The 144,179-nt window shown below is 48.7% G+C and overlaps 2 long non-coding RNA genes across 2 annotated transcripts; one reads left to right on the top strand and one right to left on the bottom strand.

Moving 5' to 3' along the window:
- Positions 1-35,081: 35,081 nt before the first annotated feature.
- Positions 35,082-36,823, bottom strand: LOC148138411 (uncharacterized). The gene is made up of 2 exons (XR_015753877.1): positions 36,447-36,823; positions 35,082-35,373 (listed from the first exon to the last, which is right to left on the bottom strand). It is a non-coding gene; the product is annotated as an uncharacterized LOC148138411 (long non-coding RNA).
- An 11,642-nt stretch (positions 36,824-48,465) lies between these two features.
- Positions 48,466-130,676, top strand: LOC148138410 (uncharacterized). The gene is made up of 3 exons (XR_015753932.1): positions 48,466-48,533; positions 121,139-121,198; positions 123,733-130,676. It is a non-coding gene; the product is annotated as an uncharacterized LOC148138410 (long non-coding RNA).
- Positions 130,677-144,179: the final 13,503 nt, after the last annotated feature.

Below are 144,179 nucleotides of genomic sequence, written 5' to 3'. Positions count from 1 at the left end.
TGTTTGGAGAACTGTGAAGCCAGTCTTTGAGGTTATATTAGAGTGCGGGAAACGGTCAAGGGGGACAACAGGAGGTTCTTTATCCACAAAGACGTTGAAAAGGTGGCAGAGACGGGAAAAACTGTCCAAACTCCAGAAAAGTGTGCAGAGGGTGCTCCTGTTACAGGCGATGGGGATCGATGTCACAGACGATCTCCAGAAGGTGAAGAGCCTGTCAGCCTCACTCTTACCTCAAAAGCCTCCAAGGTAATCTCCCAGTGCAGAGCAGGATGAGACGTACTCACCTTTCTTCATCCAGAAGATACACAGGGAGAGCTCTGTGCTCTGCAGCCTAAAAGAAGAACAGTAATCCCAATCTGACATCCTGAGGATCAGCAAATGCTTTTATGCCAGACTACATGGCATGCAGCCCATAGACCGCTCAGCCATCCCAATCATTCCGGTACTCTATCATGGAGTTCTTAGCCAACAGCCCACAGGAGAGGCTTAACCAGCTCTGCATGAGCTGACCATGGCCCTGGAGTCCTTAGAAATGAGTAAATTTCCCTGAAGTGATGGCTTATCTGCCGAATTGTATTTACCTCTGTGGGACTTATTGACCAGGACCTTCTGAAAATGTACAATAGTCTGCTTCGAATAGGTAGCCTGTGTGATCCCATGAGCAAAGGTATCATCCACCTCACCTACAATCAGAAAGGGGAGAGGAACGACTGATGAAACGTGCTTCACTGCTAAATACAGTTTCCAGAATCCTGTCTAAGGTCATCTGTCGCGGGCAGGATGCCCTGTGAGACTCTCGTGCTCCTAAGGGATAGGATCGTCCATGTGCAGGATGGGGAGGTGGACGCCTACTTCTTCAACCTGGACGAAGAGAAGGCTTTCAATAAGATATCGCACGTCTCCAAACTGGGCTTTGCGGATGGAACCTGCGAATATATCTGACTGCTCGACATCAACATCGTTAGTGCAGTCACAATACATGGATGGGAATCACAAAGTTTTCTGATCAGATTTAGAGTCAGGCAGTGCTGCTCACTCTCCCCTTTCCTGTTTTATTGTTGCATGAGAGGGCAGTGAATAATTGTTTTCCTTTTCTTATTCTTTAACTAATGCCTACGCACAGACTACATTTTTCGTGAGATCGCTCAATCCATCATTGCCCATTTATGCATCAAGTCCTTGTTGTTCTCTTTGTTTAGATTCAGGAGCTGGGTTTCAGAATTAATTTCTTCATTCTCCATCTTAACAATAACGAGGATTCTGAGATCACTGTTCCCAACACAATAATGCTATCGCATGGTGTTCATAATTTTTAAAGAAAGAATGAAAATTTGCTACCTGCTGCACCTGTGATCTTGTATTGACTCAGTGCTGCAAGATGTGACTAATTAGAATCCCTACAGTGTGGAAACAGGCCCTTCAGCCCAACAAGACCATACCAACTGTCCAAGAGCATCACAACCAAACCCATTCCAAGAGCTAATGCAAACAACCTGGTGCCCCTGAACACATTGGGCAACTTAGCATGGCCAATTCACCTGACCTGCACACCTTTGGATTGTGGAAAGAAACCTGAGGCAACCCGCAGAGAAACAGGGAGAGTGTGCAAACACCTCCCAGACAGTTCCCTGAGGCTGGAATCGCAACCTGGGTCCCGGGTGCTGTGCGGCAGCAGAGCAAACCACGGAACTACCACACCACCCTGGAATTAGTCATTTCAATGTGCCATGTGGCTTTAAGGTCTTGACTGATTATAAGCAGTTCATGGTTTTGACATGTTCTTTCAATCTTTTTCAGATCAAATGCCTCACGCATCATCACAACTAATGAATAATAATGGTGAGCTTTCAACAGTGTCTGTATCACTTAATTCATATGGTGTTGAGGATCTCCCGAAAATTAAAAAAGAACACTCCAGAAGGAATCATGTTCCCAAATCTGTGAGCCATGTGAGGGAAGTGTTTGATGCAGAAGACCAAGATTCTTTAGCAGCACATCTTTCCAGATCCAGAACGTGTTTCTGCTGCTTTTCGCTTTCACTCGCAGAATGTCGACTTCCCATGCCCAGCTTCACATCCCTGTTAATTCAGTTTGATCCCAGGTTCCCAACCCTCTGACAGGTTTGATCTAATGTTCCATAATGGCGGAACCATATCTCCCCAGAAGAATAGCAATCCCCACCCCAGGCAAACAAAAAGCCACGTTTCCGATGTATTCAAATTGCGCCTGTCCCCGACACATCACCAATAATTGAGACGTCCACAGCCCTTCTTCCTGGAACCAACATTTCTCACCATACGTTCATCAGCCTAAATGAGCACACAGAGTAACTGGGGATCAGCTTTTCAATCTCTTCCTCGATTAGCAGACTTATACTTCCAAAAATTCATTCCTGCTTCTATTTGTCATCATAATGAGGTCAGTCAGCAGGACCACATGGGATATGTGTTCCCTGACTGGTGCTGTTACTTGGGTCCAGTCAGGGAGACCGAGCTGATGTCATAGGGTGAATGTCAGGGATATTGAGATGCTGAATCCCTGACTCAGTGAAAGCCTATTGTGAAAGATGACGAATTTCGAGATGAAGGGTGATTGATGATAGGATGCTGGATTTTGAAGGGTTACGACGTTGCCAAACAATTCTGGCGACAATGCCGACCAGAACCTCTCGGTCTTCACATTCCACACTATCCAGCTCGTGTCCCTTTCTCACCCCAAGCCTACTCCACACTCAAGATGTGCTGAAGTTGGTCTGGGACGTCCTTCACCCTGGACACTGTTGAGGCAATATTTCATCCTGGACTCTGTCAAGTCAGGACAGAGGATTCTTAGTCAGTCAGCTATTTAGGGTTTGTCCACTGCTGCCATCTGATGTTAGCACAGGATCGATCCTGACTTTATAAAAAGGAAAAAACAAAAAACAACACCTGGGGAATTGAGAGTCTATGTCGATTTGAGTGCAGCATTGGTTGACCAGAATGATAGCTGGACAGCAAGGGTTTGATGACAAGGAAGTGAAATGGCACAAACCCAGTGTTGTGTTCCTCAAATTTAGAAAGATCTGAGAGGAATAAGCATCTAAAGAGAATATTGGAATTTACTCGCACTGAATGGACAGAGAGGTTTCTTGTTGGCTCTTGATTTAGATCTAACTTAACGATGTATACATTTATCAATGGCCTGAAAGCTTTCCAAGACTGAAATGAAGGAACAATACATCATATTTCTCCACATTATATTGCACGGCCTATTTTGTGCTCATTCACTCACTGAACCATTCCTTCCCCTTCTCAGCGATCCTTTGTCCTCCTTGTCTTCGAATGTCACACCAAATATTATGTTAGCCAGTGTAACACATGATTGCATCGTCTCAGTCATTGATAGAGAATTTCGCTGACTGTGTCTCAAGTAGCAGTCCCTGTGGGACTCACTAATACTTACCTGACTACCTGATAATGATATATGTATTCCTGCTCTCTGTTTTCTCTCCGTTATCTTTTCACACCAAGTCCCATTTCCCCATCACTTCAGGCCTCATAGGCAGTACTCACTCCCGAACAAACACTTCTGGAATTTGACATTTCTGCACCAGTCTGTGTGCAAATCTCTCCCTGGCCTCACCTCTCCATCTCCCTTCAAACAGTGCCATCGCATCTTCAGTCAAATGTTTTCGGCTTCTTCACTATACATGTGCAGTACAGTGCAGGTTACATTCACGCCTATTTGCTGCTGCATAGATCGTGTGAGTGTCAGAGTCAGATCGCAGACATCTCCAGGACCGTCTGGTCATGGTGGGAGGATCTGTATTGATTTGAGTTTATGTAACTTTTGAGGGCAATTTTCAGTGAATATTTTACTTGTTTCAAGTATTGCCTTCATTGAAGAAGTTATGTTCGATTGAGAAGCTGTAATCATGCAAGGTGTCGGATTTGTTAAAACCTGCAATGTGTTATCTCCATTAACCAACCCTTCACAGAATAGCCGCTGATAACCAGGGAAGCCACATTCCAGTGTTGGTGAGAAAGTTCTCAGAGAGATATTCAACAGCCGGAATTTAATTTCCAAATGGTCCAAGGCAAGGGAACGATGAACTGAACTAAAAGAAGATTGTAAATTGGGCTGGATAGTGTTGCTTTGTCCATGTTGACATATGGGGTGGCACTCTGCTGCCTCACAGTATCAGGGGGTGGGTCTGAGAGAGATCCCTTTCTGGAGTCAGTGTAGCCTCGATCGGCCTTCTTACATGCTGTAGTGATGTTTTCAACTTACCCAATACGCATTTTACAATATTTGCCATTGAGCAATTGAGATTTGAACCAATAAACCTCAGTTCTAAAAGTACTCTGTCACAACTGGGAGTTAACTCACCGTCGTCACCTGCTTGTTGAATCTTTTAAAAAATGAATTGAACCACATTGTCATGTAACAGTCCTCCAGACGATGTCCGCAGGTATTAATGAAAGACTTTGAGATTGTATCATCTCAGCAGTGAGTAGAGAGTGATTGCCTACACAAAGAGATTCAGCCAGAAAATGATGTTTTATATTAATCATGTGCAGAAAATGTTTTACACGATCTTTCCGATTGTAGTAATTCCTGGTAAGTGGCTTTCATGATTGAATTGATGTGAATCTGTCTGAGGATTCTCTGTAGTTTCACGCTACCACTGACAATGATACCTGGGCATGTTGAGGCCACCTTCACACAAGGGTGGGTGATTGATGACTTAGTCTCAGATTCCAAGGACCCTGCAGAATCCCCATCACAGCGGCTACCGAAGGAACTGCCTGGGAATTTGAACTTTCTTCTGCATAACTTTTCAGCTCTTCTGGGAAATTTTGGGAAATCTCCCTTTCAATTGGAAATTGCGTAGAGTTTCAATGGAATTAAGCAAAGTCGTCACTTCAGAAAATTAAAAACAATTTTACTTTATGTATAGAGTGCAATGACATTGAGGTTAAGTTTGGGTTTGGTTTTTGAGTAAATAAGCAACAGGCTTTTCTATTCTTCTGAAGTTAGTAGTCAACTTGTAGGTATTTTTTGTAATCATATCAATTTGTTCTTCAAAAGTGCTTTTGAAGTTTCGTTGTAGGCTGAAAGAATTTAGGTGCAAATGAACTTTTGTTTATGTTTGATTGAAAACCACAAATTATTAACAAAGATTCAAAGATTTGTGAATGATTTCTGGAATTTGAGATTAAGGAAAGTACCCGTAACTGAGAAACATTCAGTTTCACTTTTGTCATTTTTGTTATTTTGTTAGCCCTTCTAAGATCCTGGAACTGGGCGGATGAATAGATCTGTGCTCATGATAAGGCAATGAGAGATTTAATCAACCACTTTACCGTGGAGTGTAAAGTTCGTGTTCACTTCAGACCAGAAATGTTAGTTGAAATAAAAAGCTCTGAAGAGATTACTTAAAGTTGAGTACATTGACACTCAGTTTTGTTTTCGCTCCAGGACGAAGTTTAATGGAGTTCCAGTTTAATAGTGGAAGTCACAAGTCACTTAACAAGTCTTAGATACAGGGATTCTGGTGTGAGTATTATGTGAGGGGTGTTTTGTCTGTAATGGTACCGAGAATATTGTTCTGGCCAATATATAAAATACGTTTTCTTTCATTTCATTTATGCATTGTTTTGAGATTAATGAGATTATAAATTTACTGCGTGTTCATTGCTTTTGAGGCTGCATCATATGTACATAACTTGTTTTAATCTATTGTATCATCATTTTATTTTCTAATAAACTGCTGGTTTTCGCTGAAACAATATTTGCAGCATTGGGTGTGTACAATTCAGGAAAAGGTCACTTTGTTAATTCAAAAGAAATAAAGTTGTAATCTAACAAGCTTGACTTCCAGCTAGTGTATGGCTTGTTCTGTCATTACATCAGCTGGTGTCACAACAGAGGGTGAGGCTATTAAACACATCGTCTAACTCGTGAGGAACTAATTAACTAACCTCATACTTCGATCAGACTATGCCATGACTGCACCCCTCCAGTTTCATCATACACCCTAGATCCTGACTGTGCATCCATAGTGAGATATAATATCATGTTTCCCCTCCGCAAATTACTTCCCCGTCAGCCTGCACCTGGGCCAACCCATCTCCCTCTCCCCCTGCCAGACCTATAACACTGGAAGTACATGAGACGTTGGGTCACTCACAGCTGCTGTTCTCTGCACAGTTCTGATAACCAGCTAACAGTGAGAACAGAGTTGCAGCGAGGAGAGAACTGGAGAGTTTTACAAGAATGTTGCTATTATGCGGAAATTACCTCTGCATAGAGGAAAGAAGGATAGGTTCGGTTCATTTTCCCCAGAACAGAGGAGAAAGAGAGGTGATGTGATTGAGTTGTCCAAGTACTTAGCGTCTTGAATGGAGACCTGTTACTGAATGCAGGATCATTTCTAGGGTCCAAGAGGGATACTAATTGATGGAAGGGTTACAGGGGACATGAGGACTAACCATTTCTTCCAAAGGGTGATTCAATTCCCAGTTTCATGAGGTGGGGATGCGTCAGCTGGCAAAGGTCAACTGATTTAAAGCAAACATGAATCTGCATCTGAAATGAAGTTATCGTCAAGGGACAATCTGCTGGAAAGTGGGATGAGAACAGGTAGATCGCTTATTCAGTCGATCCAGACGTGAATGAACTCTTTCAATGCCATAACTAATCTGCGGTTGTTTGGGATTGGAGAAAGGTTGAGGGGCATTAAAGCGAATTCACTTAGTGGGCTGACTGGCCTGTCTCTCTGCTGTACATTTCCAGCAGTTCTCAAGAATGGTTGGAACACTGTGTTGATAATGTAAATTCCAGAGGCTGTGGTTACCTTCCAGTTGCTCCTTAAAGAAATGACTGCAGCCTCGTAAGTTTTACGATGCATGAAGAGGAGCAACAATTTTAACAGAGTTTAGAACACACGAATCCATCAATTTCATCATTAGGTTAATATTGCTTGCCTTGTTTAGTCTTTCACATTATAAACTGAAGTTATTTGTTAAAGAAATATTGTGAAATCACGTTCTAACCATGAACTGCTGTGTATTCGGATTTATCAGTTTATATTGTCATTACTCCTAACATGACCAGAACACAACTGGGAGTATGCGAGTTCGGAATTATATCATATATTTTATTATACACGAATTAGAACAGCCAAATTCAGTAATTGCAATAGTGGACTGTCTGTTTGTTTTGCATTGTGTACTTTATTCAAGAAACGTCAACAAGCCAACTCAAAAAAAAACTAGGAGAAAGTGAGGACTGCAGATGCTGGAGATCAGAGCTGAAAATGTGTTGCTGGAAAAGCGCAGCAGATCAGGCAGCATCCAAGGAGCAGGAGAATCGACGTTTCGGGCATGAGCCCTTCTTCAGGAATCCTGATTCTCCTGCTCCTTGGATGCTTCCTGACCTTCTGCGCTTTTCCAGCAACACATTTTCAATTAAAAAAAAGTCAGGCAATGCATAAAATGCAAGAGAAAGGTTATATTTCCCTATTTGAAATTTGTGCCCTTTGTTGACTCAATTTCCAAGCAAAATTAGAATATTTGCTAAACATTATAAGGAATTGTTGACTTTCCAAAACATGCCATGAGGGACTCTGTAAGTTAACAGTTCCTCACTTTATTATTACAGAGCGGGCCTAGATCATGTTTGGTGCCCTGAATGAAGAAACAAAACTTTGTCAGCTGTATTCGCATTTTCCATCGAATAATTACATCTTCTCAAGTGCAAAACCTCATCTTTTTTCGTAATACAGCACCCAGGCCAAACCCCGGTATGCTAAGCGCAGTCGAACAAATGTTTCATAGTAGATTAATATCAACACTTTGAAACTCAATTCCCTTTTTGAAATGAATGCCTCTCCTTTGCTTCCAACAAATGGATCTTGTGCCAAGAGAAAGCTGTGATGATGTTTAGAATCGAGTGACCCATTTTCAGATGAAGATATCCTGGTTAAGAGTGATTCTGGTAACGTTGTTTATCTTTCCACAGATGCTGCCGTACCTGCTGAGTTTAACCAGTTACCTTTGATTATGTTTCATGTTATCAGCAACCACGGTTCTTTGATTGATTTGATTACAATATTTCAGTTCCCAACCTGCCTCCCCGCAGCAATTCTTGGAATCATACTCATCATCTTCAATGTTATGACAATTCAAATGTTAATCTAGGTAAAGTCTGAAGCACTGAATTACAAGATGCCCCTCACTCTCTCGTTGAAAGCCTTTTCCTCCAATTCTCTCGAAACTGCTTACCTTTCACCTTGACAATTATGCCCCTTCTCGTCTTGTCAATTGCCTCTGCCCAATGAGTTAAAGCCAGGAGCGATCAGCTTTGAAACGAGTCATCCTTGTAGCTGTAGTGTTTAAATGTGACATCTGAATCCTCTCTCCTGACCTAGTTAGGTGGTAACATCTTCCATTGCTCTCTGGGCAGAGTGGAGATTGTTTGATTTGTAATTTCCAATTTCCATTTTACCTTCTGTCTCTTCCGGTTAATTTCTTGGCAATTCTGGTTCCTGCATGGGGAAAGTGCAGCCTCTCTAAATACACAACTTGCTGTCTGTTGGCTGCGACAACGTCGGATCTACTGTTCATTGTGGCAACTCAACCACTTTACCTTTCCAAGGTTTTTCCTGGACATCACGCCTGTGTGCAGTGCTATATTTGTTCTGGTCAGTGCATCCACAGTGCGTTCCATCTGGTTCACTGTCCTTTTCTCCTTTGATCATTTTGTGGTCATTTGCTGCTTGAAACTGAAGAGAAAATATTGGACAGAGAAAGCCTTGGCTGCATTTCTAGCTATAACTGGCATTTTGCTCTGTTCAAAAAATATTCGCTTCTATTTTCATATTCAAGCTAGGAGGACAGTTGACAATGTTCCATGGTACTGCGATATAAACCCAAGTTATTTTACTGATCCATGGTGGTTGGGGTTTAAGTGGTTTGATATCATTTCAACCTCTTTCATCCCATTTCTGTTAATTCTTTTGATGAACATTCTGATGGTCCATCACATTTTGGTGGCCAGTCGAGTTCAAAAGAAGTTGAGGGTCAGAGGAATTGAGAGAGTGACAAGGACACAGAGACGCAGAGCCACAGGAAGTCGGTGATTTCCCTCTTCACTATATCCATCAGCTTCATACTTGTGGTCAGTGAACGGTGCAAACAGTTTATACTTTAACTTTAAAGGGACAAATGGTGGGAAGTACAGATTTCTAGGCGTTTTTACGTACGTCGGAGAAATGCTGAAAGATTTCAGGTGCAGCACAAACACATTATTTTACGTAGTGACTCTGCCCAAGTTCAGAACGAAGCTCATGAATGCAGTGCACCAACTGGTCACGTAAATTCTTCACTTAATGACTCAGCAAAACAACTGAGAGAGAGCCAGAGGCAGCCGCAGGGTTCCCAGTGCAAGAATTGTATATGTACGGCCAAGAATCCATCAGTACCATTACATGCGACTGAGGAGAAACATGCAGTGGTGGGTGGGGACGTATGAAACAGAATTGGTCACCATTCTCCACACCTGGAACACGCTGCTATCCCTGATTAACTTGCGGATTGACAGACACAGGCTTACACAGATAAGGAGCAGCAGGAGGCCTTTCCGCCCTTCGAGTCTGGTCCTTCTGCTAGCCTAGAGAATTGCAGCTGCTGTTTTCTTCAATGCGTGCGTGAGGACAATCTACGGTGTGGTTCTGTCTCTGTCTGATCATGCGACTCCCTCTCCTGAATAAATCGCAAATGAGCGTTCAGCAGATCACGATGCACAGATTGATTTCAATGGCATTTTTCTGGCAACCTGGGAAATATCTAAATATCAGCATCTGTACCTCCTACACCCTGATAGCTGAACTGTTACTTCAGTTCAATGACCTAAGCCCAATGAACGAAAGAAGACAGAGTAATATTCAGTGAAAGGCAGGATTCGATTTATTTTATCCATGTTTGAACCAAGGATGCAACAATTTTTATTTTATGTCGGAGCTGTTTGTGTCCACACATAAATTTTGTTACTTCTTGGATCATGAGGCCTTACAATGTAGGCGCTGAATTAGGCCATTTCGCCCATTGAGTCAGCTCTGCCATTTCATCATGAAGGATCTATTTTTCAATTCTATTCTTCTGCCATCTCCCCATGCCTTTTGATTCACTTGCCAATCAGGAACCTATATATATCTAGCTTTAATTTATTTGTTATGGACCAGGCCAGACGCTCTCAAAACGTTTCAAATTGGAGGCCCAGATCCTAACATTTTGACTTGTTTTGAGCAGGATATTCCAGGAGTGATGGAGCTGTTCAACATTCCTCAATTTTAATGAAAACAGGATTTCTTCACAGATTACCAAATAAAACACAAACAAAAGAGAATATAAACAAAAGAGAATAGAATATAGAATAATTAACCTATCAGAAAACCCAACAGACTACCCCAACTTAATGATTTCTCTAAATTCCTGCTTTTCGCAGCAGAGAGCGGCACGAGCTGGGAGGAAGTGAGGTTAGAGCGCAGAGCTGGTCGGGAAGGTAAGTGATGGATATTTGAGTGGGTGTGTTCTAGACCCCAGGCCCTACATAGTAGGGCCTCCCTCCCATCCTCCTCCTCTAACCTAATTTTAAAGTCCACAGGTCAGCTACACAGTGTTCTTGTTTTGAAGACGAGGTGTAGAGTAATGGCAGCGCAGGCAGTGGAATGTTCCTCCAGCAGGATGTTCGAGGTAGGGGTGACAACCGATACTCCTGCCGGCTTCATCTGCAGGAAATGCAGTCAGATCCTGCTCCTCACAGAACGAGTTAGGGAACTGGAACTGGAGTTGGATGAACTGAGGATTATTCGAGAGACTGAGAGGGTGATAGATAGAAGCTACAGGGACATAGCTACGCCAGAGAACAGAGGTAGCTGGGTAACAGTTAGAGGTGGGAAGGGGAGTAAGCAGGCAGTGCAGGGATCCCCTGTGGACGTTCCCCGAAACAATAAGTATACCGCTTTGGATACTGTTGGGGGGGACGGCCTAGCAGGGGTAAGCTGCAGTGACCGGGTCTGTGGCGCGAGGTCTGGCTCTGAGACTTAGAAGGGAAAGCGGGAGAGGAGGAGAGCGCTAGTTATAGGACACTCTCTAGTTAGAGGGACGGACAGGCGGTTCTGTGGACATGGGCGAGACTCTCGCATGGTTTGTTGCCTCCCGGGTGCCAGGGTCCGAGACGACTCGGACCATGTCTTCAGAATCCTGGAGGGGCAGGGTTTGCAGCCAGAAGTCGTGGTGCACGTTGGCACCAATGACATAGGTAGGAAGAGGGGTGGGGAGGTCATTCAAGACCTCAGGGAGTTAGGCTGGAAGCTAAAAGCTAGGACAGACAGAGTCGTCATCTCTGGGTTGTTGCCGATGCCACGTGACAGTGAGGCAAGGAATAGGGAGAGAGTGCAGTTGAACACGTGGCTGCAAGGATGGTGTAGGAGGGAGGGCTTCAGGTATTTGGACAATTGGACTGCATTCTGGGGAAGGTGGGACCTGTACAAGCAGGACGAGTTGCACCTGAACCAGAAGGGCACCAATATCCTGGGGGGTAGGTTTGCTAGCACTCTTCGGGGGGTTATAAACTAATTTGGCAGGGGGATGGGATCCAGACTTGTTGTCCAGAAAGTCGGCTAGCTGTTTGTCAGGATGTCCAAGAATATAGGGAGGCTGTAAAGAAGGTAGCACTGACAGGGAATACTTGCGGACACAGAGATGAGTTCAAGTGCGTATACTTCAACGCAAGGAGTATCAGAAATAAGGTGGGTGAACTTAAGGTGTGGATCGGTACCTGGGACTACGATGTTGTGGCCATCACAGAAACGTGGATAGAAGAGGGACAGGAATGGTTGTTGGAAGTTCCTGGTTAAAGATGTTTCAGTAAGATGAGGGAGGGTGGTAAAAAAGGAGGGGGAGTGGCGTTGCTATTTAGAAATGGTATAACGGCTGCAGAAAGGGAGCTATTCGAGGGGGATCTGCCTTTGGAGGTAGTATGGGCTGAAGTCAGAAATAGGAAAGGTGCAGTCACCTTGTTGGGTGTTTACTATAGGGCCCCAATAGCAGCAGAAATGTGGAGAAACAGATTGGGAAACTGATATTGGAAAGGTGCAGAAGCCACAGGGTAGTAGTCATCGGCCATTTCAACTTCCCAAATATTGATTGGAAGCTCTTCAGATCAAGTAGATTGGATGGGGCGGTGTTTGTGCAGTGTGTCCAGGAAGCTTTTCTAACTCAGTATGTAGGGGAGGCCATATTGGATTTGGTACTCGGTAATGAACCGGGACAAGTGATGGGCTTGTTAGTGGGTGAACATTTTGATGATGGTGACCACAATTCTGTGACTTTCACCTTGGTTATGGAGAGAGATAGGTGCGTGCAACAAGGTAGGTTTTACAACTGGGGGAAGGGTAATTACGATGCTGTAAGACAGGATCTGAGGAGCATAAGTAGGGAGCATAGGCTGTCAGGGAAGGATGTCGTGGAAATGTGGAACTTTTTCAAGGAACAGATACGACGTGTCCTTGATACGTATGTACCTGTCAGGCAGGAGAGAAATGGTCGTGTGAGTGAACCTTGGTTGACGAGGGAGGTTGAATGTCTTGTAAAGAGGAAGAAGGAGGCTTACATCAGGTTGAGGAAATAAGGTTCAGACAGAGCAGTGGAGGGATACAGGATAGCCAGAAGGGACCTGAAGAAAGGGATTAGGAGAGCTAAGAGAGGGCATGAAAAATCTTTGGCGGATAGGATCAAGGATAACCCAAAGGCATTTTATGCGTATGTGAGAAACACGAGAATGACGAGAACGAGGGTAGGTCCGAACAAGGACAGTAGTGGGAGACTGTGTATTGAGTCGGAAGAGATAGGAGAGGTCTTGAATGAGTACTTTTCTTCAGTATTTACGAACGAGTGGGACCGTATTGTTGAAGAGGAGAGTGTGAAACGGACTGGTAAGCTAGAGGAGATACTTGTTAGGAAGGAAGATGTGTTGGACATTTTGAACAACTTGTGGATAGGCAAGTCCCCCGGGCCTGACGGGATATATCCTAGGATTATGTGGGAAGCAAGAGAGGAAATTGCAGTACCGTTGGCAATGATCTTTTCATCTTCACTGTCAACGGGGGTGGTACCAGGGGACTGGAGAGTGGCGAATGTTGTGCCCCTGTTCAAAAAAGGGAATAGGGATAACCCCGGGAATTACAGGCCAGTTAGTCTTACTTCGGTCGTAGGCAAAGTAATGGAAAGGCTACTGAGGGATAGGATTTATGAGTTACTGGAAAGGCACTGCTTGATTAGGTTTAGCCAGCACGGATTTGTGAAGTTTAGGTCTTGCCTTACACGTCTTATTGAATTCTTTGAGGAGGTGACCATGCATGTGGATGAGGGTAGAGCAGTGGATGTAGTATACATGGATTTTAGTAAGGCATTTGATAAGGTTCCCCATGGTAGGCTTATGCGGAAAGTCAGGAGGCATGGGATAGAGGGAAATTTGGTCAGTTGGATAGAAAACTGGCTAACTGGTCGAAGTCAGAGAGTGGTGGTAGATGGTAAATATTCAGCCTGGAGCCCAGTTACAAGTGGAGTTCCGCAGGGATCAGTTCTGGGTCCTCTGCTGTTTGTAACTTTTATTAATGACTTGGATGAGGGAGTCGAATGGTGGGTCAGTAAATTTGCAGATGATACGAAGATAGGTGGAGTTGTGGATAGTGAGGAGGGCTGTTGTCGGCTGCAAAGGGACTTAGATATGATGCAGAGCTGGGCTGAGGAGTGGCAGATGGAGTTCAACCCTGCCAAGTGTGAGGTTGTCCATTTTGGAAAGACAAATAAGAATGCGGAATACAGGGTTTATGGTAGGGTTCTTAGCGAGGTGGAGGAACAGAGGGATCTTGGGGTCTATGTTCATAGATCTTTGAAAGTTGCCACTCAGGTGGATAGAGCTTGTAAGAAGGCCTAGGGTGTATTAGCGTTCATTAGCAGAGGGATTGAATTCAAGAGTCATGAAGTGATGTTGCAACTGTACAGGACTTTGGATGGCCACATTTGGAGTACTGTGTGCAGTTCTGGTCGCCTCACTTTAGGAAAGATGAGGAAGCTTTGGAGAGGGTGCAGAGACAATTTACCAGGATGTTGCCTGGAATCGAGAACAGGTCATACGAGGATAGGTTGAGAGTGCTCGGCCTTTTCTCGTTGGAACGGCGAAGGATGAGGGGTGACTTGATAGGGGTTTATAAGATGATCAGAGGAATAGATAGAGTAGACAGTCAGAAACTTTTCCCCCGGGTACAGCAGAGTGTTACAAGGAGACATAAATTTAAGGTGAAGGGTGGAAGGTATAGGGGAGATGTCAGGGGTGGGTTCTTTACCCAGAGAGTGGTGGGGGCATGGAATGCGCTGCCTGTGGGAGTGGTAGAGTCAGAATCTTTGGTGACCTTTAAGCGGCAATTGGATAGGTACATGGATAGGTGCTTAAGCTAGGACAAATGTTTGGCACAACATCGTGGGCCGAAGGGCCTGTTCTGTGCTGTATTGTTCTATGTTCTATGTTCTAACAATCCCCATAAACACCGTTTGCCACACAAGGTAAAATCAAACACAGGGTCTTACAGGAGAGATGTCAGAGAGAGATTCAGCATGGAACAACTTCTTCCATGCAGCTGTTACTTTGAACAACAGTCTAAAAAAAACCTCACAGCTTGCTAATACCAAATGAATCTAAATCTGACTGAGCTGGGAGAATTGGCCACTCCCCTTTCATTGGAAAAAATGTTATTACACTAGAAAGCCTTTTGGCTGCGGCACTAGCTGTTAGCTAACATGACATTGGCCCTCCAACCCATGCACACTCGACATCCCAGAAGCGCTGCATTTAGAAACATTCTAAGAAAAAACCCAAAGGACATCAAAACCTGAGTGAAGGAGCAGCATCATCACGCACTCAATGTCCTGGCCTCTACAGCCCTCTACAGCAATGATGTCCTGAGATTAGCCATCCTTTGACTGAAGAAATTAATCCTCATCTCAATTCCAAAGCTCGTCCCTTCGCTCTGAGGCTGTGCCCTCAGGTTGTAGTCTCTCCTACATGTGGAAAAGTTACAAGCAGAAACTGAAATGGGGGGATGCTTCACAAAAGGAACTACAATGCCGATCTGAGGCTGTGAATGACAGTCTACAGGACTGCTTAGAATCGGTGGACTCGACCTTGTTCAAGTATTAAGAAGAAAACCTGGATGTCTAACCACCATCACGGACATTATTAGCAAATGCGTGGAAGACTGCATATTGAATCAGTCAATCTGAGTGTTCCCCAAGTGTGACCTTGTGTGAACCAGGAAATCCACTCCCGACTGAAGACAAGACAGGCAAGATTTAAGTGGGAATAGCCAGACTTAAATGGGGAATCCAAATCTGATCTTCACAGGGCCATCAGGGATGCTAAGAAGGAGTACCAGACGTGAGAGGCCCATACCTACTGAACAGATCCCGCCAAGTATGGTAAGGACTAATGAACATTACTGGATGAAAAATACAGCAGAGAAAGATAGCAGACAAAAGCACATTCCTCCCTGAGGCGCTCAATGCTTTCTCTGCTCTGTTTGAGCAGAATACCAGTGGCGCAGTGACACCTGCCCCAACAGCACCAGACACACCTGTTCCTTCGGTTACTGCTGCATATGTCAAAACAGTTTTACTGAGAGGCACCACAAGGAACGCGACAGGCCTGGATGGAGTCCCTGGCCTTGTGCCTAGATCCTGTGCAACTGGTGGAGGAATTCACCGACATTTTCTAACTCTCCCTCCAACAAGCTGAAGTTCCCATCTCCTTCAAGGAGACCACCACCATCCCTGTACCTAAGAAAGCACATACAATGTCACAACATGCCTTCCCTTGCATTTTGTTGGGTCATCTGCAAATTTACCAACAGTGCATTCCTGCAAGTCCTTCATATCCACATTATTTCATTTGATATATTGAAGCTTTTTTTGTCTGGACAAATATTGTTGTGTATTGGAGCTGATTGTGTTTACATGGAATATTATTGTGCATTGGAACTTAAATATTGATTGTATTGAAGATGTTTGAGTTTATATTGAAATATTTTGCATATTACAAGTGTTCCTGGTTTTTATGTAAATCCTGTTGTGTATTGTAGCCGTTCCTATTTATACATCAACATCGTATTAGTTAATGTTAAAGTTGTGCCTTTCTACTTCCCATCAGTAATACTGTATCTGATGGTGTGGGGCTGTTGCTGTGCTCCTTTGGGATACACTTTGGGATGTATTTGCAGTCCCAGCATTGGGCAGAGGGGCGGCAGCACAGAGCAGTGGCGGTCGCGTTTGAGCGGATGTGCGAGATGATCATGTCGGGAAAACCGTCTCTGGTAATCGTAGAGATTAAACACATATTCTGGAAAGGAGGTGAGGGTGGAGGGCAATAATAAAACAGCAATTGGAAAAGAGGGATGAATAAATACAGATAGAGAGATGGTTAAAAATTGCAATAGGGAGAGAATAATGGGGAGAGAATTAATAGACAACGGAAGGGAGTAAAGTGGAGAATATTAGGGAGAGGTTTAAATGCAGGAAAAGGGGGAGGGTTAAATACAGAAAAGGAAGAGCATTTAATAGAAATTAATAGGGGCAGAAGTATACATGGAATAAGCAGGAGAGTCCAGATTACAGGGATACAGGAAGAGGGTTAACTCAGGGTAAGCTGCAGGGATTGCGTTGAAGTCAGTCAGATGGATCTCATTGAATATGAGTCCCCTGATTGTGGCTGTTACCCTGCTAACATCAGGGACTCCTGGCTGACAGATATAAACAGGACTGTCAAGGGTTATGCTCAATCAATGAGCCATCTTTGTATTGGCTGGTTCTGCAAGTGTGAATGCAGAGTGATTTGATGATGGATTACCACCTTTGCGGAACTTGAGAGGATAGGAGGGAGAGAGTTGAACACAAGGGCGTTACATAAGGAGAAAAGTAAGGGGCGTTAACACTGAGCAACAGAAAAAGAAACAAGTAGAGACTAATCAGGACAGTGTTGTATACAGCATAGCAGGGACAGGGTAAAATGCAGGGGAACAGAATGGCTACGTCCAGAGTGGGGAGGATTAAACAAAGAACAATAGTGAGAGGGCGAATTAGAGAGTAATAGGGAGAAAGTTGAATACAGAATAAAGATTAATGGTTGGCATGTGTGCAGTTTAAATGGACCGGGTGCTATAGAGAGTAAGTGTGAAAATATAAAATTCGGAACAGCATTAAAAAGAGAGTAACAGGGAAAGGATTGAATACAAAGAAACGGAGTCGGTTAACTACAAGGAAATAGAGAACATCAAACACAGATAGCGATCGGGTTGATTAAAGAATAATAGTGGAGGCTCAATTCAGTCTGGTAGAGAGAGGAGTAATTACAAGAGAGTGCGGAGTGGGGATGGAACACAGATATAAGCTTAAATACAGTGAGAGAAACAAGTGAAAGACAGAGTAATCAGGAGAGAATTAAACACTGGGGAAGAGACTGAATTACATACAGGGTAATAGAGATTAGTAAATAATGGGAAATAGAAAAATGATGAAATGCAGAGTATTAGAATGTAATCGGGTTTAGATGGAGAGGAATTTGCTAAGTGGGTACAAGAAAAATTTCTGATTCAAATATGGGGATGTAACCCCTTGAGAAGATGCAAAACTTGACCTACTATGGGAAATAAGGCAGGGCAGGTCACTGAGAAGTCAGTGGAGGAACACTTTGGTGCCAGCGACCATAATACTATTAGTTTTAATTACTGATGGAAGAGGAGAGGCCAGATATAAAAGTTGACGTTCTAAATTGGAGGAAGGCTAATTTTGTTGGTATTAGGCAAGAACTTTCAAAAGTTGTTTGGGGGCAGATGTTCAGCGGTAAAGAGAAGGCTTGGAAATGGGAAGCTTTCAGAAATGAGATAACGGGAGTTCAGAGAAAATATATTCCTGTTAGGGTGAAAGGAAAGGCTGGTACGTGGCGGGAATGCTGAATGACTAAAGAAATTGAGGGTTTCATTAAGAAGAAGAAGGAAGCATATGCCAGGTATAGACAGGATAGATCGAATGAATCCTTAGAAGAGTATAAAAGCTGTAGGAGTATACTTGAGAGGGAAATCAGGAGGTCAAAAGGGGGACATAAGATAGCTTTGGCAAATGGAATTAAGGAAAATCCAAAGGGCTTTTACAAATACATTAAGGACAAAAGGGTAACTAGGAGAGAATAGGCCCCCTCAAAGATGAGCAAGACACGCTTTGTGTGGAACGGCAGGAGATGGGAAAGATACTAAACGAGTATTTTGCAACAGTATCACTGTGGAAAAGGACGCGGAAGATATAGAATGTAGGGAAATAGATGATGACACCTTGAAAACATCCACATTACAGAGGAGGAAGTACTGGATGTCTTGATATGCATAAAAGTGGATAAATCCTCAGGACTTGAAAAGGTGTACCCTCGACCTCTGTGCAAAGCGAGGGAAGCGATTGCTGGTCCCCTTGCTGAGAAATTTGTGTCATCAATGTGCTGGAAGACTGGAAGTTGGCTGACGTGGCTCCACCGTTTCAGAAGGGAGGTAAGGACAAGCCCGTGTGCTATAGAACGGTGAGCCTGACGTTGATCGTGGGAAAATTGTTGGAGGGAATCCTGAGGGACAGGATGTACATTTATCTGGAAAGGCAAGGTCTGAATAGGAATAGTCGACATGCCTTTTTGTGTGTAAAATCATGCCTCACAGACTTGATTGAGTTTTTTTTAAGAAATAACAAAGAGGATTGATGAGGGCAGAATGGTGGACGTGATCTCTATGGACTTCAGTAAGGCACTCGACAAGGTTCCCCATGGGACCTTAGCTAAGTTAGATCTCATGGAATACAGGGAAAACTAGCCATATCGATTCAAAACTGACTCAAAGGTAGAAGACAGAGCGTGATGTTGGAGGATTCATTTTCAGACTGGAGGTCTGTGGTCAGTGGACTGCCACAAGAATTGGTGCTGGGTCAACTCTTTTTCGTCATTTATATAAATGATATGGATTTGGGCAGAAGAGGTATAGTTAGCAAGCTTGCAGATGACACCAAAATTGGAGATGTCGTGGAATTGTTACTTCAGATGACAACAGGATTTTGATCAGATTGGACAATGGGCTGAGAAGTTGTACATGGTGTTTAATTTAGATAAATGCGAGGTGCTGCATTTTGGGAAAGGAAATTTTAGCCGGACTTTTGCAATTAATGTTAACGTCCTCAGGAATGTTGCAGAAAATATTGCTGAATGTGGTAGTGGATAATTTCTCGTTCATGTTTTCAGTGGTAGGTGCGTGGGTTAGATGTAAATGGTCCTCAGGTGCACACGGAAATGTGGATTTGATGTTACAATTGGATGAGCCGCGATCCTTTGGGTTGGCAGGAAGACAACACTCAAATGGCTGAATGGCCTCCTGCTGCTCATTGTCTGTGTGTCCCCGTGTGTGTCAATTGTCAGTCAATCAGGGTTAGCAGCATATTCCTGAGCGTGGTGAATGGCGACCCATCCTTTTTCCCCAACCCCATCCACCATTGGGTGTTATACTCAGATCCATGTGATTGTGCTGATGGAATCCTGTCTGCACTGGGAACACTGCAGCTCCCTCTGGAGCTCTCTCAGTTGTTTCGCTGAGTCCTTAAATGAAGAATTAACATGACCAATTCTTGCACAACATTCCTGAACTTGGACAGAGTGACTGCACAAAATAATTTGTTTGTGCTGCAGCTGAAATCCTTCAGCATATCTCTGATGTATATAAGAATGTCGAGAAAATAGTACTTCTCATGATTTCTTCCTTTATTGTCAAAGTATAAGATATTTGCACCTTTCACTCCCCACAGAAGTATAAAGCTGATGGATATGTTAAAGAGGGAAATCACTGACTTCTTCTGGCTCTCCATCTCTGTGTCTTTGTGACTGTCCCCCTTCCTCTGACTCCTCAGCCTCTTGCGGACTCAACTGGCCACTAAAGTGTACCTGACCGTCAGAGTGTTCATCAACAGAATTAAGACAAATGGGATGAAAGGGTGTAAAACGATACCAAACCACTGAAAGCCCAGCCACCTGGGATCAGTAAATAACTTGACTTTGTTTTGCAGTACCATGGAACATTGTCAATTGCTCACCTAGGGTGAAATCGAAAATATAAGGGAATATTTTTTGAACAGCACAACATGCTGGTTGCAGCAAGAACCACAGCCAAGACTTTCTTTGATCAACATTTTCTCTTCATTTTCCAGCATCACATGGCCACGAAATGATCAAAGGAGAAAAGGACAGTGAGCCAGATGGAACAGTCTGTGGCTGCACAAGCCAAGGTACAGACAGCACTGCACACATGGGTGAGGTCCAGGAAACACCTTGGGGTGTCAAAGTATTTGAGTTGGAGCAGTGTGATGTTAGAGAGAATGAACAGTAGATCCCCTGCTGCCATAGCCAAAGGCAGTGTCTTGTGCAGTTAGAAAGGCTGCACTGTCCCTGTGAGAGAACCAAATCAACCTGGAAATTAACTGAAAAAGACAGAAGATAAAATGGAAATTGGAAATTACAGATCAGACAATATCCGTGTCTGCCCAGAGAGAAATGGAAGATCTGAGCACCTAACTGGGTCAGGAGGGAGGGTTCAGATGTCACGTTTAAATATCACAGCTCAAGCCTGACCTATTTCAAAGCTCCTCACTCCTGGCTTTTACTAACTGGGCAGAGGCAATTGACAGGCGAGAAGGTGGTATAATTTTTAAGGTGAAAAGTAAGCAGTTTCGAGGGGAGTGGAGGGAAGGGTTTTCAATCAAAGAGTGAGGGGTATCTCATAATTACCTGGATGAACACTTTAAATCAGTTGAACTTTGCCAGCTGAAGCATCCCCTCCTCCCAAAACTGGCAAGTGAATTCTGGATGTTTAGATTAGTCCTCATGTCCCCTGTAACCCTTCCATCAATCAGTATACCTCTTGTACCCTTGGAAAATGATCCTCCATTCAGGGTGACAGGTCTCCATTCAAGATGCAAATTACTTGGACGCTAAATCACATTACCTCTCTTTCTCCTCTATTCTGGGGAAACTGAACCTGACCTGTCCTTCTTTCCTCAATGCTGCACTAATTTCCATGTATTAGCAACATTCTTGTAAACACCCCTGTTCTCTCCTCAGTGCAATTCTGTCCTCGCTGTTCGGTAGTCACCAGAGCTGTGCATAAAACTGCAGCTGAGTGATCCAATGTCTCATGTAATTCCAGTGTTACCGGTCTGGCAGGGGGAGAGGGAATTTGTTGTGGATTGGCTGTGGTGCAGGCTGACCGGACAGTAATTTGGGGATGGTAATATGGTATTATGTCTCAGCATGGATGTCTGGTCAGGATCTAGGGTATATAATGGAACTGTTGGGGCACACTCTGATCGAAGTACAGGGTTAGTTAATCAGTTCCTCACAAGTTAGATGATGTGTTTAATAGTCTCACCTCTGTTGTGATACCAGATGATGTAATCACAGACCAAGCCAGACCCCAAATAGAAATACAGCTTGATAGATTACAATCTGATTTGTTTTGGTTTAACCAAGTGATCTGTTCCTGAATTGCACACGCCCAATGCTGCAAATATTGTTTCAGCAAAAAACAGGAATTTGTTATAAAAGAAATGATGATACAATAGAATAAATAAAGCTACGTACTTCTGATGAAGATTCAAAGGCAATGAACACGCAATAAATGTATAATCTCATTAATTTCAAAGAAATGCATAAATGAAAAGAGATCAATTGTCTTTTATCTATGCAGTACTTCCGGTGCCATTGCAGAGAAAACATGCCTTGTATTATACTCACAGCAGAATCTTATACTTGGTTAAGTGACTTGTGACTTCCACTATTAAACTGGAACTCCATTAAACTTCTTCCTGGAGCTAAGACACAGCTGAGTATCAATGTACTCAGCTTTAAGTAATCTCTTCAGACCTTTATTTTAAACCAACCCTTCTGGTCTGCAGTGAACACGAACTTTTCACTCATTAGTCAAGTGATTGATTAAATCTTTCATTCCCTTCTCATGAGCACAACTCTATACTTCCACCCAATTCCAGGATTTTAGAAGTACTAAGAGAAATAACAAAAATTATTCAAGTAAAACTGAACGTTCCTCAGTTAAGGGTACCTTCCTTAATTGCAGATTCAAGAAGTCACTAACAAATCTTTGAGTAAATAAGCAGTGAGCTTCTCTGTGCTTCTGAAGTTAATATTCAACTCGTAAGAATTTATGTAATCAGAGCAATTTATTTTAAAAACTGCTTTTGAAGTTCACCTGTTGGAGATCGTCTGTGACATCAATCCCCATTGTCTGCAGTAGGAGTAGGCTCGACATGCTTTTCTGGAGTTTGGACAATATTTCCCATCTATCCCAACTTTTCAACACCTTTGAGGATAAGGAACCTCTTGTTGATCTCCTTGACAGTTTCCCACACGTCTAATGGAACCTCAAAGACGGTCTTCACAGTTCTTCAACCTATGAAATCAATTTTGAGCTTCTCAACGTTTTCTGGGGTCAGGAGGTTTACATTCAGATTCCAAGTTGCCTTGTTGGCCAATAGGAGGCAGTGGTCAGAGAAGAACATCAGCATGAAGTCGGTGGATCTGATCGAGAACATGCCGGATACAAACAGGAAATCTATCCTTGAGCAGATAGACCCATCTGGCCAAGACAAGGTGTATCCAGGCTGCCCTCCATCTGCAGGGGGTTGCTGAAGATGTCATGCAGCTTTAACTGTTTCCATCAGGGATCTGGCCGTGCTGTCTGGTTTGCTGTCAACATTTTCCATCTGCATCGATGATGCAGTTATAGTCTCTGCCCAGAATGTCTGGCCTGGGCATTGCCAGCAGCAGTGGGAACTGCTCCTGGACATCTAGCTGCTCACTCTTTACCATCGGGGCGTGCATGTCAAGTAGTCTCGGGGGTGTTTCTGTACGTAGCCTCTGCTATGAGGAGAAGCCCAGCTGCAGCCACCTCCTTAACCTCGGAGATGATGAAGTTGCCTCCTCGCAGCAGAATGCACAGGCCAGAATGGAAGCTACCGTAAGCCCTGTGCCCGAAACATCGATTTTACTGCTCCTCAGATGCTCCTCGGATGCTGTGCTTTTCCGGCACCACTGTGGACTCTGGTTTCCAGCATCTGCAGTCATTGTTTTTACCTGAGAAAACAGGAGGCCCGCCTTCACGTTGGCCAGGCAGTACCAGCAATTTGAAACCCACTTTGGGAGTTTATGGATTTAGCGAGAGACCCAGACTCCGTTCACCCGCGCTCTGATCACCGGGGGACACACTGTATCTCCGTGGTGTGGGACACTCTCCGTACTGAGGTAGATGTCTCCCGGGGTGGGGGGTGGGGGTGGGAGTGGTGCTCTGTGCTAGCGTCGTCGGGACAAGAATGAAGCCGGGTATGATTCAACTCTGAGTCAGACAGAGGAACGGTCATGCTCTCCTCGTTGCTTCCTGTTCGTTTGGTGTAATTGGAACTCCTTGGATCACGATGCCTGCTGGCTGGGCTTCACTGGACCCCTCGGGACTTCTGAGGTTTCTGTTTTTGGAGTGGAATCCTCTCCTGCTCACTCACGGTGCTGTCTCTTTTTCTGTTGGTGGCCATCCCTCCACAAATCTTCATTTTCTGAGATGCTGCTGGTGTGTCCATCATGCAGCTTCCTCTTCCTGTTTTACTGTGGAATGGGGTGGAGAGGTGGCAGGCAATGTGTTTCCCTTTTTCAGTTGTTTCTCAGCGGCATTCATTCCAACCCCCACCCCCCCCACCCCCTCCTCCCCCACCACCACCACTTCATTTCCTCTTCCTCCATTGATTCTGTCGCTTCAGGTCGAGGTTGCTGCGTGAACTACAGGAATAGGCTGAATAGGCTGAGGCTATTTTCCCTGGAGCCTCAGAGGCTGAGTGGTGACCTTATAGAAGTCTATAAAATCATGAGTGGGATGGATAGGGAAAATAGCCAAGGGCTTTTCCCCAGGGTAGGGGAGTGCAGAACTAGACGGCAGAGGTTTAAGGTGAGAAGTGATGCATTTAAAAGGGACCTAATTTGTGTTTTCCCACATTATACTCCTTTTGCCATCTTTTTACACATTTGCTTAGCCTGTCAATACCTCTCTGTAAACTGTTCGTAATCCTCTTGCAACCTGCCGTTCCACTTATGTTGCGTCCTCTGCAAACTTGCCTGCAGTAGATTCGTTTTCGTCCTCCATGTCATAAATATATTGTAAACATTTGTTCTCCCAGAAATTACCCCTGTGAAACCCCACTGATCACGAGTTGCCAATTTGAAGCAGAATCCTTTATCCCCACTCACTGTTTCCTTCCATTATTCATTTCTATATCCACACTGCTGTACTACCTCTAATATCGTGGTCTTTAATTGTATGATTTAACCTTTTGTGTGGTACCTTGTTCAATATCCTCTGGAAGTCCAAATACAACACATCTGCTGGCTCTGCTCTATCCACTCCAGTTGAGATTTCATCCAATATCCCTAATAAGTTAGTCAGACATGATTTCGTTTTCATGATGCCAATCGAACTCTCCTTGATTCTCTCCTGTGAATCCTCCCTTGTCTCCCCGTTTCCACTTCCAAAACGAATTTCTTTCTCTTGAAGAACTTCTCAAGCGTGTTGAACTGCAACAATTATCTATTCCTGTTTGGTGCCAGAGTGCAAACAGAACAGTGGCCAAAAGCTGCCTTACGAGGGAAATTAGAGTTAGTAATGTTTATAAAAAAAAGTGGAAGAAACAAACATAGCTCTGACAATTGGGAACACTTCAGCAGTCAGCAAAGGAAAACCAAGGGGTTTATTAAGAATGGAAAGAATGAAGTCGTGGAGTCATAGAGATGTACAGCATGGAAACAGACCCTTTGGTCTAACCTCTCCACGCCGACCAGAGAACCCAATCTAGTCCCACCTGCCAACACCAGGCCCATATCCCTCCAAACCCTTCCTATTCATATACCCGTCCAAATGCCTCTTAAATGTTGCAATTGTACCAGCCTCCACCACTTCCTCTGGTCGCTCATTCCATACACGTAACACTTTCTGTGTGAAAATGTTGCCCCTTAGAACTCTTTCCTATCTTTCCCCTCTCACCTTAAACCTATGCCATCTAGTTCTGGACTCCCCGACACCAGGGAAAAGACTTTGTCTATTTATCCTATCCATGCCCCTCATAATTCTGCAAACCTCGATGAGGTCACCCCTCAGCCTCGGACACTCCAGGGAAAACAGCCCCAGCCTGTTCAGCCTCTCCCTATAGCTCAAATCCTCCAACCTTGGCAACATCTTTGAAAATCTTTTCTGAACCCTTTCAGGTTTCCCAACATCAATCCGATAGGAAGGAGACCAGAATTGCACGCAATATTCCAGCAGTGGCCTAACCAATGTCCTGTACAGCCACAACATGAACTCCCAACTCCTGTACTCAATACTCCTGTACTCCTGAAGAAGGGCTTATGCCCGAAACGTCGATTCTCCTGTTCCCTGGATGCTGCCAGACCTGCTGCGCTTTTCCAGCAACACATTTTCAGCTCTGATCTCCAGCATCTGCAGACCTCATTTTCTCCTGGACTCAATACCCTGACCAATAAAAGAAAGCATACCAAACGCCTTCTTCAACTGCGACTCCACTTTCAAGGAGCTATGAACCTGCACTCCAAAGTCTCTTTGTTCAGCAACACTCCCTAGGACCTTACCATTAAGTGTATAAGTCCTGCTAAGATTTGCTTTCACAAAATGCAGAACCTCGCATTTATCTGAATTGAACTCCAGCTGCCACTTCTCAGCCCATTGGCCCATCTGGTCAAGATCCTGTTGTAATCTGAGGTAACCCTTTTCACTGTCCACGACACCTCCAATTTTCATGTCATCTGCAATCTTACTAACTGTACCTCCTATGTTCGCATCCAAATCATTTAAAGAAATGACAAAAAGTAGAGGACACAGCACCGATCCTTGTGGCACTCCACTGGTCACAGGCCTCCAAGTCTGAAAAAACAACCCTCCACCTGTGTCTTCTACCTTTGAGCCAGTTCTGTATCCAAATGGCTAGATCCCCCTTTATTCCACAAGATCTAACCTTGCTAATCAGTCTCCATGGGGAACCTTGTCGAACGCCTTACCAATGTCCATATAGATCACATTTACTGCTCTGCCCTCATCAATCTTCTTTGTTACTTCTTCAAAAAACTCAATCAAGTTTGTGAGACATGATTTCCCATGCACAAAGCCATGATTACTCTACCGAATCAGTCCTTGCCTTTCCAAATACATGTTCATCCAGTCCTCAGGATTACTTCCCACAACTTGCCCACCACTGAGGTCAGGCTCATCAGCCTATAGTTCCCTGGCTTGTCTTTACCCCCCTTCTTAAACAGTAGCACCACGTTTGCCAACCTCCAGTCTTCCAGCACCTCACCTGTGACTATCGATGATACAAATATCTCAGCAAGAGGCCCAGCAATCACTTCTCTAGCTTCCCACAGAGTTCTCGGGTACAGCTGATCAGGTCCTGGGGAATTATCTACCTTTAACCGTTTCAAGACATCCAGCACTTCCTCCTCTGTAATCTGGACATTTTGCAAGATGTTACCATCTATTTCCCTACAGTCCATCTCTTCCATATTCTTTTCCACGGTAAATACTGGTGCAAAATATTCATTTAGTATCTCCCCCATTTTCTGTGGCTGAGAGTAAGCTTGCAGAGATAATATCAATGTAAACATTTCTGGATCTGGTTCAATCTGTATTTAAAGAAAACAAAATTGGTGAAAGCCAATATATGGCCTTCACAGCCAGAAAAGGGCACAATGGGGAGAAAAGAAATGGCTGAGAAACTAAATTCAGACTTTGAATCATGGAAGCATAGACATACACTGCACAGAAACAATTCGGTCCAACTCATTGATGCCGACCAGACACCCTGAATTAATCCATTCCCATCTGGCCCATAATCCTTTCAATCCTTCCTGTTCATATACCCATCCAGACATCACAAAGGAGAGCATGAATAACATACCCAAAACAACAGGGAACACAGGTGGTAGAACTTTCATTGACTTTTCATTATGTTATTTCATTGAAACTGGTGTGAACTGTAAACTTCTGGCTGCAAATAACTTGTGGCCTTTGAGACAGCTAGTGGCAAACAGAACAGACCAAACCAGCTTTGTTTGTTTGTAAGGCCAGGCCTGGAGGCTAATTGTAGGCTCAGTTTTGATTTCTACAGACAGAGCGACCACTGGGAAGAGCATCGTTTTTAACCAGATAGCTGTTAATGAGGTCCCACAACCCATAGGAATTGATTCTGGCAAGTCTGGAAGGTACCCTATGCTGAAACAGATGGCAGTCATTAAGTTATAATTGAATCCTCGATAAGATGTTATCTGTAAGGGTGGAGCCAGACATTAAGGAAATTACTAAGTTGTTCAATTTTCTCTATGCTAATGTTGTTGTGCATTTATTAAACAGTTAAGTCTTTTTTAAGCTATAAAATGGAGGTCTCGAAATTAATTACTCACATATACTAGGATTAATTACTTAAAATCTTTTTCAGATACGTTACATTGGTATTGGTGGCTTCATTCATACTGGTGTCTTTGTGAAATTGCCCACAGTGTTCAGGGGTGCGTAGGTTAGGTGCGTTAGTTCAAGGAAATGTAGAATAACAGGTGTAGGGGATTGTGTATGTGTGGGACACTCTTTGCAGGATCGATGTGGACTTGTTGGAGCAAATGGCCTGTTTCCAAACTGTAGGGATTCTAATTCTTTAATTAAAAATAATTAATCTAAGCTCATATTAACTTCTGTCCACACATATATATACACACACATAACATTGGTCTCTATTCAAGCACGTCTGCATTTTTGTTGGTTAAATCCGTGATGACATATCTGTTATTACAATCTTACGACTCGCAACATGTACGATTTATAAATTATGAGTCTGTAACATGAGACTCCAATCTTATACTCTCATATTCTTGTTTTTAATTCATTCCAAGAATGCAAGAGGATTGTGACCTGTGTGCACAAATGTCTCTGACACATTGTTCGTGACAAAACCATTAAAATGTTGTCAGGCCAGTACCAAATTCAATCATTCTTTTTAACCGTGCAGTATTTTCTTTGGTGGGTGTTGTGTCTCTTTGGAAAGTAACCAGTTGGCAGTTTGATTCCATCATCACCTTCCTGTAACAGCACAGCTCCAACCCTTGTGTCACGAGCATTGATGGCAACTTTGAAGGGGATAAAATTTCGGTGTTGCTAAAACTGATGCTGAGGTTAATATTGTTTTAAAATTGTCAAATGCCTCCTGGCATTGTTCTGTCCACCAAAACACTGTGTTCTTCTTCAGCAAATCTGTTAACAGTGCCACTGAACTGCTGAAGCTTGGAGCAAACTTTCGGTAGAATCTGCTTAGTCCCAAAAAGCGAAGCACATCTTTATTCAAGTTTGATCGTGAAAATTCCTCGATCACATTCGATTTTGGATCCTGAGGGAATAAACTTCCACAGCCGATGTTATGCCTGAAGAATGTTACCTCTGCTTTTGCGAATTTTGTTTTGTTTAAGTTTAGAACTAGTTTTGCTTCTCGTAGTCATTCAAAGAGCTCTGCCAATTCTATTATGTGATCTTTCCAGGACTCAGTAAAGATCAATACATCGTCCAAATAGACTGCACAGTTTGTTAACCCAGCCACAGCTCTGCTCATGAGTCTTTGGAATGTGGCTGGTGTATCTTCATTCCAAAGGGCATCACTTTGAATTGATATCACCCATTTGGGAGTACAGATGCAGAAATTTCTTTTGTTGTCTCTGATAAAGGTACTTGCCATTAACCACGCAGTAAGTCCAACTTTGTGATGTAACTGGCTTGTCCAACTTTCGCTCTACAGTCCTTCAATCTCGCTATTGGATATGAATCCAATTTTGTTACAGTGTTGACCTTCTGATAGTCCACGCAAAATTGTTGAGTCCTGTTGGATTTGGGAACTAACATAATCATTGATCTCCACTCGCTCTGACATGGTTCGATGATATCTTCATTGAGCATCGCCTGGCTCTGAAAGGATTAAGCTTATAGGGGTGTTCTTTTATTGGAACAGCATTTCCTACATCTACCTCATCAAAAATGGCATTAGTCCTCCCTACTTATTCCTGCATGTGTCCTCATACTGCTGGAACAAACACTTAAACTGTGTTCTTTGTTCCCGAGACAGATAGTTTATAAACCTAACCCACTTCTCAAGGCCTTCCTCATTATTTAATATATTTTGAGGCAGATCAAGTTCCACAACACCTGGATTTGATTCTGCACTCTGTGGGACAGTGACTAAGACCTGTTTCTCCAAATACTTCTCCCTGTTATAATAAGGTTTTAGTAAGTTCATATGACATATCTTATACAGTTTTGTTTTTATCTGGCATCTTTACCAGGCAGTTCACCTGACTTAACATTTTCGCAATTTGCAAGGGACCACTAAACCTGGCTTTGAAGGGATCTCCTATCACTGGTAATAATACTAATATGTCATGCCCTCAGGAAAACATCCAAATCTCAGTGTTCTTATCTGCTACCTGTTTCATTCTATAATCAAAAGAGAAAATGCTGGAAAATCTCAGCAGGTCTGGCAGCAGAGAAAAGAGCTGACTTTTCGAGTCTAACTGACCCTTTGTCATTCTATAATGTGCCCTCTTTCGGTGCTGTTTAGCTAACTCACCGACTCGAATTAATCTCTCCCTCATCTCTGATACATAATCCAAATGCGAGATCTCTGACTTTGGTCCTGTCAATTTCGCTTTAATTAATTTCAAAGGGCCTCTCACTTCGTATCTGCATATTAACTCAAAATGAGTTGATTCCATTTGGGGCATCTCCAATGGCAAACAATATGAATGGAATACCATTCTCCCCATCATTCAGGTAATCCTGAGAGTATGCTCTCAACATGTTCGTCGGGGTCTGATGCCACCTTCCTAAAGGGGTGGCACAGTGGCTCAGTGGTTAGCATTTCTGACTCACAGCACCAGGGTCCCAGGTTTGATTCCTACCTTGGGTGACTGTCTGTGTGGAGTTTGCACATACTCCCTGCGTCTGCGTGGGTTTGCTCCAAAGATGTGAATGTCAGGTGAATTGGCCATGCTAAATTGCCCGCAGTGTTAGCTGCATTAGTCAGAGGGAAATGGGTCTGGGTGGGTTACTCTTCGGAGGGTCGGTGTTTGGCTTTTTTGGGCTGAAGGGCCTGTTTCCACTCTGCAGGGAATTGAATCTAATCTAAAGCTCACTGGGATTCAGGATGTTTCACACGATTTAAAGTTCTCGCTGCCTGAGCTATCCATGACTTTCTTAAACAGCCTTGAAGTAAACTTAGACCCGTGGTATGACTGCATATCTCTGGGGCACCCATACCACGTGAAGAAAGCTACTAACTCCTCTTCCATCCTTTTGATGTAATACCCCGTAATGGATTTGCCTCCAGAAATCTTGCAGATTTACTCTAACCACATCTATTATGGTTAGCAATAATTGGTTTCCACATTTAGTTCTCAGGAGGGGACCTTCACAATCAAATCTTTTCCCCCAGTGCCTCCCTTTAACCAGCAGCAAGGTGATTGTACATGTCCCACCTTCTGGCAGTGAAAACTCCTTTTCTCAGTGTCCTTCGGAAACCACTGTCACTGTAGTTTTGTGTGTCCCACTCTGTTAAGTGAAAACATCTGAGGCCTTTCACCTCCTTTCCACCCTCTTGGTCTTGTTTTTTAACTTGTGGTAAACATTTTCCGGCATTCTCTACTCTTTGTTAGCGTAGCAGTTCTCCTTCTCCCAACTTCTGTCCCTCACAGGGTGAAGTTCGTGCCAGAAACTGTGACTTATACACCAATGTGCATTCATCTGCCATCTCTGTTGCTCTTCGCACTTCCTGAACTTTCTGTTCGACCACATGAATTCTGATCACATCTGGAGGTGGGTTTTTAAACTCATCCAGCAGAATAATCTCTCATACAGCTATTTTGAAGGTCCATACCCATCTGTCAAAATTACCACATTTACCTCTTTCCTTCTCAACATATGTCTGACTTGGTTCCTTCTTTATGTTTCTGAGCCGCTGTCTATATGCTTCTGGTACCTGTTTATAAGCACTCAAAACAGCCTGTTTGACTTCTTCATAATCTCTTGCCCCCTCATCCGACAGCACAGCAAATACCTCACTAGCTCTGCCTACCAGCTTAGTCTGAACCAGCATTACTCACAAGTCCTCTGATCACTCTATCTGTCTGGCCAATTATTCAAAAGAAATAAAGACATTTTCGACATCTTTCACATCAAAATGTAGCAGTTTTAATATATTTAAATATCACTGCCTTCTCTCTTCATCTCCATCTTGTTAACTTGAACTACCTAACTAAGTCACATTCAGACCTTCAAATTCTCTCTCCTTTTTCTTTTCTCCCTTTTTCTCTCTCCCTTTCTTCTCTCTGTCTTTGCTCAGCTAAGTACCTTCTCTCTCTTTCTTTTTCCTCTCTCTCTTTCTTCTCTTACTCTTTTTCTTTGTCTCTTTGTTTATATGTTGACTCTATTTTCCTCAATTGTAATTTAAGCTTTTTCTAAGTCTACTGCACTTGTCTGTTGCTCTGATACCCCTAGGTGGTTGAGTAACTCTCAACAATTTCACCTTTACTTTTGTCCTTGGTCAAACCTAATTCTATCCTATTTGCTGATTCTAAACGAATGGTCTTTTTCTGTCCTTCTACATTTTCTTGGCAAATTTAGGAATCTTCTTCACATAGTGGACCTCTTTCGCAACCCTCAGAGCCATTTTTCTCACTTTTAATTGAAGCAAACACCAGTCACTGAAATTAAACAAATTGTCTCACCTGCGTTTTATTTAAAGATCTAGGACACTAATCGACAACTGTTTAAATCTGCTGGGATTTTTTTCTACCCCATATCTGTGCAAATCTCAGACTTGATCCATCGAACTCGATTCAAATCCTGGTCAAGCACCCAAACTGTTAGAATACAGCTTGAACTCTTCTGCTAATAAAATCAAACATGCAGGATAGTTCACCTCACCTCATAATCTGCTAAAGTATGAGTGACAGCAAACTCACTTCCAATTCTTAATGAAAGAAATATCAATTTAGTCTTTAGCACTAAAAGCAAACACTAAACAACAATGATTTATAACTCCAAACCTCCTTTCTCTTAAATGTTTGTTGTCTACCTCTCACTCTATAACAATATACTGATCCACAAAATAGCCCTATTAAAATGACATCAACTTACCTTTCAAAACCAGGCAACAGCTGTCATCGTCAGTGTCTATAATCTTTCATCTATAGAGCTCTTTGGGGAGCCTTCAGGCTTTTGTTGCAAAGATGTTGCATATGAAAAGGGTACCTTTGGTAGAGAATGTTTTGGATAGCAGTCTCTCACTAGATGGCAGTTTGTCACTATCTCTCTGGCTTTCAAAGTGTCTGTTTTTTTATTTACCCAAACATCAGATTGTCTTGTTTGTTCAATGTTGTCAAAACAGTAAAATTCAAATACGGTTGTATTTTAGTACTATCGTGTATAATTTAAACTGTTTAAATTAAAAACATTGTGAACATAACAGCCAAATGTTACATATCTTCAATTTTCTATTGGTAGTCTTGTCTGAGAGATTTTTCTGGAACTGCTATTCAGTCATATGCCAGGTGCCTGCAAATTCTCACTGCCAAAACAGACTTCATGCTCTCTTAAAGGTACAACACACATGTTTGACTTGCCAACAAATAGGGAAAAACAGTAAGGGTTCAATCATGATGGAGTGAAGTGGTCCAAACACAGGGTTAAATTCCTCACATTTAGAAAGGTCTGAGATGAGTAAAGTTTTCAACAGATCAATATTGACTGAAGCTTATGAAGCTATTTTTCAGTGACTTATTTTACTTCTTTCAATCATTACCTTAATTGGAGAAGTTACATTTAATTCAAATGTTTTATACGTGCAAGGTTAGCAATTCTATTAGATGTGGGATTTATTAAAACCTACAATGTGTCATCTCCATTAACAAACTATCAGCCCTTCACAGAACAGCTGCTGATAACTGGGGAAGCTACATCCCAGTGTTGAGGAGAACATTTCTCAGAGAGACACTCAACAACTGGAATTTAATTTCCCAATAGTCACTGAAATAAAATTAGATTATAGTGTTGGATTGACGGTGTTGGGGTGTCAGTGCTGGTATACAGGGTGGCACAGTGACTCAGTGGTTAGTCCCGCTGCCTCACAGGGCCAGCGGGTGTGTCTGGGTGGGATGCTCTTTGCAGGGTCAGTGTGGACTCGATGGGCCACTTGACCAGCTTCCACTTTGTAAGAGTTCTATGATTTTATTTAATAAGCATTTTCCAATGTTTGTTATTGACAGATTGAGATTTGTATCATCCAGTATACCTCAGTTCTAAAAGTACTCTTTGTCAACTGGGAGTTAACTCACTGCTGTCTCTCGTTTGCTCAAATTCTTAAATAAATGAATTCGAACACATTGTAATGTAACAGTGCCCCAGGCGGTGGCAACAGGTATAAAGGAAAGGCTTTGAGATTGTGTCACCTCGACATTGAGTACAGAGAGATTGCCTGCACAAAGAGATTCAGGAAGAAAATGACGTTCTCAATTCATCATGTGCGGAAAATATTTTACACGACCCTTCCATTTGTAACAATTCCTGGTAAGTGCCTTGTACCGATGAATTTGTGTCAATCTGTGTGAGGATTCTCTGCTGGTTCGCTCTGCCACTGACAATGATACATGGGCATGTTGTGTCCAAAAGTCACATAGTGGCAGAGAATCAGTCATGTCGTCTCAGATTACAGAGACCCCGTGTGTTTTAAAAAATTCTCAAGGTCAGGTTCGTAGGAGAGTAGTCTGACACAGAACAAACGACCAAGAGGCGAGTCTGCTAGAATATGAGCATTTTATTCCCCGCAGAGTCGCCACAACCAGGTCTCATACTTACAACGGGTCTGGCTTATACTCACTCTACATGTTACCGGAACTGGGAGCCGTCAGTTCTCGTAGAGCGGTTGCCAACAACCCACGCTCGGCGGTTAAACGCAACCCCGGAGCAGACTCACCGAACTGGAGACTTTTCCAGCTGATATACTCTTTTCCAGATATAAACATTCATGTGAACAGCAGAGCAAGGCTAAAAAACACATTCCATTCTGGTTACATACAGATAAGAAGATTCACACGGGGAGGTGTGTAATAAGATTCACACGGGACTAAGCAAGACCTCCATTCCGGTTAGATTCACACATGTATTGGGACATAATTTTTAACCGTTTCACCACATTCCACTGCTTGGCCCAATACATGTGTTACATTATGATTCACACATGTATTGGGACATAATTTTACACCACATTCCACTGCTTGGCCCAATACATGTGTTACATTATGCTTAATTCAGTTCAATTCGTTTCAGTTAATTTCAGTTCAGTTCAATTCAGCTCAGTTCAGAACTGTTCAGTTCAATTCAATTGTGTTCAATTCAGTTCCGTCCATTTCAATTCAATTTAGCTCAGTTCCATTTTGTTCCGTTCAATTTGATTCACTTCAGTTCCACTCAGTTCAATTCAGTTCAATCCCATTCAATTCTGTTAACTCCGCTTCAGCTTTTTGGACATGCCCACATCCTCCGCTGTACCCCAGGCAAGGGGTTCTTCGGCAGGACTGGGATCCTTTCTCAAACAAACTGCCACGTACATGCCCACATCCATGCCATCCCGGGACGGTCGGGACCTCCACAGTTTGTTCTTCTGGTTTCTTAGTCGTTTTCCAAAACATTGTTCTGTATCAAAATCTCTCCTCAATTGCGATTGATCCTGCCGACTACGCCAAATGTTTTAAAAAAAATTCTCAAGGTCAGGTTCGTAGGAGAGTAGTCTGACACAGAACAAACGACCAAGAGGCGAGACTGCTAGAATATGGGCATTTTATTCCCCGCAGTGTCGCACAACGGGTCTGGCTTATACTCACTCTACATGTTACAAAAACTGGGAGCCGTCAGTTCTCGTAGAGCGGTTGCCAACAACCCACGCTCGGCGGTTAAACGTAACCCCGGAGCAGACTCACCGAACTGGAGACTTTTCCAGCTGATATACTCCCTTCCAGATATAAACATTCATGTGAACAGCAGAGCAAGGCTAAAAAACACATTCCATTCTGGTTACATACAGATAAGAAGATTCACACGGGACTAAGCAACACCTCCATTCCGGTTAGATTCACACATGTATTGGGACATAATTTTTCACCGTTTCACCACATTCCACTGCTTGGCCCAATACATGTGTTACATTATGATTCACACATGTATTGGGACATAATTTTACACCACATTCCACTGCTTGGCCCAATACATGTGTTACATTATGCTTAATTCAGTTCAATTCGTTTCAGTTAATTTCAGTTCAGTTCAATTCAGCTCAGTTCAGGTCTGTTCAGTTCAATTCAATTGTGTTCAATTCAGTTCCGTCCATTTCAATTCAATTTAGCTCAGTTCCATTTTGTTCCGTTCAATTTGATTCACTTCAGTTCCACTCAGTTCAGTTCAGTTCAATCCCATTCAATTCTGTTAACTCCGCTTCAGCTTTTTGGACATGCCCACATCCTCCGCTGTACCCCAGGCAAGGGGTTCTTCGGCAGGACTGGGATCCTCTCAAGGGTGGACAGCAGCGACCCTGGGGTTCCTCCGGTCGCCCCCCACCATTTCTCAAACAAACTGCCACGTCATGCCACGGTCCATGCCATCCCGGGATGGTCGGGACATCCACAGTTTGTTCTTCTGGTTTCTTAGTCTTTTTCCAAAACATTGTTCTGTATCAAAATCTCTCCTCAATTGCAATTGACCCTGCTCGCAGCGCCAAAATGTTTTAAAAAATTCTCAAGGTCAGGTTCGTAGGAGAGTAGTCTGACATAGAACAAACGACCAAGAGGCGAGTCTGCTAGAATATGAGCATTTTATTCCCCGCAGTGTCGCCACAACCAGGTCTCATACTTACAACGGGTCTGGCTTATACTCACTCTACATGTTCCCGGAACTGGGAGCCGTCAGTTCTCGTAGAGTGGTTGCCAACAACCCACGCTCGGCGGTTAAACGCAACCCCGGAGCAGACTCACCGAACTGGAGACTTTTCCAGCTGATATACTCTTTTCCAGATATAAACATTCATGTGAACAGCAGAGCAAGGCTAAAAAACACATTCCATTCTGGTTACATACAGATAAGAAGATTCACACGGGGAGGTGTGTAATAAGATTCACACGGGACTAAGCAAGACCTCCATTCCGGTTAGATTCACACATGTATTGGGACATAATTTTTAACCGTTTCACCACATTCCACTGCTTGGCCCAATACATGTGTTACATTATGATTCACACATGTATTGGGACATAATTTTACACCACACCGTGGAATCCCCATCATCGCAGATTCCGCAGGAACTGCCTGGGAAATTATTCATCTCTTCTGGGAACGTTCCAAAAAGCTCCATTTCAAACGGAGACTGCAGAGAATTTCGATGGAATTAAGAAAAGGGATCTCTTTGGAAAAATATATAAGCAATGGTATTTTGATATAAAGAGTGCAAAATCATTCACTTTGAGTTTGGTTCTGGTTTGTTCAGTGGATAAGCAATGGGCTTCTCTGTGCATCTGAAGTTAATGGCTAACTTGGAGTTATTTCTATAAATCACAGAAATGTTTTTTCAAAAATTGCTTCCACAACAAAACAGAAGTTTATTGCAAAAGAAATGCTACAATAGAATAAACCAAACTCCATACTTATACTGCAGATAAGTTGAGGATTGGCTGCAGGCTGAATGGCTTTGTGCATGAGTGAACCTTTGATTATTTTTGATGTTTGCAACCCAGCATGGTATTAATGGAGCATGAAAGATTTGTTGGAGAGTTCTGGAATTCGTAATTAAGGAAGAAATTTTGAGCTGAGAAAGCTTTACTTTCATTTTTATCATTTTTGTCATTTCTTTTAGTTCCTGTAAGACCCTGGAACTGAGTGAATGCATAAAGCTGTGCTCATGCAAAGGAAGTAAGAGTTTTAGTAAATTACGCCTTGGAATGAAAGTATGTTGGTCCCAGCAGAGGTGTTGGGACGAAAAAAATCTCTGAAGAGATTGTTTAAAGCTTAGGTACGCGGTAGCTCCAGGAGGAAATTTACTGCAGTCCCAGTTCAGAAGTGGCAGTCACAAGTCATTTAACCAAGTGTTCGATTCAGGGATTCTGGGGTGAATATTACATGAGGGTTATTTTGTTTTGAATGGCACTTGGAGTCGGGTGTTATATTATGTATAAAAGTTGTGTTCTTTCATTTCATTTATGCATTGTTTTGAGGTTAATGAGAATTATAGATTTTCTGCGTGTTCATTGCCTGTGAATATGCAGTATAAGTATGGAGTTTGGTTTATTCTATTGTATCATTTCTTTTGCAATAAACTTCTGTTTTGCTGTGGAAGCAATATTTGCAGTGATTCACGAGATCACTTTGTTAAATCAAAACAAATAAGGTTATGATCCATTAAGCTGGATTTCTGTCTAGTCTCTGACTTGTTCAGTAATTAATCAGCCTGTGTCAGAACAGACGTGTGGCTATGAAACATTTAGACTGACTCCTGAAACTAAGTAACCCCACACTTCAAATAGATTGCGCCCCAACGACATCCATCCAGATCCATGAGGTGCCCCTAGACCCTGATCAGCCATCCACACTGAGATGTCATTCCATATTACCTCTCCCAAAGTTACTACTGTGTCACTCTGCACCACAGCCAATGCCAAACAAATTCCCTCATCCCCTGCCAGACCTGTAATGCTGGAACGACATGAGACACCGTGTGGCTCACAGTTGCGGTTTTGTGTACAGTCCTGGTCATCACCTCACCGTGAAGACAGAATTGCACTGAGGAAAGTATAGAAGAGATTTACACGAATGGAGTTAGTATATGGAAATTACTGCAACATTGAGGGAAGTTTCCCTAGAACAGAGGCGAATGAGAGTTGACGTGATTGAGATGTAAAAAATAATCAGGGACTTAGATGGAAACCTGTCACCCCAAATGCAGGACCATTCACCAGGAGACAAAGAGTGAGAAAAACTGATGGAAGGATTATCGAGGACATGAGGCCTACCCTTTCATTCAGAAGGTGATGGTGTGCCTGGAATTCACTGCCCAGTTTGGGTGGGTGTCTTCAGGTGGCAACCCTCAACTCATTTAAAAGGAACTTGGATCTGCACCTGAGGTAGAGAAACCTTCAACTCTGTGGACCAGGTGCTGGAAAATGGGTTCAGAGCAGATAGCTAGTTTATTCAGTTGATGCTGACATAAATGACCTTGTTCAGTGTCATAATCTTCCTGCGGTTCTTTGGGTTTGTAGAATACTGAGGAACGTTAATGTGAATTCACTTGGTGGGCGGAATGGCCTGTTTCTGTGTTGTCTGTTTCCAACACTGGAACACTGTGGATTTTAAAAGTAAACTCCAGAGGGCTATGGCTACCTTCCAGTTGTTCTCTGAAGATATGTTTGTAGTTTCAGAGTTTTACAATGCATAAAAATATTTACATGGGGAGGAATAATATTGACTAAGTTTAGAACATAAGAACTTATCAATTCATTAGGTTAATATTGCTTGCCTTGTTTAGCTATTCTCTTCACAAAATATAGTGTTTATTTTAAAAAACAAGTATTTATACTGACTACGAACTGCTGAGTATTCAGATTATCACTTTAAATGTTAATTGCCCCAACATGATCAGAACACAACAGAGAGTCAGACAGACCTGATTTTTATCATATCACCTTTTGTTATACAATAGATTGGAGCTGTCACATTCAGTAATTGCAGTAGTGAACTGCCTGTTTTATTTTGCAGTGTGTAGCTTATTCATAAAATACTATCAAGCACATTCTAGAATCATTTAAGTCAGAGAATGCAGAGAATGCAAGAAAAAAAAGTCACATTGCCCTACTTGCATTTTGCATTATTTGTTGACTGAATGTACAAGCAAAATTAAAACATGGCAAGGAATTGTTCATTTTCCAAAATAAACTATGTGGGATTCAGTGAGTTAACCGTTCATCAGTTTTCCTTCACAGAGAAGGCTTAGATCATGACTTGTACCTTTCATGAGGAAACAAAGCTCTCTCAGCTCTGTTAACATTCTCCATCAAATAATTACATTTTCTCAAGTGCAACAACTCATGCTTTTGTAATATAGTGCGCAAGCGATTCTCAATAATCCTAATTGGGAGACAAGAAAAGATTGTGGTTGTTAGAGCTGATCCGTTTTTGCAGTATTTTAGGTATCAGAGATTATTTCCATTAATTCCTGGAAGAGTAATCATTGTTTTATAAACTGCATTGTTTTGGAAATTTGGGGAAAAGAAAGATCAAAGCAACAACAGTTTAAAAAGGAGGAAGAGAGAATGTTGGAGAGCACATGGTCAGTGAGACAGAGAGAAGAGAAAGAAACTGACACTGCTGTCGGACACACCCATGAATCCGCACAGCTACTGCTTTTGCTGTTTGAGTTCATGTACTTCTGGGCATCGGTGTGCACCTGAGAAAAATTAACAAACAGCAAAAATCACAGCTGACCCCGGAGGAACCTGTGTGGGAGAGTTCACAGCACAGAGCAGATAAGTGCATGGTTTTTAAATGTAACCTTGCTGACATGTTTTGTGTAAATCGACAAGAGTGAGTAGAGTTAGTTCTTTTTGGTTATAGGTTTTATTGAGATCTGTGTCTTGATTAAAATGTAAAAATATAAAACGTAGGCACTACATTAGCCTGGAGCTGTGTCTTTTAGAGCAGTAAGACAGTGGTATTTTCTGTGTCTGTAGATAATTCATGTGCAAAAATAGCCTTCACTAGACTGATGTCCTCTTCCGGTCGGATGTGGGAGATTAGTGAGAGCTTCCATGTTACTGATGATTATGTTTGCAGTAAGTGTGTTTGGCTGCAAATCCTATCACATCGCATGGATCGGTTGGAGCAACAGTGACAGGCAATGAGGGATTTACAGGAGCTCGAGGGTGTGACAGATAGCAGCTATAGTAAGAGAGAAAAATCTCAGATACGGTTAGGTTACCTCCAAGAAAGGTAGGAGAGGCTGATACTGAAGGAGTCTCTTGTGGCTATTCCCGTCTCAAACAAATATGCTGGTTTGGAAAATGTAGGGGGTAATGGAATCTCAGGGGAACGTAGCAGGATCAGCCAAGGTTCTGGTATCGAGTATTGCTCGAATGCATTGAGGTTATGTCAGGTTCCGAATGATCAGTTCTGATACAGGACTTTCTCGTCAAAGGCACAGGCATGTATGTCTGCGGCCAACAGCGAGGAATCAGAATGAGGTGTTGCCTCCATGGTGACAGGATCAAGGATATCTCAGAGAGAGTAGAATATTCTCAAAGGGGTGTGGGACCAGCAGGAATTCATAGTACACATCTGAACTAACAACATTGAAAGGGAAACAAATGAGATTCTAAAGGGAGAAAGCAGGAAGTTAGATAGAAAAGTAAGAGGAGATTCTCGAGGATAGTAATATCTGGATTACTCCAGGAGCTCCGAGTTAGTCAGGATAGGAATAGGAAGATAGAGCAGATGAATGCATGGTCTAGGAGCTGGTGCAGGGCAGAATGGTTCACATTTGTGGATCGTTGGAATCCAAAAGAGAAAGCAGCAGGTCAAACAGTCAGGAGAGTTAGGAACAAAGCAGAGAATGAGGCAAGAGTGACTATTTAAATTGCATTTATTCCTATATAAGAGGACTAACAGGGAAGGCAGATAAACTGAGGGCATAGTTAGCAACATGGGACTGGCGTATCATGGCAATTTCACAGATGTGGCTCAGGGATAAACAGGAATGGCAGCTTAAACTTGCAGGATAGAAATGCTGTTGGGAGGAAAGAAAGGGGATGAGAGAAGGGCGGGGGGTTGCGTTTTTGATCAGGGAAAAATTTATGGCAAAACGTAGGGAGGATATTCCTGGGACTAGATCCAGGGAAGTCATTTGGGTGGAACTGAGAATTAAGAAAGGGATGATTACCTCACTGGGATTGCACTCTCGACCTCTCAATAGTCAGTGGGAAATCGAGAAACAAGTTTGTCAGGGGATCTCAGTTATTTGTAAGATTAATAGGGTGGTAATGGTCGGGGATTTTAACTTTCCAAGCACAAACGGGGTCTACCACATTATGAATAGTTTAGATGGAGAGGAATTTGTTAAATGTGTATGTGGTAATATTCTGATTCAGTATGTGGATACACCTACAATAGCACGTGCAAAACTTGACTTCCTCTTAGGAAATAATGCAGGACAAGTGACTGAGGTAGAGGTGGGGGCCAGCGATGAGAATACTACTAGTTTAAAATAGTGACGGAAAAGTAGAGACTGATCTAAATGTTAAAGATCTAAATTGGATGAAGTCCAATTTTGATAATATGAGCAAGAACTTTCAAGAGTTGATTGGGGGGGCAGATGTTTACAGGGAAAGTGACAGCTGGAAAGGGTTCCGAAAAGACTTACAAGGACCTTGCCAGGGTTGGAGGGTTTGAGCTATAGGGAGAGGCTAAATTGGCTGGGTCTGTTTTTAGGCAGAAGTGGGTACTGCAGACTCTGGGTCTGTTTTTAATGGAGGGTTGGAGGCTGAGGAGGTGACATTACGGAGGTTTATAAAATCATGAGGGGCACGGACAGGATAAATAAACAAAGTTTTTGCCCTGGGTGGTGGAGGAGCCCAGCAATAGAAAGCATAAGCTTACAGTGAAGGGGGAAAGTTTTAAAAAGGACCTAAGGTAATACTTTATTCACGCAAAGGATGGCGAATGTATGGAATGAACTGCCCGAGGAAATGATGGAGCCTCATACAATTACAACATTTAAAAGGCATCTGGATGGATAAATGAAGAGTAAAGGTTTGGAGGGATATGGGAGCAAATGGGAAGAGATTAGGTTAGAATATCTGGTCAATTGGATGAGTTGGATCAATGGGTCTGTTTCTGTGCTCTCCATCTCTATGACTCTAACTACTTCCATTATGTTAAGAGCAGTCAAACAAATGTTCCATTGTAGAGTAATATCAACATTTTCAATCTCAATTCCCTTTTAGAAGTCAATCCCTGTCCTTTGTTTTCAATGATAGGGCCATGTGCAAGGTGAAAACCGAGTTGATGTTTTGAGTTCCTTGACAAGTGTTCATACAAAGGTGGTCTGTTGAAGAATGGTTGCATTAACTCTGTTTCTCTTTCCAGAGATACTTCTATACCGGTTGAATTTCACCAGCTATTTCTGTTTCTGTTTCATATTTCCAGTATCCCCAGCCTTTGATTTATCACATGAAAATGTTTCACATCCCCACCTACCTCCCAGAAGTAATTCGTAGAAGCATGGAACCTGAATGTACAGAAGAGGACTGTCAGTCCATCAAGCTTGTGCTATCAAGACTAGACAAAATCTAATCTCGTCCCAAGTAATTTTTAAAGGTTGTGAGGTTTCCTGCCTCAACTACTGTCCCAAGCACTGAATTAGCAGAACCCCCACCACACTCTGGGTGAAAGCCTTTTCCTCAAATCCAAACTTCTAACCTTCCACTTTAAAAAGTATACCTCCTTGCCATCTGTCAATTCCATGCCCAATGTGAATATGAAGATCTTCAATTGCTCTCTGGGCAGATTCAGAGAATGTTTGATCAGTAATTTCTGATTTGTATTTTACCTCCTGTCTCTTTCAGTTAATTTCCTGATGATTTTGGTTCTCTCACAGGGAAAATGCGGCCTCTCTAACTGCACAACGCGCTGCCTATTGGCTATGGCAATGTACTGTTCATTATCATGCACATCATGCTGTGGCGACTCAAAGACCTTTACTACCAATGGAATTATCTGGGCCGAACCCCTGCATGCAGTGCTATTTTTGTCTTGGTTAGTGCAGCTTCAGACTGTTCCGTCTGGTTCACTGTTCTTTTCTCCTTTGATCGTTTTGTGGCCATCTACTGCCTGAAAGTGAAGAGAAAATATTAAACAGAGAAGACCTTGGCTGTGGCTCTGGCTACAACTGGCATTTTGCTCTGTTCAAAAAACATTCCTTTCTATTTTCGGTTTGAACCTAGGAGGATAATTGGCAATATTCGGTGGTTCTGCCAAATAAGGTCAAGTTATTTTACTGATCCCAGGTGGCTCGGGTTTAAGTGGTTTGGTATCATTTTAACCCCTTTCATCCCATTTGTGTTAATCCTATTGATGAATTCTCTGACGGTCAGGTACATTTTAGTGAGCAGTCGAGTCCGCAAGAGCCTGAGGGGTCAGAGGAAAGGAGAGAGTCACAAAGACGCAGAGATGGAGAATCGGAAAAAGTCGGTAATTTCCCTCTTCACCATATCCATCAGCTTTATACTTCTGTGGATAATGCACGGTGCAAATATCCTGTATTTTAGCATTAAAGGAGTAGATCGTTGGAGGAGCAGGTCTCTAACTCAATTTACATGGGCCGGAGAAATGCTCAAAGATTTCAGCTGCAGCACAAACACAGTATTTTATGCAGTAACTCTGTCAAAATTCAGAGCGAAGGTGAAGAATGCTGTGCACCAACTCCTCATGTAAATTCTTCACTTAATGACTCAGCAAAACAACTGAGAGAGCTCCAAAAGCAGCCGCAGTGTTCCCAGTGCAGGAATTGCATATGTACGGCCAGGATTCCATCAGCACAATCACATGGATCTGACTATAACACCCAGCTGTGGATGGGGAGGGGGGAACAGGATGGGTCACCATTCACCATGCTCAGGAACACACTGCTATCCCTGATTGACTGACGGATTGAGACACACGGGGACACACAGACAATAAGCGGTAGGAGGCCATTCAGCCCTTCGAGTCTGGTCCTCCTGCCAGCCCAGAAGACCTCAGCTCATCCAACTGTAACATCAAACCCACATTTCCATGTGCACTTGAGGACCATCCACAACCAACTCACATACCCACTACCAAACATCTGAAAAAGAATTTATACACCTCCACCTTCAACAATACTGAAGGATGTGACAAAGGGACAGCGGGTAAGGGAGAAAGAGGTGATTGTCAGGGGCAGGCAGGATGAAAAGTGGCTGCAGGAGTGATTCAAAATGACAGACTGGCTGTGAGTGATGGGTTCAGCTGGAACATTGGGTCTTCACTGACTGCCCTGTGGATGAGTGTTAAAGACCGGCAGGAGGGATCTCTGCATTTCCCCTGCAGCAGAGGAGGGGGAGGGTCAGAAACAGTCCCTCCTGAACCATGATAATTGTCAGACTCTCTCTGTCAGCTCACAATAAACACCTTATTCCAACAAGAGAAAGTCTCTTGGTGCTGGTGATCCCCTCATCTGAGTTGGTTATTATTCCATTCACTTTTCTTTATTTTTGAGAGAGTTTCTTGAGCCCAGCTCCTGGCTCCTCCCATCACAAGGGTGTTGCCCTCTCTCTATTCCTCTCCCTCTTTCTGTGTATCTTCGTCTCTGTCCCTCCCTTCCTCCCTTTCTCTGTCTCTGTATCTCTCTCTCTCCCCATCTCTGAATTTTTGTCTCTTTGTGTGCCTCACTGTCTCTTTCTCTCTCTCTCTGTCCCTCTCTTATTCACTTTTCCTGTCTGTCTTTCTCTTGCTCTCCTCTTCCTTTGTCTCTTTCTCTCTCTCTCTGTCTACCTCTGTCTCTCTCTATGTCTCTGTGCCTCTCTATGGGTGTGTATCTGTGTTTGCTGAAAGATCTTGCTATCATCGACTATGTCAGATACTTGTATATGTTCATGTGCATTGGTTCAAATCCATTCCTGATCCTTACATTCTCTGATTTTACCCCAGGATGTAATTCTGCAAAAACACAAATGCACCCCGCCAGCAATATCTTGTCACAATACTCATTACAGTTCTGTGAGTGCACTGTCCCTCCATCTCCTGCACTTTGATTGTTTACATCTGCATGTATGTGTGTGTTCCTGTGCATTTCTCTTCCATTGTGTGAGGGTGTGTGTGTATGTCTATGTGTGGGTATGTTTCATTGCCTTTGTGGGAATGTCACTGTGTGCATGTTCCTCAGTTTTTGTCTTTGGCTATGTTGCTGTGTGTATTATGTATGTTTTGCATATTGTCTATGTTGCATTTCTATCTGTGCACAGTATATGCTGTTTTTGCTTGTGTGTGTCAGCGTGTCATACTGGTTCAGTTTCTCGATGTGTGCCTGTCATTGAGTGCAGGTGCATTATTGCGTGAATGCAGGGTGTGTCTCTGCCTGGCTGTCCACCTGTTTATGTAGGTGCATGTATTTTTCAAACTGTGTTTGGCTTTTGGTTTGCATGTCAAGATCTTTTTGTGCCTCTGGCAGGATCACTCTGTGCCTCTTTATGGGTGCGTCTCTGTGTTTGTTTAAAAGTGTTGCTCTCTATCTGTATCTGACAGTGTGTATTGTTCTGTGGCTGTGTATGTGTGCTCGTATGTGCATACAGGAATGCTTCTGTGAGTTCTTGCAGGTAGGTGTGTAATGTTTCTTAGTATATATGTTTTATATGTGAGTGAGGATCTGGGTGTGATTCAGTGTCTGTGAATAAATGTGTTCCTATAATAGAGGATGACTTTTTGTGTGTGTGTGTGTGTGTTCCCAGTCTGTGTGCCCATCTGTTCCTATATCTCAGTATAACTGTGTTTCTCTGTGTGTGAGTGTGAAGGTGTGGTTGCGTTAATGTGTCTGTGTGTTGCTGTGTTTGCATTCTGCAGTATATCTGTATTCCTCTGTGTGTCTGTGGGATCGTGTGTGTTTCTGTGTTAGTGTGTTCCCATATCTGTGTGTGTGTGTGTGTGTGTGTGAGAGAGTTTTTGTGTTTGTGTGTCTGTGTGTGTCCGTGTCTGTGTGCATATGTGTGTGGGTTTGAGTGCCTTCCTGTTTCATGGTATATTCCTATGCCTCAGTCTGATTGTATTTCTGTGTGTGGGTGTGTTTCTGTGTCTGTGTGAACCCATATCTCAGTTTGTCTGTGTGCGTGTGTGTGCTTGCATGCAAGTGTGGGATGGAAGGGGGTAGTTTCAGTGTGTATGTTTGCCTGTGTGTGTGTGTGTGTTTGCGTGTGGGCGGGGTGTGCTTTTGTGTGGATTTGTGTGAGTTTGTGTATGTGTGGGGGGGATTGCAAGCGTGTTTGGGGGTGTTTCTGTTGTCAGTATGTTCCTATATCTCAGTCTGAGTGTATTTCTCTGTGTTGGTCTGTTTCTGTGCCCTTCAGGCTGTGGCTATGTCTCTGTCTCATAATGACATTTCCTCTCCTAAAAATGGCTGAGTGAACCCTACATCAATTCATAGTGCACAGAGCACTTTCAATGGAGTATTTCTGAGAACCTGGAAAAAGATCTAAATATCAGTATATTTACCCCAGAAACCCTAAAAGTTGAACTGTTACTTGGTTCAAAAACCCAAGTCAAGCTAACTAAACATGACAAGGAAATATTGAATGAAAAGCAGGGCACAAGGAAGCTCAGAGCAACAGTGGGATCTTGGGATGCTTGCCCACAGATCCCTGAAAGTGGCATGATAGTTTAGCAGATTAGTTCAAAAGGCACTCGGGACACATGTTATATCAATCATGGTGCTGATTATAGGAGGTCATGTTGGAGCTTTCCAGGACTTTGGTGAGGATACAGCTGGTGCACTGTGTGCAGTTCTGGTGAACACATTATGGTAATATATATACTCATATAGACACATTAAACCTCAAAATGCTGCTGAAACGTGGGAACAGTAGCAGAGTTTAATATGGGAAGTAGGTGAATGTGGTTTTCTTGTAAACATCCTCTGGACAACTTCCAATGCCAGCACAGACTTCCTTCGATACAGGGTACAAAACTGCTCAGAATATTCCAAACACGGTCTGACCAGAGCAGGCATCCTTGCAAGCATCTGCAGTTATTGTTTTTACCTCGTTGATTTTAACCCTACTGCGAATCCTCTCTCTGCAAGAAGAATCTCAGGGAGTCCCTCTCCCACTGCAACTCCCAGGTCCTCCCCGCCTCACCCATTGTACTCTATGCTACTCTCTCCTCACCCCCACCCTCCTCCAGCTTATCTCTCCACGCTTCAGACTCTCTGCCTTTATTCCTGATGAAGGGCTTTTGCCCGAAACGTCGATTTCACTGCTCGTGGGATGCTGCCTGAATTGCTGTGCTCTTCCAGCACCACTGATCCAGAATTTATTCTCCAACTAACTTGCGATCCGCTCTTATTATTTCCCCCCCTTCTCCAAGTTGGCGACCTTTCTCAGTGGAAGTGCAGCCATATGGGAGATTTTGCTAAACTTGGATCTTGATGTTCCTTTCACTTTATCTGTTTTGCTTGTAACATCTTCCATTGTGGGCGGCACGGTGGCACAGTGGTTAGCACTGCTGCCTCACAGCGCCAGAGACCCGGGTTCAATTCCCACCTCAGGTGACTGACTGTGTGGAGTTTGCACGTTCTCCCCGTGTCTGCGTGGGTTTCCTCCGGGTACTCCGGTTTCCTCCCACAGTCCAAAGATGTGCAGGGTCAGGTGAATTGGCCATGCTAAATTGCCCGTAGTGTAAGGTAAGGGGTAAACGTAGGGGTATGGGTGGGTTGCGCTTTGGCGGGTCAGTGTGGACTTGTTGGGCCGAAAGGGCCTGTAACATAATCTAATTGTTCATAGGTACATTCCATTCCTGAATATACATTTCTTTTCTTGCCTAGTTTATGTGCTTCAGCTATCTCAGCTATTTTGCTGAGACTAAATTATTTGCTAGAATATTTGTGCACTAAAGTTAGTACCCAATTATACATTTCCCTAGTGCTTGCTGATTTAATCATTGTCTGTAGCTCGATTTATCAGCACTATACTCAAGCTCATTATCACTACCTTTTTTGCTATATCTGCGAAAACAACACACTTCTCCATTTCTGACATGATTGAATACAGTGGAGCAGGGAAATGGACTCCCTCATGTGGTCTCCCCTCAACCCCACCCCAACATTGGTTGCATTCCAAGTTTAAACCTAAACCCCGCCCTGAACCGCCTCCAAGGCGGGGTCACTCAGAGCAACAACAACAACAAAAACATGCCCGGGTTCTGCCGCCCAGATACACATGACGCAATAAGCGGTCCTGCTGTCCATTGGCTTAACTGATCTAAATGGAGGTTGACCGAACAAATCGAGACAGGCTGCTTGCAGCAATGTGACGGTAACTAACCTCTCTACAGTCTGCCCTGCCTCAGCTGAGGGCCACACTCTCTCAGAATTGCAAAGGACCCACTCTGTCCTACATCCTCAGGAGAATTCATACTCTCAACAAAGAGTACTTCAACTCAATCTCAAACATCAAAAACTGTAAGTACAACAAACTTTTATCTACCCACCTCCATAACCAGTGCTCCTCGAACATTCCAGAAGATTCCCCTGGCCTCGGAAACGCCATTAGCCATGCAGCTGATGCAGCTACCACCCCCACGCTGATTGATGATGTCACTTCTGCCCCCATCATGGCCACTCCCACAGCCACTTCCGGCCCTCACATCATCGCCGATGCCACACGCTCAGTGACTTCTGCCACCCCTACTGCCGTGTCTGCCACCACCAGAGCCACTCACCTGCATTCTGCTGACACGCCCCCCACAGACCACACTGTCACTATCCCCACCCCCCAGAACCCCGAGGGGAACACTACCCCTGCTCATGACTCTACCCCCATTCCCCCCACCATCACACCCACTCCAGGTACTGGCTCCGACCCCACTCCCAGCTCTACACCCACACCAGCTCCCAGCTCCCAGCCCTGCCGAGTTTTCACCATCCCCCCAGACCTCCCCCTCACTGAGGACGAACGATCAGTCCTCAGCAAAGGACTCACCTTCGTCCCCCTGCGTCCATGCATCAATGAATTTAATACACGCCGTGACATCGAACAATTCTTCCGTCGCCTCCGCCTCCGAGCCTACTTTCACAATCAGGACTCCCGCCCACCTTCCGAGGACCTCTTCACCCACCTCCAACACACTGCATCCACCTGGACACCCCGCGCTGGCCTATTACCTGCCCTCGACCTCTTCATTTCCAACTGCCGCCGGGACATTAACCGCCTCAACCTGTCGACCCCCCTCCCCCACTCCTCTCATCCTCACAACGCGCGGCCCTCCAATCCCTCTGCTCCAATCCTGACCTCACCATCAAGCCAGCGGACAAAGAGGGCGCAGTGGTAGTCTGGCACACTGACCTCTCCATCGCTGAAGCCAAACGCCAACTCGAGGACACCTCTTCCTACCGCCCCCTTGACCATGACCCCACCCCCCAATACCAAACCATCATCTCCCAGACCAAACAGAACCTCATCACCTCAGGAGATCTCCCATCCACAGCTTCCAACCTCATAGTCTGGGAACCACGCACTGCCCGGTTCTACCTCCTTCCCAAGATCCACAAGCCTGACCACCCTGGCCGACCCATTGTCTCAGCATGCTCCTGCCCACTGAACTCATCTCTACCTACCTCGACTCTGTCCTATCCCCCCTAGTCCAGGAACTCCCCACATACGTTCGAGACACCACCCACGCCCTCCACCTCCTCCAAGACTTCCGTTTCTCCGGCCCCCAACGCCTCATCTTCACCATGGATATCCAATCCCTCTACACCTCCATCCGCCATGACCAGGGCCTCCAAGTCCTCCGTTTTTTCTTCTCCAGACGTTCCCAACAGCACCCCTCCACCGACACTCTCATTCGTTTGGCTAAACTGGTCCTCACCCTTAACAATTTCTCCTTTGAATCCTCCCACTTCCTCCAGACCAATGAGCTATGCCTGTCTCATTGTTGGCTACGTAGAGCAGTTGATCTTCCGTAATTACACCGGCACCACTCCCCACCTCTTCCTCTGCTACATTGATGACTGCATTGGCGCCACCTCGTGCTCCCGTGAGGAGGTTGAGCAATTCATCAACTTCACCAACACATTCCACCCTGACCTTAAATTTACCTGGACCATCTCTGACACCTCCCTCCCCTTCCTGGACCTCTCCATCTCCATCAGTGACGACCGACTTGACACTGACATTTTCTACAAACCCACCGACTCCCACAGCTACCTGGATTACACCTCTTCCCACCCTACCTCTTGCAAAAAATGCCATCCCGTATTCCCAATTCCTCCGCCTCCGCCGTATCTGCTCCCAGGAGGAGCGGTTCCACCATAGAACACACCAAATGGCCTTCTTCTTTAGAGACCGCAATTTCCCTTCCCATGTAGTTAAAGATGCCCTCCAACGCATCTCATCCACATCCCGCACCTCCGCCCTCAGACCCAACCCCTCCAACTGCAACAAGGACAGAACACCTCTCGTGCTCACCTTCCACCCTACCAACCTTCGCATAAATCAAATCATCCGCCGACATTTCCGCCACCTCCAAGCAGACCCCACCACAAGGGATATATTTCCCTCCCCACCCCTCTCCGCCTTCCGCAAAGACCGTTCCCTCCGTGACTACCTGGTCAGGTCCACGCCCCCCCTACGACCCACCCTCCCATCCTGGCACTTTCCCCTGCCACCGCAGGAACTGTAAAACCTGTGCCCACACCTCTTCCCTCACCTCCATCCAAGGCCCTAAAGGAGCCTTCCACATCCATCAAAGTTTTACCTGCACATCCACTAATATCATCTATTGTATCCGTTGCTCCCGATGCGTTCTCCTCTACATTGGGGAGACTGGGCGCCTCCTAGCAAAGCGCTTTAGGGAACATCTCCGAGACAGTCGCACCAATCAACCAAATCGCCCCGTGGCTCAACATTTCAACTCCCCCTCCCACTCTGCCAAGGATATGGAGGTGCTGGGCCTCCTCCACCGCCGCTCCCTCACCACCAGACGCCTGGATGAAGAACGCCTCATCTTCCGCCTCGGAACACTTCAACCCCAGGGCATCAATGTGGATTTCAACAGTTTCCTCATTTCCCCTTCCCCCACCTCATCCTAGCTTCTAACCTCCAGCAACTCGATCCCCTGACTTGTCCGGACTTGTCCGACCTGCCCAGCTCCTTTTCCACCTATCCACTCCACCCTCTCCTCCCTGACCTATCACCTTCATCTCCTTCCCCACTGACCTATTGTACTCTATGCTACTCTCTTCCCACCCCCACCCTCCTCTAGCTTATCTCTCCACGCTTCAGGTTCTCTGCCTTTATTCCTGATGAAGGGCTTTTGCCCGAAACGTCGATTTTGCCTGTCCTCGGATGCTGCCTGAACTGCTGTGCTCTTCCAGCACCACTGATCCAGAATCTGGTTTCCAGCATCTGCAGTCATTGTTTTTACCTAGGCCGCACAAACAAATTCGCCCTAAGCAGCGCGCGGGCTCGGCGGTTCAACTGTCACCGCGCGAGCCGGGCCGCCCACACGGGAAAACAACGGGGATCTGTGAAGATTTGGAGGTGACGGTGTGGGACTCGGGTGGAGAAAGTTAAAAATCTGTACAGTGCGCATGTCCGCCAACACCCCTTGGGCGCGCGGTACGGACAATGGGCAGTCCCACAGCGAGTGTGCGTGCATAGAACCCACTACCGAGCATGCGCAGTTACCGGAGGTGGAGCAGTTATGTGTTTTGTTTGTTGGTGACGGTGAGAAATTTATTTAATCTTCACAGAGCGTCAGTGTGAATGGTTTATTGGATTAACACTGTGGTGATATATTGTATTAATGTTCTATACTTAACGCATGAACTGCTAAAGGAGGTGCGGGTGCGGCTTTGGAGCCAAATTATAACATCCGACAGTTTATACCGCCCTCCCCCCGAGATCAGACAGTGTGTGACCCCCCCCTCTCAGTGTGATCAGTGTGTGCCCCCCCAGTGAGATCAGTGTGTGACCCCCCCTCAGTGTGATCAGTGTGTTACCCCCCCCCAGTGTGATCAGTGTGTGAACCCCCCTCAGTGTGATCAGTGTGTGACCCTCCCTTAGTAAGATCAGTGTGTGATCCCCCTCAGTAAGATCAGTGTGTGACCCCCTCAGTATGATCAGTGTGTGACCCCCCTCTCAGTGTGATCAGTTTGTGACCCCCCCTCAGTGAGATCAGTGTGTGACCCCCCTCAGTGTGATCAGTGTGTGACCCCACAGTGAGATCAGACAGTGTGTGACCCCCCCTCAGTAAGATAAGTGTGTGACCCACCCCCAGTGTGATCAGTGTGTGACGCCCCCTCAGTGAGATCAGTGTGGGACCCCCCTCAGTGAGATCAGTGTGTGAGCCCACCCTCAGTGAGATCAGTGTGTGACCCCCCTCAGTGAGATCAGTGTGTGACCCCCCAGTAAGATCAGTGTGTGACCCCCCTCAGTGAGATCAGTGTGTGACCCCCCCTCAGTGTGATCAGTGTGTAACCCCCCCAGTAAGATCAGTGTGTGACCCCCCTCAGTGAGATCAGTGTGTGTGACCCCCCTCAGTAAGATCAGTGTGTAACCCCCCTCATTGAGATCAGTGTGTGACCCCACCCTCAGTGAGATCAGTGTGTGACACCCCCCTCAGTGAGATCAGTGTGAGACGCCACCCTCAGTGAAATCAGTGTGTGACCCCCCTCAGTGTGATCAGTGTGTGAACCCCCCCTCAGTGAGATCAGTGCGTGACCCCCCTCAGTGTGATCAGTGTGTGACCCCCCTCAGTGTGATCAGTGTGTGACCCCACCTCAGTGTGATCAGTGTGATTCCCCCCTCAGTGAGATCAGTGTGTGACCCCACCTCAGTAAGATCAGTGTGTGACCCACCTCAGTGTGATCAGTGTGTCACCCCACCTCAGTAAGATCAGTGATTGACCCCCATCAGTGTGATCAGTGTATGACCCCCTCAGTGTGATCAGTATGTGACCCCCGCTCAGTAAGATCAGTGTGTGACCCCCCTCAGAGAGATCAGTGTGAGACCCCGCCTCAGTGAGATCAGTGTGTGACCCCCCTCAGTAAGATCAGTGTGTGACCCCCCCTCAGTGTGATCAGTCTGTGACCCCCCTCGATGAGATCAGTGTGTGACCCCCCCAGTAAGATCAGTGTGTGACCCCCCTCGGTGTTATCAGTGTGTGACCCCCGCAGTGAGATCAGTGTGTGACCCCCCTCAGTGTGATCAGTGTGTGACCCCACCAGTGAGATCAGTGTGTGACCCCCCACAGTGTGATCAGTGTGTGACACCCGCCTCAGTGTGATCAGTGTGTGACCCCACCTCAGTAAGATCAGTGAGTGACCCCCATCAGTGTGAACAGTGTATGACCCCCTCAGTGTGATCAGTGTGTGACCCCCCTCAGTGAGATCAGTGTGTGACCCCCCTCAGTAAGATCAGTGTGTGACCCCCCTCAGTGTGATCAGTGTGTGACCCCCCTCAGTGAGATCAGTGTGTGACCCCCCCAAGTAAGATCAGTGTGTGACCCCCCACAGTGTTATCTGTGTGTGAACCCCGCAGTGAGATCAGTGTGTGACCCCCCTCAGTGTGATCAGTATGTGACCCCCCCAGTGAGATCAGTGTGTGACCCCCTCAGTGTGATCAGTGTGTGACCCCCCCCAGTGTGATCAGTGTGTGACCCCCCTCAGTAAGATCAGTTTGTGATCCCCTCAGTGTGATCAGTGTGTGACCCGCTCAGTGTGATCAGTGTGTGACTCCCCCTCAGTGAGATCAATGTGTGACCCCCCTCAGTGTGATTACTGTGTGATCCCCCCTCAGTGAGATTAGTGTGTGACCCCTCTCAGTGAGATCTGTGTGTGACCCCCCAGTGAGATCAGTGTGTGACCCCTCTCAGTGATATCAGTGTGTGACCCCCCTCAGTGAGATCAGTGTGTGACCCTCCCTCAGTGTGATCAGTGTGTGACCCCACTCAGTGAGATCAGTGTGTGACCCCCCCATCAGTTTGATCAGTGTGTGACCCCCCTCAGTGAGATCAGTGTTTGACCCCTCTCAGTGAGATCAGTGTGTGACCCCCCCTCAGTAAGATCAGTGTGTGACCCCCCACAGAGAAATCAGTGTGAGACCCCCCTTCAGTGAGATCAGTGTGTGACTCCCCTCAGTAAGATCAGTGTGTGACCCCCCCTCAGTGTGATCAGTCTGTGACCACCCTCGGTGAGATCAGTGTGTAACCCCTCCAGTAAGATCAGTGTGTCACCCCCCTCGGTGTTATCAGCGTGTGATCCCCGCAGTGAGATCAGTGTGTGACCCCCCTCAGTGTGATTAGTGTGTGACCCCCCAGTGAGATCAGTGTGTGACACCCCCTCAGTGTGATCAGTGTGTGACCCCCCCTCAGTAAGATCAGTGTGTGACCCCCCCTCAGAGAAATCAGTGTGAGACCCCCCTTCAGTGAGATCAGTGTCTGACTCCCCTCAGTAAGATCAGTGTGTGACCCCCCCTCAGTGTGATCAGTCTGTGACCCCCCTCGGTGAGATCAGTGTGTGACCCCTCCAGTAAGATCAGTGTGTCACCCCCCTCGGTGTTATCAGCGTGTGATCCCCACAGTGAGATCAGTGTGTGACCCCCCTCAGTGTGATTAGTGTGTGACCCCCCCTGTGAGATCAGTGTGTGACACCCCCCTCAGTGTGATCAGTGTTTGACACCCCTATCAGTGTGATCAGTGTGTGACCCCCCTCAGTGAGATCAGTTTGTGACCCACCTCAGTGTGATCAGTGTGTGACCCAGCTCAGTGTGATCAGTGTGTGACTCCCCCTCAGTGAGATCAATGTGTGACCCCCCTTAGTGTGATCAGTGTGTGATCCCCCCTCAGTGAGATCAGTGTGTGACCCCTCTCAGTGAGATCAGTGTGTGACCCCCCCAGTGAGATCAGTGTGTGACCCCTCTCAGTGAGATCAGTGAGTGACCCCCCTCAGTGAGATCAGTGTGTGACCCACCCCAGTGTGATCAGTGTGACCCCCTCAGTGTGATCTGTGTGTGACCGCCCTCAGTGTGATCAGACAGTGTGTGACCCCCTCAGTGTGAGCAGTGTGTGACCCCACCAGTGAGATCAGTGTTTGACCCCTCTCAGTGAGATCAGTGTGTGACCCCCCGATTGTGATGTGTGATCCCCCCCTCAGTGAGATCAGTGTGTGACCCCACCTCAGTAAGATCAGTGTGCGACCCCCCTCAGTGTGATCAGTGTGTGACCCCACCTCAGTAAGATCAGTGAGTGACCCCCATCAGTGTGATCAGTGTATGACCCCCCTCAGTGTGTGACCCCCCTCAGTAAGATCAGTGTGTGACACCCCTCAGTGAAATCAGTGTGTGACCCCCCCTCAGATCGATCAGTGTGTGACCCCCCTCAGTAAGATCAGTGTGTGACCCCCCTCAGTGTGATCAGTGTGTGACCCCCCTCAGTGAGATCAGTGTGTTACCCCCCCCAGTAAGATATGTGTGTGACCCCCCACAGTGTTATCTGTGTGTGACCCCCGCAGTGAGATCAGTGTGTGACCGCCCTCAGTGTGATCAGTATGTGACCCCCCCAGTGAGATCAGTGTGTGACCCCCCTCAGTGTGATCAGTGGGTGACCCCGCTCAGTGTGATCAGTGTGTGACTCCCCCTCAGTGAGATCAATGTGTGACCCCCCTCAGTGTGATTAGTGTGTGTTCCCCCCTCAGTGAGAACAGTGTGTGACCCCTCTCAGTGAGATCTGTGTGTGACCCCCCAGTGAGATCAGTGTGTGACCCCTCTCAGTGATATCAGTGTGTGACCCCCCTCAGTGAGATCAGTGTGTGACCCCCTCAGTGTGACCCCCTCAGTGTGATCAGACAGTGTGTGACCACCTCAATGTGATCAGTGTATGACCCCCCCAGTGAGATCAGTGTGTGACCCCCCTCAGTGTGATCAGTGTGTGCCCCCCAGTGAGATCAGTGTGTGACCCCCCTCAGTGAGATCAGTTTGTGACCCCCCTCAGTGTAATCAGTGTGTGACCCCCCCTCAGTGAGATCAAGGTGTGACACCTCTGAGTGTGATCAGTGTGTGACCCCCCCTCAGTGAGATCAGTGTGTAACCCCCCTCAGTGAGATCCGTGTGTGACCCCCCCAGCGCGATCAGTGTGTGACCCCCCTCAGTGAGATCAGTGTGTGACCCCCACAGTGTGATCAGTGTGACCCCACAGTGTGATCAGTGTGTGACCCCGACTCAGTGTGATCAGTGTGTGACCCCCCTCAGTGTGATCAGACAGTGTGTGACCCCCTCAGTGTGTGACCCCCCAGTGAGATCAGTGTTTGACCCCTCTCAGTGAGATCAGTGTGTGACCCTCCCTCAGTGTGATCAGTGTATGACCCCACTAAGTGATATCAGTGTGTGACCCCCCCATCAGTGAGATCAGTGTGTGACCCCCCCTCAGTGAGATCTGTGTTTGACCCCTCTCAGTGAGATCAGTGTGTGACCCCCCCTCTCGGTGACATCAGAGTGTGATCCCCCCCCAATGTGATCAGTGTTTGACCCCCCCTCAATGTGATCAGTGTGTGACCCCCTCAGTGTGTGACCCCGTCAGTGTGATCAGTGTGTGACCCCCCTCAGTGAGATCAGTGTGTTACCACCCTCAGTGAGATCAGTGTGTGACCCCCCTCAGTGAGATCAGTGTGTGATGCCCCCCAGTAAGATCAGTGTGTGACCCCTCACAGTGAGATCAGTGTGTGACCCCCCCTCAGTGTGATCAGTGTGTGACCACCCTCAGTGAGATTTGTGTGTGATCCCACTCAGTAAGATCAGTGTGTGACGCCCCCCTCAGTGTGATCAGTGTGTGACCCCACCAGTGAGATCAGTGTGTGCCCCCCCCTCAGTAAGATCAGTGTGTGACCACCCTCAGTGTGATCAGTGTGTTACCCCCCAGTGAGATCAGTGTGTGACCATCCTCAGTGAGATCAATGTGTGACCCCTCAGTGAGATCAGTGTGTGATCCCCCAGTAAGATCAGTGTGTGACCCCTCTCAGTGAGATCAGTGTGTGACCCACCTCAGTGTGATCAGTTGTAAACCCCCGCTCAGTGTGATCTATGTGTGACCCCCCTCAGTGAGAGCAGTGTGTAACCCCCCTCAGTAAGATCAGTGTGTGACACCCGAGTGAGATCAGTGTGTGACCCCCTCAGTGTGTGACCCCCTCAGTGTGATCATTGTGTGACCTCACCTCAGTCAGATCAGTGTGTGACACCCCTCAGTGAGATCAGTGTGTGACCCCCCCAGTGTGATCAGTGTGTGACCCGCCCTCAGTGTCATCAGTGTGTGACCCCCCTCAGTGTGATCAGTGTGTGACCCCCCTCAGTTAGATCAGTGTGTGACCCCCCCAGTGAGATCAGTGTGCGACCCCCTCAGTGTGTGACCCCCTCAGTGTGATCAGTGTGTGATCCCCCTCAGTGAGATCAGCGTGTGACCCCCCTCAGTGAGATCAGTGTGTTACCACCAGCAGTGAGATCAGTGTGTGACACCCCCAGTAAGATCAGTGTGTGACCCCCCCAGTAAGATCAGCGTGTGACCCCCCTCAGTGAGATCAGTGTGTGACGCCCCCCAGTAAGATCAGTGTGTGACCCCTCTCAGTGAGATCAGTGTGTGACCCCCCCTCAGTGTGATCAGTGTGTGACCCCCGCAGTGAGATCAGTGTGTGATCCCCCTCAGTAAGATCAGTGTGTGACGCCCCAGTGAGATCAGTGTGTGCCCCCCTCAGTGAGATCAGTGTGTGCCCTCCCAGTGAGATCAGTGTGTGACCCCCCTCAGTGAGATCAGTGTGTGACCCCCCAGTGAGATCAGTGTGTGATCCCCCTCATTGAGATCAATGTGTGACCCCCCAGTGAGATCAGTGTGTGACCCCTCTCAGTGAGATCAGTGTGTGACTCCCCTCAGTGAGATCAGTGTGTAACCCCCCCTCAGTGTGATCAGTGTGTAACCCCCCTCAGTGAGAGCAGTGTGTGACCCACCCAGTGTGACCAGTGTGTGTCCCCCCTCAGTGAGATCAGTGTGTGACCCTCCAGTGTGATTCCCCCCTCAGTGAGATCAGTGTGTGACCCCACCTCAGTAAGATCACTGTGTGACCCCCCTCAGTGTGATCAGTGTGTGACCTCACCTCAGTAAGATCAGTGTGTGACCCCCTTCAGTGTGATCAGTGTGTGACCCCCCCTCAGTAAGATCAGTGTGTGACCCCCCTCAGTGAGATCAGTGTATGCCCCCCCTCAGTAAGATCAGTGTGTGACCCCCACTCAGTGAGATCAGTGTGTGACCCCCCCCCAGTAAGATCAGTGTGTGACCGCCCCTCAGTGTGATTAGTGTGTGATCCCCCCTCAGTGTGATTAGTGTGTGATCCCCCCTCAGTGTGATTAGTGTGTGGTCCCCCCTCAGTGAGATCAGTGTGTGACCCCTATCAGTGATATCAGTGTGTGACCCCCCTCAGTGAGATCAGTGTGTGACCCGCTCAGTGTGACCCCCTCAGTGTGATCAGACAGTGTGTGACCACCTCAATGTGATCAGTGTGTGACCCCCCAGTGAGATCAGTGTGTGACCCCCCTCAGTGTGATCAGTGTGTGACCCCCCAGTGAGATCAGTCTGTGACCCCCCTCAGTGAGATCAGTTTGTGACCCCCCTCAGTGTAATCAGTGTGTGACCCCCCGTGAGATCAGTGTGTGACCCCCCTCAGTGAGATCAATGTGTGACCCCCCTCAGTGTGATCAGTGTGTGACCCCCCCTCAATGAGATCAGTGTGTAACCCCCCTCAGTGAGATCAGTGTGTGACCCCCCCAGTGCGATCAGTGTGTGACCCCCCTCAGTGAGATCAGTTTGTGACCCCCACAGTGTGATCAGTGTGACCCCACAGTGTGATCAGTGTGTGACCCCGACTCAGTGTGATCAGTGTGTGACCCCCCTCAGTGTGATCAGACAGTGTGTGACCCCCTCAGTGTGTGACCCCCCAGTGAGATCAGTGTTTGACCCCTCTCAGTGAGATCAGTGTGTGACCCTCCCTCAGTGTGATCAGTGTATGACCCCACTAAGTGATATCAGTGTGTGACCCCCCCATCAGTGAGATCAGTGTGTGACCCCCCCCTCAGTGAGATCTGTGTTTGACCCCTCTCAGTGAGATCAGTGTGTGAACTGCCCTCTCGGTGACATCAGAGTGTGATCCCCCCCTGTGTGATCAGTGTTTGACCCCCCCCTCAGTGTGATCAGTGTGTGACCCCCCTCAGTGTGATCAATGTGTGACCCCCTCAGTAAGATCAGTGTGTGACCCCCTCAGTGTGTGACCCCGTCAGTGTGATCAGTGTGTGACCCCCCTCAGTGAGATCAGTGTGTTACCACCCTCAGTGAGATCAGTGTGTGACCCCCCCAGTAAGATCAGTGTGTGACCCCCCAGTAAGATCAGCGTGTGACCCCCCTCAGTGAGATCAGTGTGTGACCCCTCACAGTGAGATCAGTGTGTGACCCCCCTCAGTGTGATCAGTGTGTGACCCCCCTCAGTGAGATCAGTGTGTGATGCCCCCCAGTAAGATCAGTGTGTGACCCCTCACAGTGAGATCAGTGTGTGACCCCCCCTCAGTGAGATCAGCGTGTGACCCCCCTCAGTGTGATCAGTGTGTGACCCCCCTCAGTGAGATTTGTGTGTGATCCCCCTCAGTAAGATCAGTGTGTGACGCCCCCTCAGTGTGATCAGTGTGTGACCCCCCCCAGTGAGATCAGTGTGTGCCCCCCTCAGTCAGATCAGTGTGTGACCACCCTCAGTGTGATCAGTGTGTTACCCCCCAATGAGATCAGTGTGTGACCCCCCCTCAGTGTGATCAGTGTGTGAACCCCGCAGTGAGATCAGTGTGTGACCCCCCTCAGTGTGATCAGTGTGTGACCCCCCAGTGAGATCAGTGTGTGACCCCCCAGTGAGATCAGTGTGTGACCCCCCTCAGTGAGATCAGTGTTTGATCACCCTCAGTAGGATCAGTGTGTGACACCCCAGTGAGATCAGTGTGTGACCCCCTCAGTGAGATCAGTGTGTGCCCCCCCAGTGAGATCAGTGTGTGACCCCCCTCAGTGTGATCAGTGTGTGACCCCCCAGTGAGATCAGTGTGTGAGCCCCCTCAGTGAGATCAATGTGTGACCCCCCTAGTGAGATCAGTGTGTGACCCCACAGTGAGATCAGTGTGTAAATCCCTTCAGTGTGATCAGTGTGTGACCCCCCTCAGTGAGAGCAGTGTGTGACCCCCCCAGTGTGACCAGTGTGTGACCCCCCTCAGTGAGATCAGTATGTGACCCCCAAGTGTGATTCCCCCCTCAGTGAGATCAGTGTGTGACCCCACCTCACTAAGATCAGTGTGTGACCCCCCTCAGTGTGATCAGTGTGTGACCTCACCTCAGTAAGATCAGTGTGACCCCCCTCAGTGTGATCAGTGTGTGACCCCCCTCAGTGTGATCAGTGTGTGATCCGCCCTCAGTAAGATCAGTGTGTGACCCCCCTCAGTGAGATCAGTGTGTGCCCCCCCTCAGTAAGATCAGTGTGTGACCCCCATTCAGTGAGATCAGTGTGTGACCCCCCCAGTAAGATCAGTGTGTGACCCCCTCTCAGTGTGAACAGTGTGTGACTCCCCTCAGTGAGATCAGTGTGTGACGCCCCTCAGTGAGATCAGTGTGTGTCCCCCCTCAGTGAGATCAGTGTGTGACCCCCCTCAGTGAGATCAGCGTGTGACCCCCCTCAGTGAGATCAGTGTGTGACCCCCCACAATGTGATCAGTGTGTGACCCCCCTCAGTAAGATCAGTGTGTGACCCCCCTCAGTGAGATCAGTGTGTTACCCCCCAGTAAGATCAGTGTGTGACTCCCCCAGTAAGATCAGCGTGTGACCCCCCTCAGTGAGATCAGTGTGTGACCCTCCCAGTAAGATCAGTGTGTGACCCCTCTCAGTGAGATCAGAGTGTGACTCCCCCCTCAGTGTTTTCAGTGTGTGATCGCCGCAGTGTGATCTGTGTGTGACCCCCCAGTGAGATCAGTGTGTGAGCCCCCTCAGTGAGATCAATGTGTGACCCCCCCAAATAGATCAGCGTGTGACCCCCCAGTGAGATCAGTGTGTGACCCCTCTCAGTGAGATCAGTGTGTAACCCCCCCTCAGTGTGATCAGTGTGTAACCCCCCTCAGTGAGAGCAGTGTGTGACCCACCCAGTGTGACCAGTGTGTGTCCCCCCTCAGTGAGATCAGTGTGTGACCCCCAGTGTGATTCCCACCTCAGTGAGATCAGTGTGTGACCCCACCTCAGTAAGATCAGTGTGTGACCTCCCTCAGTGTGATCAGTGTGTGACCTCACCTCAGTAAGATCAGTGTGTGACCCCCTTCAGTGTGATCAGTGTGTGACCCCCCCTCAGTAAGATCAGTGTGTGACCCCCCTCAGTGAGATCAGTGTGTGCCCCCCCTCAGTAAGATCAGTGTGTGACCCCCACTCAGTGAGATCAGTGTGTGACCCCCCCCAGTAAGATCAGTGTGTGACCCCCCCTCAGTGTGATTAGTGTGTGATACCCCCTCAGTGTGATTAGTGTGTGATCCCCCCTCAGTGAGATCTGTGTGTGACCCACCAGTGAGATTAGTGTGTGACCCCTCTCAGTGATATCAGTGTGTGACCCCCCTCAGTGAGATCAGTGTGTGACCCGCTCAGTGTGACCCCCTCAGTGTGATCAGACAGTGTGTGACCACCTCAATGTGATCAGTGTGTAACCCCCCCAGTGCGATCAGTGTGTGACCCCCCTCAGTGTGATCAGTGTGTGACCCCCCAGTGAGATCAGTGTGTGACCCCCCTCAGTGAGATCAGTTTGTGACCCCCCTCAGTGTAATCAGTGTGTGACCCCCCGTGAGATCAGTGTGTGACCCCCCTCAGTGAGATCAATGTGTGACCCCCCTCAGTGTGATCAGTGTGTGACCCCCCCTCAGTGAGATCAGTGTGTAACCCCCCTCAGTGAGATCAATGTGTGACCCCCCCAGTGCGATCAGTGTGTGACCCCCCTCAGTGAGATCAGTTTGTGACCCCCACAGTGTGATCAGTGTGACCCCACAGTGTGATCAGTGTGTGACCCCGACTCAGTGTGATCAGTGTATGACCCCCCTCAGTGTGATCAGACAGTGTGTGACCCCCTCAGTGTGTGACCCCCCACTGAGATCAGTGTTTGACCCCTCTCAGTGAGATCAGTGTGTGACCCTCCCTCAGTGTGATCAGTGTATGACCGCACTAAGTGATATCAGTGTGTGACCCCCCCCATCAGTGAGATCAGTGTGTGACTCCCCCTCAGTGAGATCTGTGTTTGACCCCTCTCAGTGAGATCAGTGTGTGAACCGCCCTCTCGGTGACATCAGAGTGTGATCCCCCCCTGTGTGATCAGTGTTTGACCCCCCCGCAATGTGATCAGTGTGTGACCCTCCTCAGTGTGATCAATGTGTGACCCCCTCAGTAAGATCAGTGTGTGAACCCCCAGTGAGATCAGTATGTGATCCCCTCAGTGTGTGACCCTGTCAGTGTGATCAGTGTGTGACCCCCCCAGTGAGATCAGTGTGTGACCCCCCTCAGTGTGATCAGTGTGTGACCCCCCAGTGAGATCAGTGTGTGACCCCCCTCAGTGAGATCAGTTTGTGACCCCCCTCAGTGTAATCAGTGTGTGACCCCCCGTGAGATCAGTGTGTGACCCCCCTCAGTGTGATCAGTGTGTGACCCCCCCTCAGTGAGATCAGTGTGTAACCCCCCTCAGTGAGATCAGTGTGTGACCCCCCCAGTGCGATCAGTGTGTGACCCCCCTCAGTGAGATCAGTTTGTGACCCCCACAGTGTGATCAGTGTGACCCCACAATGTGATCAGTGTGTGACCCCGACTCAGTGTGATCAGTGTGTGACCCCCCTCAGTGTGATCAGACAGTGTGTGACCCCCTCAGTGTGTGACCCCCCAGTGAGATCAGTGTTTGACCCCTCTCAGTGTGATCAGTGTATGACCCCACTAAGTGATATCAGTGTGTGACCCCCCCATCAGTGAGATCAGTGTGTGACTCCCCCTCAGTGAGATCTGTGTTTGACCCCTCTCAGTGAGATCAGTGTGTGAACCGCCCTCTCGGTGACATCAGAGTGTGATCCCCCCCTGTGTGATCAGTGTTTGACCCCCCCTCAATGTGATCAGTGTGTGACCCCCCTCAGTGTGACCAATGTGTGACCCCCTCAGTAAGATCAGTGTGTGAACCCCCAGTGAGATCAGTGTGTGACCCCTTCAGTGTGTGACCCCGTCAGTGTGATCAGTGTGTGACCCCCTCAGTGAGATCAGTGTGTTACCACCCTCAGTGAGATCAGTGTGTGATCCCCCAGTAAGATCAGTGTGTGACCCCCCAGTAAGATCAGCGTGTGACCCCCCTCAGTGAGATCAGTGTGTGATGCCCCCCAGTAAGATCAGTGTGTGACCCCTCACAGTGAGATCAGTGTGTGACCCCCCCTCAGTGTGATCAGTGTGTGACCCCCCTCAGTGAGATCAGTGTGTGATGCCCCCCAGTAAGATCAGTGTGTGACCCCTCACAGTAAGATCAGTGTGTGACCCCCCTCAGTGAGATCAGCGTGTGACCCCCCTCAGTGAGATCAGTGTGTGACCCCCCTCAGTGAGATTTGCGTGTGATCCCCCTCAGTGAGATCAGTGTGTGACGCCCCCCTCAGTGTGATCAGTGTGTGAACCCCCAGTGAGATCAGTGTGTGACCCCTTCAGTGTGTGACCCCGTCAGTGTGATCAGTGTGTGACCCCCCTCAGTGAGATCAGTGTGTTACCACCCTCAGTGAGATCAGTGTGTGATCCCCCAGTAAGATCAGTGTGTGACCCCCCAGTAAGATCAGCGTGTGACCCCCCTCAGTGAGATCAGTGTGTGATGCCCCCCAGTAAGATCAGTGTGTGACCCCTCACAGTGAGATCAGTGTGTGAACCCCCCTCAGTGTGATCAGTGTGTGACCCCCCTCAGTGAGATCAGTGTGTGATGCCCCCCAGTAAGATCAGTGTGTGACCCCTCACAGTGAGATCAGTGTGTGACCCCCCCTCAGTGAGATCAGCGTGTGACCACCCTCAGTGAGATCCGTGTGTGACCCCCCTCAGTGAGATTTGTGTGTGACCCCGCTCAGTGTGATCAGTGTGTGACCCCCCCAGTGAGATCAGTGTGTGCCCCCCCTCAGTCAGATCAGTGTGTGACCACCCTCAGTGTGATCAGTGTGGTACCCCCCAGTGAGATCAGTGTGTGTCCCCCCCCCAGTGAGATCAGTGTGTGTCCCCCGCAGTGAGATCAGTGTGTGACCCCCCCTCAGTGTGATCAGTGTGTGACCCCCCTCAGTGTGATCAGTGTGTGACCCCCCAGTGAGATCAGTGTGTGACCCCCCTCAGTGAGATCAGTGTGTGATCACCCTCAGTAAGATCAGTGTGTGACGCCCCAGTGAGATCAGTGTGTGACCCCCTCAGTGAGATCAGTGTGTGCCCTCCCAGTGAGATCAGTGTGTGACCCCCCTCAGTGTGATCAGTGTGTGATCCCCCAGTGAGATCAGTGTGTGAGCCCCCTCAGTGAGATCAATGTGTGACCCCCCCAGTGAGATCAGTGTGTGACCCCACAGTGAGATCAGTGTGTAAATCCGTTCAGTGTGATCAGTGTGTGACCCCCCTCAGTGAGAGCAGTGTGTGACCCCCCCAGTGTGACCAGTGTGTGACCCCCCTCAGTGAGATCAGTGTGTGACCCCCAAGTGTGATTCCCCCCTCAGTGAGATCAGTGTGTGACCCCACCTCAGTAAGATCAGTGTGTGACCCCCCTCAGTGTGATCAGTGTGTGACCTCACCTCAGTAAGATCAGTGTGACCCCCCTCAGTGTGATCAGTGTGTGACCCCCCTCAGTGTGATCAGTGTGTGATCCGCCCTTAGTAAGGTCAGTGTGTGACCCCCCACAGTGAGATCAGTGTGTGGCCCCCCTCAGTAAGATCAGTGTGTGACCCCCACTCAGTGAGATCAGTGTGTGACCCCCCCAGTGAGATCAGTGTGTGACCCCCTCTCAGTGTGAACAGTGTGTGACTCCCCTCAGTTAGATCAGTGTGTGACCCCCCTCAGTGAGATCCGTGTTTGACGCCCCAGTAAGATCGGTGTGTGACCCCCTCAGTGAGATCAGCGTGTGACCCCCCTCAGTGAGATCAGTGTGTGACCCCCCTCAATGTGATCAGTGTGTGACCCCCCTCAGTGTGATCAGTGTGTGACCCTCCCAGTGAGATCAGTGTGTGACCCCCCCAAGTGAGATCAGTGTGTGACCCCCCCAAGTGAGATCAGTGTGTGATCCACCGTGAGATCAGTGTGTGACCCCCCTCAGTATGATCAGTGTGTGACCCCCCTCAGTGTGATCAGTGTATGACCCCCCTCAGTGAGATCAGTGTGTGACGCCCCTCAGTGAGATCAGTGTGTGTCCCCCCTCAGTGAGATCAGTGTGTGACCCCCCTCAGTGAGATCAGTGTGTGATCCCCCTCAGTAAGATCAGTGTGTGACGCCCCAGTGAGATCAGTACGTGACCCCCTCAGTGTGATCAGTGTGTGACCCCCCAGTGAGATCAGTGTGTGAGCCCCCTCAGTGAGATCAATGTGTGACCCCCCAAGTGAGATCAGTGTGTGACCCCCCAGTGAGATTAGTGTGTGACCCCTCTCAGTGAGATCAGTGTGTGACTCCCCTCAGTGAGATCAGTGTGTAAATCCCCTCAGTGTGATCAGTGTGTGACCCCGACTCAGTGTGATCAGTGTATGACCCCCCTCAGTGTGATCAGGCAGTGTGTGACCCCCTCAGTGTGTGACCCCCCAGTGAGATCAGTGTTTGACCCCTCTCAGTGAGATCAGTGTGTGACCCTCCCTCAGTGTGATCAGTGTATGACCCCACTAAGTGATATCAGTGTGTGACCCCCCCATCAGTGAGATCAGTGTGTGACTCCCCCTCAGTGAGATCTGTGTTTGACCCCTCTCAGTGAGATCAGTGTGTGAACCGCCCTCTCGGTGACATCAGAGTGTGATCCCCCCCTGTGTGATCAGTGTTTGACCCCCCCTCAATGTGATCAGTGTGTGACCCTCCTCAGTGTGATCAATGTGTGACCCCCTCAGTAAGATCAGTGTGTGAACCCCCAGTGAGATCAGTGTGTGACCCCCTCAGTGTGTGACCCCGTCAGTGTGATCAGTGTGTGACCCCCCCAGTGAGATCAGTGTGTGACCCCCCTCAGTGTGATCAGCGTGTGACCCCCCAGTGAGATCAGTGTGTGACCCCCCTCAGTGAGATCAGTTTGTGACCCCCCTCAGTGTAATCAGTGTGTGACCCCCCGTGAGATCAGTGTGTGACCCCCCTCAGTGAGATCAATGTGTGACCCCCCTCAGTGTGATCAGTGTGTGACCCCCCCAGTGAGATCAGTGTGTAACCCCCCTCAGTGAGATCAGTGTGTGACCCCCCCAGTGCGATCAGTGTGTGACCCCCCTCAGTGAGATCAGTTTGTGACCCCCACAGTGTGATCAGTGTGACCCCACAGTGTGATCAGTGTGTGACCCCGACTCAGTGTGATCAGTGTGTGACCCCCCTCAGTGTGATCAGACAGTGTGTGACCCCCTCAGTGTGTGACCCCCCAGTGAGATCAGTGTTTGACCCCTCTCAGTGAGATCAGTGTGTGACCCTCCCTCAGTGTGATCAGTGTATGACCCCACTAAGTGATATCAGTGTGTGACCCCCCCATCAGTGAGATCAGTGTGTGACTCCCCCTCAGTGAGATCTGTGTTTGACCCCTCTCAGTGAGATCAGTGTGTGAACCGCCTTCTCGGTGACATCAGAGTGTGATCCCCCCCTGTGTGATCAGTGTTTGATCCCCCCTCAATGTGATCAGTGTGTGACCCCCCTCAGTGTGATCAATGTGTGACCCCCTCAGTAAGATCAGTGTGTGAACCCCCAGTGAGATCAGTGTGTGACCCCTTCAGTGTGTGACCCCGTCAGTGTGATCAGTGTGTGACCCCCCTCAGTGAGATCAGTGTGTTACCACCCTCAGTGAGATCAGTGTGTGATCCCCCAGTAAGATCAGTGTGTGACCCCCCAGTAAGATCAGCGTGTGACCCCCCTCAGTGAGATCAGTGTGTGATGTCCCCCAGTAAGATCAGTGTGTGACCCCTCACAGTGAGATCAGTGTGTGACCCCCCCTCAGTGTGATCAGTGTGTGACCCCCCTCAGTGAGATCAGTGTGTGATGCCCCCCAGTAAGATCAGTGTGTGACCCCTCACAGTAAGATCAGTGTGTGACCCCCCTCAGTGAGATCAGCGTGTGACCCCCCTCAGTGAGATCAGTGTGTGACCCCCCTCAGTGAGATTTGTGTGTGATCCCCCTCAGTAAGATCAGTGTGTGGCGCCCCCCTCAGTGTGATCAGTGTGTGACCCCCCTCAGTGTGATCAATGTGTGACCCCCTCAGTAAGATCAGTGTGTGAACCCCCAGTGAGATCAGTGTGTGACCCCTTCAGTGTGTGACCCCGTCAGTGTGATCAGTGTGTGACCCCCCTCAGTGAGATCAGTGTGTTACCACCCTCAGTGAGATCAGTGTGTGATCCCCCAGTAAGATCAGTGTGTGACCCCCCAGTAAGATCAGCGTGTGACCCCCCTCAGTGAGATCAGTGTGTGATGCCCCCCAGTAAGATCAGTGTGTGACCCCTCACAGTGAGATCAGTGTGTGACCTCCCCTCAGTGAGATCAGCGTGTGACCCCCCTCAGTGAGATCAGTGTGTGACCCCCCTCAGTGAGATTTGTGTGTGATCCCCCTCAGTAAGATCATTTTGTGACCCCCCTCAGTGAGATCAGTGTGTGACCCCCCTCAGTGAGATCAGTGTGTGACCCCCCCAGTAAGATCAGTGTGTGCCCCCCCTCAGTCAGATCAGTGTGTGACCCCACCTCCGTAAGCTCAGTGTGTGACCCCCTCAGTGTGATCAGTGTGTGAACCCCCTCAGTGTGATCAGTATGTCACCCCCCTCAGTATGATCAGTGTGTGACCCCCCTCAGTGAGATCAGTGGGTGCCCCCCCTCAGTGATATCAGTGTGTGACCCCCCCCAGTAAGATCAGTGTGTGACCCCCCTCAGTGTGATCAGTGTGTGACCCCCCTCAGTGTGATCAGTGTGTGACCCCCCTCAGTAAGATCAGTGTGTGACCCCCCTCAGTGAGATCAGTGTGTGACCCCCCTCAGTGTGATCAGTGTGTGACCCCCCTCAGTGTGATCAGTGTGTGACCCCCCTCAGTGAGATCAGTGTGTGACCCCCCCAGTAAGATCAGTGTGTGACCCCCCTCAGTGAGATCAGTGTGTGACCCGACCTCCGTAAGATCATTGTGTGACCCCCCTCAGTGTGATCAGTGTGTGACCCCCTTCAGTGTGATCAGTATGTCACCCCCCTCAGTAAGATCAGTGTGTGACACCCCTCAGTGAGATCAGTGTGTGACCCCCCCAGTAAGATCAGTGTGTGACCCCCCTCAGTGTGAACAGTGTGTGACTCCCCTCCTTAAGATCAGTGTGTGACCCCCCTCAGTGAGATCAGTGTGTGACCCCCCTCAGTAAGATCAGTGTGTGACCCCCCTCAGTGAGATCAGTGTGTTACCCCCCAGTAAGATCAGTGTGTGAATCCCCCAGTAAGATCAGCGTGTGACCCCCCTCAGTGAGATCAGTGTGTGACCCTCCCAGTAAGATCAGTGTGTGACCCCTCTCAGTGAGATCAGAGTGTGACTCCCCCCTCAGTGTTTTCAGTGTGTGATCCCCGCAGTGTGATCTGTGTATGACCCCCCAGTGAGATCAGTGTGTGAGCCCCCTCAGTGAGATCAATGTGTGACCCCCCCAAATAGATCAGCGTGTGACCCCCCAGTGAGATCAGTGTGTGACCCCTCTCAGTGAGATCAGTGTGTAACCCCCCCTCAGTGTGATCAGTGTGTAACCCCCCTCAGTGAGAACAGTGTGTGACCCACCCAGTGTGACCAGTGTGTGTCCCCCCTCAGTGAGATCAGTGTGTGACGCCCCAGTATGATTCCCACCTCAGTGAGATCAGTGTGTGACCCCACCTCAGTAAGATCAGTGTGTGGCCCCCCTCAGTGTGATCAGTGTGTGACCTCACCTCAGTAAGATCAGTGTGTGACCCCCTTCAGTGTGATCAGTGTGTGACCCCCCCTCAGTAAGATCAGTGTGTGACCCCCCTCAGTGAGATCAGTGTGTGCCCCCCCCCAGTAAGATCAGTGTGTGACCCCCACTCAGTGAGATCAGTGTGTGACCCCCCCCAGTAAGATCAGTGTGTGACCCCCCCTCAGTGTGATTAGTGTGTGATCCCCCCTCAGTGTGATTAGTGTGTGATCCCCCCTCAGTGAGATCTGTGTGTGACCCACCAGTGAGATTAGTGTGTGACCCCTCTCAGTGATATCAGTGTGTGACCCCCCTCAGTGAGATCAGTGTGTGACCCGCTCAGTGTGACCCCCTCAGTGTGATCAGACAGTATGTGACCACCTCAATGTGATTAGTGTGTGACCCCCCCAGTGAGATCAGTTTGTGACCCCCCTCAGTGTGATCAGTGTGTGACCCCCCCAGTGAGATCAGTGTGTGACCCCCCTCAGTGAGATCAGTTTGTGACCCCCCTCAGTGTAATCAGTGTGTGACCCCCCGTGAGATCAGTGTGTGACCCCCCTCAGTGAGATCAATGTGTGACCCCCCTCAGTGTGATCAGTGTGTGACCCCCCCTCAGTGAGATCAGTGTGTAACCCCCCTCAGTGAGATCAGTGTGTGACCCCCCCAGTGCGATCAGTGTGTGACCCCCCTCAGTGAGATCAGTTTGTGACCCCCACAGTGTGATCAGTGTGACCCCACAGTGTGATCAGTGTGTGACCCCGACTCAGTGTGATCAGTGTATGACCCCCCTCAGTGTGATCAGACAGTGTGTGACCCCCTCAGTGTGTGACCCCCCAGTGAGATCAGTGTTTGACCCCTCTCAGTGAGATCAGTGTGTGACCCTCCCTCAGTGTGATCAGTGTATGACCCCACTAAGTGATATCAGTGTGTGACCCCCCCATCAGTGAGATCAGTGTGTGACTCCCCCTCAGTGAGATCTGTGTTTGACACCTCTCAGTGAGATCAGTGTGTGAACCGCCCTCTCGGTGACATCAGAGTGTGATCCCCCCCTGTGTGATCAGTGTTTGACCCCCCCGCAATGTGATCAGTGTGTGACCCTCCTCAGTGTGATCAATGTGTGACCCCCTCAGTAAGATCAGTGTGTGAACCCCCAGTGAGATCAGTGTGTGACCCCCTCAGTGTGTGACCCCGTCAGTGTGATCAGTGTGTGACCCCCCCAGTGAGATCAGTGTGTGACCCCCCACAGTGTGATCAGTGTGTGACCCCCCAGTGAGATCAGTGTGTGACCCCCCTCAGTGAGATCAGTTTGTGACCCCCCTCAGTGTAATCAGTGTGTGACCCCCCGTGAGATCAGTGTGTGACCCCCCTCAGTGTGATCAGTGTGTGACCCCCCCTCAGTGAGATCAGTGTGTAACCCCCCTCAGTGAGATCAGTGTGTGACCCCCCCAGTGCGATCAGTGTGTGACCCCCCTCAGTGAGATCAGTTTGTGACCCCCACAGTGTGATCAGTGTGACCCCACAGTGTGATCAGTGTGTGACCCCGACTCAGTGTGATCAGTGTGTGACCCCCCTCAGTGTGATCAGACAGTGTGTGACCCCCTCAGTGTGTGACCCCCCAGTGAGGTCAGTGTTTGACCCCTCTCAGTGAGATCAGTGTGTGACCCTCCCTCAGTGTGATCAGTGTATGACCCCACTAAGTGATATCAGTGTGTGACCCCCCCTCTCAGTGAGATCAGTGTGTGAACCGCCCTCTCGGTGACATCAGAGTGTGATCCCCCCCTGTGTGATCAGTGTTTGACCCCCCTCAATGTGATCAGTGTGTGACCCCCCTCAGTGTGATCAATGTGTGACCCCCTCAGTAAGATCAGTGTGTGAACCCCCAGTGAGATCAGTGTGTGACCCCTTCAGTGTGTGACCCCGTCAGTGTGATCAGTGTGTGACCCCCCTCAGTGAGATCAGTGTGTTACCACCCTCAGTGAGATCAGTGTGTGATCCCCCAGTAAGATCAGTGTGTGACCCCCCAGTAAGATCAGCGTGTGACCCCCCTCAGTGAGATCAGTGTGTGATGCCCCCCAGTAAGATCAGTGTGTGACCCCTCACAGTGAGATCAGTGTGTGACCCCCCCCTCAGTGTGATCAGTGTGTGACCCCCCTCAGTGAGATTAGTGTGTGACCCCCCTCAGTGAGATTTGCGTGTGATCCCCCTCAGTAAGATCAGTGTGTGACGCCCCCCTCAGTGTGATCAGTGTGTGATGCCCCCCAGTAAGATCAGTGTGTGACCCCTCACAGTAAGATCAGTGTGTGACCCCCCTCAGTGAGATCAGCGTGTGACCTCCCTCAGTGAGATTAGTGTGTGACCCCCCTCAGTGAGATTTGCGTGTGATCCCCCTCAGTAAGATCAGTGTGTGACGCCCCCCTCAGTGTGATCAGTGTGTGACCCCCCTCAGTGTGATCAATGTGTGACCCCCTCAGTAAGATCAGTGTGCGAACCCCCAGTGAGATCAGTGTGTGACCCCTTCAGTGTGTGACCCCGTCAGTGTGATCAGTGTGTGACCCCCCTCAGTGAGATCAGTGTGTTACCACCCTCAGTGAGATCAGTGTGTGATCCCCCAGTAAGATCAGTGTGTGACCCCCCAGTTAGATCAGCGTGTGACCCCCCTCAGTGAGATCAGTGTGTGATGCCCCCCAGTAAGATCAGTGTGTGACCCCTCACAGTGAGATCAGTGTGTGACCCCCCCTCAGTGTGATCAGTGTGTGACCCCCCTCAGTGAGATCAGTGTGTGATGCCCCCCAGTAAGATCAGTGTGTGACCCCTCACAGTGAGATCAGTGTGTGACCCCCCCTCAGTGAGATCAGCGTGTGACCACCCTCAGTGAGATCAGTGTGTGACCCCCCTCAGTTGGATTTGTGTGTGATCCCCCTCAGTAAGATCAGTGTGTGACGCCCCCCTCAGTGTGATCAGTGTGTGACCCCCCCAGTGAGATCAGTGTGTGCCCCCCCTCAGTCAGATCAGTGTGTGACCACCCTCAGTGTGATCAGTGTGGTACCCCCCAGTGAGATCAGTGTGTGTCCCCCCCCCAGTGAGATCAGTGTGTGTCCCCCGCAGTGAGATCAGTGTGTGACCCCCCCTCAGTGTGATCAGTGTGTGACCCCCCTCAGTGTGATCAGTGTGTGACCCCCCAGTGAGATCAGTGTGTGCCCCCCCAGTGAGATCAGTGTGTGACCCCCCTCAGTGTGATCAGTGTGTGACCCCCCAGTGAGATCAGTGTGTGAGCCCCCTCAGTGAGATCAATGTGTGACCCCCCCAGTGAGATCAGTGTGTGACCCCACAGTGAGATCAGTGTGTAAATCCGTTCAGTGTGATTAGTGTGTGACCCCCCTCAGTGAGAACAGTGTGTGACCCCCCCAGTGTGACCAGTGTGTGACCCCCCTCAGTGAGATCAGTGTGTGACCCTCCCTCAGTGTGATCAGTGTATGACCCCACTAAGTGATATCAGTGTGTGACCCCCCCCTCAGTGAGAACAGTGTGTGACTCCCCCAGTGAGATTAGTGTTTGACCCCTCTCAGTGAGATCAGTGTGTGACCCTCCCTCAGTGTGATCAGTGTATGACCCCACTAAGTGATATCAGTGTGTGACCCCCCCATCAGTGAGATCAGTGTGTGACTCCCCCTCAGTGAGATCTGTGTTTGACCCCTCTCAGTGAGATCAGTGTGTGAACCGCCCTCTCGGTGACATCAGAGTGTGATCCCCCCCTGTGTGATCAGTGTTTGACCCCCGCTCAATGTGATCAGTGTGTGACACTCCTCAGTGTGATCAATGTGTGACCCCCTCAGTAAGATCAGTGTGTGAACCCCCAGTGAGATCAGTGTGTGACCCCCTCAGTGTGTGACCCCGTCAGTGTGATCAGTGTGTGACCCCCTCAGTGAGATCAGTGTGTGACCCCCCTCAGTGTGATCAGTGTGTGACCCCCCAGTGAGATCAGTGTGTGACCCCCCTCAGTGAGATCAGTTTGTGACCCCCCTCAGTGTAATCAGTGTGTGACCCCCCGTGAGATCAGTGTGTGACCCCCCCAGTGAGATCAATGTGTGACCCCCCTCAGTGTGATCAGTGTGTGACCCCCCCTCAGTGAGATCAGTGTGTAACCCCCCTCAGTGAGATCAGTGTGTGACCACCCCAGTGCGATCAGTGTGTGACCCCCCTCAGTGAGATCAGTTTGTGACCCCCACAGTGTGATCAGTGTGACCCCGACTCAGTGTGATCAGTGTGTGACCCCCCTCAGTGTGATCAGACAGTGTGTGACCCCCTCAGTGTGTGACCCCCCAGTGAGATCAGTGTTTGACCCCTCTCAGTGAGATCAGTGTGTGACCCTCCCTCAGTGTGATCAGTGTATGACCCCACTAAGTGATATCAGTGTGTGACCCCCCCCATCAGTGAGATCAGTGTGTGACTCCCCCTCAGTGAGATCTGTGTTTGACCCCTCTCAGTGAGATCAGTGTGTGAACCGCCCTCTCGGTGACATCAGAGTGTGATTCCCCCCTGTGTGATCAGTGTTTGACCCCCCCTCAATGTGATCAGTGTGTGACCCCCCTCAGTGTGATCAATGTGTGACCCCCTCAGTAAGATCAGTGTGTGAACCCCCAGTGAGATCAGTGTGTGACGCCCCTCAGTGAGATCAGTGTGTTACCACCCTCAGTGAGATCAGTGTGTGATCCCCCAGTAAGATCAGTGTGTGACCCCCCAGTAAGATCAGCGTGTGACCCCCCTCAGTGAGATCAGTGTGTGATGCCCCCCAGTAAGATCAGTGTGTGACCCCTCACAGTGAGATCAGTGTGTGACCCCCCCTCAGTGTGATCAGTGTGTGACCCCCCTCAGTGAGATCAGTGTGTGATGCCCCCCAGTAAGATCAGTGTGTGACCCCTCACAGTAAGATCTGTGTGTGACCCCCCCTCAGTGAGATCAGCGTGTGACCCCCCTCAGTGAGATCAGTGTGTGACCCCCCTCAGTGAGATTTGTGTGTGATCCCCCTCAGTAAGATCAGTGTGTGACGCCCCCCTCAGTGTGATCAGTGTGTGACCCCCCTCAGTGTGATCAATGTGTGACCCCCTCAGTAAGATCAGTGTGTGAACCCCCAGTGTGATCAGTGTGTGACCCCGTCAGTGTGATCAGTGTGTGACCCCCCTCAGTGAGATCAGTGTGTTACCACCCTCAGTGAGATCAGTGTGTGATCCCCCAGTAAGATCAGTGTGTGACCCCCCAGTAAGATCAGCGTGTGACCCCCCTCAGTGAGATCAGTGTGTGATGCCCCCCAGTAAGATCAGTGTGTGACCCCTCACAGTGAGATCAGTGTGTGACCCCCCCTCAGTGTGATCAGTGTGTGACCCCCCTCAGTGAGATCAGTGTGTGATGCCCCCCAGTAAGATCAGTGTGTGACCCCTCACAGTGAGATCAGTGTGTGACCCCCCCTCAGTGAGATCAGCGTGTGACCACCCTCAGTGAGATCAGTGTGTGACCCCCCTCAGTGAGATTTGTGTGTGCCCCCCCTCAGTCAGATCAGTGTGTGACCACCCTCAGTGTGATCAGTGTGGTACCCCCCAGTGAGATCAGTGTGTGTCCCCCCCCCCAGTGAGATCAGTGTGTGTCCCCCGCAGTGAGATCAGTGTGTGACCCCCCTCAGTGTGATCAGTGTGTGACCCCCCTCAGTGTGATCAGTGTGTGACCCCCCAGTGAGATCAGTGTGTGACCCCCCTCAGTGAGATCAGCGTGTGACCACCCTCAGTGAGATCAGTGTGTGACCCCCCTCAGTGAGATTTGTGTGTGCCCCCCATCAGTCAGATCAGTGTGTGACCACCCTCAGTGTGATCAGTGTGGTACCCCCCAGTGAGATCAGTGTGTGTCCCCCCCCCCCAGTGAGATCAGTGTGTGTCCCCCGCAGTGAGATCAGTGTGTGACCCCCCTCAGTGTGATCAGTGTGTGACCCCCCTCAGTGAGATCAGTGTGTGACCCCCTCAGTGAGATCTGTGTGTGCCCCCCCAGTGAGATCAGTGTGTGACCCCCCTCAGTGTGATCAGTGTGTGACCCCCCAGTGAGATCAGTGTGTGAGCCCCCTCAGTGAGATCAATGTGTGACCCCCCCCCCAGTGAGATCAGTGTGTGACCCCACAGTGAGATCAGTGTGTAAATCCCTTCAGTGTGATCAGTGTGTGACCCCCCTCAGTGAGAGCAGTGACCCCCCCCAGTGTGACCAGTGTGTGACCCCCATCAGTGAGATCAGTGTGTGACCCCCAAGTGTGATTCCCCCCTCAGTGAGATCAGTATGTGACCCCACCTCAGTAAGATCAGTGTGTGACCCCCCTCAGTGTGATCAGTGTGTGACCTCACCTCAGTAAGATCAGTGTGACCCCCCTCAGTGTGATCAGTGTGTGACCCCCCTCAGTGTGATCAGTGTGTGATCCGCCCTCAGTAAGATCAGTGTGTGACCCACCTCAGTGAGATCAGTGTGTGCCCCCCCTCAGTAAGATCAGTGTGTGACCCCCACTCAGTGAGATCAGTGTGTGACCCCCCCAGTAAGATCAGTGTGTGACCCCCTCTCAGTGTGAACAGTGTGTGACTCCCCTCAGTTAGATCAGTGTGTGACCCCCCTCAGTGAGATCCGTGTTTGACGCCCCAGTAAGATCGGTGTGTGACCCCCTCAGTGAGATCAGTGTGTGACCCCCCTCAATGTGATCAGTGTGTGACCCCCATCAGTGTGATCAGTGTGTGACCCCACCTCCGTAAGATCAGTGTGTGACCCCCCTCAGTGTGATCAGTGTGTGACCCCCCTCAGTGTGATCAGTGTGTGATCCACCGTGAGAGCAGTGTGTGACCCCCCTCAGTATGATCAGTGTGTGACCCCCCTCAGTGTGATCAGTGTATGACCCCCCTCAGTGAGATCAGTGTGTGACGCCCCTCAGTGAGATCAGTGTGTGTCCCCCCTCAGTGAGATCAGTGTGTGACCCCCCTCAGTAAGATCAGTGTGTGACGCCCCAGTGAGATCAGTACGTGACCCCCATCAGTGAGATCAGTGTGTGACCCCCCAGTGTGATTCCCCCCTCAGTGAGATCAGTGTGTGACCCCACCTCAGTAAGATCATTGTGTGACCCCCCTCAGTGTGATCAGTGTGTGACCTCAACTCAGTGAGATCAGTGTGTGACCCCCCCAGTAAGATCAGTGTGTGACCCCCCTCAGTGTGATCAGTGTGTGACCCCCCTCAGTGTGATCAGTGTGTGACCCCCCCTCAGTAAGATCAGTGTGTGACCCCCCTCAGTGAGATCAGTGTGTGACCCCCCCTCAGTGTGATCAGTGTGTGACCCCCGCAGTGAGATCAGTGTGTGACCCCCCTCAGTGTGATCAGTGTGTGACCCCCCAGTGAGATCAGTGTGTGACCGCCCTCAGTGAGATCAGTGTGTGATCCCCCTCAGTAAGATCAGTGTGTGACGCCCCAGTGAGATCATTGTGTGACCCCCTCAGTATGATCAGTGTGTGACCCCCCAGTGAGATCAGTGTGTGAGCCCCCTCAGTGAGATCAATGTGTGACCCACCCAGTGAAATCAGTGTGTGACCCCCCAGTGAGATCAGTGTGTGACCCCTCTCAGTGAGATCAGTGTGTGACTCCCCTCAGTGAGATCAGTGTGTAACCCCCCTCAGTGAGAGCAGTGTGTGACCCCCCCAGTGTGACCAATGTGTGACCCCCATCAGTGAGATCAGTGTGTGACCCCCCAGTGTGATTCCCCCCTCAGTGAGATCAGTGTGTGACCCCACCTCAGTAAGATCAGTGTGTGACCCCCCTCAGTGTGATCTGTGTGTGACCTCACCTCAGTAAGATCAATGTGTGACCCCCCTCAGTGTGATCAGTGTGTGACCCCCCTCAGTGTGATCAGTGTGTGACCCCCCTCAGTAAGATCAGTGTGTGACCCCCCTCAGTGAGATCAGTGTGTGCCCACCCTCAGTAAGATCAGTGTGTGACCCCCACTCAGTGAGATCAGTGTGTGACCCCCCCAGTAAGATCAGTGTGTGACCCCCCTCAGTGTGATCAGTGTGTGACCCCCCCTCAGTAAGATCAGTGTGTGACCCCCCTCAGTGAGATCAGTGTGTGCCCCCCCTCAGTAAGATCAGTGTGTGCCCCCCCAGTGAGATCAGTGTGTGATCCCTCTCAGTGTGATCAGTGTGTGACCCCCCAGTGAGATCAGTGTGTGCCCACCCTCAGTAAGATCAGTGTGTGACCCCCCTCATTGTGATCAGTGTGTGACCCCCCTCAGTAAGATCAGTGTGTGACCCCCCTCAGTGAGATCAGTGTGTGACCCCCCTCAGTGAGATCAGAGTGTGACCCCCCCAGTAAGATCAGTGTGTGACCCCCCTCAGTGAGATCAGTGTGTGACCCCACCTCCGTAAGATCAGTGTGTGACCCCCCTCAGTGTGATCAGTGTGTGACCCCCCTCAGTGTGATCAGTATGTCACCCCTCTCAGTATGATCAGTGTGTGACCCCCCTCAGTGAGATCAGTGGGTGCCCCCCCCTCAGTGATATCAGTGTGTGACCCCCCCCAGTAAGATCAGTGTGTGACCCCCCTCAGTGTGATGAGTGTGTGACCCCCCTCAGTGAGATCAGTGTGTGACCCCCACTCAGTAAGATCAGTGTGTGACCCCCCTCAGTGTGATCATTGTGTGACCACCCTCTGTGTGATCAGTGTGTGACCCCCCTCAGTAAGATCAGTGTGTGACCCCCCTCAGTGAGATCAGTGTGTGACCCCCCTCAGTGAGATCAGCGTGTGATCCCCCTCAGAAAGATCAGTGTGTGACGCCCCAGTGAGATCAGTGTGTGACCCCCTCAGTATGATCAGTGTGTGACCCCCCAGTGAGATCAGTGTGTGAGCCCCCTCAGTGAGATCAATGTGTGACCCACCCAGTGAAATCAGTGTGTGACCCCCCAGTGTGATCAGTGTGTGACCCCCGCAGTGAGATCAGTGTGTGACCCCCCTCAGTGTGATCAGTGTGTGACCCCCCAGTGAGATCAGTGTGTGACCGCCCTCAGTGAGATCAGTGTGTGATCCCCCTCAGTAAGATCAGTGTGTGACGCCCCAGTGAGATCAGTGTGTGACCCCCTCAGTATGATCAGTGTGTGACCCCCCAGTGAGATCAGTGTGTGAGCCCCCTCAGTGAGATCAATGTGTGACCCACCCAGTGAAATCAGTGTGTGACCCCCCAGTGAGATCAGTGTGTGACCCCTCTCAGTGAGATCAGTGTGTGACTCCCCTCAGTGAGATCAGTGTGTAACCCCCCCTCAGTGTGATCAGTGTGTAACCCCCCTCAGTGAGAGCAGTGTGTGACCCCCCCAGTGTGACCAATGTGTGACCCCCATCAGTGAGATCAGTGTGTGACCCCCCAGTGTGATTCCCCCCTCAGTGAGATCAGTGTGTGACCCCACCTCAGTAAGATCAGTGTGTGACCCCCCTCAGTGTGATCTGTGTGTGACCTCACCTCAGTAAGATCAATGTGTGACCCCCCTCAGTGTGATCAGTGTGTGACCCCCCTCAGTGTGATCAGTGTGTGACCCCCCTCAGTAAGATCAGTGTGTGACCCCCCTCAGTGAGATCAGTGTGTGCCCACCCTCAGTAAGATCAGTGTGTGACCCCCACTCAGTGAGATCAGTGTGTGACCCCCCCAGTAAGATCAGTGTGTGACCCCCCTCAGTGTGATCAGTGTGTGACCCCCCCTCAGTAAGATCAGTGTGTGACCCCCCTCAGTGAGATCAGTGTCTGCCCCCCTCAGTAAGATCAGTGTGTGCCCCCCCTCAGTAAGATCAGTGTGTGACCCCCACTCAGTGAGATCAGTGTGTGACTCCCCTCAGTGTGATCAGTGTGTGACCCCCGCAGTGAGATCAATGTGTGACACCCCTCAGTGAGATCAGTGTGTGACCCCCCCAGTAAGATCAGTGTGTGACCCCCCCATTGTGATCAGTGTGATCCCCCCCTCAGTGAGATCAGTGTGTGACTCCACCTCCGTAAGATCAGTGTGTGACCCCCCTCAGTGTGATCAGTGTGTGACCCCCCTCAGTGTGATCAGTATGTGACCCCCCTCAGTATGATCAGTGTGTGACCCCCCTCAGTGAGATCAGTGGGTGACCCCCCCCTCAGTGATATCAGTGTGTGACACCCCAGTAAGATCAGTGTGTGACCCCCCTCAGTGTGATTAGTGTGTGACCCCCCTCAGTGTGATCAGTGTGTGACCCCCCCCAGTAAGATCAGTGTGTGACCCCCCTCAGTGTGATTAGTGTGTGACCCCCCTCAGTGTGATCAGTGTGTGACCCCCCTCAGTAAGATCAGTGTGTGACCCCCCCTCAGTGAGATCAGTGTGTGACCCCCCTGAGTGAGATCAGTGTGTGACCCCCCCAGTAAGATCAGTGTGTGACCCCCCTCAGTGAGATCAGTGTGTGACCCCACCTCCGTAAGATCAGTGTGTGACCCCCCTCAGTGTGATCAGTGTGTGACCCCCCTCAGTGTGATCAGTATGTCACCCCCCTCAGTATGATCAGTGTGTGACCCCCCTCAGTGAGATCAGTGGGTGCACCCCCCTCAGTGATATCAGTGTGTGACCCCCCCAGTAAGATCAGTGTGTGACCCCCCTCAGTGTGATCAGTGTGTGACCCCCCTCATTGTGATCAGTGTGTGACCCCCCTCAGTAAGATCAGTGTGTGACCCCCCTCAGTGAGATCAGTGTGTGACCCCCCTCAGTGAGATCAGTGTGTGACCCCCCCAGTAAGATCAGTGTGTGACCCCCCTCAGTGAGATCAGTGTGTGACCCCACCTCCGTAAGATCAGTGTGTGACCCCCCTCAGTGTGATCAGTGTGTGACCCCCCTCAGTGTGATCAGTATGTCACCCCTCTCAGTATGATCAGTGTGTGACCCCTCTCAGTGAGATCAGTGGGTGCCCCCCCCTCAGTGATATCAGTGTGTGACCCCCCCAGTAAGATCAGTGTGTGACCCCCCTCAGTGTGATCAGTGTGTGACCCCCCTCAGTGAGATCAGTGTGTGATCCCCTCAGTAAGATCAGTGTGTGACCCCCCTCAGTGTGATCAGTGTGTGACCACCCTCTGTGTGATCAGTGTGTGACCCCCCTCAGTAAGATCAGTGTGTGACCCCCCTCAGTGAGATCAGTGTGTGACCCCCCTCAGTGAGATCAGTGTGTGACTCCCCTCAGTGTGATCAGTGTGTGACCCCCGCAGTGAGATCAATGTGTGACACCCCTCAGTGAGATCAGTGTGTGACCCCCCCCAGTAAGATCAGTGTGTGACCCCCCCCATTGTGATCAGTGTGATCCCCCCCTCAGTGAGATCAGTGTGTGACTCCACCTCCGTAAGATCAGTGTGTGACCCCCCTCAGTGTGATCAGTGTGTGACCCCCCTCAGTGTGATCAGTATGTGACCCCCCTCAGTATGATCAGTGTGTGACCCCCCTCAGTGAGATCAGTGGGTGACCCCCCCCTCAGTGATATCAGTGTGTGACACCCCAGTAAGATCAGTGTGTGACCCCCCTCAGTGTGATTAGTGTGTGACCCCCCTCAGTGTGATCAGTGTGTGACCCCCCCAGTAAGATCAGTGTGTGACCCCCCTCAGTGTGATTAGTGTGTGACCCCCCTCAGTGTGATCAGTGTGTAACCCCCCTCAGTAAGATCAGTGTGTGAAGCCCCCTTAGTTAGATCAGTGTGTGACCCCCCCAGTACGATCAGCGTGTGACCCCCTCAGTGAGATCAGTGTGTGACGCCCCCCAGTAAGATCAGTGTGTGACCCCTCTCAGTGAGATCAGTGTGTGACCCCCCCCTCAGTGTGATCAGTGTGTGACCCCCGCAGTGAGATCAGTGTGTGACCCCCCTCAGTGTGATCAGTGTGTGACCCCCCAGTGAGATCAGTGTGTGACCGCCCTCAGTGAGATCAGTGTGTGATCCCCCTCAGTAAGATCAGTGTGTGACGCCCCAGTGAGATCAGTGTGTGACCCCCTCAGTATGATCAGTGTGTGCCCCCCCAGTGAGATCAGTGTGTGATCCCTCTCAGTGTGATCAGTGTGTGACCCCCCAGTGAGAGCAGTGTGTGCCCACCCTCAGTAAGATCAGTGTGTGACCCCCACTCAGTGAGATCAGTGTGTGACCCCCCCAGTAAGATCAGTGTGTGACCCCCCTCAGTGTGATCAGTGTGTGACCCCCCCTCAGTAAGATCAGTGTGTGACCCCCCTCAGTGAGATCAGTGTGTGCCCCCCCTCAGTAAGATCAGTGTGTGCCCCCCCTCAGTAAGATCAGAGTGTGACCCCCACTCAGTGAGATCAGTGTGTGACTCCCCTCAGTGTGATCAGTGTGTGACCCCCGCAGTGAGATCAATGTGTGACACCCCTCAGTGAGATCAGTGTGTGACCCCCCCAGTAAGATCAGTGTGTGACCCCCCCCCATTGTGATCAGTGTGATCCCCCCCTCAGTGAGATCAGTGTGTGACTCCACCTCCGTAAGATCAGTGTGTGACCCCCCTCAGTGTGATCAGTGTGTGACCCCCCTCAGTGTGATCAGTATGTGACCCCCCTCAGTATGATCAGTGTGTGACCCCCCTCAGTGAGATCAGTGGGTGACCCCCCCCTCAGTGATATCAGTGTGTGACACCCCAGTAAGATCAGTGTGTGACCCCCCTCAGTGTGATTAGTGTGTGACCCCCCTCAGTGTGATCAGTGTGTGACCCCCCCCAGTAAGATCAGTGTGTGACCCCCCTCAGTGTGATTAGTGTGTGACCCCCCTCAGTGTGATCAGTGTGTGACCCCCCTCAGTAAGATCAGTGTGTGACCCCCCCTCAGTGAGATCAGTGTGTGACCCCCCTGAGTGAGATCAGTGTGTGACCCCCCCAGTAAGATCAGTGTGTGACCCCCCTCAGTGAGATCAGTGTGTGACCCCACCTCCGTAAGATCAGTGTGTGACCCCCCTCAGTGTGATCAGTGTGGGACCCCCCTCAGTGTGATCAGTATGTCACCCCCCTCAGTATGATCAGTGTGTGACCCCCCTCAGTGAGATCAGTGGGTGCCCCCCCCTCAGTGATATCAGTGTGTGACCCCCCCAGTAAGATCAGTGTGTGACCCCCCTCAGTGTGATCAGTGTGTGACCCCCCTCAGTGTGATCAGTGTGTGACCCCCCTCAGTGAGATCAGTGTGTGACCCCCCTCAGTGAGATCAGTGTGTGACCCCCCCAGTAAGATCAGTGTGTGACCCCCCTCAGTGAGATCAGTGTGTGACCCCACCTCCGTAAGATCAGTGTGTGACCCCCCTCAGTGTGATCAGTGTGTGACCCCCCTCAGTGTGATCAGTATGTCACCCCCCTCAGTATGATCAGTGTGTGACCCCCCTCAGTGAGATCAGTGGGTGCCCCCCCCTCAGTGATATCAGTGTGTGACCCCCCCAGTAAGATCAGTGTGTGACCCCCCTCAGTGTGATCAGTGTGTGACCCCCCTCAGTGAGATCAGTGTGTGACCCCCCTCAGTAAGATCAGTGTGTGACCCCCCTCAGTGTGATCAGTGTGTGACCCCCCTCTGTGTGATCAGTGTGTGACCCCCCTCAGTAAGATCAGTATGTGACCCCCCTCAGTGAGATCAGTGTGTGACCCCCCTCAGTGAGATCAGTGTGTGACTCCCCTCAGTGTGATCAGTGTGTGACCCCCGCAGTGAGATCAATGTGTGACACCCCTCAGTGAGATCAGTGTGTGACCCCCCCAGTAAGATCAGTGTGTGACCCCCCCCCATTGTGATCAGTGTGATCCCCCCCTCAGTGAGATCAGTGTGTGACTCCACCTCCGTAAGATCAGTGTGTGACCCCCCTCAGTGTGATCAGTGTGTGACCCCCCTCAGTGTGATCAGTATGTGACCCCCCTCAGTATGATCAGTGTGTGACCCCCCTCAGTGAGATCAGTGGGTGACCCCCCCCCCTCAGTGATATCAGTGTGTGACACCCCAGTAAGATCAGTGTGTGACCCCCCTCAGTGTGATTAGTGTGTGACCCCCCTCAGTGTGATCAGTGTGTGACCCCCCCAGTAAGATCAGTGTGTGACCCCCCTCAGTGTGATTAGTGTGTGACCCCCCTCAGTGTGATCAGTGTGTAACCCCCCTCAGTAAGATCAGTGTGTGACCCCCCCTCAGTAAGATCAGTGTGTGACCCCCCCCAGTACGATCAGCGTGTGACCCCCTCAGTGAGATCAGTGTGTGACGCCCCCCAGTAAGATCAGTGTGTGACCCCTCTCAGTGAGATCAGTGTGTGACCCCCCCTCAGTGTGATCAGTGTGTGACCCCCGCAGTGAGATCAGTGTGTGACCCCCCTCAGTGTGATCAGTGTGTGACCCACCAGTGAGATCAGTGTGTGACCGCCCTCAGTGAGATCAGTGTGTGATCCCCCTCAGTAAGATCAGTGTGTGACGCCCCAGTGAGATCAGTGTGTGACCCCCTCAGTATGATCAGTGTGTGCCCCCCCAGTGAGATCAGTGTGTGATCCCTCTCAGTGTGATCAGTGTGTGACCCCCCAGTGAGATCAGTGTGTGAGCACCCTCAGTGAGATCAATGTGTGACCCCCCCAGTGAGATCAGTGTGTGACCCCCCAGTGAGATCAGTGTGTGACCCCTCTCAGTGAGATCAGTGTGTGACTCCCCTCAGTGAGATCAGTGTGTAACCCCCCCTCAGTGTGATCAGTGTGTAACCCCCCTCAGTGAGAGCAGTGTGTTACCCCCCCAGTGTGACCAGTGTGTGACCCCCACTCAGTGAGATCAGTGTGTGACCCCCCCAGTAAGATCAGTGTGTGACCCTCCCTCAGTAAGATCAGTGTGTGACCCCTCTCAGTGAGATCAGTGTGTCCCCCCCCTCAGTAAGATCAGTGTGTGACCCCCCTCAGTGAGATCAGTGTGTGCCCCCCCTCAGTAAGATCAGTGTGTGACCCCCACTCAGTGTGATCAGTGTGTGACCCCCCCTCAGTGTGATCAGTGTGTGACCTCACCTCAGTAAGATCAGTGTGTGACCCCCCTCAGTGTGATCAGTGTGTGACCCCCCTCAGTGAGATCAGTGTGTTACCACCCGCAGTGAGATCAGTGTGTGACACCCCCAGTAAGATCAGTGTGTGACCCCCCCAGTACGATCAGCGTGTGACCCCCTCAGTGAGATCAGTGTGTGACGCCTCCCAGTAAGATCAGTGTGTGACCCCTCTCAGTGAGATCAGTGTGTGAGCCCCCTCAGTAAGATCAGTGTGTGACGCCCCAGTGAGATCAGTGTGTGACCCCCTCAGTATGATCAGTGTGTGCCCCCCCAGTGAGATCAGTGTGTGACCCCTCTCAGTGCGATCATTGTGTGACCCCCCAGTGAGATCAGTGTGTGAGCCCTCTCAGTGAGATCAGTGTGTGACTCCCCTCAGTGAGATCAGTGTGTAACCCCCCCTCAGTGTGATCAGTGTGTAACCCCCTTCAGTGAGAGCAGTGTGTGACCCCCACTCAGTGAGATCAGTGTGTGACCCCCCCAGTAAGATCAGTGTGTGACCCCCCTCAGTGTGATCAGTGTGTGACCCCCCTCAGTGTGATCAGTGTGTGACCCCCACTCAGTGAGATCAGTGTGTGACCCCCCCAGTAAGATCAGTGTGTGACCCCACCTCAGTAAGATCAGTGTGTGACCCCCCTCAGTGTGATCAGTGTGTGACCTCACCTCAGTAAGATCAGTGTGTGACTCCCCTCAGTGTGATCAGTGTGTGACCCCCCTCAGTGTGATCAGTGTGTGACCCCCACTCAGTGAGATCAGTGTGTGAACCCCCCAGTAAGATCAGTGTGTGACCCCCATCAGTGAGATCAGTGTGTGACCCCCCAGTGTGATTCCCCCCTCAGTGAGATCAGTGTGTGACCCCACCTCAGTAAGATCAGTGTGTGACCCCCCTCAGTGTGATCAGTGTGTGACCTCACCTCAGTAAGATCAGTGTGTGACCCCCCTCAGTGTGATCAGTGTGTGACCCCACTCAGTGTGATCAGTGTGTGACCCCCCCTCAGTAAGATCAGTGTGTGACCCCCCTCAGTGAGATCAGTGTGTGCCCCCCCTCAGTAAGATCAGTGTGTGACCCCCACTCAGTGAGATCAGTGTGTGACCCCCCCAGTAAGATCAGTGTGTGACCCCCCTCAGTGTGATCAGTGTGTGACCCCCCTCAGTGTGATCAGTGTGTGACCCCCCCTCAGTAAGATCAGTGTGTGACCCCCCTCAGTGAGATCAGTGTGTGCCCCCCCTCAGTAAGATCAGTGTGTGACTCCCCTCAGTGTGATCAGTGTGTGACCCCCGCAGTGAGATCAGTGTGTGACGCCCCAGTGAGATCAGTGTGTGACCCCCTCAGTGAGATCAGTGTGTGCCCCCCCAGTGAGATCAGTGTGTGACCCCCCTCAGTGTGATCAGTGTGTGACCCCCCAGTGAGATCAGTGTGTGACCCCTCTCAGTGATATCAGTGTGTGACCCCCCCAGTGAAATCAGTGTGTGACCCCCCAGTGAGATCAGTGTGTGACCCCTCTCAGTGAGATCAGTGTGTGACTCCCCTCAGTGAGATCAGTGTGTAACCCCCCCTCAGTGTGATCAGTGTGTACACCCCTTCAGTGAGAGCAGTGTGTGACCCCCACTCAGTGAGATCAGTGTGTGACCCCCCCAGTAAGATCAGTGTGTGACCCCCCTCAGTGAGATCAGTGTGTGACCCCCCAGTGTGATTCCCCCCTCAGTGAGATCAGTGTGTGACCCCACCTCAGTAAGATCAGTGTGTGACCCCCCTCAGTGTGATCAGTGTGTGACCCCCCTCAGTGTGATCAGTGTGTGACCCCCCCTCAGTAAGATCAGTGTGTGACCCCACTCAGTGAGATCAGTGTGTGCCCCCCCTCAGTAAGATCAGTGTGTGACCCCCACTCAGTGTGATCAGTGTGTGACCCCCCAGTGAGATCAGTGTGTGACCCCTCTCAGTGATATCAGTGTGTGACCCCCCTCAGTGAGATCAGTGTGTGACCCCCTCAGTGTGACCCCCTCAGTGTGATCAGACAGTGTGTGACCACCTCAATGTGATCAGTTTGTGACCCCCCCTCAGTGTGATCAGTGTGTGACCCCCCCTCAGTGAGATCAGTGTGTAACCCCCCTCAGTGAGATCAGTGTGTGACCCCCGCCATCAGTGAGGTCAGTGTGTGACCCCCCCTCAGTGAGATCTGTGTTTGACCCCTCTCAGTGAGATCAGTGTGTGACCCCCCCTCTCGGTGACATCAGAGTGTGATTCCCCCCCTGTGTGATCAGTGTTTGACCCCCCACAATGTGATCAGTGTGTGACCCCCCTCAGTGTGATCAGTGTGTGACCTCACCTCAGTAAGATCAGTGTGTGACCCCCCTCAGTGTGATCAGTGTGTGACCCCCCTCAGTGTGATCAGTGTGTGACCCCCCCTCAGTAAGATCAGTGTGTGACACCCCTCAGTGAGATCAGTGTGTGCCCACCCTCAGTAAGATCAATGTGTGACCCCCCCTCAGTGAGATCAGTGTGTGACCCCCCTCAGTGTGATCAGTGTGTGACCCCCCTCAGTGTGATCAGTGTGTGACCCCCCAGTGAGATCAGTGTGTGACCGCCCTCAGTGAGATCAGTGTGTGATCCCCCTCAGTAAGATCAGTGTGTGACGCCCCAGTGAGATCAGTGTGTGACCCCCTCAGTATGATCAGTGTGTGCCCCCCCAGTGAGATCAGTGTGTGACCCCTCTCTGTGTGATCATTGTGTGACCCCCCCAGTGAGATCAGTGTGTGAGCCCCCTCAGTGAGATCAATGTGTGACCCCCCCAGTGAAATCAGTGTGTGACCCCCCAGTGAGATCAGTGTGTGACCCCTCTCAGTGAGATCAGTGTGTGACTCCCCTCAGTGAGATCAGTGTGTAACCCCCCCTCAGTGTGATCAGTGTGTAACCCCCCTCAGTGAGAGCAGTGTGTGACCCCCACTCAGTGAGATCAGTGTGTGACCCCCCAGTGTGATTCCCCCCTCAGTGAGATCAGTGTGTGACCCCACCTCAGTAAGATCAGTGTGTGACCCCCCTCAGTGTGATCAGTGTGTGACCCCCCTCAGTGTGATCAGTGTGTGACCCCCCCTCAGTAAGATCAGTGTGTGACCCCACTCAGTGAGATCAGTGTGTGCCCCCCCTCAGTAAGATCAGTGTGTGACCCCCACTCAGTGTGATCAGTGTGTGACCCCCCAGTGAGATCAGTGTGTGACCCCTCTCAGTGATATCAGTGTGTGACCCCCCTCAATGAGATCAGTGTGTGACCCCCTCAGTGTGACCCCCTCAGTGTGATCAGACAGTGTGTGACCACCTCAATGTGATCAGTTTGTGACCCCCCCTCAGTGTGATCAGTGTGTGACCCCCCCTCAGTGAGATCAGTGTGTAACCCCCCTCAGTGAGATCAGTGTGTGACCCCCCCCATCAGTGAGATCAGTGTGTGACCCCCCCTCAGTGAGATCTGTGTTTGACCCCTCTCAGTGAGATCAGTGTGTGACCCCCCCTCTCGGTGACATCAGAGTGTGATTCCCCCCCTGTGTGATCAGTGTTTGACCCCCCCACAATGTGATCAGTGTGTGACCCCCCTCAGTGTGATCAGTGTGTGACCTCACCTCAGTAAGATCAGTGTGTGACCCCCCTCAGTGTGATCAGTGTGTGACCCCCCTCAGTGTGATCAGTGTGTGACCCCCCCTCAGTAAGATCAGTGTGTGACACCCCTCAGTGAGATCAGTGTGTGCCCACCCTCAGTAAGATCAATGTGTGACCCCCCCTCAGTGAGATCAGTGTGTGACCCCCCTCAGTGTGATCAGTGTGTGACCCCCCTCAGTGTGATCAGTGTGTGACCCCCCAGTGAGATCAGTGTGTGACCGCCCTCAGTGAGATCAGTGTGTGATCCCCCTCAGTAAGATCAGTGTGTGACGCCCCAGTGAGATCAGTGTGTGACCCCCTCAGTATGATCAGTGTGTGCCCCCCCAGTTTGATCAGTGTGTGACCCCTCTCAGTGTGATCATTGTGTGACCCCCCCAGTGAGATCAGTGTGTGAGCCCCCTCAGTGAGATCAATGTGTGACCCCCCCAGTGAAATCAGTGTGTGACCCCCCAGTGAGATCAGTGTGTGACCCCTCTCAGTGAGATCAGTGTGTGACTCCCCTCAGTGAGATCAGTGTGTAACCCCCCCTCAGTGTGATCAGTGTGTAACCCCCCTCAGTGAGAGCAGTGTGTGACCCCCACTCAGTGAGATCAGTGTGTGACCCCCCCAGTAAGATCAGTGTGTGACCCCCCCTCAGTGTGATCAGTGTGTGACCCCCCTCAGTGTGATCAGTGTGTGACCCCCACTCAGTGAGATCAGTGTGTGACCCCCCCAGTAAGATCAGTGTGTGACCCCCATCAGTGAGATCAGTGTGTGACCCCCCAGTGTGATTCCCCCCTCAGTGAGATCAGTGTGTGACCCCACCTCAGTAAGATCAGTGTGTGACCCCCCTCAGTGTGATCAGTGTGTGACCTCACCTCAGTAAGATCAGTATGTGACCCCCCTCAGTGTGATCAGTGTGTGACCCCCCTCAGTGTGATCAGTGTGTGACCCCCCCTCAGTAAGATCAGTGTGTGACCCCCCTCAGTGAGATCAGTGTGTGCCCCCCCTCAGTAAGATCAGTGTGTGACCCCCACTCAGTGAGATCAGTGTGTGACCCCCCCAGTAAGATCAGTGTGTGACCCCCCTCAGTGTGATAAGTGTATGACCCCCTCAGTGTGATCAGTGTGTGACCCCCCCTCAGTAAGATCAGTGTGTGACCCCCCTCAGTGAGATCAGTGTGTGCCCCCCCTCAGTAAGATCAGTGTGTGCCCCCCCTCAGTAAGATCAGTGTGTGACCCCCACTCAGTGAGATCAGTGTGTGACTCCCCTCAGAGTGATCAGTGTGTGACCCCCGCAGTGAGATCAATGTGTGACACCCCTCAGTGAGATCAGTGTGTGATCCCCCTCAGTGAGATCAGTGTGTGACGCCCCAGTGAGATCAGTGTGTGACCCCCTCAGTGAGATCAGTGTGTGCCCCCCCAGTGAGATCAGTGTGTGACCCCCCTCAGTGTGATCAGTGTGTGACCCCCCAGTGAGATCAGTGTGTGACCCCTCTCAGCGATATCAGTGTGTGACCCCCCTCAGTGAGATCAGTGTGTGACCCCCCTCAGTGAGATCAGTGTGTGACCCCCTCAGTGTGACCGCCTCAGTGTGATCAGACAGTGTGTGACCACCTCAATGTGATCAGTTTGTGACCCCCCCTCAGTGTGATCAGTGTGTGACCCCCCCTCAGTGAGATCAGTGTGTAACCCCCCTCAGTGAGATCAGTGTGTGACCCCCCCCAGTGCGATCAGTGTGTGACCCCCCTCAGTGAGATAAGTGTATGACCCCTCTCAGTAAGATCAGTGTGTGACCCTCCCTCAGTGTGATCAGTGTATGACCCCACGAAGTGATATCAGCGTGTGACCCCCCCCATCAGTGAGATCAGTGTGTGACCCCCCCTCAGTGAGATCTGTGTTTGACCCCTCTCAGTGAGATCAGTGTGTGACCCCCCCTCTCGGTGACATCAGAGTGTGATCCCCCCCTGTGTGATCAGTGTTTGACCCCCCCACAATGTGATCAGTGTGTGACCCCCCTCAGTGTGATCAGTGTGTGACCTCACCTCAGTAAGATCAGTGTGTGACCCCCCTCAGTGTGATCAGTGTGTGACCCCCCTCAGTGTGATCAGTGAGTGACCCCCCCTCAGTAAGATCAGTGTGTGACCCCCCTCAGTGAGATCAGTGTGTGCCCCCCTCAGTAAGATCAGTGTGTGACCCCCCCTCAGCAAGATCAGTGTGTGACCCCCCTCAGTGAGATCAGTGTGTGACCCCCCCTCAGTGTGATCAGTGTGTGACCCCCGCAGTGAGATCAGTGTGTGACCCCCCTCAGAGTGATCAGTGTGTGACCCCCCTCAGTGTGATCAGTGTGTGACCCCCCAGTGAGATCAGTGTGTGACCGCCCTCAGTGAGATCAGTGTGTGATCCCCCTCAGTAAGATCAGTGTGTGACGCCCCAGTGAGATCAGTGTGTGACCCCCTCAGTATGATCAGTGTGTGCCCCCCCAGTGAGATCAGTGTGTGACCCCTCTCAGTGTGATCATTGTGTGACCCCCCCAGTGAGATCAGTGTGTGAGCCCCCTCAGTGAGATCAATGTGTGACCCCCCCAGTGAAATCAGTGTGTGACCCCCCAGTGAGATCAGTGTGTGACCCCTCTCAGTGAGATCAGTGTGTGACTCCCCTCAGTGAGATCAGTGTGTAACCCCCCCTCAGTGTGATCAGTGTGTAACCCCCCTCAGTGAGAGCAGTGTGTGACCCCCACTCAGTGAGATCAGTGTGTGACCCCCCCAGTAAGATCAGTGTGTGACCCTCCTCAGTGTGATCAGTGTGTGACCCCCGCAGTGAGATCAATGTGTGACACCCCTCAGGGAGATCAGTGTGTGATCCCCCTCAGTGAGATCAGTGTGTGACGCCCCAGTGAGATCAGTGTGTGACCCCCTCAGTGAGATCAGTGTGTGCCCCCCCAGTGAGATCAGTGTGTGACCCCCCTCAGTGTGATCAGTGTGTGACCCACCAGTGAGATCAGTGTGTGAGCCCCCTCAGTGAGATCAATGTGTGACCCCCCAAATAGATCAGTGTGTGACCCCCAGTGAGATCAGTGTGTGACCCCCCTCAGTGAGAGCAGTGTGTGACCCCCCCAGTGTGATCAGTGTGTGACCCCCCTCAGTGTGATCAGTGTGTGACCCCCCCAAGTGAGATCAGTGTGTGACCCCCTCAGTGTGATCAGTGTGTTACCACCCGCAGTGAGATCAGTGTGTGACACCCCCAGTAAGATCAGTGTGTGACCCCCCCAGTACGATCAGCGTGTGACCCCCTCAGTGAGATCAGTGTGTGACGCCCCCCAGTAAGATCAGTGTGTGACCCCTCTCAGTGAGATCAGTGTGTGACCCCCGCAGTGAGATCAGTGTGTGACCCCCCTCAGTGTGATCAGTGTGTGACCCCCCAGTGAGATCAGTGTGTGACCGCCCTCAGTGAGATCAGTGTGTGATCCCCCTCAGTAAGATCAGTGTGTGACGCCCCAGTGAGATCAGTGTGTGACCCCCTCAGTATGATCAGTGTGTGCCCCCCCAGTGAGATCAGTGTGTGATCCCTCTCAGTGTGATCATTGTGTGACCCCCCAGTGAGATCAGTGTGTGAGCCCCCTCAGTGAGATCAATGTGTGACCCCCCCAGTGAAATCAGTGTGTGACCCCCCAGTGAGATCAGTGTGTGACCCCTCTCAGTGAGATCAGTGTGTGACTCCCCTCAGTGAGATCAGTGTGTAACCCCCCCCCTCAGTGTGATCAGTGTGTAACCCCCCTCAGTGAGAGCAGTGTGTTACCCCCCCAGTGTGACCAGTGTGTGACCACCATCAGTGAGATCAGTGTGTGACCCCCCAGTGTGATTCCCCCCTCAGTGAGATCAGTGTGTGACCCCACCTCAGTAAGATTAGTGTGTGACCCACCTCAGTGTGATCAGTGTGTGACCTCACCTCAGTAAGATCAGTGTGTGACCCCCCTCAGTGTGATCAGTGTGTGACCCCCCTCAGTGTGATCAGTGTGTGACCCCCCCTCAGTAAGATCAGTGTGTGACCCCCCTCAGTGAGATCAGTGTGTGACCCCCACTCAGTGAGATCAGTGTGTGACCCCCCCAGTAAGATCAGTGTGTGACCCCCCTCAGTGTGATCAGTGTGTGACCCCCCTCAGTGTGATCAGTGTGTGACCCCCCTCAGTAAGATCAGTGTGTGACCCCTCTCAGTGAGATCAGTGTGTGCCCCCCCTCAGTAAGATCAGTGTGTGACCCCCCTCAGTGAGATCAGTGTGTGCCCCCCCTCAGTAAGATCAGTGTGTGCCCCCCCTCAGTAAGATCAGTGTGTGACCCCCACTCAGTGTGATCAGTGTGTGACCCCACCTCAGTGTGATCAGTGTGTGACCTCACCTCAGTAAGATCAGTGTGTGACCCCCCTCAGTGTGATCAGTGTGTGACCCCCCCTCAGTGAGATCAGTGTGTTACCACCCGCAGTGAGATCAGTGCGTGACACCCCCAGTAAGATCAGTGTGTGACCCCCCCAGTACGATCAGCGTGTGACCCCCTCAGTGAGATCAGTGTGTGACGCCTCCCAGTAAGATCAGTGTGTGACCCCTCTCAGTGAGATCAGTGTGTGACCCCCCCAGTGAGATCAGTGTATGACCCCTCTCAGTGTGATCATTGTGTGACCCCCCAGTGAGATCAGTGTGTGCCCCCCCTCAGTAAGATCAGTGTGTGCCCCCCCTCAGTAAGATCAGTGTGTGACCCCCACTCAGTGAGATCAGTGTGTGACTCCCCTCAGTGTGATCAGTGTGTGACCGCCGCAGTGAGATCAATGTGTGACACCCCTCAGTGAGATCAGTGTGTGATCCCCCTCAGTGAGATCAGTGTGTGACGCCCCAGTGAGATCAGTGTGTGACCCCCTCAGTGAGATCAGTGTGTGCCCCCCCAGTGAGATCAGTGTGTGACTCCCCTCAGTGTGATCAGTGTGTGACCCACCAGTGAGATCAGTGTGTGACCCCCCAGTGAGATCAGTGTGTGACCCCTCTCAGTGATATCAGTGTGTGACCCCCCTCAGTGAGATCAGTGTGTGACCCCCTCAGTGTGACCCCCTCAGTGTGATCAGACAGTGTGTGACCACCTCAATGTGATCAGTTTGTGACCCCCCCTCAGTGTGATCAGTGTGTGACCCCCCTCAGTGAGATCAGTGTGTAACCCCCCTCAGTGAGATCAGTGTGTGACCCCCCCAGTGCGATCAGTGTGTGACCCCCCTCAGTGAGATCAGTGTTTGACCCCTCTCAGTAAGATCAGTGTGTGACCCTCCCTCAGTGTGATCAGTGTATGACCCCACTAAGTGATGTCAGTGTGTGACCCCCCCCCATCAGTGAGATCAGTGTGTGACCCCCCTCAGTGAGATCTGTGTTTGACCCCTCTCAGTGAGATCAGTGTGTGACCCCCCCACAATGTGATCAGTGTGTGACCCCCCTCAGTGTGATCAGTGTGTGACCTCACCTCAGTAAGATCAGTGTGTGACCCCCCTCAGTGTGATAAGTGTGTGACCCCCATCAGTGTGATCAGTGTGTGACCCCCCCTCAGTAAGATCAGTGTGTGCCCCCCCTCAGTAAGATCAGTGTGTGACCCCCCCTCAGTAAGATCAGTGTGTGACCCCCCTCAGTGAGATCAGTGTGTGACCCCCCCTCAGTGTGATCAGTGTGTGACCCCCGCAGTGAGATCAGTGTGTGACCCCCCTCAGGGTGATCAGTGTGTGACCCCCCTCAGTGTGATCAGTGTGTGACCCCCCAGTGAGATCAGTGTGTGACCGCCCTCAGTGAGATCAGTGTGTGATCCCCCTCAGTAAGATCAGTGTGTGACGCCCCAGTGAGATCAGTGTGTGACCCCCTCAGTATGATCAGTGTGTGCCCCCCCAGTGAGATCAGTGTGTGACCCCTCTCAGTGTGATCATTGTGTGACCCCCCCAGTGAGATCAGTGTGTGAGCCCCCTCAGTGAGATCAATGTGTGACCCCCCCAGTGAAATCAGTGTGTGACCCCCCAGTGAGATCAGTGTGTGACCCCTCTCAGTGAGATCAGTGTGTGACTCCCCTCAGTGAGATCAGTGTGTAACCCCCCCTCAGTGTGATCAGTGTGTAACCCCCCTCAGTGAGAGCAGTGTGTGACCCCCACTCAGTGAGATCAGTGTGTGACCCCCCCAGTAAGATCAGTGTGTGACCCCCCTCAGTGTGATCAGTGTGTGACCCCCCTCAGTGTGATCAGTGTGTGACCCCCACTCAGTGAGATCAGTGTGTGACCCCCCCAGTAAGATCAGTGTGTGACCCCCATCAGTGAGATCAGTGTGTGACCCCCCAGTGTGATTCCCCCCTCAGTGAGATCAGTGTGTGACCCCACCTCAGTAAGATCAGTGTGTGACCCCCCTCAGTGTGATCAGTGTGTGACCTCACCTCAGTAAGATCAGTGTGTGACCCCCCTCAGTGTGATCAGTGTGTGACCCCCCTGGTGTGATCAGTGTGTGACCCCCCCTCCGTAAGATCAGTGTGTGACCCCCCTCAGAGAGGTCAGTGTGTGCCCCCCCTCAGTAAGATCAGTGTGTGACCCCCACTCAGTGAGATCAGTGTGTGACCCCCCCAGTAAGATCAGTGTGTGACCCCCCTCAGTGTGATCAGTGTGTGACCCCCCTCAGTGTGATCAGTGTGTGACCCCCCCTCAGTAAGATCAGTGTGTGACCCCCCTCAGTGAGATGAGTGTGTGCCCCCCCTCAGTAAGATCAGTGTGTGCCCCCCCTCAGTAAGGTCAGTGTGTGACCCCCACTCAGTGAGATCAGTGTGGGGCTCCCCTCAGTGTGATCAGTGTGTGACCCCCGCAGTGAGATCAATGTGTGACACCCCTCAGTGAGCTCAGTGTGTGATCCCCCTCAGTGAGATCAGTGTGTGACGCCCCAGTGAGATCAGTGTGTGACCCCCTCAGTGAGATCAGTGTGTGCCCCCCCAGTGAGATCAGTGTGTGACCCCCCTCAGTGTGATCAGTGTGTGACCCCCCAGTGAGATCAGTGTGTGACCCCTCTCAGTGATATCAGTGTGTGACCCCCCTCAGTGAGATCAGTTGTGACCCCCTCAGTGTGACCCCCTCAGTGTGATCAGACAGTGTGTGACCACCTCAATGTGATCAGTTTGTGACCCCCACTCAGTGTGATCAGTGTGTGACCCCCGCTCAGTGAGATCAGTGTGTAACCCCCCTCAGTGAGATCAGTGTGTGACCCCCCCAGTGCGATCAGTGTGTGACCCCCCTCAGTGTGATCAGTGTGTGACCCCCCTCAGTGTGATCAGACAGTGTGTGACCCCCCAGTGAGATCAGTGTTTGACCCCTCTCAGTGAGATCAGTGTGTGACCCTACCTCAGTGTGATCAGTGTATGACCCCCCAGTGAGATCAGTGTGTGACCGCCCTCAGTGAGATCAGTGTGTGATCCCCCTCAGTAAGATCAGTGTGTGACGCCCCAGTGAGATCAGTGTGTGACCCCCTCAGTATGATCAGTGTGTGCCCCCCCAGTGAGATCAGTGTGTGACCCCTCTCAGTGTGATCATTGTGTGACCCCCCCAGTGAGATCAGTGTGTGAGCCCCCTCAGTGAGATCAATGTGTGACCCCCCCAGTGAAATCAGTGTGTGACCCCCCAGTGAGATCAGTGTGTGACCCCTCTCAGTGAGATCAGTGTGTGACTCCCCTCAGTGAGATCAGTGTGTAACCCCCCCTCAGTGTGATCAGTGTGTAACCCCCCTCAGTGAGAGCAGTGTGTGACCCCCACTCAGTGAGATCAGTGTGTGACCCCCCCAGTAAGATCAGTGTGTGACCCCCCTCAGTGTGATCAGTGTGTGACCCCCCTCAGTGTGATCAGTGTGTGACCCCCACTCAGTGAGATCAGTGTGTGACCCCCCCAGTAAGATCAGTGTGTGACCCCCATCAGTGAGATCAGTGTGTGACCCCCCAGTGTGATTCCCCCCTCAGTGAGATCAGTGTGTGACCCCACCTCAGTAAGATCAGTGTGTGACCCCCCTCAGTGTGATCAGTGTGTGACCTCACCTCAGTAAGATCAGTGTGTGACCCCCCTCAGTGTGCTCAGTGTGTGACCCCCCTCAGTGTGATCAGTGTGTGACCCCCCCTCCGTAAGATCAGTGTGTGACCCCCCTCAGAGAGGTCAGTGTGTGCCCCCCCTCAGTAAGATCAGTGTGTGACCCCCACTCAGTGAGATCAGTGTGTGACCCCCCCAGTAAGATCAGTGTGTGACCCCCCTCAGTGTGATCAGTGTGTGACCCCCCTCAGTGTGATCAGTGTGTGACCCCCCCTCAGTAAGATCAGTGTGTGACCCCCCTCAGTGAGATGAGTGTGTGCCCCCCCTCAGTAAGATCAGTGTGTGCCCCCCCTCAGTAAGGTCAGTGTGTGACCCCCACTCAGTGAGATCAGTGTGGGGCTCCCCTCAGTGTGATCAGTGTGTGACCCCCGCAGTGAGATCAATGTGTGACACCCCTCAGTGAGCTCAGTGTGTGATCCCCCTCAGTGAGATCAGTGTGTGACGCCCCAGTGAGATCAGTGTGTGACCCCCTCAGTGAGATCAGTGTGTGCCCCCCCAGTGAGATCAGTGTGTGACCCCCCTCAGTGTGATCAGTGTGTGACCCCCCAGTGAGATCAGTGTGTGACCCCTCTCAGTGATATCAGTGTGTGACCCCCCTCAGTGAGATCAGTTGTGACCCCCTCAGTGTGACCCCCTCAGTGTGATCAGACAGTGTGTGACCACCTCAATGTGATCAGTTTGTGACCCCCCCTCAGTGTGATCAGTGTGTGACCCCCCCTCAGTGAGATCAGTGTGTAACCCCCCTCAGTGAGATCAGTGTGTGACCCCCCCAGTGCGATCAGTGTGTGACCCCCCTCAGTGTGATCAGTGTGTGACCCCCCTCAGTGTGATCAGACAGTGTGTGACCCCCCAGTGAGATCAGTGTTTGACCCCTCTCAGTGAGATCAGTGTGTGACCCTACCTCAGTGTGATCAGTGTATGACCCCACTAAGTGATATCAGTGTGTGACCCCCCCCATCAGTGAGATCAGTGTGTGACCCCCCCTCAGTGAGATCTGTGTTTGACCCCTCTCAGTGAGATCAGTGTGTGACCCCCCCTCTCGGTGACATCAGAGTGTGATCCCCCCCTGTGTAATCAGTGTTTGACCCCCCCTCAGTGTGATCAGTGTGTGACCCCCCTCAGTGTGATCAATGTGTGACCCCCTCAGTAAGATCAGTGTGTGAACCCCCAGTGAGATCAGTGTGTGACCCCCTCAGTGTGTGACCCCGTCAGTGTGATCAGTGTGTGACCCCCCTCAGTGAGATCAGTGTGTTACCACCCTCAGTGAGATCAGTGTGTGACCCCCCCAGTAAGATCAGTGTGTGACCCCCCAGTAAGATCAGCGTGTGACCCCCCTCAGTGAGATCAGTGTGTGATGCCCCCCAGTAAGATCAGTGTGTGACCCCTCACAGTGAGATCAGAGTGTGACCCCCCTCAGTGTGATCAGTGTGTGACACCCCTCAGTGAGATCAATGTGTGATTCCCCGCAGTAAGATCAGTGTGTGACCCCTCACAGTGAGATCAGTGTGTGACCCCCCTCAGTGAGATCAGCGTGTGACCCCCCTCAGTGAGATCAGTGTGTGACCCCCCTCAGTGAGATTTGTGTGTGATCCCCCTCAGTAAGATCAGTGTGTGACGCCCCCCTCAGTGTGATCAGTGTGTGACCCCCCCAGTGAGATCAGTGTGTGCCCCCCCTCAGTCAGATCAGTGTGTGACCACCCTCAGTGTGAGCAGTGTATTACCCCCCAGTGTGATCAGTGTGTGACCCCCCCTCAGTGTGTGAACCCCGCAGAGATCAGTGTGTGACCCCCCCTCAGTGTGATCAGTGTGTGACCCCCCAGTGAGATCAGTGTGTGACCCCCCTCAGTGAGATCAGTGTGTGATCACCCTCAGTAAGATCCGTGTGTGACGCCCCAGTGAGATCAGTGTGTGAACCCCTCAGTGAGATCAGTGTGTGCCCCCCCAGTGAGATCTGTGTGTGACCCCCCTCAATGTGATCAGTGTGTGACCCCCCAGTGAGATCAGTGTGTGAGCCCCCTCAGTGAGATCAATGTGTGACCCCCCCAGTGAGATCAGTGTGTGACCCCACAGTGAGATCAGTGTGTGACCCCTCTCAGTGAGATCAGTGTGTGACCCCCCTCAGTGAGACCAGTGTGTAAATCCCTTCAGTGTGACCAGTGTGTGACCCCCCTCAGTGAGATCAGTGTGTGACCCCCAAGTGTGATTCCCCCCTCAGTGAGATCAGTGTGTGACCCCAGCTCAGTGTGATCAGTGTGTGACCCCCCTCAGTGTGTGACCTCACCTCAGTAAGATCAGTGTGTGACCCCCCTCAGTGTGATCAGTGTGTGACCCCCCTCAGTGTGATCAGTGTGTGATCCCCCCTCAGTAAGATCAGTGTGTGACCCCCCTCAGTGAGATCAGTGTGTGTCCCCCCCTCAGTAAGATCAGTGTGTGACCCCCACTCAGTGAGATCAGTGTGTGACCCCCCCCAGTAAGATCAGTGTGTGACCCCCTCTCAGTGTGAACAGTTTGTGACTCCCCTCAGTTAGATCAGTGTGTGACCCCCCTCAATTAGATCCGTGTTTGACACCCCAGTAAGATCGGTGTGTGACCCCCCTCAGTGATATCAGCGTGTGACCCCACTCAGTGAGATCAGTGTGTGACCCCCCTCAATGTGATCAGTGTGTGACCCCCCTCAGTAAGATCAGTGTGTGAACCCCCAGTGAGATCAGTGTGTGACCCCCTCAGTGTGTGACCCCGTCAGTGTGATCAGTGTGTGACCCCCCTCAGTGAGATCAGTGTGTTACCACCCTCAGTGAGATCAGTGTGTGACCCCCCCAGTAAGATCAGTGTGTGACCCCCCAGTAAGATCAGCGTGTGACCCCCCTCAGTGAGATCAGTGTGTGATGCCCCCCAGTAAGATCAGTGTGTGACCCCTCACAGTGAGATCAGAGTGTGACCCCCCCTCAGTGTGATCAGTGTGTGACACCCCTCAGTGAGATCAATGTGTGATGCCCCGCAGTAAGATCAGTGTGTGACCCCTCACAGTGAGATCAGTGTGTGACCCCCCTCAGTGAGATCAGCATGTGACCCCCCTCAGTGAGATCAGTGTGTGAGCCCCCTCAGTGAGATTTGTGTGTGATCCCCCTCAGAAAGATCAGTGTGTGACGCCCCCCTCAGTGTGATCAGTGTGTGACGCCCCCAGTGAGATCAGTGTGTGCCCCCCCTCAGTCAGATCAGTGTGTGACCACCCTCAGTGTGAGCAGTGTGTTACCCCCCAGTGTGATCAGTGTGTGACCCCCCTCATGGTGTGAACCCCGCAGAGATCAGTGTGTGACCCCCCTCAGTGTGATCAGTGTGTGACCCCCCAGTGAGATCAGTGTGTGACCCCCCTCAGTGAGATCAGTGTGTGATCACCCTCAGTAAGATCAGTGTGTGACGCCCCAGTGAGATCAGTGTGTGAACCCCTCAGTGAGATCAGTGTGTGCCCCCCCAGTGAGATCTGTGTGTGACCCCCCTCAGTGTGATCAGTGTGTGACCCCCCAGTGAGATCAGTGTGTGAGCCCCCTCAGTGAGATCAATGTGTGACCCCCCCAGTGAGATCAGTGTGTGACCCCACAGTGAGATCAGTGTGTGACCCCTCTCAGTGAGATCAGTGTGTGACTCCCCTCAGTGAGACCAGTGTGTAAATCCCTTCAGTGTGATCAGTGTGTGACCCCCCTCAGTGAGAGCAGTGTGTGACCCCCCCCAGTGTGACCAGTGTGTGACCCCCCTCAGTGAGATCAGTGTGTGACCCCCAAGTGTGATTCCCCCCTCAGTGAGATCAGTGTGTGACCCCAGCTCAGTGTGATCAGTGTGTGACCCCCCTCAGTGTGTGACCTCACCTCAGTAAGATCAGTGTGTGACCCCCCTCAGTGTGATCAGTGTGTGACCCCCCTCAGTGTGATCAGTGTGTGATCCCCCCTCAGTAAGATCAGTGTGTGACCCCCCTCAGTGAGATCAGTGTGTGCCCCCCCTCAGTAAGATCAGTGTGTGACCCCCACTCAGTGAGATCAGTGTGTGACCTCCCCCAGTAAGATCAGTGTGTGACCCCCTCTCAGTGTGAACAGTGTGTGACTCCCCTCAGTTAGATCAGTGTGTGACCCCCCTCAATTAGATCCGTGTTTGACGCCCCAGTAAGATCGGTGTGTGACCCCCCTCAGTGATATAAGCGTGTGACCCCCCTCAGTGAGATCAGTGTGTGACCCCCCTCAATGTGATCAGTGTGTGACCCCCCTCAGTGTGATCTGTGTGTGACCCTCCCAGTGAGATCAGTGTGTGACCCCCCAAAGTGAGATCAGTGTGTGACCCCCCTCAGTGTGATCAGTGTGTGACCCACCGTGAGATCAGTGTGTGACCCCCCTCAGTATGATCAGTGTGTGACCCCCGTCAGTGTGATCAGTGTATGACCCCCCTCAGTGAGATCAGTGTGTGACGCCCCTCTGTGAGATCAGTGTGTGACCCCCCCTCAGTGAGATCAGTGTGTGACCCCCCTCAGTGAGATCAGTGTGTGATCCCCCTCAGTAAGATCAGTGTGTGACGCCCCAGTGAGATCAGTACGTGACCCCCTCAGTGTGATCAGTGTGTGACCCCCCAGTGAGATCAGTGTGTGAGCCCCCTCAGTGAGATCAATGTGTGACCCCTCTCAGTGAGATCAGTGTGTGACTCCCCTCAGTGAGATCAGTGTGTAAATCCCCTCAGTGTGATCAGTGTGTGACGCCCATCAGTGAGAGCAGAGTGTGACCCCCCCAGTGTGACCAGTGTGTGACCCCCCTCAGTGAGATCAGTGTGTGACCCCTAAGTGTGATTCCCCCGTCAGTGAGATCAGTGTGTGACCCCACCTCAGTAAGATCAGTGTGTGACCCCCCTCAGTGTGATCAGTGTGTGAACTCACCTCAGTAAGATCAGTGTGTGACCCCCCTCAGTGTGATCAGTGTGTGACCGCCCTCAGTGTGATCAGTGTGTGATCCCCCTTCATTAAGATCAGTGTGTGACCCCCCACAGTGAGATCAGTGTGTGCCCCCCCTCAGTAAGACCAGTGTTTGACCCCCACTCAGTGAGATCAATGTGTGACCCCCCCAGTAAGATCAGTGTGTGACCCCCCCTCAGTGTGAACAGTGTGTGACTCCCCTCAGTTAGATCAGTGTGTGACCCCCACTCAGTGAGATCAGTGTGTGCCCCCCCTCAGTGAGATCATTGCGTGACCCCCCTCAGTGAGATCCGTGTTTGACGCCCCAGTAAGATCGGTGTGTGACCCCCCTCAGTGATATCAGCGTGTGACCCCCCTCAGTGAGATCAGTGTGTGACCCCCCTCAGTGTGATCAGTGTGTGACCCCCCTCAGTGAGATCAGTGTGTGACCCCTAAGTGTGATTCCCCCGTCAGTGAGATCAGTGTGTGACCCCACCTCAGTAAGATCAGTGTGTGACCCCCCTCAGTGTGATCAGTGTGTGACCTCACCTCAGTAAGATCAGTGTGTGACCCCTCTCAGTGTGATCAGTGTGTGACCGCCCTCAGTGTGATCAGTGTGTGATCCCCCTTCATTAAGATCAGTGTATGACCCCCCTCAGTGAGATCAGTGTGTGACCCCCCCAGTGAGATCAGTGTGTGACCCCCCCTCAGTGTGAACAGTGTGTGACTCCCCTCAGTTAGATCAGTGTGTGACCCCCCTCAGTGAGATCCGTGTTTGACGCCCCAGTAAGATCGGTGTGTGACCCCCCTCAGTGAGATCAGCGTGTGACCCCCCTCAGTGAGATCAGTGTGTGACCCCCCTCAGTGTGATCAGTGTGTGACCCCCCTCAGTGTGATCAGTGTGTGACCCTCCCAGTGAGATCAGTGTGTGACCCCCCCAAGTGAGATTAGTGTGTGACCCCCCTCAGTGTGATCAGTGTGTGACCCCCCGTGAGATCAGTGTGTGATCCCCCTCAGTGTTATCAGTGTGTGACCCCCCCTCAGTGAGGTCTGTGTGTGAAACCCCCCCTCAGTAAGATCAGTGTGTGACCCCCCTCAGTGAGATCAGTGTGTGACCCCCCCAGTAAGATCAGTGTGTGACCTCCCTCAGTGAGATCAGTGTGTGACCCCACCTCCGTAAGATCAGTGTGTGACCCCCCTCAGTGTGATCAGTGTGTGACCCCCCTCAGTGTGATCAGTATGTCACCCCCCTCAGTATGATCAGTGTGTGACCCCCCTCAGTGAGATCAGTGGGTGCCCCCCCTCAGTGATATCAGTGTGTGATCCCCCCAGTAAGCTCAGTGTGTGACCCCCCTCAGTGTGATCAGTGTGTGACCCCACTCAGTGTGATCAGTGTGTGACCCCCCTCAGTAAGATCAGTGTGTGACCCCTCACAGTGAGATCAGTGTGTGACCCCCCTCAGTGAGATCTGTGTGTGAACCCCCCCTCAGTAAGATCAGTGTGTGACACCCCTCAGTGAGATCAGTGTGTGACCCCCCCAGTAAGATCAGTGTGTGACCCCCCTCAGTGTGAACAGGGTGTGACTCCCCTCAGTAAGATCAGCGTGTGACCCCCCTCAGTGAGATCAGTGTGTGACCCCCCAGTAAGATCAGTGTGTGACTCCCCCAGTAAGATCAGCGTGTGACCCCCCTCAGTGAGATCAGTGTGTGACCCTCCCAGTCAGATCAGTGTGTGACCCCTCTCAGTGAGATCAGAGTGTGACTCCCCCCTCAGTGTTTTCAGTGTGTGATCCCCGCAGTGTGATCTGTGTGTGACCCCCCTCAGTGAGATCAGTGTGTGACCCCCCAGTGAGATCAGTGTGTGACCCGCCCCCTCAGTGTGATCTGTGTGTGATCCCCCACCCTCAGTGTGATCAGTGTGTGACCCCCCACCCTCAGTGTGATCAGTGTGTGAATCTCCCAGTGAGATCAGTGTGTGACCCCCCCAGTGAGATCAGTGTGTGACCCCTCTCAGTGTAATCAGTGTGTGACCCCCCGTGAGATCAGTGTGTGACCCCTCTCAGTGTGATCAGTGTGTGACCCCCCTCAGTGAGATCTGTGTGTAACCCCCCTCAGTGTGATCAGTGTATGACCCCCCTCAGTGAGATCAGTATGTGACCCCCCCAGGAAGAACAGTGTGTGACCCATCCAGTGAGATCAGTGTGTGCCCCAACTCAGTGAGATCAGTGTGTGACCCCCCCTCAGTGTGATCAGTGTGTGACCCCCCCAGTGAGATCAGTGTGTGACACCCCTCAGTGAGATCAATGTATGACCCCCCAGTGAGATCAGTGTGTGACCCCCCCAGTGAGATCAGTGTGTGACCCCTCTCAGTGAGATCAGTCGGTGACCCTCCTCACTGAGATCCGTGTGTGACCCCCCCTTAGTGTGATCAGTGTGTGACCCCCCCTAAGTGAGATCACTGTGTGACCCCCCCAGTAAGATCAGTGCGTGACCCCCCCTCAGTGTGATCAGTGTGTGACCCCCCTCAGTGTGATCAGTGTGTGACCCCCCTCAGTGTGATCAGTGTGTGACCCCACAGTGTGATCAGTGTGTGACCCCCTTCAGTGAGATCAGCGTGTGACCCCCCTCAGTGAGATCAGTGTGTGATGCCCCCCAGTATGATCAGTCTGTGACCCCTCTCAGTGAGATCAGTGTGTGACCCCCCCCCCTCAGTGAGATTTGTGTGTGATCCCCCTCAGTGAGATCAGTGTGTGACACCCCCCTCAGTGTGATCAGTGTGTGACCCCGCCAGTGCGATCAGTGTGTGCCCCCCCTCAGTCAGATCAGTGTGTGACCCCCCTCAGTGAGATCAGTTGTAAACTCCCCTCAGTGTGATCAGCGTGTGACCCCCCTCAGTGAGAGCAGTGTGTGACCCCCCTCAGTAAGATCAGTGTGTGACCCCCCAGTGAGATCAGTGTGTGACCCCCTCAGTGTGTGACCCCCTCAGTGTGATCATTGTGTGACCTCACCTCAGTAAGATCAGTGTGTGACACCCCTCAGTGTGATCAGTGTGTGACCCCCCTCAGTGAGATCAGTGTGTGACCCCCCCAGTGTGATCAGTGTGTGACCCCCCCTCAGTGTGATCAGTGTGTGACCCCCCTCAGTGTGATCAGTGTGTGACCCCTCTCAGTAAGATCAGTGTGTGACCCCCCAGTGAGATCAGTGTGTTACCCCCTCAGTGTGTGACCCCCTCAGTGTGATCAATGTGTGACCACCCTCAGTGAGATCAGCGTGTGACACCCCTCAGTGAGATAAGTGTGTTACCACCCGCAGTGAGATCAGTGTGTGACCCCCCCAGTAAGATCAGCGTGTGAACCCCCTCAGTGAGGTCAGTGTGTGACGCCCCCCAGTAAGATCAGTGTGTGACCCCTCTCAGTGAAATCAGTGTGTGACCCCCCCTCAGTGTGATCAGTGTGTGACCCACCGTGAGATCAGTGTGTGACCCCCCTCAGTATGATCAGTGTGTGACCCCCCTCAGTGTGATCAGTGTATGACCCCCCTCAGTGAGATCAGTGTGTGACGCCCCTCAGTGAGATCAGTGTGTGACCCCCGCTCACTGAGATCAGTGTGTGACCCCCCTCAGTGAGATCAGTGTGTGATCCCCCTCAGTAAGATCAGTGTGTGACGCCCCAGTGAGATCAGTACGTGACCCCCTCAGTGTGATCAGTGTGTGACCCCCCCAGTGAGATCAGTGTGTGAGCCCCCTCAGTGAGATCAATGTGTGACCCCCCCAGTGAGATCAGTGTGTGACCCCCCAGTGAGATCAGTGTGTGACCCCTCTCAGTGAGATCAGTGTGTGACTCCCCTCAGTGAGATCAATGTGTAAATCCCCTCAGTGTGATCAGTGTGTGACGCCCCTCAGTGAGAGCAGAGTGTGACCCCCCCAGTGTGAGCAGTGTGTGACCCCCCTCAGTGAGATCAGTGTGTGACCCCTAAGTGTGATTCCCCCGTCAGTGAGATCAGTGTGTGACCCCACCTCAGTAAGATCAGTGTGTGACCCCCCTCAGTGTGATCAGTGTGTGACCTCACCTCAGTAAGATCAGTGTGTGACCCCTCTCAGTGTGATCAGTGTGTGACCACCCTCAGTGTGATCAGTGTGTGATCCCCCTTCATTAAGATCAGTGTATGACCCCCCTCAGTGAGCTCAGTGTGTGACCCCCCCAGTAAGATCAGTGTGTGACCCCCCCTCAGTGTGAACAGTGTGTGACTCCCCTCAGTTAGATCAGTGTGTGACCCCCCTCAGTGAGATCCGTGTTTGACGCCCCAGTAAGATCGGTGTGTGACCCCCCTCAGTGAGATCAGCGTGTGACCCCCCTCAGTGAGATCAGTGTGTGACCCCCCTCAGTGTGATCAGTGTGTGACCCCCCTCAGTGTGATCAGTGTGTGACCCTCCCAGTGAGATCAGTGTGTGACCCCCCCAAGTGAGATCAGTGTGTGACCCCCCTCAGTGTGATCAGTGTGTGACCCCCGTGAGATCAGTGTGTGATCCCCCTCAGTGTGATCAGTGTGTGACCCCCCCTCAGTGAGGTCTGTGTGTAACCCCTCTCAGTGTGATCAGTGTGATCCCCCCCTCAGTGAGATCAGTGTGTGACCCCCCTCAGTATGATCAGTGTGTGACCCCCCTCAGTGAGAGCAGTGGGTGACCCCCCTCAGTGTGATCAGTATGTGACCCCCCTCAGTATGATCAGTGTGTGACCCCCCTCAGTGAGAGCAGTGGGTGACCCCCCTCAGTGTGATCAGTATGTGACCCCCCTCAGTATGATCAGTGTGTGACCCCCCTCAGTGAGAGCAGTGGGTGACCCCCCCCTCAGTGATATCAGTGTGTGACACCTCAGTAAGATCAGTGTGTGACCCCCCTCAGTGTGATCAGTGTGTGACCCCCCTCAGTGTGATCAGTGTGTGACCCCCCTCTGTAAGATCAGTGTGTGACCTTCCTCAGTGAGATCAGTGTGTGACCCCCCTCCGTGAGATCTGTGTGTGAACCCCCCCTCAGTGAGATCTGTGTGTGAACCCCCCCTCAGTAAGATCAGTGTGTGACCCCCCTCAGTGAGATCAGTGTGTGACCCCCCCAGTAAGATCAGTGTGTGACCCCCCTCAGTGAGATCAGTGTGTGACCCCACCTCCGTAAGATCAGTGTGTGACCCCCCTCAGTGTGATCAGTGTGTGACCCCCCTCAGTGTGATCAGTATGTCACCCCCCTCAGTATGATCAGTGTGTGACCCCCCTCAGTGAGATCAGTGGGTGCCCCCCCCTCAGTGATATCAGTGTGTGATCCCCCCAGTAAGATCAGTGTGTGACCCCCCTCAGTGTGATCAGTGTGTGACCCCACTCAGTGTGATCAGTGTGTGACCCCCCTCAGTAAGATCAGTGTGTGACCCCTCACAGTGAGATCAGTGTGTGACCCCCCTCAGTGAGATCTGTGTGTGAACCCCCCCTCAGTAAGATCAGTGTGTGACACCCCTCAGTGAGATCAGTGTGTGACCCCCCCAGTAAGATCAGTGTGTGACCCCCCTCAGTGTGAACAGGGTGTGACTCCCCTCAGTAAGATCAGCGTGTGACCCCCCTCAGTGAGATCAGTGTGTGACCCCCCAGTAAGATCAGTGTGTGACTCCCCCAGTAAGATCAGCGTGTGACCCCCCTCAGTGAGATCAGTGTGTGACCCTCCCAGTCAGATCAGTGTGTGACCCCTCTCAGTGAGATCAGAGTGTGACTCCCCCCTCAGTGTTTTCAGTGTGTGATCCCCGCAGTGTGATCTGTGTGTGACCCCCCTCAGTGAGATCAGTGTGTGACCCCCCAGTGAGATCAGTGTGTGACCCGCCCCCTCAGTGTGATCTGTGTGTGACCCCCTTCAATGTGATCAGTGTGTGACCCCCCACCCTCAGTGTGATCAGTGTGTGAATCTCCCAGTGAGATCAGTGTGTGACCCCCCCAGTGAGATCAGTGCGTGACCCCTCTCAGTGTAATCAGTGTGTGACCCCCCGTGAGATCAGTGTGTGACCCCTCTCAGTGTGATCAGTGTGTGACCCCCCTCAGTGAGATCTGTGTGTAACCCCCCCTCAGTGTGATCAGTGTATGACTCCCCTCAGTGAGATCAGTATGTGACCCCCCCAGGAAGAACAGTGTGTGACCCATCCAGTAAGATCAGTGTGTGACCCCCCTCAGTGTGAACAGGGTGTGACTCCCCTCAGTAAGATCAGCGTGTGACCCCCCTCAGTGAGATCAGTGTGTGACCCCCCAGTAAGATCAGTGTGTGACTCCCCCAGTAAGATCAGCGTGTGACCCCCCTCAGTGAGATCAGTGTGTGACCCTCCCAGTCAGATCAGTGTGTGACCCCTCTCAGTGAGATCAGAGTGTGACTCCCCCCTCAGTGTTTTCAGTGTGTGATCCCCGCAGTGTGATCTGTGTGTGACCCCCCTCAGTGAGATCAGTGTGTGACCCCCCAGTGAGATCAGTGTGTGACCCGCCCCCTCAGTGTGATCTGTGTGTGACCCCCTTCAATGTGATCAGTGTGTGACCCCCCACCCTCAGTGTGATCAGTGTGTGAATCTCCCAGTGAGATCAGTGTGTGACCCCCCCAGTGAGATCAGTGTGTGACCCCTCTCAGTGTAATCAGTGTGTGACCCCCCGTGAGATCAGTGTGTGACCCCTCTCAGTGTGATCAGTGTGTGACCCCCCTCAGTGAGATCTGTGGGTAACCCCCCCTCAGTGTGATCAGTGTATGACCCCCCTCAGTGAGATCAGTATGTGACCCCCCCAGGAAGAACAGTGTGTGACCCATCCAGTGAGATCAGTGTGTGCCCCAACTCAGTGAGATCAGTGTGTGACCCCCCCTCAGTGTGATCAGTGTGTGACCCCCCCAGTGAGATCAGTGTGTGACACCCCTCAGTGAGATCAATGTATGACCCCCCAGTGAGATCAGTGTGTGACCCCCACAGTGAGATCAGTGTGTGACCCCTCTCAGTGAGATCAGTCGGTGACCCTCCTCACTGAGATCCGTGTGTGACCCCCCCTTAGTGTGATCAGTGTGTGACCCCCCTAAGTGAGATCACTGTGTGACCCCCCCAGTAAGATCAGTGCGTGACCCCCCCTCAGTGTGATCAGTGTGTGACCCCCCTCAGTGTGATCAGTGTGTGACCCCCCTCAGTGTGATCAGTGTGTGACCCCACAGTGTGATCAGTGTGTGACCCACTTCAGTGAGATCAGCGTGTGACCCCCCTCAGTGAGATCAGTGTGTGATACCCCCCAGTATGATCAGTCTATGACCCCTCTCAGTGAGATCAGTGTGTGACCCCCCCCCTCAGTGAGATTTGTGTGTGATCCCCCTCAGTGAGATCAGTGTGTGACGCCCCCCTCAGTGTGATCAGTGTGTGACCCCGCCAGTGCGATCAGTGTGTGCCCCCCCCTCAGTCAGATCAGTGTGTGACCCCCCTCTGTGAGATCAGTTGTAAACTCCCCTCAGTGTGATCAGCGTGTGACCCCCCTCAGTGAGAGCAGTGTGTGACCCCCCTCAGTAAGATCAGTGTGTGACCCCCCAGTGAGATCAGTGTGTGACCCCCTCAGTGTGTGACCCCCTCAGTGTGATCATTGTGTGACCTCACCTCAGTAAGATCAGTGTGTGACACCCCTCAGTGTGATCAGTGTGTGACCCCCCTCAGTGAGATCAGTGTGTGACCCCCCCAGTGTGATCAGTGTGTGACCCCCCCTCAGTGTGATCAGTGTGTGACCCCCCTCAGTGTGATCAGTGTGTGACCCCTCTCAGTAAGATCAGTGTGTGACCCCCCAGTGAGATCAGTGTGTTACCCCCTCAGTGTGTGACCCCCTCAGTGTGATCACCCTCAGTGAGATCAGCGTGTGACACCCCTCAGTGAGATAAGTGTGTTACCACCCGCGGTGAGATCAGTGTGTGACCCCCCCAGTAAGATCAGCGTATGAACCCCCTCAGTGAGGTCATTGTGTGACGCCCCCCAGTAAGATCAGTGTGTGACCCCTCTCAGTGAAATCAGTGTGTGACCCCCCCTCAGTGTGATCAGTGTGTGACCCCCGCAGTGAGATCAGTGTGTGACCCCCACAGTGAGATCAGTGTGTGACCCCCCTCAGTGTGATCAGTGTGTGACCCCCGCAGTGAGTTCAGTGTGTGACCCCCCTCAGTGAGATCAGTGTGTGATCCCCCTCAGTGAGATCAGTGTGTGACCCTCCCAGTAAGATCAGTGTGTGACCCCTCTCAGTGAGATCAGAGTGTGACCCCCCTCAGTGTTTTCAGTGTGTGATCCCCGCAGTGTGATCTGTGTGTGACCCCCCTCAGTGTGATCAGTGAGTGACCCCCCTAGTGAGATCAGTGTGTGACCCGCCACCTCAGTGTGATCTGTGTGTGACCCCCATCTGTGTGATCAGTGTGTGACCCCTCCCTCAGTGTGATCAGTGTGTGACCCTCCCAGTGAGATCAGTGTGTGACGCCCCTAGTGAGATCAGTGTGTGACCCCCCTCAGTGTGATCAGTGTGTGACCCCCCTCAGTAAGATCAGTGTGTGACCCCACCTCAGTGTGATCAGTGTGTGACCCCCCTCAGTGAGAGCAGTGTGTGACCCCCCCAGTGAGATCAGTGTGTGACCCCCCTCAGTGGGATCAGTGTGTGACTCCCCTCAGTGAGATCAGTGTGTAACCCCACCTCAGTGTGATCAGTGTGTGACCCCCCTCAGTGAGAGCAGTGTGTGACCCCCCCAGTGAGATCAGTGTGTGACCCCCCTCACTGAGATCAGTGTGTGACCCCCCCAGTGTGATTCCCCCCTCAGTGAGATAAGTGTGTGACCCCACCTCAGTAAGATCAGTGTGTGACCCCCCTCAGTGTGGTCAGTGTGTGACCTCACCTCAGTAAGATCAGTGTGTGACCCCACTCAGTGTGATCAGTGTGTGACCCCCCTCAGTGTGATCAGTGTGTGACCCCCCCTCAGTAAGATCAGTGTGTCACCCCCCTCAGTGAGATCAGTGGGTTCCCCCCCTCAGTAAGATCAGTGTGTGACCCCCACTCAGTGTGATCAGTGTGTGAACCCCCCAGTAAGATCAGTGTGTGACCCCCCTCAGTGTGAACAGTGTGTGACTCCCCTCAGTTAGATCAGTGTGTGACCCCCCTCAGTGAGATCAGTGTTTGACGCACCAGTAAGATCAGTGTGTGACCCCCCTCAGTGAGATCAGCGTGTGACCCCCACAGTGAGATCAGTGTGTGACCCCTCTCAGTGAGATCAGTCGGTGACCCTCCTCACTGAGATCCGTGTGTGACCCCCCCTTAGTGTGATCAGTGTGTGACCCCCCTAAGTGAGATCACTGTGTGACCCCCCCAGTAAGATCAGTGCGTGACCCCCCCTCAGTGTGATCAGTGTGTGACCCCCCTCAGTGTGATCAGTGTGTGACCCCCCTCAGTGTGATCAGTGTGTGACCCCACAGTGTGATCAGTGTGTGACCCCCTTCAGTGAGATCAGCGTGTGACCCCCCTCAGTGAGATCAGTGTGTGATACCCCCCAGTATGATCAGTCTATGACCCCTCTCAGTGAGATCAGTGTGTGACCCCCCCCTCAGTGAGATTTGTGTGTGATCCCCCTCAGTGAGATCAGTGTGTGACGCCCCCCTCAGTGTGATCAGTGTGTGACCCCGCCAGTGCGATCAGTGTGTGCCCCCCCCTCAGTCAGATCAGTGTGTGACCCCCCTCTGTGAGATCAGTTGTAAACTCCCCTCAGTGTGATCAGCGTGTGACCCCCCTCAGTGAGAGCAGTGTGTGACCCCCCTCAGTAAGATCAGTGTGTGACCCCCCAGTGAGATCAGTGTGTGACCCCCTCAGTGTGAGACCCCCTCAGTGTGATCATTGTGTGACCTCACCTCAGTAAGATCAGTGTGTGACACCCCTCAGTGTGATCAGTGTGTGACCCCCCTCAGTGAGATCAGTGTGTGACCCCCCCAGTGTGATCAGTGTGTGACCCCCCCTCAGTGTGATCAGTGTGTGACCCCCCTCAGTGTGATCAGTGTGTGACCCCTCTCAGTAAGATCAGTGTGTGACCCCCCAGTGAGATCAGTGTGTTACCCCCTCAGTGTGTGACCCCCTCAGTGTGATCACCCTCAGTGAGATCAGCGTGTGACACCCCTCAGTGAGATAAGTGTGTTACCACCCGCGGTGAGATCAGTGTGTGACCCCCCCAGTAAGATCAGCGTATGAACCCCCTCAGTGAGGTCATTGTGTGACGCCCCCCAGTAAGATCAGTGTGTGACCCCTCTCAGTGAAATCAGTGTGTGACCCCCCCTCAGTGTGATCAGTGTGTGACCCCCGCAGTGAGATCAGTGTGTGACCCCCACAGTGAGATCAGTGTGTGACCCCCCTCAGTGTGATCAGTGTGTGACCCCCGCAGTGAGTTCAGTGTGTGACCCCCCTCAGTGAGATCAGTGTGTGATCCCCCTCAGTGAGATCAGTGTGTGACCCTCCCAGTAAGATCAGTGTGTGACCCCTCTCAGTGAGATCAGAGTGTGACCCCCCTCAGTGTTTTCAGTGTGTGATCCCCGCAGTGTGATCTGTGTGTGACCCCCCTCAGTGTGATCAGTGAGTGACCCCCCTAGTGAGATCAGTGTGTGACCCGCCACCTCAGTGTGATCTGTGTGTGACCCCCATCTGTGTGATCAGTGTGTGACCCCTCCCTCAGTGTGATCAGTGTGTGACCCTCCCAGTGAGATCAGTGTGTGACGCCCCTAGTGAGATCAGTGTGTGACCCCCCTCAGTGTGATCAGTGTGTGACCCCCCTCAGTAAGATCAGGGTGTGACCCCACCTCAGTGTGATCAGTGTGTGACCCCCCTCAGTGAGAGCAGTGTGTGACCCCCCAGTGAGATCAGTGTGTGACCCCCCTCAGTGGGATCAGTGTGTGACTCCCCTCAGTGAGATCAGTGTGTAACCCCACCTCAGTGTGATCAGTGTGTGACCCCCCTCAGTGAGAGCAGTGTGTGACCCCCCCAGTGAGATCAGTGTGTGACCCCCCTCAGTGAGATCAGTGTGTGACCCCCCCAGTGTGATTCCCCCCTCAGTGAGATAAGTGTGTGACCCCACCTCAGTAAGATCAGTGTGTGACCCCCCTCAGTGTGGTCAGTGTGTGACCTCACCTCAGTAAGATCAGTGTGTGACCCCACTCAGTGTGATCAGTGTGTGACCCCCCTCAGTGTGATCAGTGTGTGACCCCCCCTCAGTAAGATCAGTGTGTCACCCCCCTCAGTGAGATCAGTGGGTTCCCCCCCTCAGTAAGATCAGTGTGTGACCCCCACTCAGTGTGATCAGTGTGTGAACCCCCCAGTAAGATCAGTGTGTGACCCCCCTCAGTGTGAACAGTGTGTGACTCCCCTCAGTTAGATCAGTGTGTGACCCCCCTCAGTGAGATCAGTGTTTGACGCACCAGTAAGATCAGTGTGTGACCCCCCTCAGTGAGATCAGCGTGTGACCCCCCTCAGTGAGATCAGTGTGTGACCCCCCTCAGAGAGATCAGTGTGTCACCCCCCTCAGTGTGATCAGTGTCTGACCCTCCCAGTGAGATCAGTGTGTGACCCACCCAAGTGAGATCAGTGTGTGACCCCCCTCAGTGAGATCAGTGGGTGCCCCCCCTCAGTGATATCAGTGTGTGACCCCCCCAGTAAGATCAGTGTGTGACCCCCCTCAGTGTGATCAGTGTGTGACCCCCCTCAGTAAGATCAGTGTGTGACCTCCCTCAGTGAGATCAGTGTGTGACCACCCTCATGAGATCTCTGTGTGAACCCCCCCTCAGTAAGATCAGTGTGTGACCCCCCTCAGTCAGATCAGTGTGTGACCCCCCCAGTAAGATCAGTGTGTGACCCCCCTCAGTGAGATCAGTGCTGACTCCCCAGTAAGATCAGTGTGTGACCCCCCTCAGTGAGATCAGCGTGTGACCCCCCTCAGTGAGATCAGTGTGTGACACCCCTCAGTAAGATCAGTGTGTGACCCCCCTCAGTGAGATCAGTGTGTGAACCCCCAGTAAGATCAGTGTGTGACTCCCCCAGTAAGATCAGCGTGTGACCCCCCTCAGTGAGATCAGTGTGTGACCCTCCCAGTAAGATCAGTTTGTGACCCCTCTCAGTGAGATCAGAGTGTGACCCCCCTCAGTGTTTTCAGTGTGTGATCCCCGCAGTGTGATCTGTGTGTGACCCCCCTCAGTGTGATCAGTGAGTGACCCCCCTAGTGAGATCAGTGTGTGACCCGCCCCCTCAGTGTGATCTGTGTGTGACCCCCCTCAGTGTGATCAGTGTGTGACCCCTCCCTCAGTGTGATCAGTGTGTGACCCTCCCAGTGAGATCAGTGTGTGACGCCCCAAGTGAGATCAGTGTGTGACCCCCCTCAGTGTGATCAGTGTGTGACCCCCCGTGAGATCAGTGTGTGACCCCTCTCAGTGTGATCAGTGTGTGACCCCCCTCAGTGAAATCAGTTTGTGACCCCCCAGTAAGATCAGTGTGTGACCCCCCTCAGTGTTATCAGTGTGTGACCCCCTCTGTGTGATCAGTGTGTGACCTCCCTCAGTGAGATCAGTGTGTGACCCCCCTCAGTGTGATCAGTGTGTGACCCCCCCTCAGTGTGATCAGTTTGTGACCCCCCTCAGTGTGATCAGTGTGTGACTCCCCCTCAGTTAGATCAATGTGTGACCCCCTCAGTGTGATCAGTGTGTGAACATCCCCTCAGTGAGATCAGTGTGTGACCCCCCTCAGTGAGATCAGTTTGTGACCCCCCTCAGTGTGATCAGTGTGTGACCCCGCTCAGTGTGATCAGTGTGTGACTCCCCCTCAGTGAGATCAATGTGTGACCCCCCTCAGTGTGATCAGTGTGTGAACCCCCCCTCAGTGAGATCAGTGTGTGACCCCTCTCAGTGAGATCAGTGTGTGACCCCCCCAGTGAGATCAGTGTGTGACCCCTCTCAGTGAGATCATTGTGTGACCCCCCTCAGTGAGATCAGTGTGTGGCCCCACAGTGTGATCAGTGTGACCCCCTCAGTGTGATCAATGTGTGAACTCCCTCAGTGTGATCAGACAGTGTGTGACCCCCTCAGTGTGATTAGTGTGTGACCCCCCAGTGAGATCAGTGTTTGACCCTTCTCAGTGAGATCAGTGTGTGACCCTCCCTCAGTGGGATCAGTGTGTGACCCCCCCATCAGTGTGATCAGTGTGTGACCCCCCCCTCAGTGAGATCAGTTTTTGACCCCTCTCAGTGAGATCAGTGTGTGACCCCCTCAGTGCGATCAGTGTGTGATCCCCCCTCAGTGAGATCAGCGTGCGACCCCCCTCAGTGAGTTCAGTGTGTTACCACCCTCAGTGAGATCAGTGTGTGACCCGCCCAGTAAAATCAGTGTGTGAGACCCCCCCAGTAAGATCAGCGTGTGACCCCCTCAGTGAGATCAGTGTGTGATGCCCCCCAGTAAGATCAGTGTGTGACCCCTGTCAGTGAGATCAGTGTGTGACCCCCTCAGTGTGATCAGTGTGTGACCTCCGCAGTGAGATCAGTGTGTGACCCCCCTCAGTGAGATGAGTGTGTGACCCCCCCTCAGTAAGATCAGTGTGTGACGCCCCCCTCAGTGTGATCCGTGTGTGACCCCCCAGAGGGATCAGTGTGTGCCCCCTCTCAGTGCGATCAGTGTGTGACCCCCATCAGTGTGATCAGTGTGTGACCCCCCAGTGAGATCAGTGTGTGACCGCCCTCAGTGAGATCAATGTGTGACCCTCGAGTGAAATCAGCGTGCGACCCCCCTCAGTGAGTTCAGTGTGTTACCACCCTCAGTGAGATCAGTGTGTGACCCGCCCAGTAAAATCAGTGTGTGAGACCCCCCCAGTAAGATCAGCGTGTGACCCCCTCAGTGAGATCAGTGTGTGATGCCCCCCAGTAAGATCAGTCTGTGACCCCTGTCAGTGAGATCAGTGTGTGACCCCCCTCAGCGTGATCAGTGTGTGACCTCCGCAGTGAGATCAGTGTGTGACCCCCCTCAGTGAGATGAGTGTGTGACCCCCCCTCAGTAAGATCAGTGTGTGACGCCCCCCTCAGTGTGATCCGTGTGTGACCCCCCAGAGGGATCAGTGTGTGCCCCCTCTCAGTGCGATCAGTGTGTGACCCCCATCAGTGTGATCAGTGTGTGACCCCCCCAGTGAGATCAGTGTGTGACCGCCCTCAGTGAGATCAATGTGTGACCCTCGAGTGAAATCAGTGTGTGACCCCCAGTGAGATCAGTGTGTGACCCCTCTCAGTGAGATCAGTGTGTGACCCCCCTCAGTGAGATCAGTGTGTAACCCCCCCTCAGTGTGATCAGTGTGTGACCCCCCTCAGTGAGAGCAGTGTGTGACCCCCCTCAGCAAGATCAGTGTGTGACCCCCAGTGAGATCAGTGTGTGACCCCCTCAGTTTCTGACCCCCTCAGTGTGATCAGTGTGTGACCTCACCTCAGTAAGATCAGTGTGTGATCCCCTCAGTGTGATCAGTGTGTGACCCCCCTCAGTGAGATCAGTGTGTGACCCCACCAGTGTGATCTGTGTGTGACCTCCCCTCAGTGTGATCAGTGTGTGACCCCCCTCAGTGTGATCAGTGTGTGACCCCCTCAGTAAGATCAGTGTGTGACCCCCCAGTGAGATCACTGTGTTACCACCCTCAGTGAGATCAGTGTGTGACCCCTCCCAGTAAGATCAGTGTGTGACCCTCCCTCAGTGTGATCAGTGTGCGACCCCCCCATCAGTGTGATCAGACAGTGTGTGACCCCCTCAGTGTGATCAGTGTGTGACCCCGCAGTGAGATCAGTGTTTGACCCCCACAGTGAGATCAGTTTGTGATCCCCCACAGTAAGATCAGTGTGTGACCCCCCAGTGAGATCAGTGTGTGCCCCCCCTCAGTGAGATCAGTGTGTGACCCCCCTCAGTGTGATCAGTGTGTGAACCCCCCCTCAGTGTGATCAGTGTGTGACCCCCCTCAGTATGATCAGTGTGTGACCCCTCTCAGTGAGATCAGTGGGTGACCCCCCCTCAGTGATATCAGTGTGTGATACCCCTCAGTAAGATCAGTGTGTGACCCCCCTCAGTGTGATCAGTGTGTGACCCCCCTCAGTGTGATCAGGTTGTGACCCCCACAGTGCGATCAGTGTGTGACCCCTCTCAGTGAGTTCAAAGTGTGACCCCCCAGTGAAATCAGTGTGTGACCCCCCCAGTGAGATCAGTGTGTGACCCCTCTCAGTGAGATCAGATTATGACCCCCCTCAGTGAGATCAGTGTGTAACCCCTCCTCAGTGTGATCAGTGTGTGACCCCCGTCAGTGAGAGCAGTGTGTGACCCCCCTCAGTAAGATCAGTGTGTGACCCCCAGTGAGATAAGTGTGTGACCCCCTCAGTTTCTGACCCCCTCAGTGTGATCAGTGTGTGACCTCACCTCAGTAAGATCAGTGTGTGACCCCCCTCAGTGTGATCAGTGTGTGACACCCCTCAGTGAGATCAGAGTGTGACCCCCCCAGTGTGATCCGTGTGTGACCCCCCTCAGTGTGATCAGTGTGTGACCCCCTCAGTAAGATCAGTGTGTGACCCCCCAGTGTGATCCGTGTGTGACCCCCCTCAGTGTGATCAGTGTGTGACCCCCTCAGTGTGATCAGTGTGTGACCCCGCCTCAGTGAGATCAGCGCGTGACCCCCTCAGTGAGATCAGTGTGTTACCACCCTCAGTGAGATCAGTGTGTGACCCCCCCAGTAAGATCAGTGTGTGACCCCCCCAGTAAGAGCCGCGTGTGACCCCCCGCAGTGAGATCAGTGTGTGATGCCCCCCAGTAAGATCAGTTGTTGACCCCTCTCAGTGAGATCAGTGTATGACCCCCCTCAGTGTGATCAGTGTGTGACCCCCGCAGTGAGATCAGTGTGTGACCCCCCTCAGTGTGATCAGTGTGTGACCCCCCAGTGAGATCAGTGTGTGACCCCCCCTGAGTGAGATCAGTGTGTGATCCCCCTCAGTAAGATCAGTGTGTGACGCCCCCCTCAGTGTGATCAGTGTGTGACCCCCCAGTGAGATCAGTGTGTGCCCCCCTCAGTGAGATCAGTGTGTGACCCCCCTCAGTATGATCAGTGTGTGACCCGCCAGTGAGATCAGTGTGTGACCCCCCTCAGTGAGATCAATGTGTGCCTCCCCTCAGTAAGATCAGTGTGTGACCCCCCAGTGAGATCAGTGTGTGTGTCCCCCCCTCAGTGAGATCAGCGTGTGACCCCCCTCTGTGAGATCAGTGTGTGACCCCACCTCAGTAAGATCAGTGTGTGACCCCCCTCAGTGAGATCAGTGTGTGACCCCCCAGTAAGATCAGTATGTATTCAGCTCTCTCCCTGTTACTCTCGACTTAACCCTCTCCACTTGTGTATTTAATGCTCTGCCCCTTATTCTCCATTGAATTCTCTCCCTATTGCAAACTTTAACCATCTCCCTGTCTATATTTAATAATTTTTCTTCCCCTCGTGCTTGACATTTACTATCTGACTCTTCCAGAATGTGTGTTCCGCCACACAATAACCAGAGACTGGGTATCTCGGCTAAATCATTCCCAACAACCGCTAACACGTGACTTTCGCTGCTCTGTGCTGCCACTCATCTGGCCAGTGCTGAGACTGCACATCTATCACAAAGTACTGGAGAAGCTCAGCAGCTGCTGCACATGGTCATAGACACCTTTGCTAATGTTCTGGAGACAGCATATCTTCAATATGAACTAATACACTGTTGATATATCAGTAGGAAAAGTTCCAATATACAAGAAACCTGCTGACTCATAGAGCCAAAGGACAGGCTTGCGTGGAATGCCTGTGCAGGGTCGGAATGGACTCGATGGACCAATTGTTCTTTTTCTTCACTGCAAGGATTTTATGATTTTACTCAAATGCATTTTCTAATGTTTCCTATTTGTATTATCCAACCATCCCCAGTCCTGAACGTACTTTGTCACGTGGGAGTTAACTTACCGTTGTCACCTGTTCGTTCAATTTTTAAATGAATAAATTGATCCATGTTATAATGGAACAGTCCCCCCACGTGATACCAATCGGGTATAAATGAAAACTTTGTGATGATATCACATCGGCATTTCGTGCGGAGAGATTTCTGCACGTCGAGATTCATGCAGAAAGTATATTCTTTATTATATCAGATGGAGAAAATGTTTCGCACAATTCTTGTGACAATTCCTGGTGACTGCCTTGAAGATTTGAAATTGTGTGAATCTGCCTGAGGGTTATCTATGATTTCCCTCTGAAATTGACAATAATTGTTGGGCAGGTTGAGGCCACAGTCACGCAGCCGATTAGTGATTTAGTCTCAGACTACAGAGATCTTGTGGAATACCTATCATTGCAGATTCCAAAAGAAATGCCTGGGAAGTTAAATTTTCGATTGCATAATTATTCACCTCTTCTGGCAACCTTTCAGTAATCTCCATTTCAATTGGAGACTCCAGAAAGTTTTGATGGAATTAATGAATAGACGCGTGTTTATGCCATGAATCGATCAAACTCATGTGGAAGTCGACCCCTAAGTTTTATATTTTCCATATATCTCGTGCACTACTATATTGCATTGTAGAACTCTCGCAAAGGAAACTGAATATTCTCATTAACGCAGTTAAACAAAATTGCATTCATTCATTCATACCTATAACTCGAATCATCACTCTTTGTTTACTGTATTTCAACTCTATTCATTCATTCATAACTCTCCTTTTCGCACTTGGTTTAGTGCATTAGTTTGTTTCAAAGTTATGAAAACTGAGGGTGAGGGAAAATCCCTTAACTGATAAACTTCTCGTTTTATTTTTGTCGTTTGTTCGTCCTTGTAAAACCTGGTACTGAGTGATTGTATAGATCTGTACTGATGAGAAGAGAATGAGATTGTTAGACAATTATATTAACTTGGTGTAAAAATTGCTTTGATGCCAGACAAAAGTGTTTGGATAAATATAAAGCTCTAAAGGGAATAGATAAAGCTGAGTACATTGACACGAAGCTGTGTGGTAGCTCTTGGAAGAAGCTCACTGCAGTTACAGTTTAAAAGTGGCAGTCACAAGTCTTCATCCAAATGTTACATTTTTTGAATATTATTCCAGGGGTGTTTTCTTTGGAATGGTACTGGGAGTGTGTAATACGTACAAGTCGTTTTCTTTCATTTCCTTCATGTGTTGTTTTGACATTGATGAGGTTATGCATTTACTGTGTATTCATTGCCTTTGAATCTGTGTTATAAGTACACAAGTTGAGTTAAGTAATTTTATCATCATTTCATTATTCATAAACTTCTGTAATGAAGTGTAAGGAATATTTGAGGCATTGTTCTTTCCGGCTCAGCAAGAGATCAATTTGTTAAATCAAAAGAATATTGTTTATGATCCAGCAAGATAGATTTACTTCTGGGTATTGGCTTATTCTGGAATTAATCACCTAGTATCTGAACAGACGTGAGGCTGTGAAAAAAATAGTACAACACGTAAGGAACTGATAAACTAACCCCACTCTTCATTCAGGCGATTCCCCAACTATAGCCCTCTACATCCAATATATGCTGCAGACCCTGATCAGACATCCACACTGAGACATAATTCCATATTACTTTTCATAACGTTACTGCTCTTCCACTCTGCACAGAACCAATGCAACACAAATTCCCTCGCCCCCTGCCAGTCTTGTAATAGTGGAACAACATGAGACACTGAGTGGCTCACAGGTTTTATGCACAGTAATGTTCATCACCCCATAATGGGGATAGAATTGCTCTGAGAAGAGAATAAAAGGGATTTACAAGAATGTTGGCAGTGTCTGGGAATTACTTCATTACTGCGAAAAGATGGATAGGATCATTTTCTCCAGGAAAGAGCAGAATGAGAGGTATTGTTTTTGATGTGTCCAAAATATTCAGAGTCTTGGATGAAGATCTCATCCAGAATCCAGGACACATTTACCAGGAGATGCAGAGCGAGAAAAAATACATGGAAGGATTATCAGGGACATGAGGGCTAACCCTTTCATTCATGGTACGTCTGGAATTCACGTCCCATTTTGGTTGGCGTGTGAGTTGGCAATGCATAACACATTTAAAGGGAACCGTAATCTGCAACTAAAATGAAGTAACTCTCAAACTTGTGGAACAGTTGCTGGAAAGTGCGATAAGAACAGAAGCTCGTATCTTCAGTTGATGCAGTCTTTAAAAAACACCTTCGTTTTTTCAGAAAGACTAAAGTGATTAGAGTGGATTCACTTGGTGATCTAAATGGTCTGTTTCTGTGCTGCGCGTTTCCATCAATTCTAAAGAATCATTGGAATAATGTGTAGTGTTAAAGTGAATTCCAGAGGACAGTGACTACGTTCTAGTGTTTCCCGAAGAAATGTTTGTGGAGTCAACATTTCTTCAATGCACAAAGTAATGTTGCATATGGAGGAATAATTGAAACGAAGATTACAATGTGAAAATTTGTAAAGTAGATTATTAGGTTAATATTACTTAACTTGTTACTCTCATCGTAAAATAAAGTGTTTTCCTTTAAAGAAGAGTTGTGAAGGCTTGTATTGTTTATGACCTGCTACGTATTCACATGATCAGTTTAAGTATTAGATGCACCTGACATGACCAGAGCACAACAGAGAGTCAGAGAAACCTGATGTTCAGTATATCATAATGGGTTGTTCATGGAATGCAGCAGCCGTGATCAATGATTGCAGTATTGAACTGTTTTGTTTTGAATTATGTGGTTTATTCATGAAATACCAACACGCACATTCCAAAACAATTTGATTCAGACAATGTAAAGAATACAATAAAAACATTACAAATGTAATGTTTTTATTGTATTCTTTACATTTTGGTTTCTTTGGTTTCTTTGTTGTACATGTAAAATTAGAACATGTGCGAAACATGACAAGGAATTGTTAACTTTCCAAACCAAATTATGAGAGACTCATTGAGTTAAGAGTTCCTCAGTTTATCATCACAAAGAGAGTTTAAATGGTGGCTTGTGATTTTATTGATGAAACAAACCTTTCTTAGCTCTGTTAGAATTCTCCATCGAACAATTACATCCTCTCAAATGTAATAACTCATGTTTCTTATAATATAGTGACCAGATGACAGTCGGTAATCCTAGAAAGAGGACGGAAAATCAATGTGGCTGCAACAGGTGCGTCTTTTCTGAGCTATCTTAGGTGTTAGAGCTGATTTCCTCTAATTCTGAGAACAGTAATTATTGTTTTTGAAGCTGTTGCTCTGTTGTGGATCTTCATTTTGATCCAATGACTGGGAAGGAACAGCAGCATATTTACACATCCGAATGGTGAGTGGCGTGGAGGGGAACTTTCAGGAGTGACGTTCCCAAGTACTTGATGTCCTTGTCCTTCTAGATGGAAGTGGTCACGGGTTTGAAAGGTGATATCTGAAAATCTTTGGCGAATTTCTGCAGTGCATCTTGTAGAGAGTACACGCTGCTTCTACTGAGCGCCAGTGGTGGGGATTGACTGTTTATAGATGTGATTCCAATCAAGCAGGTTGATGTGTCCTGGATAGTATCAAGCTTCTTGCACCCATACAGGCAAATGGGGAATGTTCCATCACATTCTTAACTTGTACTTTGTAGATGGTGGATAGACATTGGGATGTCAGGAGTTGGGTTACTCACAGCAGTATCCCCAGTCTCTGACCTGGTCTTGCAGCTATTGTGTTTATCTGGTGGGTCCAGTCGAGTTGCTGGTCAATGGTAACCCAAAGATTCTTGACAGTGGGGGACTCAGTGATTGTCATACCGTTGAATGTCAAGGGGCAGTGTTTAGAGTGTCTATTCCTGGTCACGGTCATTGTCTGGCCTTTGTGTGGCCGAATGTTATTTGTCACTTGTTCGCCCAAACCTGAATATTGTCCAGAATATGTTGCAATTGAGCATGGACTGCATCAGTATCTGACGAGTCCGGAATTGTTCTGAACACTGTGCAGAACATCGGCAAACATCTCCACTTCTGACCTAATGACAGAAAGAAAATCATTAATGAAGCAACTGAAGTGTGTTGGGCCTCGGACACTACCCTAACAAACTCCTGCAGAGATCTCCTGGAGCTGAGGTGACTCACCCACCATAATCACAACTATCTTTCATCATTTAGATCAATGATTTGGATGTGAACATAGGAGGTATTTTCAGTTTGCAAATGAAACCAGTGGACAGTGAAGATTACCTCACGGTACAAAGGAATTTGATCAGATGGGCCAATGGCCATGGAGTCGTAGATGGAGTTTTATTTAGGTAAGTTGAGGTGCTGCAATTTGGAAAGGCAAATCAGGGCAGGACGTGTCCACGTAATGGTAAGTGGAAAGTTTTGCTGAACAAAGATACCTTGTAATGAAGGTTAATAGTCGTTGAAAATCACATCTCAAAGAAGAGGTTTGGTATGCTCCCCTTTATTGGTCAGAGCATTGTGTGTAGGAATTGAGACGTCATGTTGTGACTATGCAGGACATTAGTGAGGCGTCTTTTGCATTAGAGGTTTATAAAATCGTGAAGTCGTGGAAAGGATAAAGAGACAAAACCTCCTCCCTGGGGCGGGGGAATGCAGAACTGGAGTGCATAGTTTTGGTGAGAGGGAATTGTATAAAAGACACCTAAGAGGCAGCGTTTTAACACAAAGGGTGGAACGTGTATGGAATGAGCTGCCAGTGGCAATGGTGGAGGCTAATACGGTTGCAATGTTTAAAAGACATCTGGATGGATATAACAACAGGAAGGGTATGGACGCATATGTGCCCTGTGCTGGCAGATGGAACGAAATTGGGTAGGAATATCTGGTCAACATGGAAGAGTTTGAACCGAAATGTCTGTTGCTCTGCTGTACAACTCTGTGACTCTACGACTTTATTTGTGGTCTCACTTGTGGAAGGAGGATGTTGTGCAACTTCGAAGGGTTGCATAAAAGAAAGGATGTTGACAAGATTGGAGAGTTGGGGCGAAATGGACAGGATGAACAGGCTGGGACTGTTTTCCCTGGACAGTTGGATGATGAGGGGTGATCTTATGGAGTTTTATAAAAACAGGAGGGGCACGGACAGAGTAAATAGACAAGGTCTTTTCCCTGTGGTGGGAGAGTCCATAACAAGAGGGCATAGGTTTAAGATGAAATGGGAAATTTTTATAAGGCACGTAAGGGTTATAAATTTCATGCAGAGGATGGCTTGTGTATGGAATGAACTGCCAGAAGGAATGTTGGATGCTGGGCCTTTACAGTATTTAGACGATAGCTGATTTGTTAATTGAATAGAAAGGGTTGAGAGGGAAATGGGGGCCTATGGGACCAGATTTATTTAGGATATCTGGTCGATACGGATGATTCAGGCTAACGGGTCTGTTTCGATGCTGTATATCTCTATTACTCCAACTATGTCCGGTGTGTGAAGAGCAGTTGAACAAATGTTCCATCAAGATGTGAATGTCAACTTTTTAAATCTCAGGTCCCTGATAGAAATGAATCCTTGTGAATTGGTTGCAATGATAGGGTCTTGTGCGGTGGGAATCCTAAGATGGTGTTTTGAGTTCAGTGAATCATGTTCACATGAAAATGTTCTGATGAAGAGTTACTTCATTAACTCTGTTTCTCTCCCCACAGATATTGCCGTACCTGTTGGGTTTTTCCAGTTACATCTGATTATGTTTCATGTTTTTATGTTTCATAGATCCCTTTTATTATTTCATTAAAATACTTCACTTCCAAACCTGCCTCACAGAGGAATTCTAAGAATGAGAGAATCAGACAGTACAGAAGAGACCCTTCCGTCCATCCAGTTTGTGCTGTTAAAGCGACACAAAATCTACACTCATTCCAGCTTAAAGAACTGTACTCGTAGTCCTGAATACTGTGCTCCTTCAAGTTTTCATCTCGGCAGTTTTTCACGTTTATGAGGTTTCCTGCTTCCACCATTCTCCCAGGCACTGATTTACCAGGCCCCACCACTCTCTGGCTGAAAACCTCTTGCTCGGATCCCCGCTAAAACCTTTCCCTTTCATCCTAAAAATGATTTCCTCCTGCCATCTCTTGATTGCCTGCCCACGTTTAGTCAAAGCCAGGATTGAGGAGCTTCGAAATGGGTCAGCCCATTGGAGCTGACATGTTCAAACTCGACATCTGAACCCTTCAAATGGCCCCAATTAAGATCTTCCATTGCTCTCTGGTCTGATGCGGAGAACGTTTGATAATTAATTTCCGATTTGCATTTCACATCGTGTCACTTTCAGGGAATTTCTTGCTGACTTTGGTCCTTGCACGTGTTAAATGGAACCTGTCAAATGCACAATGCACTGCCTTTTGGCTATGGCAACATCGGATCTAATGTTCATTGTCATGAAGATCATACTGTGACAACTCAAATACTTTTAATTCTCCAAGGGTTTGCTGGACCTCAGCCCTGTGTGGAGTGCTTTGTATGCTCTGCCTCATACAGCTGCACACTGTTCCATCTGGTTCACTGTTCTTTCCTCCTTTGATCCTTTGCTGTCTGAGAATGAAGAGAAAATATTGGACAGAAAAAGCCTTGGCTGTTGCTATGGCTGCAATCGGCATTATGCGCTGTTAAACATAAACATTCTATTGTATTTTTGCTTCAAACCTAGAATAATAATTGATAATATTCTGTGGTACGATAGAACTAATTCAAATTATTTGACTGATCCCAGTTAGCTGGAATGAAACCAGTCTCATAATATTTCAACATCGTTCATCCAATTCGAGTTAATTCTGTTGATGTACACTCTGATCGTGTAGTGCATTTTAGTGGCCAGTCGAGTGCACAAGAACCTCAGGGGACAGAGAAAGGGAGAGAGTCACAAAGATGCAGGTGTAGAGAGCCAGTGGAAGTCGGTAATTTTTCGTTCCTTATTTCCATCAGCTTCATACTTCTGTTGGTCGTGCAGTGTGCAAATTTCTTATATTGCAGCATTAATGGAACAATTGCTGCCAAGTACATTCGTTTTCGAAAGAATTTTGTGTTCGGTGCAAAAATGCTGAAGGGTGTCAGCTGCAGCACAAACACATTATTTTATGCAGTGACTCTGCGCAAGTTCAGAGGGAAGTTCAGGAATGCAGTGCACCAATTGGTCAGATAGCTTCTTCACTTAATGACTCAGCAAAACAACTGAAAGAGAGCTCAAGAGGCAGCCACAGTTTTCCCAGTGCAGAAATTCAAGCAGGATTCGGCGAGGATTCAAGCAGCACAAACACATGGATTTATGTATAACTCACGGCAGTTAATGGGTAGGGTGTGTATTAACAGTATTGGTCACCTTTCACCACACTCAGGAACATACTTCTATCTCCGATTGACTGACGGATTGACACACACGGGGACGCACAAACAATGAGCAGCAGGAAGCCATTCAGCCATTCTAGTTTGGTCCGCCCGCCATTTCAGAAGATCACAGTTCATGCAATTCTAAAGTGTAATCCACATTTCTGTCTGCCCCCGATAGTGCTCAGGCTTAACATTAATCTATCCACCTTCAACTGAAGAAACATTGACAGGTATGAAAAGGGACAGCAGGTAAAGAGGGAAGAGTTAACTGTCTGCGGCAGGGGAGGTTCGAATGAGGCTGCAGAAGTGATTAGCAATGACGGACTGGCTGCAAGTGATGTTTTCAGCTGGAACATTGGATCTTCACTGACTTCCCCATGAATGAGTATTAAAAACCAACAGGACGGGTCCCATATTTCCGCTGCAGGGGAGCAGGAGGATGGGCAGAAACAGAAACAATCTGATGATTGTAAGATTCTGTCTCTTCAACTCTCAATAAACATTTTATTACAACAAGAGAAAGTTTCCGGTTGCTGATGATCCTCTCATCTAGTATGCTTATTATTTCACGCGTATTTGTTTTTGTTTTCAGTTTTGACCGTGTTTCATGAGACCAACTCCTGTATACTTATATCACAATGATATTGCCTTCTGTTCCTCTGCCTCTTTCTCTATGTCATTATCTCTGTCCCTCTCTTCTCTATCTCCCTCCCCCTTATTTCACAATATCTGCGTATCACTGCCCCCAGCTCTAAGGTTCTTGCTGTCAGTCTCTCTCTCTCTCTGTGTATTTATCTCCCTTTATCTCTATTTATCTGATTGTCTTAGTCTCTATCTCTATCTCTTTCTGCGCCTCACCCTGTATCCTTTTATCAAACTGACCACATCAGTCCCTTTTCCTGACGAAGGGCTTACAAAACATCGATTCTCCTGCTCCTCAGATGCTGCCTGACGTGCTGTGCTTTTCCAGCACCACACTGTCGACTTTGATCTTCAGTGTCTGCACTCAATTTCTCCACATCAGACACATGTTGCTTCAGTTTAAAGTTTGCTCACATGAATTGGTTGAAAACACATCCATATCACTTCATTCACTGATTTTACCTGACGAGGTGGTCCTTGCAAAATAAAAAATTCACAAACACAACCAGCAATACCTTGACGTAATTTTAGTTGCATTTCTGTAAACGAAATATCCCTCCATCTCCTGCACTTTGAATGTCGCTCTCTCTCTCTCTCTCCCTGTCTCTGTGAGGGAGTTTGTGATTCTGTGTTTCAATTTCGGTCTATGAGGGTCTGTGTATGTGAGTATGTTTCATTGCCTTTCATGGGAAGTCACTCTGTGTACGGCTCTTTTTTAAATATGTTCCTGTGACACATTATGAGTGCATTTCTGCTTCTGAGTTTTGGTTTCCGTGTCTGTCTGATTGTCTGTGCATGTGTATGTGTTTGTGTTTTGGAAATTATTTTATGACTACATATTGCGGTAATTATGCATTTGGGTATGTTATTCAGTCTGTGTGGGAATGGTTCGTTGCCAGTGAGTCTCTTTGTGTTTCTGTTTGTTATGTGCCAATGTGAATGTGCATCTGTGTGAGTTTTGACAGCGACATCTGTTATGTTTGTGTAGGCAGTGTGTGCGTGGTTACATTCCTCTGACTGTGTGTGTGTGTGTGTGTGTGTGTGTGTGTGTTTCTGAGCGTCAGCATGTCATGATGTTTCCATGACTGTATATGGGTGCGTCCCTAACTGTCAGTGTATTATTATGGAATGCTGTGTGTGTCTCTGCCTGGCTGTGCTACTGTTTCAACAGGTGAATGTGCTGTTCAGACTGTATTTGGCTGTCTGTTCATGGGTCAAGATTGTTCCGTGTCCACAGCAGGATCTCTCTGTGCCTTTCTGTGGGTATGTCTCTCTGAGTATCACGCTATGACTGTATCTAAATGTATGTGTGGCTTTGTAACTTTGTTTAAGTGTGCTCATGTGTGTTTATACGAACGTTTCTGTAAGTTCTTGCATGTTGATGTGCAATGCGTATCAGTATGAATTCAGTTCTGTATGTGTGTGGGGATGTGGGTGTGATTCTGTGTCTGTGTGTAAATGTGTTTTTCTTTATTGCAGGATGACTTTTATGTGTCTATCTGTGTGTTCCTTGTCTGTAATTTGGTCTATTCCTGCATTTCAGTATGACAGTGTGTGTGTGAAGTGTGAGTCTGCTAATGTATCTGTGTGTAGGTGTGGCCACACACTGCAATCTGATTGTATTCCTCTGTATGTGTGTGAGCGAGTGAATGTTTCTATGTCGGTGTGCAGTATTTCCCCCCATATCTTAGTTTTGAAGCTGTGTGTTGACGTGTTGAGGTGGGTGATCGGACGTGTTCCGGTTTCTGTTTAACAATAAGTTCCTATGCCTCAATTTGACTATATTTGTACATGTGGGTGTGTTTCTGTTTTTGTGTGTATATTTGTGTGAGGGTGGATGTGTTGAAACGTCAACTGTTAGTTTGTTTCAAAGACCTATTTTCTAATGAGTGAAATAAGACTTGGGGATATTCAACAAGAGGCAAGGCACCATGAAGCTCAGAGGAACAATGGGATCTTAGAATGCTTATCCACAGATCCCTAATGGTAGCATGATAGATTAATAGAGTAGTTAAGAAGGAAAAGTGTACACTACATACCTTGATCAGTCGTGCTGCAGATGAAAGGAGCAGGGAGTGTTTGTTGGCGTTTTGCAGGATTTTGCTGAGGATCTAGCTGAAGTACTGTGTACAATTATGGTCAACACATGATAGGAATTTAAACACTCACATAAACACATCAATCTTCAAAATGCTGATGAGAGGTGGGAGGAGTGACAGCGTTTAATATGGGGAACAGGTCAACTGGGTAAGAGTGAGATAATCCTGAGTAAGTAAGTATCCAAAAAATGGTTCCCTACAAAAAAGAACATGAGTCTCCTCTGATTATTGGAGAAAGCACATTGTTTTCAGCAGAGCTGGTGCATTTAGCATTGATACTGACTAAAAAGCCTTGATGGTTTTCTCCCGTGTATCTGGTAGAACGGACATATTTCTGCTCCTGTCAGTGTTTGAGGGAATGGATGATTGTGGATGTGATGCCACTCAAACTGGGGATGCTTTTTTTTTAGGGATTGTGTCAAGCTTCTTAATCGTTGATGGAGCTGCATTCTTCCAGGCAAGTGTGAAGTATTCCATTAAAATTCTGAATTTTATCTTCTGAATTTTGGAGATTCAGGAGTCGTATTCCTCGCCTCTGACCTGCTCTTGAAGCAATAATGTTTAAATTCACTATGAACAGATAGATATTGACAAAGCCACTGAAGTTGATTGGGCCTAGGAGACTACTCTGAGGTAGGCTGGAGCTGAGATGACTTACCTACAACAAGCACAACCATCTTCCTATGTGCCAGATATGACATCAACTCATGGGGAGTGTGTGTTGATTGTCATTTTGTCAGGGCCACATGGACGTCACTCTCACCTCACTTCTGGAATCCAGCGATTTGTCCATGTTTGAAGCAACGATGTATTTATCAGCTAAAAATAAAAGAAATTGCTGGAAAATCATAGCAGGTCTGTCAGCAAACATGAAGAGAAATCAGATTTAACGCTTCAGGGTCATTGACATTCTCAGAATCTGACAGAACTTGCCCTCCCAACTATTTATGTGTCTTCTGCAAACCTGGCAACAGCGCGTTCACTTCCTTTCTCTATATCATTCACATACACTGTACTACATCTTTATAGGTATTGGATACACAGTATTATGGATTATTATATGTTAGCGCTGTTTGTGTCTGTCCAAATATTGCTGTGTGAAGGAACAGATCATGCTTACATGCAAATATTATTGTGCATTGTAACTGTTTATGTTTACATCTAAATATTCTTTTGCATTGCGGCAGTTCCAGCTTATATATAAATATGATTCAGTATTAGAACTGCTCATTTGTAAATATAAGTATTGTTGGATCTAGACAATATTCATTTTAGTATTCAATTTCTTTTTTTTTCGGAGCTGTTCATGCTTGTATATAAGTATTGTTGTATCTCAGAACTGTTCTCTATTTTGTACAAACACTTGTGTGTTGCAGCTACACACATTTATATGTAAACAATTTTTCATTTGCTAAGTATTTACGTTTATATAAAAATGTTGTGGTATATTGAAACAGTATTGAAACTGTTCATATTTGTGTTTGACAATTGTGCATTACAACTGTTTGTGTTCATATCTAAATATTGTATATTAGAACTGTTCATGTTTATATGTAAATATTGAAGTGTACTGGAGCTGTTCAGTTATACATAAAAGCTGTGAATTTGAACTGTTCCAGTTGATGTCTATAAATTGTACTTTGTATTGGAGCTGTTCCAGTTTGCACATAAATATTGTTGTGTATTGGAACTGTTGCTGATTATATGTAAATATAAGTGTATATTGAAGTTATGCCTGCCTCCTCCCGATCAGCAATATAGTGTCTAACATGTGGTTCAGCTGCTGAGCCCCTCCAGTCCTTTGGAATGAAGTTGCAATTCCAGGGCCGGCCACAGGGTCGGCAACACAGAATAGCGACGTTCACGTGTTAGCAGTTGTGATGAGTGATTTGGTAATGACTCCGAGACTCTGGTTCTTGTGGTGGGAACACGTATTCTGGAACAGGGAACCAAAATTGAAGAGCATCAGAGGAAGACAGACAGAGTTAGAGAGGGGACTAATGATTGTAACAGAGAGCGAATACAATTCAGAACAATGGTGATAGGATTAAATAGATAACAATAATGAGAAGGTTAAATGGAGAGTAATAGGGAGAGCGTTGAATACTCGATAATGGGATGGAATTTCATGCAAAATAATAAGGAAAGTTGTAAATGGAATTTTATTGGAAGAAGTTTCAAGTTAATTGAGCGAGGAAAGGGTTGACTACGGGGAAAAGCCAGGAGTTTATGTCAAGTAGCACGAAGTGGATTAGGCAGAGAGTAACGTGAAGAAATTTCAATATAAGGGAATACAGATGGTGGAATGGAGAGTGTTACGTCATAGTGGTGAACCGTTCTGCTAATTAAACCAAACGCAGGGAGCAGCTCAATTCGGCTCATAATCTGTTAAAAGTATGAGTGACAGAGAACTCCGCAAATTCCACTATTCAAAGAAAAACATCAATTTTATTCTTTAACTCTAAAGGTAATATTAAACATCAACTATTTACATGTCTAAGCCTCCTTTCTCTTCGTGGTCTGTTGTCTACCTTCAACTCTATGACAATATATTGATCCAATAAAAGTCTTTTGAATTTGCATCAATTAATGTTCAAAACTGCTGTCTGTTGTCTTTGGTGTCTTCTTTCTGTTGAAGATTTCCATGGGTCATCTTCAATCTTTTTCTGCAAAGATGCTTCATATGAAAAAGTACCTTGAATAGAGCGTATGTTGTGAGCATATGCTCTGATGATGGCAGTTGGTCGCTCCCTCTGGTAATTGAATAAAATGCCAGCTTGTTTATAGCTCAAACATCGGCATTTCTGATGGTTCAATGTTGTCAAAGCAGTAAAATTCAAAATCGTTGGGGTTTAGATACTGGGGCATCATGTAAACTGCATGATTAAATCTGAACTGATTAAATGTGAACGGAGCAGCTAAATGTTACATACTTACAATTTTCCAATATATTCTGAGACCGCTAGTCAGTCACATGACACGTATCTACAAAGTCTCATTGCCATAAAAGTGTTCGCTCCCTCTTAAAAGGTACAGTATAGATCTTCAACTCTCATAACAAGAGTAATAGGGAGAAAATTGAAAACAGGATAACTGGGAGTGGGTTGAAAAGAGGAAAGGGAAATATTTAATATAAAGTAATAGGGGAGAATTGCATGCAGAGTAAGAAGAAGTGTGTTGATTGCAGGGGCACAGGGAGAGGGGAAATACAGGGAAACCTGCAGGAATTGTAATGAGGTGGATCTCAGTGAACATGAGTTCCCTGATTGGGAATGTTAACCAGGTCCATGGAAGTGATAGATATCAACAGTAATGTCAGGGTTTCAGCTCACTCCAGGAATCGGCTTGGTCAGTGTGATGTACTATGCACGTGTAACTGCAGCGTGAGTTGGTGATGGGATAAAAGTAAATTACAGCAGATGCTGGAATATGAAACGGAAAGAGAAAATGCTGGAAATGTCAGCAGGTCTGGCAGAATCTGTCAGGGGAGAAAAGAGCTGTTGTTTCGAGTCCAACTGACCCTTTGTCAAAGCTAAAAAAGGGAGAAATATGGAGGTGTTTATACTAGGCTGAAAGAAGTTGAGTCATGGCTACAGAAGCAGAGGTGATAATGGCAGTGCGTAGAGAGAGCTGAAAAATGTGTTGCTGGAAAAGCGCAGCAGGTCAGGCAGCATCCAAGGAGCTGGAGTATCAACGTTTCAGGCATAAGTCCCTCTTCAAGATTCCTGAAGAAGGCTTCTGCTCGAAACTTCGATTCTCTTGCACCTTGGATGCTGCCTGCTCGGCTTTTCCAGCAACACATTTTTCAGTTCTGATCTCCAGCATCTGCAGTCGTCACTTTCTCCTAGTCTATAGGGAGATTACAGGGAGATTAGGAGATGTGAATGACCAAGGCTGAAGCCAGTGCTATGTGACAAAATATGTGGGGGATGGGGGGGGGGGTGGATGAGTGAAGCAGAGGCAAAATGGAAAACAGTGGAGAAGAGTAGAAAAGGGGGAAGAAGAGAGGGAAAAGTTGATCAGAGAGTGGGGAGCGAGAGAAAGAGAGACAATCAAGAAATAAGATGTACAGAACAGTGAAAATATATAAAAAAGATAAATAAATAAATAAATAAAATTACGGAGCAGAATGAAAGCAGAGGGGTCGAGATGGGATAATCATCTGAAGTTGTTGAACTCACTGTTGAGATCGGCAGGCCGTAATGTGCCTAGTGGGGAGATGAGATGCTGTACCTCCAGTTTGCGTTGAGCTTCACTGAAACATTGTAGCATGCCAAAGACAGACCTGTGAGCATGGGAGCAGGAATGTGTGTTGGAATGGCAAGCCAGCTTACGTGGAAGGGGAGAGAGTTCAACAGTTTAAACTGGAGACAAGTAAACACAGAATAACAGGGAGCCTGTTGGAGTGGAGCAGCGCGAGTGTTAAGTATAGTGGAAAGGGAGTGGAGTTAATGCAGAGAAATGGAAAAAGAATAAATAGATTACGAAAATAACTAAATAAAAAGGTTAATCAAACAATCAATTAATTCGGTGATTTTTGAATACAGGAGAACAGGAAGCGGATTAACTAAAGGGCAAGAGGACAGTGGAAAGGAATATATATAAAGTAATAGCGAGAGAGCTAATTAGAGAGCAATGGGGAGAAAACTGAACACAGAAGTGGTTAATGATTGAGATGGATTAGGATTAAATGTAACGGGTACATTGGAGCATAGATATGAGACGATTTAATAGAGAGTAACAGGAAGAGGAATGAAAACAGAGTAAGAGAGAAATGGTTAAATACAGGAGAATAGAGAATATTGAATGCAGATAAAGACAGAATTAATTAAAGAGTAGTAAGGTAGCATGGACGGTGGTTCACTGTTTTCCACTGCTGCCAAACAGTGCGAGAAATCCGGATTCGATTCCAGCCTTGGGCGACTGTCTGTGTGGAGTTTGCACGTTCTCGTTGTGTTTACTTGGGATCGCCATGGGTGCTCCAGCTTCCTTCCATAACTTAAAGGTATGCAGGTTCAGTGATTTTGCCATGCTAATTTACGCATAGTTTTCAGGAATGTGTAGGCTAGGCACATTAGTCGGGGGTAAACGTAGTTAATAGGGTAGTGAAATGGGTTTGAAAGTGATACTCTTTGTAGGGTTGGTGTGAACTTGTTGGGGCGAAGGGCCAGTTTCCACAATGTATGGAAACTGTGATTTACTAATTACAGACTAATAATAACAGAATTAAATACTGGGCAATGAATAGGGTGGATTGAATTACAAGAATAGCTGAAATACAGGGTAAAAGGGAGAGGCTTAAATACAGAGAGAGAGATAAGGTGAATGACGCAGCAATCAGCTGAGAATGAAACATTTGGGAAGAATATGGGTTACACACAAGGTATCAGAGATACGATTAACAGGGAAGTTTGCATACAGGGAAACATAAACGCTGAAATGCAGGTAAATGGAGTGGAATAAATACAGGGAAATCGAGACTATTTCCAGCTTTAATCAATTTGTGTGAGAGGTGGTGTTGGGCATTACCTTCTTTTCAAATTTCCAGACATTAACATTGAGCCGTGGCTCTCACCACGTCGAGCCCCGCAATTAGTTGCCTCCATGTTGCGCTGAGTCCTGGGAACAGCCCTCTCCATCTCACCGATTGCTCCCTCATTCCCAAGGGCGAACAAACCAGGTTCTATATAAAAGCAGCATAACGTCTGCGGCCTGAAATGGGATGAGAGCAGTATTGGCTCGGACATCATTATTGGCCCATCCCAGGCAGCAGTCAAGAGTAAACCGCATTACTGTCGGTTTAAAATCACATTAGGTCAGACCAGAAAAGGATGGCAATTTCCTTCCCGAAAGGGCATAAGAGAAACTGTTCTTGTTGATGTTATTTTCCTCGAAATTACTGAGGCAAAATTCCGAATCAATGTGTTGGTTATTTCTCTGTAATCATTGACAATATCCAATGTACATTTCATTTTCGGATTGTTGCAACTTGGGTAAACCCTTCTGTTGATTTAAACCCGGCGTACAGAATATCTCACCTCCCACCGTAATCTGTTAAAGTTTGAAAGGCAAAGGCTTATCCTATATTTCACTATTTAAAGTAAAGTTAATAATTCTATTATTTACGTCCAAAAAAGAACATTCAAACCGCTATTTAGAACTCCATTCTCTTAAATCTACCTTTTACATCTAACTGCACGTTACTGGTCCAATAACTTCCCTCGTAAATTTATCTCAAATCGCTTTCAATTGCCGTTGACATCTTCGGATGTCGAACTTTCTTTGCAGATTTGTCTAGGTCTGCTTTGATGTTCTGCTGCACAAAGTTCTAATAGATATGTACCTTTCAAAGAGTAATTTTGTTTAGAGTCTGTTGGTGCTTGGGGCTGTTCTTTTCTGTTTTCTCCCTAACTGTTCAAAATGTCCTGCTTTGTACCCCAAAACATCATTTGTTTGATGTCATCAAAACATTAAATTCAAATTTGATTTAATTTTGGTATTTTGGGACATCATTTAAACTAAATGGCTAAATTTGAATTTATTGTGTACCATCGCAACTCAACTGAACTATTGGTTTCACTGTCAAATATTGTAAGTTGATTTCTCTCAGCACACCCTGTGCCACTCTAAGTCAATGTCATTGTTCAGTGTTGCTTAAAGGTACAGTCTCTCTAAAAAGTAAAGTACGCACCTACACCTTCATACGAGTATTGACAGATCTCCGTGCTTAGTTAGTGGCACTCGTTTTACACTAATAATGTGAAGTTGTTAATTATCTTTGAAAAGCAATATATAAAAAATCCAACCTTTAAAAAAATCAGGTTTTTCCTCTGCTGTCCCCTGTAACCGGCTAGTCTCAAACGTCTTTGCCCACGCACTTGTTTAAAATTTCCAATTACAGCTCACAGAACTGGAGTTGGGGCTTTCTTCCTACCACCAAGGCACATGCTTCTTTGTCATGATGTTCTCTGGAGAGTGTGTACGATCTCTCTGCATTACGTCGCTTGTTTACCCTTGATGTGCGGATGCCAGTGTTGAACTGGGGTGGGAAAAGTCTGAAGTCACACGACACGAGGTTATGATCCAAATGGTTCACTTGAGATCAGAAAATTTTATGTGACTCTTAACCTACTTTTAATTAGTTGTCCAGGTCATTTCCGAACGCAGTCGCTTGGCAGCAGATTTAACTTTAGTTTTTTTATCCCAGGAAGGATATTACAGGAAATAGTGTTAGGTATTTAAAGCTTTGTGGCAATATCTCATCAACAACCCATTCAATGTTCAATCAAGGTGAAGGCTTGCACATCTGTCTGACTTGATTGAATTTGACGGTGAATGCTGCAAGATTCCCAGTTTAATACCTCAATTCCACTGTCTCATTGACACCGGTTCAATGTAATCGATCAAAATAATGGGATTGCATACATGGGCATACCACGCTGTCACCACTACCGACATCAGAATACCTGATCCAGGTTCACAACAGTGCTGCTATCGACAACACTGATGCCATCTTCCTTCACCGTCACAGGCACAAGGAACAGAAGACCAAGTTGAAGATGAAACAGCAAAGATGAAAGATTGATGTGACTGAAATGGTAATCAGAATCAAATGGGAGCAGGAGCCTGTCACCGCCGCCATATTAAAACTAATAATATCACGAGGAAATTTACGAGGGAAGTTCACAAGGGCTCGTGTGTTACACCTGTGAAGTGAGACTCGAGGGTCTGGGATTGGTTTCGGTCAAATTCAACAATGTCAAACTAGTGTTCTTCTCTGACCATTGCCTCCTGCTGGTCAGCAAGGGAACGTGTAATCTGAATGTGAAAGTGCTGATCCCAGAAACCATCCACTAGCTCAAAAGGGGTTCCACAGTTTGTAGAAACGCGAAGCCCCATTTTGAGTCTCTCTCAGACTGTACAAATTGTCCTGTACAGCTGCAACATGTCCTCCCAACTCCAGTACTCAGTACTCTAACCAATAAGGGAAAGCATACAAAACGCCTTCTTCACTATCCTATCTACCTGAGACCCACTTTCCAAGAGCTATGAACCAGTATTTCAAAGTCTTTTTTTTCATCAACACTCCCTAGGACCTTACAAATAAGTGTGTATGTCCAGCGAAGATTTGCTTTTCCAAAATGTAGCACCTCGCCTTTATCTAATTTAAACTTCATCTACCACTTCTCAAACCATTGGCCCATCTGATCAAGATCCCGTTGTAATCTGGAGTAATCGTCTTCACCGTCGACTACATCACGTATTTTGACGTCATCTGCAAACTTACTAACTATACCTCTCATACTCACATCCAAATCATTTATATAAATGTTGAAAACTAGTGAACCCAGCCCCTATCCTTGTGGTACTCCACTGGTCACAGGCCTCAAGTCTGAAAAACAACCCTCCACCAACCCAATCTGTCTACTACTTACTAGTTTTCCCCGTATTCCATGTAACCTAACCTTGCTAATCAGTCTCCCTTGAGGTTCATTGTCAAACGTTTTACTGAAATCCATATAGATCACGTCTGCCATCCTACCCTCCTCAATCCTCTTTGTGACAACTTCAAAATACACAATCAAGTTTGTGAAACATTATATACCACGCATAAAGCCATGTTGAGAATCCCTAATCAGTTTTTGCCTTTCCAAATGCATGCACATCTTGTCCCTCGAAGTGAGTTACTCTTTTATGTATTATTTCTGTCCAAATAGCGAAAGCATCATCATAAATAATAAAGAAAGGAGAGATTTCAACAGTAACTGTATAACATAACGGATACACTATTGTGGATATCCCTAAAATGAGAAAGTAATGCTTCAGAAAGAGCTCTGTCCTGAATCTGAGAGGCATGAGGAAGGGGTTGATCCTGAAGATTAGGATTCTGCAGCACAACATCTTCATGGACAAGAATGTATTTTTGTTGCTTTCCTCCTTCACTTACAGATTTACTACTTCAAGTGGCCAGCTTCATTCCCTGCTAACTGAACATTATTCCAGGTTCCCATCACTCTATTATAAGATTGCATATATATTCCATCATGGCGGTTGTGTTTCCCCAGAAGAGTAGCAATCCCCATCAATTAAAGCAAAACCCACGTTTCCAATGTATTCAGATTGCACCAAACCCAGAAACCTCATTGACCATCGATACGTCCAACGCCCTTCTTACTGAAATCAATGCTCCCAGCCACATGTTCATCGGCACGGTGTTTACTCAGACTAACAGGAGAAAACAACTTTTGAATTTCTTGCCCGATTTACTACTTTTTACTGATGGCAATTCATCGCTGTTTCTGTCATTATTTTCATGAAGTCAGCCAGCTAAACCTCATTAGATATCAGTTCCCTGATTGGATCTGTGAAGCTGATCGCTTCTGGGAACCTGTCTGAAATAAAAGGATGGATTTCAGGGATATTGAGATGCGGAATGTCTGAATGAATGAGAGGCTGTTCTCAAAGGCGATGCATTCAGAAACAAAGGATGCCCGCCTCTGAAGAGTGATTTCCCTCCCAGACATTGTCGGTGCCAGTCTGGACCAGGACCACGGACTCTTTACTTTACACACAATCCCGCTCCTGCTGCTGTGCCACTCTAGAAAACCACAATTCCCAAGACTTGCTGAAGTTGTTCTGTGACGTTTTTACCCCGAGCCACCTTTTAGAGAAGAAACCATCCCGGACTCTGTCAATTCAGCACGGATGGTTCTGAAAACATCAGTCATTCATTTTACCTCTCTTCACTGCTGCGATTTGATTTTAACAATACTCCAAACTGACTTTATAAATAGGGAAAAATAAGAAATACACTGGGACGTTGAGAGTCCATGCCCATTCGGTGCAGCATCGATTGACCAGTATGATAGCTGGACAGCAAGGGTTCAATGCTGAGGAAGTGAAATGACACAAACCCAAGGTTGAATTCCTCAAAGTTAGAAGGGTCTGGGATGAGTAAAACTTTCAAGAGAATGATGGAAACCCCTGGCACTAAATGGGCAGAAAGGCGTCTTGTCGTCTTTTGATTTAGGACTAGGATTTACATCTAAAACTTTATTGAATGGACTAAAATCATTGCAAGGCTGAGATTAATGAACAGTGCCTCACATTTCTCGACATTATATTGCATGGAGTATTTTGTGATCATTCACAGTGAACCTGCCCCTGACCTTTCCAATGTTCCTATGTACTCCTTGTGTTTTACTGTCCCACATAACATTGTGCTGTCAGCAACGTCACACATGATCCCATCATCTATGTTTTTGGCGGAGAGTATAATTGGGCAGAAGTGGGTACTGCAGATGCTGGAGATTAGAGTCAAGATTAGAGTGGTGTTGGAAAAACACAGCAGGTCAGACAACATCCGAACAGCAGGAAAATGGAGTCTTCGGGCAAAAGCCCTTCATCACGAGATTGTAAATGGATGTGCATGGAGAAATGATCCTTGTGGCACTCACTAATATCAGTCTGACAACATGAACATACCATATTTATTTCTGCTGTCTGATTTCTGACCTTTATCATTCCTCGCACCAAGTCCCATTCCCCATCACTATAGGCCTCATTGACAGCATTGCCCTTCCAGATGTTATTCCCAGAATTTGTCACTTATGCATCCTTGTGTATGAAAATCCCTCCCTGAACTTACTGTATCATCTCGCTTGAAACTGTTCCATCTAATCATCAATCAGATGCTTTGGGTTTCTTCTCCATACATGTGCAGTTCACTGCAGGGAATCGGGAATAGCTCATCCCCATGTACTGCTGCATAGATCGCGTGTTTGTCTCTGTGTCAGCTCTGAAACATGTAAAGGAGACTCGTATCCTGGTAGGAGGACCTGTATTGACTGGAGCTTGTATAACTTGTCGGGTATTTTTTAATGAGTTACTTTACTTGCTTCAATTATTACCTTGATTGGGAAAAAGGTATTTTTGATTCAGAAACTGTATTTTACTGTGATGTTGGATTTATTAAAACCTACAATGTGGCACCTCCAATCACCAACTATCATTCCTTCATAGAGCAGCCACTGATAATTACGTAAGCCGCATCCCAGTGTTAGGAGAAAGTGGGGACTGCAGATGCTGGAGATCAGAGCTTAAAAATCTGTTGCTGGAAAAGCGCAACAGGTCAGGCAGCATCCAAGGAGAAGGAGAATCGACGTTTCTGGCATAAGGCCTTCTTCAGGAATGAGGAGGGTGTGCCAAGCAGGCATTCCTGAAGAAGGACTTATGCCCGAAATGTCGATTCTCCTTCTCTCCTTGGATGCTGCCTGACCTGCTGCGCTTTTCCAGCATCCCAGTGTTGAGGAGAACATTTCTCAGAGATACACTCATCAATCGGAATTTAATTTCCAAATGGTCAAAGGCAAGGGAAGGATGACGCTGAAATAAAATTTAAGTTCAAGGTTGGATAGATGGTGTTGGGGTGGCAATAGTATGTGGAGTGGCACAGGCGCTCAGTGACTAGCCCTGTTGCCTGACTGGGCCAGCAGGTGCGTCTGCGTGGAATACTCTTTGCAGCGTCGGTGTGGACTCGATGGGTCCATTGGTCAGCTTCCATATTGTAAGGATTATCTCACTTTGTTTAATATACATTTTCCAATGTTTGCTATTGACCGATTGAGATTTCTAAGATTCAATAAAATGCAGTTCTCAAAATACTTTGTCACAACTGGGTGTTAACTCACCACTTTCACCTGTTCGTTAAAATTCTTAAATAAATGAATTGAACCACATTATAATGTAGCAGTCCCCCCGGCAATGACAGCAGGTATAAACGAAAGGCTTTGAGATTGTATCACCTGGGCATTTAGTGCAGAGAGATTACCTGCACAAAGATATTCAGGCAGAAAATGACGTTCTCAATTCGTCATATGCAGAGAATATTTTACAGGACTCTTCCAAATGTAACAATTCCTGGTAGGTGCCTTGTACCATTGAATTTGTGTGAATCTGTTTGAGGATTCTTTGCGGGGTCACTCGACCACTGAGAATGGTACATGGGCAAGTTTTGCCCAAAGGTCACACACAGTGACAGACGATCAGTAATTTAGTTTGAAGTTACAGACATCCTGTGGAATCCCCATCATCGCAAGTTCCGCAGGAATTAATCTCTTCTGGGAACCTTCCAGAAATCTACATTTCCAACTGAGGCTGAAGAGAATTTCGTTGGAATTAAGAAACTGAATCACTTTGGAAAGGTATGAGCGTTGGTATTTTGATACAGAGAGAGCAAAATTATTTAATTTGAGTTTGGCTCTGGTCTATTGAGTGAAGAAGCAGTGTGCTTCTCTGCACATCTGAAGTTAATAGTTAACTTGGAATTATATCAGTAAGATAACTCCAAATTATATCACTTGGAGTTTTAGAAATTGTTTTAAAAATTGCGTTTGAGGTTTAGCTACAGGCTGAATGGCTTTGTGTACGAATGAACCTTCGATGGTTGCAACTCAGCGTGGTTAAAAGGGAGACTGAAAGATTATAGACGATAGGTGCAGGAGTAGGCCATTCTGCCCTTAACGCCTGCACCACCATTCATTATGATCATGGCTGATAATCCTTAATCAGTATCCTGTTCCTGCCTTATCTCCATTACCCTTGATTCCACTGTCCTTGAGAGCTCTATCCAACTCTTTCTTAAATGAATCCAGAGACTGGGTCTCCACTGCCCTCTGTGGCAGAGCATTCCACACAGCCACCACTCTCTGGGTGAAGACGTTTCTCCTCATCTCTGTCCTAAATGGTCTGCCCGTATTTTTAAGTTGTGTCCCCTGGTTCGGCGCTCACCCATCAGCGGAAACATGTTTCCTTCCTCCAGACTGTCCAATCCTTGAATAATCTTATATGTCTCAATCAGATTCCCTCTCAGTCTTCTAAACTCAAGCGTTTACAAGCCCAGTTGCTCCAGTCTTTCAGCGTAAGGTAGTCCCGCCATTCCAAGAATTGACCTCGTGAACCTACGCTGCACTTCTGCAATAGCCAGAATGTCTTTCCTCAAATTTGGAGACCAGAACTGCACACAACATTCCAGGTGTGGTCTCACCAGGGTCCTGTACAGCTGCAGAGGAACCTCTTTGCTTCTATACTCAGTCCCTCTTGTGATGAAGGCAAGCATGCTATTGGTCTTCTTCACTACCAGCTGTACCTGCATGCTTACCTTCATTGATTGGTTGAAGAGTTCTAGAATTTGCAATTAAAGAAGAAACCCTCAACTGACAAAGCAGTAGTTTACCTTCCATCATTCTTGTCATTTCTTTTAGTTCCAGTAATAGCTTGGAACTGAGTGAATGTATAAATTTATGCTCATGCGTAGGAACTGAGAGTCTTAGTAAATTACATTGCTATATTAGACCCAGACAGAAGTGTTGGGACAAGGTAAAGCTCTGAACAAATTGTTTTAAGCTGAGTACACTGAATCTCAGGGATGAGGTATCTCTGGGAAGAAATTTACAGCAGTTCCAGTTTAGAATTGGCAGACACAAGGAATCTGGTGTGACTATTATATGAGGTTGTTTTCTTTGGAATGGCACTGAGAGTCATGTTTTGTATGATATATAAAAGTCCTGTCCTTTTGTTTTATTTATGCGTTGTTCTGAGTTAATGAGAGTAGTACATTGGCTGCATGTTGATTAGCTTTGAATCTGTGTTATACCTTCATGGATTCGTTTATTCCATTTTATCGTTATTACTTTTGGAATAATCTTCTTTTTTTGTGAAGCAATATTTGCAGCATCGTGTGCGATTCAGCAAGAGACCACTTTGTTAAATCAAAATAAATAAGGTTATGATCCATCAAGTTGTATTTCTATTGAGGATCTGGCTTGTTCTGTAATTTAAAAGCTGGTGTCAGAAGAGAAGTGAGGCTATTAAACACTTATACGAACTGCTGAGGAGCTGAAAAACTAACCCCACATTTCAAAAAGATTAGAATCCAACTCTATCTGTTTACGTCCATTATATGCCACAGACCCTGATCAGATATCCACAAATATGCAATTCCATATTACCCCATAATGTTATTCTTCTCTTACTCTGTACCACGACCAACGCAAGACAAATTCTTTCACCTCCTGCCAGATTGGTCACAGTGGGACTACATGAGAAACTGTATCGCTCACAGCTGTGGTTTAGTGCACACTACTGCTCAATGCTGAGTAGTGCAGACAGAATTGCACAGAGAGAAAAGAGGATATTTACATTATGGTGTTAGGTGTTGATGGGAGGATAATCGAGGACACGAGGCCCAGCGTTACATTTAGAAGATGATGGTGCGACTGGAATTCACTGTTTTGATTATGACTTGAGGTGACTAACCTTAAGTCATTTAAAGGGAACTTGGACCTGCACCTGATATATAGAAAATCTCAACGCTGTGCACCAGGTGCTGGAAAGGAGGATTAGAACAGGTAGATAGTTTGTTCATTTGTTGCAGACATGAATGACCTCTTGCAGTGCTAGTACTTCCATGCATTTCTGTGGGATTGTAGAAACACTAAGGAGTGTTAAAGTGAATTCGCTTTGTGGGTTAAATGAGCTGCTGCTGTTTTGCCCATTTCGGCTATTGGAACACTGTGGATTGTTAAAATGAATTCCAGAGAGTTCAGCTAAATTCCAGATATTCCCTGAAGAAGTGTTTGTAGTTCATAATTTTACAATGTATAAAGCAACTTTACATGGCGAGGATTAATATTAGCTAAGATTTATCAATTAATTAGGTTAATATTGCTTACCTTGTTTAATTATTATCATTACAAAATAAAACATTTTTTTTTAAAAAGTAAGTATTGTGAAATCTTGTACTGTCTATGAACTGCTGTGTATTCAGATTCTCACGTTAAATGTTAATTTCCCCTGAAATGATTAGAACGCAGTCGGGAGTCAGGGAGACCGGACTTTTGTTATTATGCAATAGATTGGAGCTACCACATTCAGTAATTGCAGTAGTGAACTCTCTATTTTGTTCTGCATTGTGTAGCTTGTTCATAAAGTATCAACAAGCACATTTCAAAACTACTTCAGCTAGGTAATGCAAAAAAGTCCTATTTCCTCATTTGCATTTTGCATTATTTTCTCACCGAATGTACAGTTAAAATTAGAACATTTGCTAATCACGACAAGGAATTATTCACTTTTCAAAACAAACTATGAGAGATTCAGTGAGCTAACAAGTCCCTAGTTTATCATAACAGAGAAGGGTTCGATAAATTTGAAACTGTAGTAGTCAGCGAAGAAGGCTACCTCAGAGTACAATGGGACCTTTATCAAATGGACCAATGGCCGAGGAAAAGTGGACGGAATTCAAATTAGATAAATTTGAGGTGCTGCAGGTTGGAATGGCAAATCAGGGCTAGACCGGTACACTTAATCATAAGATCCTGGGGAGTGTTACTGAACAAAGAGACCTTGGAGTGCAGTTTCATTGTTCCTTAGAAGTGGAGTCTCCGGTAGGTAGGACAGTGAAGAAGACGCTTGGTATGTGGTCCTTGATTGGTCAGACCATTGATTAGCGGAGTTGTGAGGTCATGTTGCAGCTGTACAAGACATCGCTTAGTCCTCTTTTGGGAAAAAACGTGTAACATTCTAGTCTCACTCTGAAAGCAAGGATGGTATGAAACATGAAAATGTTCAGAAACGATTCACAAGGATATTACCAGGATTGGAGGGTTTGAGCTTCAGTGAGAGACTGAATAGTTCAGTTTTTAATGGGACGTTGGAGCTAGGGGTGATATTATAGAGATTGAAAAAATCATGAGGGTCATAGATAAGGTACACAGACAGAGTACATTCCCTGGTCTATGAGAGACCAGAGAGAGAGAGCATAGGTTGAGGGTGAGAGTGGAAAGAGTTAAAAGCTAAGACTAGTGCATGTATGGAATTGAACTGCCACAGGAAATTAAGAAAGATGGTATAATTACAACATTTAAAAAGCAACTGGATGAGTAAATGAAAGTGGAAAGATTTATGGGGTTCTGGGGGCAAATAGTGATAGATGATGTTCGAATATCTGATCGGCATGGACGATTTGGACCAAAGGGACTGTTTCCATGCTCTATATCTCAATGACTCCAACCAAGCTCAGTCTGCTAAGATCTG

The sequence above is a fragment of the Chiloscyllium plagiosum genome, unplaced genomic scaffold, assembly GCF_037043375.1.
Source record: "Chiloscyllium plagiosum isolate Xiang-an unplaced genomic scaffold, Cpla_swu_hap1 HiC_scaffold_40, whole genome shotgun sequence".
Taxonomy (NCBI): domain Eukaryota; kingdom Metazoa; phylum Chordata; class Chondrichthyes; order Orectolobiformes; family Hemiscylliidae; genus Chiloscyllium; species Chiloscyllium plagiosum.
This window is presented reverse-complemented; position numbering and strand designations above follow the sequence as displayed.